General features: G+C 38.9%; 3 protein-coding genes, 1 non-coding gene and 1 pseudogene across 4 annotated transcripts; 3 read left to right on the top strand and 2 right to left on the bottom strand.

The window, feature by feature from the left end:
* Positions 1-34,893: 34,893 nt before the first annotated feature.
* LOC123457462 lies at positions 34,894-35,038 on the top strand. The gene has a single exon (XR_006635021.1). It is a non-coding gene; the product is annotated as a small nucleolar RNA SNORA48 (small nucleolar RNA).
* Positions 35,039-56,693: 21,655 nt separating this feature from the next.
* On the bottom strand, positions 56,694-71,347 carry LOC123457459 (annotated as a pseudogene).
* Positions 71,348-76,236: 4,889 nt separating this feature from the next.
* On the top strand, positions 76,237-77,593 carry LOC101612364 (eukaryotic translation initiation factor 2 subunit 3). Its single transcript, XM_012948891.2, is given in 7 exon segments — positions 76,237-76,573; positions 76,576-76,893; positions 76,896-77,022; positions 77,024-77,059; positions 77,061-77,176; positions 77,179-77,220; positions 77,223-77,593. Coding segments are annotated over 7 exon segments (1,347 nt in total).
* Positions 77,594-87,838: 10,245 nt separating this feature from the next.
* LOC123457458 (potassium voltage-gated channel subfamily G member 3-like) lies at positions 87,839-102,898 on the top strand. Its single transcript, XM_045141359.1, has 3 exons — positions 87,839-87,899; positions 89,681-89,783; positions 102,256-102,898. The coding sequence occupies exons 1-3, from the start codon at positions 87,839-87,841 to the stop codon at positions 102,896-102,898; spliced, it is 807 nt and encodes a 268-aa protein (XP_044997294.1).
* Positions 102,899-113,513: 10,615 nt separating this feature from the next.
* Positions 113,514-131,955, bottom strand: LOC123457457 (vomeronasal type-2 receptor 116-like). The gene is made up of 7 exons (XM_045141358.1): positions 131,792-131,955; positions 125,790-125,927; positions 120,726-121,014; positions 119,530-120,333; positions 118,247-118,478; positions 117,778-117,900; positions 113,514-114,433 (listed from the first exon to the last, which is right to left on the bottom strand). Exons 1-7 carry the CDS (start codon positions 131,953-131,955, stop codon positions 113,514-113,516), a joined length of 2,670 nt encoding a protein of 889 aa, XP_044997293.1.
* Positions 131,956-144,179: the final 12,224 nt, after the last annotated feature.

Below are 144,179 nucleotides of genomic sequence, written 5' to 3'. Positions count from 1 at the left end.
TATATCTATATATCTATATATCTATATATCTATATATCTATATATCTATATATCTATATATCTATATATCTATATATCTATATATCTATATATCTATATATCTATATATCTATATATCTATATATCTAATGTCTTGGATCTCTTCCACCTAAACTGTTTCCAGGTTTCATTGGCACTATTTTCTTTTCTTTTTATTCTTTTATGGTCTTTCAAGACAGGGTCATACTCTTGCCCAGGTTGGTTTAAAATTACAGTAATCCTCATACATCTGTCTCCCAAGTGCTAGGATTCAAGATATGCACCACAATATTCAACTATGGTTCTATTTCATAGTAGATAATGACCACATGGAATGGAAGTCACATTATGGAGTGTTCTCAAATGTTTCATTTGCTTTAAAGTACTTGAAATTCATTACATTTTAGTTTTGATTTGCAAAATACCCAAAATTTATGTGGTTACATATAATTAATAACTATATTAAAATATTAAATATATTGATTTTATAGCTTCTGAGGTTAGACAAGGTTAGGTGTGTTCAGGGTGGTATGGCAATAGATTGTGTCCTATAACTTGGTTAAACCCAATAGATCAGGAGTACCTTTGTAATATTCCTTGAGAGATGCTAGAATTTATGCATCTGTGATTGTCATGTATGAGGCATATATTGTTACATTGTATCTACATTTTGTTTTTTATCTCTGGTTAAATATTTTTATTTATTTAAGGAAGAGAAAGAAATGGTGGGGGGATGGGCATGCCAAGGCTTCTAACTACTGGAAACAAATTACAGACACACGTGCCATCTTGTGCATCTGGCTTACATTGGTACTGAGGAATTGAGCCTAGGTCCGTAGGCTTCATAGGCTGTCATCTTACCCATGATGCCATCTACATAGCCCTCTTTCTGCTTTTGATATCAAGTTAATACAGATTTCATAAAATAACTTGTGAGCTAGAGTGTAAAGTGCTTGCCTACTCTGCTTGAAGCCTTGGGTTTTATCCCCAGTACTACAAAAGATAAGAAGTGTTGGGGTTGTTTTCTCTCATATTTACTGGAAGAAGTTAAACAGAATTTCTCCTAATTTTTTTTTAATAAGTGATACCATGTAGACCTGGGGATTTCCTTCTTGAGACTTTGTGTACTATGAATGATATGGTAGGTTTTTGTTTTGTTTTCTGTGTTTTTGTTTATTTTATTTTTTTTAAAAGACTGTATCCTCATTTGCTATTGATATGATTGTATTGACCAGGGTCCTGAGGAAGGCACGGTGTCAGGCTCCACATGCAGCTTGTCTCTGGGTGAACAAGCAGTGTTGTTGGCAAGCTGGCCCATTATTGGGCTGGTGACCAATTGGGGACCATGTGTACAAACACATGAGCATGTAGGGGAAATTTTAATTTGCTGAGCAAAGACCAGAAAGTAGGTAGAGTGTCCAGCCCTCACTGGGCCTGAGTTTATCCTTCCAAGATTTAACTGCTGTGTCATCCTGTGGTAATTTCCATTTGAGACCCCACCCCAATTTATATCCATGTGGAGGATAACAGCCATGACCTGTGTCATATGATGTGAGACGAAGCCAGAATGAGTTTCCATTTTTAGCCTTAACCGTAAGTTATTGAACATGGGGATAGTTGCTTGGACAGAAATGAGATGTGGTGACTGCAGGTCTGTGAGGGTAATGCAAGCTGTCTTGGGAGAAATGGGGCATACTGGGAACAGCTTCCCATCAAACTGAGCTTGGAACCAAGGACTGAGGAGAGTCTAGGAGGGGAAATGTGGAGGGCAGTCCCAGACTAGCATTATAAGAACTGTGGTAGGTGCAAGCCCATTCCAGAATGAAAGATCAGTGTGTCGAGGGTACAAATAGTGTTGGCAGTCATGAGGAAAAGTTAGAGGTAATAGGCCTTATCTTCTCAGAGATTGGTCAGCTAGTGAGGGCCTTGTGGGACAGTTAAAATTAAAAATTAAAAATTAAAAATTAAAGTATATCCTTCTAGAAGTTCTCAGTCCAAATTGAAGGTGCTAGCAAGTCTGGTCTTCCCAAAGTTTCCAGGGAAGAGTCTTTTCTGCCTCTTCCAGGATTCCCTAGCTCCTGACTACCCTGGAATCTGGGATTATAGATTTGTCATTGCAGTTTCTGTTCCCTCTTCCCTGTCTGTATTAGTCTGTGGTTCTTTATTTTTAGAAGAAGTTTCTTTGTGCATTCCAGGATGGTTTCAAACTTGAATTCCCCTTCTACAGTGTTGCAAGTGGGATTACAAGTGTGTATAATCAGGGCTGTAGAGACTGCTTAGTGGTTAAGGTGCTTGTTCAACTCTCCAGGTCTCAAGTAAATCAGACACACAGTGACTCAGGGGTGCAGTGCTGCACATGTGCACTAGGGGGTGTGTGCTTCTGGAGTTTGATTGCAGGGGCTGAGGGCCCTGGCGTGTCAATTGTGTCTCTTCCTCCCTTCCTCTCCCCACTTGAATAAAAATATAAAATAAAATAAATATATATAATCAGAGCCATATCCTCCTGTATTTTATTGTTGTTTTTTGGAGGTATGGTACTGCTCTATCACAGCCTGACCTTGAATTCACTATGTAGTCTGAAGGTGGCTTTGATCTCATGTAGATCCTCCTATGTCTGCCTCCCAAGTGATAGAATTAAAGGTAGATGCCACCATACCTAGCTTCCATTATCTTTATGACATAATTTTCCTCATCATTATATTGCCAGTCATATGGGATTTGGACCCATGGTGATTCTTCCTTTTAATTCAGCCATCTTTCTGAAAGAACTATCTGTAGTGAGTCAGTTTCAGATGCTGGGTTTCAATATATGAAATTGTAAGGCAGAGACACAGTTTGACCCACAACAGAAGTGCTGGCTGTGAGCAGAGAGGTGTGGCGGAGAGAGAGGGAGGGATATCTCTGTCCTTCACATTCTCTCTCACCATCTCCACTGGTGTACAGGCAGGTGACAGCCAGACATGACTCCTGTTTTCTGAGAGGCACAGTGATCTACTTGTCTTCACTTAGTGTCCTGTGATGACCTGGGTATCATCTTTTTACTGAGAGAAATATCCTTTCTGAGCTCCCCCTTGAGATCTGAGAAGTCTTCATGTTCCATAGAGCTGTGAATTCAGAGTCCTCTTGAGAAATTAGTCTTGGTCAGTTGGTTATCTCACTGACACAAGCCCTCTTTTACTACCCTAGATGTCCTCTCTCTTCTACATGGCCTTGATATCCCAAGTGTACACCTTTCCTCAATATTCTGAAAGATCCAGGACTCTGAGTACCCCACATTTTCAGTTTCCACAAATACCCTTCTTCTTGTAAAAATTGTCCAAAGGCAAGTGATGGGATATGATTGAGACAATGACATTGTGGTACATATGTTCCTGGAGCTCTGCCAGTACCATTAAGTGGGCTTCAGGGTGGTGTAGCATTGCGCATGAAACACTATTTGGAGGGTTCTGATTTGGCAAATCTTGTGTTGTCAATGGTTTTTGTTTTTGAGACATTCTTGGAAAAATCAGTAGGTCAGCCCACTGGACACAGAGCAACTTCTGGTTTGACAAGAGGTGCCGCATTCCTTTTTAAAATTTTTTTAAACATTGGTATTTAATAAATTCACATTTAAAAGATCACAAGAAGGGCTGAGAATACTACTTTTGATCCTGAAACATGAAATTTAATATGTAGGAGAAAGGCATAAATACATTTGCTTATATATTACCACTATTTGATTTCTATTTTAGGCTACACACCAGTACTAGAAACCCCATATTGAATATTTTTATCTGAATTGGAATGCTGCTTCTTGATGTTTGACTGTTAGCAATTGGGTGGCTGTTTTCTTAAAATTATTTTTATTGACAACTTCCATAATTATTGGCAATAACACATAATGATTCCCTTGCCCCCTCACATTCCCCACTCTCCATCATTTCCCATTCCCCTTCAATTTGCCTCTTATTTATTTATTTATTTATTATTTTTTATTAATTAGTTTAGTACTTAGTGAATGCAGTCAAGTTGTTACCTGTCTTAGGCTATTCCATGTCCTAACCCTCCCCCTTGCCCCTCCTTGTTGAGGTATATGGGTCATGCATTGTGGAGTTAGCCCACAGTTATGGGTAGGAGAAATGTCTCTGTGTATCATGACCCAACGTGTGGCTCTCACACTCTTTCCACACCCTCTTCCGCAAAATTTCCCTGAGCCATGTTGGGCTCATTTTTGGTCTGCATCAGTGATGAGGTGTTGGGAGCCTCTGTGTCTCTGGATATCTGATCTGGTAGGAGTTCATTGTTCTCTGTGTCAATCTCCATCACCCTTGTGCTGGTACCCAGTTCACCAAGAAAACACCACCCTTGCTTATTTTACCAATTATTCTTAGTTTCAGCTGGGGTCATTTTGACATATGATGGAGTGGCTCTCTTCTTAGGATTAGCATCTATCTGGAAAAGAGAAGCAGATTCTCCAACAGAGAGCAAATTTAGCACCAGACAAATGGGATAACCCTTATTTTTTATAGAGAATTTAATAGGTGTAAGCCCTCTTGGAGCCCATGATTTGTGGTAGCTTGATGATGGAGAGTGGGCTAATGTTTCGATATGGTTCTGACTTGTTTCCCAGCTCCAGCTATAGGTCACATTCCATTGAGGGGATCAGTTTGCCAAATTAGGAAGAGTTGGTTTCCCACCATGGCTGTGAGCCACTATTGCACTTGTGTGAGTATCACAACAGGTTATTTGCAGCTAGGTAGGTTAGACCATGAGTTGCTGGGACAGATGTTGGTCATTTTTCCCCAGTCGCCCATGTAGTCATGTCTGGCACTAGATGTGCTGACTGTCTGGGGACTGACTGTCTTCTAGCTTCCAGCCATGTCATTCAATTTTAGTGTCAACCACATATGGTGTCTTTGGCAGCAGGTTCTTACCACTAAACTTTGGTTGGGAGTCAAGTACTCTGACAGAAATCTGTCTTTCTTTTAGGAAACCTTGTAGGTCTCTCTGATCAAAAGCTCATTGTGGATGATAGCCACATGCTGGTACTTGGAGTTACAGGTCAGTGCCCACTAACAGAAGGAACAGAAAGATAAGTAATATAACAGAGTTAGAGAAAAGAGAGAAAGAAGCTGTAAAAGATTAAGGTCAGTCTTCATCATACACTCTCCAGTGTCTTGTGTCTCAGGTGTGACATCTAGGGACCTAGTGAAGGGTCAACCACTTGGTCTCCCTTTTAGGATGTAGGATTTTATGGTACCATTGACATTTGGGTCTAGATTTTTGTATCCCACCCCTCTTTGCCCTCCCCACCCACCCTATTGTCTAGTCCTCCAGATGCTTGCTGGGTATTTCAGCATCTTGGGTACATTCAGGTTAGGTACTGTAGATGAGTGAGACTATGTGTCAATTAACTTTCTGTAACTGGGTAAGTTCACTGAGAATGATCTGTTCCAGGTTCAGCCATTTTTCCTCAAATTTCATTGTGTCATGTTTTCTTACTGCTGTGTAGAATTTCATTGTTCAGATATCCCATATCTTCGTTATCCATTCTTGTACTGATGGGCATCTGGGTTGATTCCAGCTCTTAGCTATTACGAATTGAGCCACTATAAACATTGTTGAGCAAATCTCTCTGGGCTTTGGTTTAAATGTTTTAGGGTAAATGCCCAATAAGGGAATAACTGGGTCTGTTGGTAACTCTATAGCCAACTTTTTCAGGAGTCTCCATATTACTTTCCAAAGTGGTTATAACATCTTACATTCCCAACAACAGTGGACGAAGGTTCCTGATTCTCCACATCCTTGCCAGCATTTATTTTAATTTGATTTTTTTTTTGATGTTAGCTATCCTAACTGGGGCAGGGTTGAATCTTATGGTTGTTTTAATTTGCATTTCTGTAATGATTAGGGATGATGAACATTTTGTTAAGTGTGTGCTTGCCATTTGTATTTCTTTCTCTGTGAAATGCCTGTCCAGATCTTTTCCCCAATTTGTGAGTGGGTTGTTTGACTTTTTGTTGTTTAGGTTTTTGAGGTCTTTGTAGGTTTTAGAGATTAGGCCTCTGCAGTTGGATAATCAGCAAATATTTTCTCCCATTCCATGGAAAATCTATTGGCATTGCTTATTGTGTGCTTGTCTGTAAAGAAACTCTTCAGCTTCATGTGATCCCATTTGTTGAGTGACTGAGATCGTGAGCTACTGGGGTTTTTGTTCAGGAAGTCTTTTTCCATTCCCATATCATGGTAAGTTCTCCCTACATTTTCTTCCAGTAGTAGCCTGGTTTCTGGCCTTATATTGAGGTCTTTGATCCATTTGGACTTGAGTGTTGTTCATGATGAGATGTGTGGATCAAGTTTCAGTTTCTTGCATGTGGTTATCCAGTTTGTCCAGCATCATTTGTTGAAGATGCTCTTTTTTTCCAGCCTATATTGTTAGGGCCTTTGTCAGTTATCAATTAGCTGTAGTTGTTTGACCCAAAGTCTGGGTCCTCAATTCTATTCTGTTGTTCTATACTCCTGTTTTTATGACAGTACTATGCTGTTTTTGTTACTATGGCTTTGTAATATAGCTTTAGATCAGGTATGGTGATGCCTCCAGAGGTATTTCTTTTGTTGAGGATATGCTATGATATCTGAGGCCTTCTGCCTTTCTGTATGAAATTTTAGATGATTTTTTTCTATCTCTGTGAAGAACAATGTTGGGATTTTAATTGGAATTGCATTAAATCTGTATTCTTCCTTTGGTAGTATTGCCATATTCACAATGTTAATTCTGCCTATCCAAGAGCATGTCAGGACTTTATATTTTCTCAAGTCCTCCTCAATTTCTTTTTTGAGTGTTTTTATGTTTTCATCGTATAGATGTTTCACTTCCTTGGTAACATTATTCCAAAGTATTTTTTGTTGCTATTGAAAATGGGATCATGGGCTGGAGAGATGGCTTAGCAGTTAAGCGCTTGCCTGTGAAGCCTAAGGATCCTGGTTCGAGGCTTGGTTTCCCAGGTCCCACGTTAGCCAGATGCACAAGGGGGCGCACACGTCTGGAGTTCCTTTGCAGAGGCTGGAAGCCCTGGCAGGCCCATTCTCTCTCTTTCCCTCTATCTGTCTTTCTCTCTGTGTCTGTCGCTCTCAAATAAATAAATAAATAAATAAAATTTAAAAAAAAAGAAAATGGGATCATGTTCTTTATTTCTTTCTCTGTATCTATTTCATTTGCATATAGAAAGGCTACTGATTTTTGTGCATTGATTTTGTATCCTGCTACTTTGCTATAGGAGTTAATCACCTTGAGGTGTTTTGGGATGGAGTCTCTCGGGTCTCTAACATATACCGTCATGTCATCCATCAGCCAATAGAGCTAACTTAACTTCCTCCTTTCCAAATTGTAACCCTTTTATTTTCTTCTCCTGTCTTATTGCTTGGGCTAGGACGTCCAGTATTATATTGAAAAGCAGTGGTGAGAGAGGACAACCCTGTCTTGTTCCTAACCTCAATGGGAATTCCTCCAGTCTCTCTCCATTAAGTATTATTCGGGCCTTTGAGCTTTGTATATTGACTTTATTATGTTAAGATATGAACCAACCATGCCACTTCTCTCCAATGTTTTGATCATGAAGTGATGTTGTATCTTGTCAAAGGCCTTTTCTGCATCTATTGAAATGATCACGTGGTTTTTGTGTGTAATCTTGTTTATGTGGTATATTACATTGACAGATTTCTGTATGTTGAACCACCCCTGTGTTCCTGGGATGAATTCCAGTTGATCAAGGTGGGTAATGCTTTTGATATGTCGTTGGATTTGGGTTGTGAGGATTTTGTTCAGAATCTTTGCACCTAAATCCATCAGAGAAATAGGCCAGTAGATTTCTTTTCCTGTGGCCTCTCTGCCTGGTTTTGGAATTTTGGTGATACTGGCTTCAAAGAAGGAGTTGGGGAGCTTTTCCTGTTCTCCGGTTGTGTCGCACAGTTTGAGGAAGATTGGTTTGAGTTCTCCCATGAATATTTGATAGAATTCAGCTGAGAAGCCATCTGGTCCTGGAATCGTCTTTTTGGGAAGTGTAGCAGACTGCTTCAGGTTTGCTGAGATAAACTTCCAGACCAGGAACAATTATGGAGGAATGGATATTTATTGAAGCTTACAGGTCCAGGGAACGTTCCATAAATGACAGAAGAAGCTGGCCTGCCTTCACAGGTCCAAGCAGAGAGAGAGAAGAACAAGCCAAAAAGCCAAAAGCCACATAGCAAAGCACACTTCAGGAACTCCAGCTATGAACACTTTGCATATCTTTAGATTGAAATCTGAAACCTACCACCACACCTCAAGATACACCCAGTGACACCACCTCCAAGTGGTGCAGATGCAAACTACAAAGTAATAAAACACTTAATTTATTTGGTACCATCTATTCAAACTTCCACACTCTGCCCCAGGCCCCCTTTAGATTTATAACCATCACACATTGTACATTATACTCATTTGATTTTTCATGTTATTTCTTTTGCGCTGTGGTCTGCCCATCACAGTGTATGGGCAGGGAGAGTAGGACTGTGGTCTCAATGGGTGGGGGATTTGGTGCCCCTTGGGGGAGCTGGCTTGGGCTAGCCTGGCAGGCAAGCAGATGGGCTGAGTGGTCTTTTGCTAACATGTAGGTGGGTGGATCAGCCTAAGCTGAAGCACAGTGGCAAGCTGAAGCATCCTGAGGCAGATGCCAAGCAGTCTGAGCTCTCACTTGGCACAATGCCAAAGCACCCTGAGCTCCTATGTGCCAGAGGTGCCAAAGTTGCCTGAGCTCTCATGTGTTGATATGCCAAAGCTGCTTGCATTTGCACTCAGAGGGACGCTGAAACACCAAGCACAGAAGCAGCCTAAACTCACACGTGGCAGAACACTGGGACCCAGAAGCTGTCTGAGCTCACCCACAACAGGACACTGGAAGTCATCCTGCGTGACAGATAGGGAGGGGCTTGCACCTGAGCTGGTGCAGGTGGACAGGCAGAATGAGGCTGAGCTCACATGGGCAGGTGGAATAGGCCTGGGTTTGTGTGTGAATGGGTGGTGGCCAGTGCAGTAAGTGGGCAAAATGGCAGAGCAGGCTAAGCTTGCACAAGCAGGGATCAGTGGAGCACATGTCACGGGCAAAGGGACTGAAGGAGCCTGAGCTCTACTGTGTCAGTTGGTGGAGCCTCCCCAAGGTCACACATGGCCAGGGGTATCAGGGCCATCACCCCTGTGCAGTGAGGCAATAATGGCCTGGGTCCCCTTTCCTACCATAAGTTCAGGGGTATCTTGAAACTTGGACTGTGGGTACGGCAGCTTCTTGGGGGTTAGGGGACTGGTGGGCTACCCACAAGTGAGGGAATCAGGGATTCCCTTTTTCCCCCTCTGTTCCCTCCCACTGTGAATCTATTAGAGATTTCTCTCCTCTAAAAGACCCAGTGATCCCTTAATGCCTTGCCTTTCTTTCCCAGGGATGTGTGGCCCAGTTAGGTGGTTGCTATCTTGGCCAGAAATCTCTAGGCCTAGAGACTTTATAGGAACCCAGCGTCATCCCTCCACTAGATAAGTCAAAACTTATCTAGTGAATCAAGGGAGAGACTCACCATTGTGGATCAGCCTTGTATGATTTCTCTCTAGGCTGTTTCACTTCCACAGTAGTTCTTTCTCTTGACTAAGGCAAGATGAACCTTGAGACTAGGGAAGATGCTGGCACACAGAAGCATCATCAAACTCACAATGTCAATTCATTCAAAGATAATTTGAAATTTGGACAATATGCATGGATAGAATTGTCAATTTTTTTATTTCTTTAGAGAGAATGACAATGAGAGGGAGGACAGATAAAAAAAAATTGTTGCACCATTGCCTCAACCACTGTAATCAAACTTCAGATGCTTGCACTACCCAGTGGGTATGTGCAACCCTGTGTTGCCTCACATTGTGCATGGCTTATGCGGGATCTGAAAAGTTGAACATGGGTCCTTTGGCTTCACAAGCAAACCATCTTTCCAATCCTATAAATGTCAATTATTATGAAAACAAAACTTTGTAACAAGCCGGGCATGGTGGTGCATGCCTTTAATCCCAGCACTTGGGAGGCAGAGGTAGGATGATCACTGTGAGTTCAAGGCCACCCTGAGAATGCAGAGTGAATTCCAGGTCAGCCTGAGCTAGAGTGAGACCCTACCTTGAAAAACCAAAAAAAAAAAAAAAAAACCAAAAAAAACATAAAAACAACTTTGTAACAACTATCTGAAAAGAAATAAGGGATGCATAATTCATGATGAATTCTTTAGCATTTTGTTAATCCAAGTAAACTCAGAAAAGTAAACTGAAATCTTGAGTGGGACCCAGCCATTGAGATGTTTTATCTCCATATGAACTTTGGCTAGAAATGTCTAAACATATGATTTCTGTGCTATCTACCAGTAGTACAACAGTCAAAGCTATTTATCACAAAAATATCCCAGGTAAGAGGTGGACAATCTCCTTGGTAACTGAACTTCAACTTCAATTAAAGGGAAGCCTCTTATAGTTCTCTTGGCTCATACACCTGTAATGACATACTGTTTATCATCTTCCTTTCAAAAATAAACAAGAGGGTTGGAGAGATGGCTTAGTGGTTAACCATTTGCCTATGAAACCTAAGGACCCTGGTTCGAGGCTCGATTCCCCAGGACCCACGTTAGCCAGATGCACAAGGGGGTACATGCGTCTGGAGTTCGTTTGCAGTGGCTGGAGGCCCTGGAGTGCCCTCTCTCTCTGCCTGTCTATCACTCTCAAATAAATAAATAAAAATAAACAGAAAAAAAGTAAAAAAGAATAAACAAGAGTGCATAGATTAAAAATACAAACAACATGTTTCCCCCTAGAATGCTATTTAGCTTCTGACAAACAAATGTTTTCAACCACTCAGTGTGATGAGGTCCTTAACCCACAATGTCTCCCAATGACCACATTCTAAAGCACAAAGAAGATTGTGTTTTCATCCAACCTGGTGTAATACTGCTGTGATTTTTTTTAGGCTAAATTCTATAGAAAATGCACACATACATGTACACACACACACACACACACACACACACACACACACACGCACACACAAACACACACACAAACTAGTATGCAGATGTGACAATGAAAGTGAGACTTGCTGACCTAAATCATTCTCTGACCATGTCATTATCTCCAACAATTGAGTATGGGGGCTTATGAATAGGCATATTAATATGTCTTTTACACTGACCACGAGAAGTGAAGCCCTGAGAAAGCAACAGTGGTCACTAGCAATTCCAAAAAGGGATGAGCACTGGGACACAAACTGCCACGTGGATAAGGAACCTCAGCAGTGTCTGTGGATGGACATGGGTCCATGGCCTCTTTCTTGATTGTTGATTGTGGCCTATAGGCATTAGGAAGGCTGCCATGACCACCAGCTAATGTGTCTGTTGAGTGAATTTCAGTGTATATGTGTGTAGTTTCTCTGCCTACCAGTGAGCTGGCTAGTACTCATAACATGGTCATCTCAGTACTGACAGAGGCTACACTGAGCCTTCCAAATCCCAGAGGAGCTACCTAGATACCCCTGCTCTATCCTGTGTTATAGTCTCCTGAACCACTCCAGCATGAACCCCTTTCCTGCAGCCTCATGCACACTGCAACTGGGAAGTCCCCCATTCAACTGTTATTTGATAATGCCTTTCTCTGCTTAAAAATTGTGCATTCCTCCAAACTGCCTGTTACAAAGAAGGAGGATATATGTTTTTCTCCTCCCAGGAAAAACCCACGGACACAGGAGGTTTTGGTAGGAACACCAGCAGTCCTTTCAATGGTGATCTTGAAGCTCCATGCCAGTCAGCATGTTCTTGTCATCTGCTTCTTTCTCCTGAACAGGTAGGAAGGCACATCTTGATAGCACATGATAAAGAAAATGGCAACTGTAATTCATTCAATCATTTGAAAAAGAAAATCACCTATTAGAGATACATCCATGAAGATCACAGAAGAAAACAATTTCTTCTTGCTTTAAAAATTGTTTTGGTGTGTCCAAATATGTGAGGGAATGTTTAATTAAGAAGCATCATAGCAACATATTTTGCCATAGGCCAATGCAAGGGGGACATGTGGGTGCCAAAGGGGTCACATTGGTTCCCAGGGTAGTGAAAAGTGGATGATGCCTGAAGGGGCTGGACAACCAATATCTCTAGTGGACTAGGTTCTGAACTGGAATCAGAACCTAAAAACCTCCATGAAACATTTTGGCTACTGGGGGTACCAAAGTACTTTATTCTAAAATTCAACTGGTACAACAGCTACTTCTAAAAGAGGAGATGCACTATGACTGTGCAGCTGAGTCTGCAATGGTGAGCAGAGCCTACTGTCAGAGATTTCATGAGTTTCTCTTCCTGTCTGGGCCAAGAGGCATGTGAGCAGAAGAAAATACATTTGAGTGTACCTTGACCCACAGGTAGAGCCTTGGGTGGGTCATAACGCAGGAAGTCCACATCTATTAGAGCCTTGATCTTGGACTTACTAGCTTCTAGAACAATGAGAGATAAATGCCTGTCAATCATAAGTCATCCTTGCATGTATTCTGTTAAAGAAACTCCAAGATAGTAGGACAATAGGCATCATGATTACCCAGGTGGCCTTTCCTAAACTCAAAGGGTAGGTGACATTAAATCATCAGATAGAAAAGCTGCCTCATGAGTTAGATTCACAGACTGACAGGATCTCATTAGAAGGACTGTAAGAAGAAACCAAGACATTCACACAATAATAATTAGATAAATGGATGCCTCTTCGGGTCTGTCTCCACTTTCTACAAATCTTTTCAAAAACTTGTAAGTGAGGATCATGAAGACAATAAATATGCCCAAACTCTAGCCTCTTAAAATGTGCTTCCATTATCCCAGTATCTCCTGGGAGCTTGTTGGATGTGCTGAACTGTAATAAGTTCCTCAGAGTTTTGGACTCAGAATCTGTACTTTATACAACTCTCAGGTGGTGCCTAATGCCACACAGGTGTGAACAGCTTTTGTCTGGGCAACACTTCATACTCAGGGAGAGAGAGAAGACCTGTGCCTGAGCTTTGGCATTATAATAGACAGAAGACCAGGGAATGCAATTCTTTCATTTATAGGAATTGAACTGTACATGTAGAGTCTCAACATTCCCTATACTTTAAAGATACTATAAGTTACTATGGAAACATACCATTCAGGGGTTTAGAAAAATCCAAATGATCCCAACCTATAATAAATGTTGTAATTTGCTGGACTAAACTGTGTTTCTTTCTCCTGACCAACACTTAAACTCCCTCATTATAAAATTTCATCTGAGAGGTAAGAAGAATATAGAGTAGATAAAGGAACTAATTGGCTTATGATGAAGATGTAACAATTACTCTACAATGACCTGTTTAATGAGTCTGTATTAAACAAATGCATCACTACACACCATTGCTCCAGAGGAGATGGTCTATTTGGCTCCAATCTCTCCTCCCAACTTTATGCTCAATTTATTTTATGCTTTCACTGGACCTCTATGCCAGATTCTGCAGTGCTAATTATTGCCTGGATTATGCTTCACTTGAAAACACACAAAATACGCACATGCTACCAGAAATGCCATGGAAGAGGCTTTCGTGGTGGGCCTGTGTTATAATTTTATTGAAAATATATAAGCAGCAACACAGCTAACAAAGAATTAGAATGTTTTCACCATCAAAAGACAGGGCAGTGCTTGCGAGATGGCTCAGTGGATGAAGGCCTTGCCACACAAGTACATCCTAGTTAAAATCTTCAGAAACTACATAAAATCTAGACATTCAGCATAAAATATGTAATCCCAGATTGCTTATGGCCAAGATGGAAGAGACAGGAAGATTACCTAAAAACTTGCCCAGCCAACATGGGGAACATGGTGGTGACAGAGACAGCCTCAAATAGGAAGGTGAGATCTGATACCTACAGTTGATCTCAGATCTCCACATGTGAGCTGTGGCTCATGGGTCCACATGAATGAACAAACACCAAGAATACCAATGGCACCTGGAAACTGGAGAGCACTTTTAAACAATAAATGGATAGTGGATGAAATGAAAAAATGAAATTTCAAAATTTCTAGAATTGAATGACAATGAGAACACATCATACCAAAATTTATGGGACACAATGAAGGTGGTCTTCAGGGGACAATTCAAAGACCTCAATGCCTTCATAGAAAGGACAGAGTGAACCCAAATCAATAACCTAACCATCCACCAAAAGACACTGGAAAAGCAAGAAAAATCGAACCCACAAAGAGCTCCAGAAGGAAAGAAATAATTAAAATCAGAGCAGAAATTAATGAATTGGAAACCAAGGAAACAATTAAGACAATTGACAAAACAAAGAGCTGTTTTTTTGAAAAAATAAACAAGATTGACAAACCCCTGGCCAATTTGATCAAGCAAAAAAAGGAGAAGCTTCAAATTAACAAAAATCAAAATAATTACAACAAACATAAGTAAAATTGGGAGAATCAACAGGACTTATTTCAAAAACCTCTACTCCACAAAACTAGATAATGTGGAGGAGATGGATAAATTCCTGGACGCATACAATCTATCAAAGCTAAACTCAGAGCAGCTTAATCACCTCAATGAATCCATCACACTCACTGAGATTGAAAAAGTAATAAAAAGCCTCCCCCAAAAGAAGAGTCCAGGACCCGATGGCTTCTCAGCTGAATTCTATCAAACCTTCATGGAAGAACCAAACTAATTATCCTGAAACTGTGCCACACAATTGGAGAACAGGGAAAGCTACCAATGCCTAATTCCTAAACCAGGCAGCGATGCCACAAGAAAAGAAAACTACTGACCTATTTTCCTCAGGAACTTAAATGCAAAGATCCTGAACAAAATACTCGCAAACCAAATCCAACAACATATCAAAAGAATTATCCAACTTGACCAAGTGGGATTCATCCCAGGAATACAGGGCTGGTTCTACATACAGAAATCTGTCAATGCAATACACCACATGAACAAGGTTAAACACAAAAACCACATGATCATCTCGATAGATGCTGCAAAGGCCTTTGACAAGGTACAATATCACTTCATGATCAAAACTTTGGAGTCAACTGGAATGGGTGTTTCATATCTTAACATAATAAAGGCAATATGCAAAGCTCTGAAGGCCCAAATAATACATCCCAAATAATACTTAATGGAGAGAGCCTGGAGGAATTCCCATTAAGGTCAGGAACAAGACAGGGTTGTCCACTCTCACGTCTGCTCTTTAATATAGTACTGGACATCCTAGCTCAAACAATAAGACAGGAGAAGGAAATAAAAGGGATACAATTTGGAAAGAAAGAAGTTAAGTTAGCTCTATTTGCTGATAACATGATTGTATATGTAACAGACCCGAGAGACTCCATTCCAAAACTCCTGATGGTAATTAACTCCTGTAGCAATGCAGCAGGATACAAAATCAATGTACAAAAATCAGTAGCCTTCCTATATGCAAATGACAAAGATACAGAGAAAGAAATAAGGGACATAGTCCCATTTTCAATAGCAACAAAAATAAAATAAAATAAAATAAAATACCTTGGAATAACATTTACCAAGGAATTGAAAGATCTATACAACGAAAACATAAAAACACTCAAAAAAGAAATTGAGGAGGACTTGAAAAATTGAAAAGACCTCCCATGCTCCTATATAGGCAGAATTAACATTGTGAAGATGGCAATCCTACCAAAGGCAATATATAGATTTAATGCAATTCCAATTAAAATCCTGAGTGTTCTTCACAGAGATAGAAAAAAAATGATCTCAATTTTCATATGGAAAGGCAGAAAGCCTCACATATACAAACATATCCTCAACAAAAGAAATACCTCTGGAGGCATCACCATACTGATCTAAAGCTACATTACAAAGCCATAGTAATAAAAAACAGCATGGGGGATGGAGAGATGGTTTAGTGGTTAAGCGCTTGCCTATGAAGCCTAAGGACCCCAGTTCGAGGCTCGATTCCCCAGGACCCACGTTAGCCAGATGCACAAGGGGGTGCATGCATCTGGAGTTTGTTTGTAGGGGCTGGAGGCCCTGGCACGTCCATTCTCTCTCTCTATCTCTGCCTCTTTCTCTCTGTCTGTCGCTCTAAAATAAATATAATAACAAATTAAAAAAAAAAACAGCATGATACTGGAATAAAAACAGGAGTATAGAACAATGGAATAGACTTGAGGACCCTGACTTCAGGTCCAGCAACTATAGCTACTTGATATTTGACAAAGGCCCTAACAATACAGACTGGAAAAAAGACAGCATCTTCAACAAATGGTGCTGGACAAACTGGATAACCATATCCAGGAAATTGAAACTTGTCCCACACATTTTACCATGCACTTCACCCAAGTCCAAAGGGATCAAAGATGTCAATATAAGAATAGAAACTTGACTTCTACTGGAAGAAAATTTAGGAACTACTTTCCATGATATAGGAGTGGAAAAAGTAGCTCATGATCTTAAACAGTCACTCAACCAATGGGATCACATGAAATTGAAAAGTTTCTTTACAGACAAGCATACAATAAGCAAAGCCAATAAATTACCCACAGAATGGGAGAAAATATTTGTAGATTATCCAACTGACAGAGGCCTAATCTCTAGAATCTACAAAGAACTCAAAAATCTAAACAGTAAAAAGTCAAACACTACACTCACAAAATGGGGCAAAGAACTGGACAGGCAGTACATAGAGGAAGAAATACAAATGTGAAGCACACACTTGATTAAATGTTCATCATCCCTAATCATCAGGGAAATGCAAAATAAACAACTTGAGATTCTACCTTACCCTAGTTAGGATAGCTAACATCAAAAACTCAAAGGGAAATAAATGCTGGCAAGGATGGGGAGAAGTAGCAACACTCATCCACTGTTGGTGGGAATGTAAGATGGTACAACCTCTTTGGAAAGCAAATGGAGACTCCTGAAAAAGCTGACTATAGAGATACCAACAGACCCAGTTATTCCCTTACTGTGCATCTACCCTAAAACCTTCAAACCACAGGCCAGAGAGATTTGCTCAACCATGTTTGTAGTGGCTCAATTTGTAATAGCTAAGAGCTAGAATCAACCCAGATGTCCATCACTAGAAGAATGGATAAGTAAGATGTGGTACATCTACACAATGGAATTCTATACAGCAGTAAGAAAAAATGACACAATGAAATTTGAGGAAAAATGGTTGAACCTGGAACAGATCATTCTCAGTAAACTTACCCAGTCACAGAAAAAATAATGGCCACATAGTCTCACTCATCTACAGCACCTAACTTGAATCTACCCAAGATGCCTTACATACCCAGCAAGCATCTGTGGACTAGACAATAGGATAGGTGGGGCGGGAGGAAGGGCAACGGAGGGGTGGCAAACACAAATCTAGACCCAAATGGCAATGGTACCATAAAATTCTACTTCCTAAAAGGCAGACCAAATGGCTGAACCTTCATCAGGCCCTTAGAGGGGTTACCTGAACCACAAGACACTGGAGAGAGTATGATGATGACTAATCTTAATATTCTACAGCTTCCCTCCCTCCCTCTCCCTCTCCATCTCTCTCTCTTCTCTCTAACTCTTGTATATTAGTTATCTTTTTCCTCCTTTTCTTAGTGGGCACTGACCTGTAACTCCCAGTACCAGCCTGTGGCTATCATCCATGATGAGCTTTTGATCAGAGAGACCTACAAGGTTTCCTAAAAGAAAGACAGATTTCTGTCTGAGTGCTTGATGACCCACCAAAGGTTAGTAGTAAGACCCTACTGCTGAAGACACCTTATGTGGCTGACATGTAAAATGGAATGGCATGGCTGGAAGCTGGAAAAGTGTCAGTCCCCAGACAGGCAGCACATCTAGTGCCAGAAGGTGCTACATGGGTGACTGGGGGAAAATGACCAATATTTGTCCAAGCAACTCATGGTCTAACCTACTTAGCAGCAAATAACCTGTTGTGAGGACCACACAAGTGCAATAGTGGCACACAGTCATTGTGGGGAACCAATTGCTCTTGATTTGGCTAACTGATCCCCTCAGTGGTACAGGACCCATAGCTGGAGCTGGGAAACAAGTCAGAACCATATTCAATCATAAGCCCACTCTCCATTATCAAGCTACCATCAATCGTGGGCTACAAAAGGGCCTACACCTATTAAATTCTCTATAATAAAAGTAAAGGTTATCTCATTTTCCCTGGTGCTAACTTACTCTCTGTTCAAGAATCTCCTTCTCTTTTTCAGATAGGTGTAGATTCTAAGGAGAGAGCCACCCCATCATACCTCAAAAGGGCCCCAGCTAAAACTAAAAACATTGGCAAAACAAGCAAGGGTGCTGTTTTCCTGATGAACCAGATACCAGCACAAGGGGGAAGGAGATCAACACAGAGAAAAATCAACTCTTACCAAATCAGAGAGCCGTAGACCCAGAGGTCACTAATACCTCATCACTGAAGCAGACCAAAAATGAACCCAACACAGCTCAGGGAAATTTTGCAGAAGAGGGGGCGGACAGAATGTCAGAGCCACATGTTGGGTCATGAAATGCAGAGACATTTATCCTACACATAACTGTTGGCTCACTCCACAATGCATGACCCATATACCTCAAAAAGGAGGGGCCAAGGGGAAGGGGTAGGTCATGGGTGAGTCTAATAATGGTACCAAACTGACTCTATTTGCTGAATACAAAACTAATTAATAAAAAATTTAAAAAAAGAAAAGAAATGGAAAATGTACAATGTCATGTAACCCAAATATAAAAGGTATTCCAGGAGTGAGAAAGTATTTATTTATACTGAATAATGAGTGGAAGATGAATTAGAAATGTAATCTTTCTCCTACAAAGGTTACATGGAGTCATTTCAGAAACAATGAAAATGAAACTTTCACATACCATCTACAAATTCTTATGAGAGGCAGATATCTTTCTTTTCATAATATTTTACAAACGAAATAATCCTGCAAGAGTTTTCTGTCTTCTAAAGACACCTTTTTTAACTTATCTCCTTATTTGACAAATATTTACTGGGTTTCTTGATGATGTTTGGTGTGAACTCAATGCTGGTCTTGTTAAACTTTAAAGCATATTGTTAGATACATAATTTATGCTGGTTTTGCCCATTTGTATTTTGTGGCAAAATTTCAACATGATTGACAATGTTTGTCCTAGGTCAGGTCCTCTTGAAGCTTATTGCTTGGCAGTGTCTCTGAATAAACAGATACAGGGGATAAATATGTCAGTCTTCTTAGCAGTACAGATATAAAGGAACACTGGTCTTGTGTAATAGAATCCTATGTTCTCCAGTTGTCACTTTTGAACAGACTTTTCACAATAAGCAATTATTATCTGCGGTAGATACTAACTTTATGAATGTGTGTAAATTGGGAAGTTGAGACATCAGAGAGACACTGAATATTTACCTTCGATTTTCTGAGCACTTTGGTCAGATGGCTTTTTGGAATATTGGATAGTAATTGCTGCCACCAGGGACTTGTTTCACAGTCTTGCTAACCATCATCCCATTGCCTCTTGGTCATTGTCCTCATTTCCATCTGGCTGCCAGAATCAAACCCTGAGTCAGCTGGGAAAAAGTTCTTGAAATGTTTCAGATTAATTGTGGGTTTGCAGTGGTTTCACTTTCAAAGGTTATATGCTAGCTTAGTAAGTAGGACTGGACGTGTTTTCTGCACGTATGTGTATATACAAACACATAGTTATGCACCTACAGATTTTAGTACTTATGGGTTGGAATGTTATTGAAACACTTGATTCTCCATTATGGCGTTTGTCTCTCCAGCTGAAGAATGGAATGGACAGATGGTGAAAGGTGAACAAAGATTAATTTTCAAAGGAGTAGAACAACTGGAATAAAAGTTGGATGCTTGGTGGCAGTGGTTTTGTCAATGAAGAGGACAAAGGTTGGTGTTATAGCTTTGACTCTTTGTCACAGCGGCTATATAGATGAAACCCTTGACAGGCTTTGGGATTCCAGTCACGAGAAGGTGCCCTCATGAGTGGTAGCTCTGCGATCTTAGCAGGCCTCAGGGTACCAGTCAGGAAGGGTTGCCATAAAGTGTTACAGCTCTAAATCATGTCAGGTTTCAAAATAACAGCCAAGAAGTATCCTTGCAAAGGAGGAACCAGGATCAGCTGGTCTTCTTCCAATTCAGGAATTACTCTGGTTCCTAACAGTGCAAGTCCAGGGGGAAGAACATGTCCAGGGCTCTCAGAGCATGTGTGACTGCCCTAGCATCCCTACAGGAATGGCTTAGGGGACAGCGTCAAGTCTTCCCTTTACACTGTCCAGCAAATGGAAAAATGCAGTTTATGTAGACAAAGATTGATCATGATTTGTCATGCAAATTAGGTGAAAAAGCACAGAAACCAATCAGAATAGTTTGTAAGCCCCCTCAAGAGTCAAAATTTTACCCCTAAAGCACCCCTACTCCTATTTCCATGGAAACTGCCAAGAAAGCTGCACCAGCTTTCAAAAAGAAAGCAGTTACTTTCTCCTTACTTGGCAAAATACCTGGCCAGAAACAAGTTATGGAAGGAAAAGAGTGCAAGGCTGCAGAGGCTATTGTCTACCATGGAGGGGAAAGCATGGCAGGAGCAGGAGGCCACGGCTGCATTATCAAGGCAGCAAGGAGGAAGTAAGAGAGCTGCAGCACATGAGGACAGCTGTAACCTCAACCTCAAGGCTCAGCCCCAGTGACACACCTCCTCCAGCAAGGCTCCACCTCCCAAAGATTCCACAACCTTCCCAACAAGAAGCACCATCTGGGGACTCCGACACATGAGCTTTTGCTGAACACCTTATATTCACATCATCGCTTAGCTTTCAGAAGGACACATGCGGACAGCCTTGCAGTTTGTGCCTGAGGTTTCTCTGTGGAGCTGCTGGCTCCAATCACAGTCCAAGATCCCTTTCTTCCCCCCATTAGCTCTCCTTTTGTATTGTACATTTATACATATTTTTTTTTTGCTTAGATTAGAGTAGGATGCTTGCCAAACATAAGTAGCGCTTTCTTGTGATTCAGTTTCAGTTTACAAGTATCTCCACATTTAGAGACTCATAGATTTTCTGCCGAGATTTTGAGAAACTTACAGAATGATTGCCTCTAGTACTGCCATCCTTCCTCAACTTCAAAGATGACCTATCTTTAGAATGCCAGTTATTTATTTGAATATAAGAATTAAATGCGAGAAGTTGAAGCTGGAAAGATGGTGGCACTTACCTGCAAATCTTTATAGCCTGGGTTCTGTTCCCCAGTACCAACATAAAACCAGATGCACAGTGTTGTGTATGCATCTGAAGTTTGTGTGCAATGGCAAAGACACTAGTGTGCCCATTTTCTCTCTCATCTCATCTCTCTCAAATATATGTACTTGAAAATAGATAATAAAATATTTTAATGTAAGAAGTATTAATGGGCTGCTCAGAAATGTCATGGTTTGAGGTTATGTCCTTGGCAGCTGTGCATGTGACACTCAGGGCAGAGGTAAAGGCTGTTCTCATCTCACCTCACCCAGAAATAGAAGTTGAAGAGGGGAGTGTGCACACTGGCGGCAGCAGAGGTATGGGATTCTATGTCTTGACCATGGTGGTGTTTATCCAAGTTTAGCATTCACTGAAGTAGGTGAGTTTGTTTCACGTAAGTTAGGCCTTAATAAAGCTATTTTTTGCCTTATTTTTTATTTTTAAATGTAGGCTGACCTGGAGTTCACTATCTACTCTCAGGGTGGCCTTGAACTCATGGCAGTCCTCAAACCTTTGCCTCCTGAGTGCTGGGATTAAAAGCATGTGCCACCATGCCTGGATAATAAAGTTAATTTTTATAATTTAATTTTCAGTGTTTAGCAGTTTCTTTAAAACCTTATGATTTTACTTGTTGCATTACATTTAAATAAATATCCTCCTTTTAAGGAATGAAAAACTAATATTTGGCCCCATCTGTCAATGCCTTTCTATCCTATCTTTGTTTAGAAGACCAAAATTATGCAAAATTTCAAAATATGTAAAATTAGCACATGTAATTATTCACTATCTAAGATTACCAGATATACAAAAACATACAATGGGAAGTAGATAGAATGAAGAAAAATAATTATTACTTTATCTCAACCATGGCTTTTATGATGTGCTCTGTCTTAAACTTTAGATTTTTTATTGTTTTATTTTATTTATTATTATTATTTATTACCAAATGTTACTATTTGGAGGGCTCAAGTGAAATCACAGACGGACAAGTACTTTGGAAACACAATAAGTCTATGTATCTGCCCACTACCCAGTCATCTCATAACTAACTACTTATAAATAAGAGTTCAAGTTTGCCCATTGACTCTTATGGGACAAAAATTTGTGTGTGTGTGTGTGTGTGTTTTCGATCAGAAATACCCCCATAATATAAAACCATACTGACAGAAATAACTTCATTTCCTATTTCTGAGCTGCAAGATTTTTATCAGATAAATCAAGGCATATGAGGTTGTAAACTGTTACCTCTGTGTTTTTGAGTCCAAACACAACATGTTTATAAGAAGATATGTTGGAATTTATATCTTTCTACTGATTTTTCTCAAGTTCAAATATAAATATATTGCATCACAAAGGAAGACATTACTAAATACTTGGTATTAGCCTGTCTGCTTATCCTGGCATACCAAATCTCGTGGTTCAGGAAATCAAGTCCTTGTAAAATTCAGCCTCACTTCTTTAATCCTTGCAAGATTTCCTATTACAGATAAATATATATATATATATATATATATATATACATATATATATATATACATATACATATATACATATATACATATATATATATATATGTATATATATATATATATAACTCATCACAAAAGACAGTATAAGATGAAGGCAAGCCAGTCATCATCTTCTGTATGTCTTAAGAATTAGTGGTTCAAACATTTATCTTAAGAATCTTTTGAACATGCTTCCTAATTTGAATCCCCATCCCAAAATGTTAGGGGTAGATGTAACTATGTAATTCCAAGGATAGGACTGGCACTAACATCAGCACTCCCAACATTGTCTCAGTACGTGTTACTTTCATGAATCTCAGTTACACAGAACATAACGTACAAAGGCACTGCTGGGAAGCTATAGGAAGGGAGGCTGAGGATTTGTTTTTATCTCATTTATGCAGAGAGACAGTTTAGCTAGGGCTGTGGGAGAATCTAAAGAGACTATATCGTGTCACCTTCTCTGAGATAGAGAAGTAACTGATTGTGCTATATGTAGGTTAAATATTTATTTCTGAAGAATATGTATTCTTATTTTATTATCAACTCTTAATAACCCAGTGCTTCTAGTTTATAATGTATGAGATGCTGGTGTTACTATGTGCACTTGTAAACACTTGTGTATAAATAATTTTTTCATTTATTACTCTTTATTTCTGACTCACTGGTTTTTAACATATTTTTAAATAGAGCTATGTGGGTTCCTGGATTCTTGCTCCAGGGACGGGCTGTGGTTCCCCCCCACAAAGGCATCCAGGCAACCTGATGTGGGTGAGCGTGTGACAAGAGAAACATCCTGGGAGACAGTTGAACAGCTCTCTCCATTTATGGTCAGTGAAATCGGTTTATAAGCATCTGAGGGTGGGGGGAAGTATCCTAAAGTGATTGTATGTACCAAGTTCATTTTTGATGCCTAATTAGCATGTGGGGACATTCATTCTAGCACATAGGCAATGACAGGGGTCAGGTGATCTAGGGCCTCAGGAGGATGGGCCGTGTGAAGGCTAATTAGGAGTTTCCTAGGCAACTGGCCAAAGATCACAGTGCTATGGGCACAGCCCAAGTTCAGGTGTGCTGCTTAGAGATGGAGTGGCCTCCTGTAGCCTGGGAGTCCATAGCCATGACTGGAAGTCCAGGCTTCTCTCCTGAAGGCTCCAGCCTATACCTGGCAGTGACCAACAACTACCCCTTTGTTTTAATAGTGGTGAAGTTTCATCCCAAATGAGTTCTTTATAATTTACCATCGGTCCAGATAGAGTTAGGTGATGTCTGAGAACCTGATTAGTAGCAACCTTAGGAATATTAGTTATTTGTTATCTGAGAAATTTGATGAAACAGGGGGCTACAAGCAATAGGACTTATATAGTAAGGAAGGGGCCAAGGAGAAGCCAAGTAACTAAATGGTTTGAGAACCAGGTGGTGGGGTCCTCAGGCTTATAGCACTCAATCAGCTTAACAACATTTGATTCATTAACAAAGAAAACAATATTCTTGTCCCAAGACCATCCATGCCCCCGCCCCCAAGTTCAGCATTAATAAAGTCTAAGTCTAGACAGTTTTGAAGTATCACACCAGTGAGAAAGTTCAGTTGTCTCTGGTGAGATTTGCGGTTGTTGGTCACCAGAGTCACCCAGAGACAGCATCATGACGAGGCCCATGAGCAGAGGGAGGAAGATCTTGTTCAGTTGCTGCAGGAAGTTAGCACAGGTGGAGTTTGTAGGGTTTATGTAGAGATACACCTGTGAAACAAGACTTGGGAACAATAAGTGGGAGAGGAAATATTTATGTATGGGGTGGTTACTCCTTTTGCACCAAAGTAGAGCTGGCACAACTAGTCCTGATTATGGAAACATTGAGCAGGCATTCAGTTCTGGTCAGCTGAGAGCTGGATAGGCAGAGAAACATAACTTGACCTGCATCAGAGAGGCTGAGGCCTGTCATTTGCAGAGCCAGGGACTCAAAGCATACATGGAGAAACAGTTATTTGGAAATGCGCAAGAAATAAGAAAAATTTTCTTGTCATTTTTACCTTCAGGGGTCCAGTCACCCTACTTCTATCCCCCTTTATTTCTCTCTCTCATGACAAGACATTCTAACTGCTTTTAGGGGACTGGGATGCAGACACTAGATCACTTACTATTTTCTGCTGAATGGGACATGAATTGGGGACTTGTTGCAGTTACAGAGTCTCTCCCAGACAGGGGAACTATTCTCTTGGACCCCGGAATGTAGGAAGATAGTCTTGGAAGAGAATATTGGGGAGAAATAATAAAAGTAAGGAGTTAATGAGAAGTGATCACACAGCAAACGTGTCCTTTTTGAGGTCAAGGGAATCCAGATATACAGGCTTATATTGTTTCAGGACCATCTGAGGATGAGCTGGCTGAGATTTTTTCCAGAACTGTTCAGTAAATGGCACAGTAGTATTCGACATGGCTTCTAAGACAGATGAGATATTAGCAGAGTTATCAGAAACATATACACAACATTTTAATCTTGATAATAGAGAGCTATTAGGTGCCATTAAAAAGCTGTACAAATATATTTTTGGTCTCAGAACTTATTTATATATTCTAGATTTGAAAATAACCCTTTTGACATCTATAGTTTTTTTTTTATTATAGAATTAGAACTATGGGGAAAAGATATCTTAATGTTTGTTTCCCCTCTTGGAAAGCTCTTGTTGTATTACTTAATAGGCCATTCATATATTTAAGGTACTTTTTATCTTTGGTTATACATTTCTCTCTGAGCCTTTAAAACCATGCAGATAACAAAAATTTAGTTTAAGATTAATTTTGGAGGTCACTAATGTCTCTCCATAGAGATTTTAGGGACCCAGGAGTAGCTCTATAGCTTACTGCTTTTTTTTTTTTTCTTTTCTATCTTTTAGGATGAGTCAGGGCCATGCTGGCCAGGTAGTTTTCCCTTCTTTGGGAAGTCAGGAGGGCTGATTTCTCCTCAATTGTGACTCTTGTTTCAGACTGTACACCAATTTTGTTTGGGTCTCTGTATCCTCCCTGCTCAGGAAGACAGGTGACTTAGCAGGGGGCCAGTGTAGAAGTGTCCCATCATCTCTAGTGGCCTCATGACCTGGGAGCACAGGCCAAAATATTGCCCCCTTTTGCTCCAATGATTCCAATTGGCTTTGGCTTCTACATAGGTAATTAACACACTTAGAAAGGAAGTCACACCAACATGGATGTATGTACATATAAAGCATATTTGATTACTGAAATAGGTTTAGTTAAAGAATGGCATAAGGGCTTCTAAAAATCATTTTGTCCAATCTTTTAAATTTTGTTGTACTGTGCAGCATAAACCATATGTCTGAAGTATATAAAGTGGGCACCTCTCACATTTTAAATAACTAACATTTATAAATATAGGCAGAACCTGTTTCCAGTCTTGAAAATGATACCAATAGGTTTACAAACAAACTAATTCATGTAACCTATAAATTGTCAGAAAATGACAAATAAGACGATATAAAGTCTTAACACCTGTGTTTGAAAACATCTTTGATTAGCTCATATACCTGTGTGGTTACCAATTGCCCAGAGAACATTGGAAACAGAACAACAGAGGTTGAATATTATTTTTCTCAAATGAAGACCATTGTTTGAGCATGAGGCTGTATCTTAAAGTAAGGAATATGTCTTAAATTAATTTTGTTATAAGCACTGGACTTAATTGAGACAGTTATTTAACAAACAAAAGAGCATAATCTAGTCTTTTCTGAGCCAAAACCGCTAGCTAAATTCTAATATAACCCTTGATAAATATTTTTTGAAAGATTTGACAACGATTGATTTTGGCTTAATCTTAATAGCTATTGATTTTATGTACCAAAGAAATTTTTATTAACATAAAACAATTTTATGTTTTATCCATAAATTAAATTTGTTAAAGCTTATGCAAGCTCTCCCAACATATTTTAGCATGAAAATTAGTTTTTGTTCGTTAAGAATTTGTAAACTCTTGAAAAATCTCTAACTTTAGGCATGATCTTTATGTTTAGCTTGAAAATTCTTTCCTACACATGCACATCTTTATGTATATACTTTAACATCCTGACCTAAGTACCACTCAAAAAGCATTTTAATGAGCATTCTATGTCCCAACATTGAAGAATTCCTTCTCAGTTCCTCCATTCAACTCATCTCACTCCATTATTAACCATCTTTCTTAAAAGGCTATTAAGAAAAACTACACCAAATTAATTAATCCTATTACTGACTAACAAGCAAGTAGTCCAAAGACAATTGTCATCAATATGTCATCAATGCCTCTAACACACTTGGAAATGATTTTGTTAGGAGTAACTAAGGCAAATTTTGTTGTTATCTTGAGGCAGGGCTGGCCTAGAAGTCAGGTCAGGTCAGTTGCCTCCTCCTTTTAAGAAACAGGACAGTACAATCTCTCTCTCTCTCTTTTTCTAATACCTGACAAATTACAAGCTACTACTTCAGAGAGAATTTTGTTGTTTTCAATAATCCTTTATAGAAGTTGAAGTTGATCTATAACATAAATTCAGTAATATATTTATGATTGCATCTAACAAAGTATCACATTCTTTACATAAAACTTCAGTTCATCCTAGGCTTTAGTTAAACGGGACCTGTTTTTTTTTTTTTTTTTTTTCTTGCCACTTTTTGGTGCTCTGTGGCAGCTGGGTGCAGCTTGCATGTACCTTAGATCAGCCCTGACCAGCTTCATCCCTGCCTTGCTCCTGGGCATTCACCCAGGGTCTGGTCTAGTACATGTGGAGGTAATGGCCAAGACTGGCCAAGAGGACTTCCAAAGTCTGAGTCCAGCTACTTGAAGGGGGGGGGGGGGCTGAGAGCATTTGGAAAAAAGGGGGCATCCACGACTGCCTGCAGGCTGCTGAAGAATGGGGCCCACTGGGAGAAAAGGGGCCTCCAGGACCACCAGGAGGCTGCTGAAGAAGGAGGGACACACTGGGGGGCTGCGGGGGGAGGAGGCAGAGGCATGGCACCTGCTCAGGCTGAGGTGCCATTGGCTGCTTGCCACCTGACTCTGACTCACGCTGCTTTGGAGTGCTTGCAAAGCTGGCTTATAGTTTTACTGCTTAAAGGGAGGAGAAATTTTCTTCCTGAACTTTTCATTTCCTAGCCAGATAAGCTATGCGGGTCCACATGTCTGGGCCATGTGGTTGCCCAGAAATCTAGGGGATGACCTGGAGAACTATTTCCCAAAAGGAGCCAGCCACCCTCTGGGAGAGCTTATTCCCTTAACTTTCAGAAGAGCTGTTTTTCCAAGAATATGAGACTTCTTTTGGAAGGAGGCAATGTTATTCATGACAGAGAAAGATTAGAAATGTCAAGACCAGAGGGTAATGTTCCCAAGGGCTGATTAGCACAGGGGGGATTCCCCGAAGATCTAGGCATGAGCCTGACCACAAGTTTAAGAGGCCAGCAACCTGCCCTACAGGCTTTTAAGAGGTCAATGTGTTACTGGATTTGTGCGTGCGTGCATGTGTGTGTGTGTGTGTGTGTGTGTGTGTGTGTGTGTGTGTTGGAGAGAAATAGAGGGTTTTTGCCAACACCCAATGGGCTGTCAGCGTCCATGCAGAGGACCACTGGCCTTTAGTCAATACCGAAGAATGGCTTTGGCCAAAGGATGTCAGTTGCCAGTTCATCTTATCTGGTCCCACGTGGTGATGCAAACTGAAAATAAAAGAGGACAAAGAGAAACTTGCCAGCCCTCAAAAAATGTGGAGGCATGACCGTATGGGCCAGTCTCCAGTCCCTCTGGGAGAGCTTTCACCTACCGTGTCCATCTCATAAGGTCCCTCTTCAGGTGCCACCTGAGGGTTCCTGGATTCTTGCCTCAGGAGCCGGCTGCAGTTCCCCCGGAAGGTATCCAGGCAACCCTGGGTGGGTGAGCTCATGATAAGAGAAACAACCCTGGGAGATAGTTGAACATCTCTCTCTGTATTGTCAGTGAATTGTGTTTATAAGCATCTGAGGGTACGGGGAAGGACGTACCAAGTTCATTTCTGATGCCTAATTAGCATATAGGGACATTCATTCTAGCACATAGGCAATGGTGGGGGGAGGGGTCAAGTGATCTGGGGTCTCAGGAGGATGGGCTGTGTGAAGGCTGATAAGGAGTTTCCTATGCAACTGGCCAAATGACACAGGGCTATGGGCAGAGCATAAATTCAGGTGCTGAGCTTAGAGAGGGAGTTTCCTCCTGTAGCCCCAGGGTACATAGCCAAACCTGGAATCTCAAGCCCCTCTCCTGAAGGCTACAGCCTGTGCCTGGATGTGCCCAACAGAGCTAGGATAGGGATATAGCTCATTGGTAGAGAGATTGCATAGAAGGTGCTAGGCCCTGGGTTTTGCCCTCAGTAGCACAAAAATAAATAAGACGCACACACAAGATGGTTGTACTAGGTAAAAAACACAAACATTTTCCTGACTGTGTCTTGGTGCTTTAGGGTATGTACAATGCCTTAAACTTTAAAGTATTTATATTTTAACTGGCCAGTATTCAAGATACATATTTTCCTAATTTATTTTTATCTTTTTATTTTTTTAATTGGATGGAGACAGACAGAGAGAAAGAGAGAGACAAAGAGAAAGAAAGAGAGAACACACTAGGGCCTCCTGGCCATTGCAAATGAACTCCAAATGCATTTGCTACCTTGTGTGCATCTGGCTTACATAGTTACAGAGGAATCTAGCCTCAAACCAGGGTTCTTAGGTTTCACAGGCAAGCTCTTAACCACTAAGCCATCTCTCCAACCCTATTTTCCTGAGTTAAATAAACATAGCCTTAATATATGTATTATTTTTTTGTAAAATCATAAAGATGTCTTTGTGTTTGAACCTAAATGTCAATATGGATTTATGAGATATTATTTTATATGAATACCTGTAGTTTATCATGTACGTAGTATGTTTATTATACCTACATTTATTATATCTACACTACATATTTACAGAGATTTATATAAAGGCTTTAGAAAACAGGCATGGGCAGACATGGGTATTAGTTATATAGAAAGGGTATTGAGGATGAGAGATATTAAAGATAGGAGAACCAAGTAACTATGCATAGGATCAGAGCAAAAAGCATTAGTTTAGATTTTAGAAGGCCAGCCAGCAACACATGAGTAGTGATTTATGAGCTCATCATAAAAGAATAGCAAAATTACATTAAAACTAATGTGAATGACCACTACAATGAGGAAGCTGGTTATGATGAAAGCTTTTATTTATTTTTCTGGGTTTGAATGATGGCTAGTGGGTTGATTAATGACTTAGTTTCTATCATTTAGCAAGGGAAAAAAATCTCCTGGGAGACAAGGGTAAATTGAGCATTGAATTACATATCTTTTTTGTTTATTATTTATTTATTTGAGATAGACAGACAGAGAAAAAGAAGAAGGGAGGGATGGGGGGAGAGAGAGAGTGAGAAAGAGAATGGGCATGTCAGGGCCTCCAGCCACTGCAAATGAACTCCAGATGCATGCACCCCCTTGTGCATCTGGCTAATGTGGGTCCTGGGGAATTGAGCCTTGAACCAGGGTCCTTAGGCTTCACAGGCAAGTGCTTAACCACTAAGCCATCTCTCCAGCCCTTGAGTTACATATCTTCCTCTTGTGTGCTAAGAAAAGAGAGCTGGGTATCTTTGATATGAGCCACAGTGACAAATGTGGTGTTCCCTGAGATGTCTGCATTAGCTCTCCTGACAGGCAAGTTGTGTGTGGTTATGGAGTGTTTGTAGAGGGCTGGCAGGCAGCATTCACTGTGAGTTCCTTAGAAACATATAGCTCTTCATCTACAGAATTTTATTTAGAATCAATATGAGTTCTGGAATTAAAAGGGACAGCAACAGCAGTGGCAGCATCTTCGGTTTGGACCCTCTGATCTGGTGTTTGTTGGCTTATACTTTTCTCTTCAACTTGTTCAATAAGGAAACTTCCAAGAGCTATAGCTCTGTTGGAGTTATTATTTCTTATCATTGTTAAAACTGAACTCAACTATCCAGGTTTCCAGGGTTGAACTGGCATAAAGTAGTAGGCCATAGAGTGGGATGGCATGACAGTCAGATTCAGTGGAAGAGTGTGAAAAGACCATCCTATAATCCAGATCAGGATAATGCTGGGAGAGCAACAGCATATGTGGCACATCACCTCTAAATTTGAGAGCTGTATGACATTTTGCTGAATGAATACACATTAAGATGAAGAGTAAATCCAATACTGGGTGAGTGTGTTACTTGTTGGAAATGGATGGAGTTGTGGAAAAATTCATTGTTTCATATCAATGACTGGGAAATAATGACTAGATCACAGTTCAAGGACTAGATGCCATTTCTGCCACCAACTGGCCATGTGACCTGGGCCAAGTTAATTATCACCTTTGTTTTCTCATCCTTACAATGAGAAAAGTAGTGACATCCCTATCTATTAAGGTAAATGATGTAACTCCTGTGAAGTCCTTACCACAGGGTGCCTTCAGTGCAACTTGCTGTTGCTGCTCCTTTCACTCTTTCCAGAATAGCTCCATGAAAAACAGCTTCTATGATGGTCGCCACTAGAAACGCACTGCAAATAAGTACCAGAACAATGATTTCTGTGCACTAGGCCAAGTACATTCTCTTAAAAAAATGGTTTGAGGCCACGTGTGGTGGTGCGTGCCTTAATTTCCAGCACTTGTGAGGCAGAAGTAGGAGGATCCCCATGAGTTCCTGACCTAGTGAGTTCCATGTCAGCTTGGGCTAGAGTGAAACCACACCTCAAAAATCAATCAATCAAACAAACAAAAAAGGTTAAAGGGCTGGGGTGATGGCTCAATGGCTAAAGGTGCTTGCTTACAAAGCCTGCCAACCTAGGTTCAGTTCCCCAGTACCCACATTAAGCCAGATGTACAAAGTGGCACATGCATCTGGAATTTGTTTGCAGCTGCAAGAGACCCTGGTCTGCCACATTCATTTTCATTCTCTGTCTCTGCTCATAGCTTCATGTAGATAGATAGATGATGATAGATGATAGATAGACAGATAGGAAGATAGAAAGATAGACAGACAGACAGATAGATAGATAGTTATGAGTGAGGGAAGGAGGGAGGAAGGAATGAAGGAAGAGTGGGAGGGAGGAAGGAAGAAAGTAAAAGAATGTTTTTTATTTTTTTTTTAAATCACTCTGGGTAGATTAGCCAGCAGACACCCATCAGGAAGTGGCAAAACTTTGTCTCTAGTCACTGGATGCTGGCAGCTATGACAGGACAGCAGTGCTTCCTACTCCATCTGCAGCTGCCCATGTGTCAGTGTGGACCCTCTGTCCTGCGCTCCTGCACTTGGGTGAGGCCTGTTATGCATTCTCAAAGAAGTGTGCAGCCTGCCCTTCGCTGCTTCCTCTCCCAGTCCCCTGTTGCAGTGATCCACATGTGCTGCACACCACAGACCTGTGAGACAGGTTAAACTCAGACAGGTTGCAGGCTTCAGTGTCTTCAGTACTAGAATGAAATTAGCACTAAGTGCATTACTGTGGTAGCTATCCTTTGTGTGTGCTTTTAGTAGTCCCAACATTGTTTTGAGCACAGCCATATCACCCAGGTCCTCAGGGTTGCTCATCTTGTAGTCCTTCTCGGCTGGTGTGTCACCATGTCAGAGAGTTCTTCCCTGTTTACCCCACCTGAGCTAGCTCCCCTGCTCCATTCTGGCCCTCTGCCCCACTGTTTACCATAATATCATACTACTGCTTATTTAATTACTAATTAAAATATAAGTTCCATGAGAGAGGAAACTGAATTCCCTTTCTATTCACGGTATGTGGAACAGTGGCTGACACATTGAGTGTGCTCAAATATGTGACTGGAGTAAGAGTGAGAGGGAAGTTCTCATCCTTCCTCTGATGGTTAGGTCATTTTTAACATCATACATAGCACAGACAAGAAGGCTGAGCCCAGCACAGCCTGAATCATTTGCCAAGGTCACAACAGCTTATAAGTAGTAGACACAGTTTAGCCTAGACCTCTTAAAAGTAAAACTTAGAGACATTTAATTTTTAAGTTAGGAAAGCTTATAATTCAATGTCTTTTAATTATCAATTATTCGACAAATGTGTATGGACTGTTTTACATAGCATAGAACCCTCCAGTAAGCTTTGGAGTAGCATAGACTACGTCCCCTCTAATGGGGTAGATGAAGCTGCCACTCAAACAGAAACTACTATCATGGCCAGGCAGAGTAGGCTAGGGACAGGTGAGTCATGAAAGAAGAAACAAGGGAAGGCATCAAGAAAGCATGGCATTGTGTGTGGTCTTCAATGTCAGGGAGGATTCAGGAGAGGTGAGAGCTTTTCACTAACTAAAATATTATGGAATAATCACACTGAAATTGTCCTTTTAATTACTATGATGTGGTAAGCAGCTTAATTTGAAGTGCTGGACCCCATCCATGGGGTTGCTGTGAGAGACACTTCGGTCAAGGGCCTCAACTTCCTTCTTGACTCCATACTTGTAACAAGATTCCAGAAGACTACTGGACAGACCCTGTTCCAGCTAAGAAGAGTTTTTCGTATGTGTTCCGGAGCTCTCCAGATGCATGGACTATATGAACATGCCTAAAATATTAGGATTGTGAGACAGGGTGAAATAGATTTATTAATAAAGCTCTTACTGGTCAAGTGTGAGGTTCAGATTTGCATCCCAGGGCATATTTATATTTTGAGACAGGGTCTCAGTAATTTACTCAAACTATCCTTGAGCACATCCTGTAGGCCAGGCTGGCTTTGAACTTATGGTTCTTATGCCTCAGACTCCAAATAGCTAGGATTACAGGTCTGTGCTGTGACACCCTACTTCAAGTAACTTTATTGTCTTTATTATGTACCCTGAAGCTGACATTTAATTATAAGGTGCTTTGTATGCATTAATGTGAGTATATAAAATATAATGAGTCTAAAATCATGTGTCTCTTTATCTTAAAATTGGAATAGAAATTTTAAATGTCTTATATAACTTAAGATACTGAATTTAAAATAATGTAGTATATTTATAATATATTGTTGGCATGCTTCCTAAGATGATAAGGTCATGCCTGACACTTGCACTTGTGGACATTCTATTAGAAAGCTGAAAATGTAAATCTATGCATCTTCCAATTTCTAATTTAAATATCACTGTCACAAAGAATGGTTTCAGCATTAAAAGATGATCGCTCTGTTGGTTCATTTTCATATGGTAAGTCAGAAAACTAGCTTTCTCCAATCTTCCCTGTCACCTTGTTAGCTCTGAAGTGAATTTTTAAGAAGACAAAGATAATATTCTGTTTTCTCTAATTTTTCTCCTTCTATCCTTTATAATTTCTACAGTGCTTTTCTAATAAGCATTTGACTGGCTTCTATGATAATACATGTAATTGTATTAGGCACTGGTTATACTTTCAAATTTAAACCTACAAACACTACATGCTTTAGAGGTGAGTCCTGTTTGTGAGTTTACCTCTGGCATTTAATACTAAAGATGTACTCTGCAAATCCAAATGAGAGACTATGTTTACAAAACAGCCAAGAAATCCAGCAGCAGATACAAAGGAGACATCACCCTAAAGTCAGAAATAAACTCTGCTGGTTAAAAATTCATGATAGTGAAGTAATACTAGCAAAACTAATGAGGACCTATGCCCCAAAATGATGATTTCATATTTACACTGAAGTCAGTATACATTTTAATTTTTCTCTGCTATAGTAACATTCATAAATGTGAAATTTTAAATACTATCTATTGATAGATGTTACTATTAATACATTAGCTGGACAAAGAATCACACATTTCAAATGCTTGGTACTTGCATAATTAAAATCTAGAGGAGTTTCACTCTAACACTGATAGATCTGTGGCTGCTTTGTGGCACTCTGGCTATGCCTGCAATTAATATAGAAAAATGTGTTCCTCTAGTAATGGTGATATTGCATGTGGCAGCTGTGAAGGTCACATCCTGAGAGGGGTGTTCTCCCCTGTTAAAAAGAAAAAAAGACTTGCACAAGACTACACAATTATAATTTGTGAGTACCAAAACTTGAGATAAGACCCCCTGACCATGGGCAAAGAAACACCTCATTAGTGGTGGTTTTTTTAAATTAAGTCAGGGGCAAGACAAATGGAAGGCCTTTGTTCATCCCAGCTTGATGCCCACCTTGGTGGCCAAAGCTGTTTCATGTACAGGGCACAGTCCCAAGAAACAGAAGGGGAGAGGGGAAAAAACTTGAGATTAAAACTTATGAAAATAGTAATTTTTATTGAAATGTCAACTATATTTATCTCAATAAATAGCACTACTTGGCTGGGCATGGTGGCATACACCTTTAACTCCAGCACGCGAGAGACAGATGTAGGAGGATCACCATGAGTTTGAGGCCACCCTGAGACTACATAGTGAATTCCAGGTCAGTCTGGGCTAGAGTGAGACCCTACCTCAAAAACCCCAAAAGGAAAATAAAATAATAAATAGCACTACTTGACTATTTCAGGTTAGAACTTGAAGGATGCAAAAGTTACCTCGATGCAAACAATTCCAGCATCTTCTCAACTTATTTTAGACCACTGCTTATTGAATGTAAATTCAGCCATTATCCCAAGATATTTATGTACCTCAGTTGAGTAGACAGTGATCATTAGGAGCCTCAGCTATGTAGACTAGGGTCTTTAGGCATCTTAGCTGAGTTTGTAATTGTATCTACATGTCTTGCTGTGTAGACAATGGTTCTTAGGAGCCTTAGCTGAGTAGACAGTGGCTCCTATTCAGCCATGTGTTGCTCTCAGCTTAGCTCAAGAATTTAAACAGTAAGCATGTGAACTATGTTCTAATTCATTTACTGACTTCCATATGGATAATGAAACACAGAAATAAGAAATGCATGTTCTTCCTTATTAAAACACTGTGAAAAGATTTTTTCGAAACTCGTTCTTCAATAAGGAATTGGTAAGAAAACTTGTCATGAAACTATAAAATATGTTACTATCCAACTCTCAAATAGAAAAAGAAAATTGTCACACTGTAGTAGAGTTATAGTGGATAAAAATCAAGGTTTAAAATGGGTGTGGGTTACCTAACTTTATGCAGTAAGCAAGAAGAGATATGGGTGCTGGTGCTTTCAGAAAGGAACAGTAGAAAGATATGTCTAATCTAATGGAAATGGTTACCCAAGGATTAGAGGGGAAACTAGCACTCTGAGATAAGAAAGACAATGTGTATTTCTGAGTGATAATGTTTTAAGTTTTGACCTTGAATTACTATCACAATTTTATTTTATTTTATTTATTTATTTATTTTTATTTATTTATTTTTTTTTTTTTTTGGTTTTTCAAGGTAGGGTCTCACTCTGGCTCAGGCTGACCTGGAATTCGCCATGGAGTCTCAGGGTGGCTTCGAACTTTTGGTGATCCTCCTACCTCTGCCTCCCGAGTGCTGGGATTAAAGGCGTGCGCCACCACGCCCGGCTATTTTATTTATTTATGTTTTTAAAGAGCAGTGGTTTATTCAGTTTGAAGGTCTGAAATATGGGAAGTTCAAGATCGGATGGCTGCATCTCAGAAGGGCCCTCTGGCTAGGCCATGATGTAATGAAGGGCAGCACAGGGTGAGGCAGAAAATCTTGGCTCAGTTCTCTAGTCTGCTGGTGTGTGTGTGTGTGTGTGTGTGTGTGTGTGTGTGTGTGTGTGTGTGCACATGTGTACATATGCATGTGGAGGCCAAAGGTTGATGTTGGGTATATTCCTCAATCACTCTTCGTCTTAGTTTTGGAAACAGGTTCTCTCACTGAGCCCAGTTCAGCTACACTAACTACCCATCAAGCCCTTGGGCTCCTCCATCCCAGTGTCCCCAGTGCTGGGATTTGAGAGATGTGCTGTGATACTCAGCATTTTCTTGTGGTCCAGGGACCTCTCACTAGCTTCACCACCTCCCTATAACACCACCCAGGTATGAAACACACAACCTGTGGAGTATGCAGCAGCAAGCTTGGCTGAGCCCTAGGACTCCCTGCCACCTGGCTCCAAACTCCATCCTAAACCTACATACTCCTCATCAGTCTACATGTAATCGAGGAGGCATAGGTTAGGCACTATTCTATGATTCAGGATGATAGCAGTGCACAAAATGGATAATAATCCCTATCTTCATGGAGTTGACCTAGTGAAAGAGAAAGACAAAGAACACCTACTTAGTGTATCACATGCAGGAGGTAAGAAAAAGCTAGAGAGACAGAGAAAAAGGGAAGGAGGATGGAGAGAGAAAGGACAGAGCAAAGAAAGGAGATGGAAAGAGATATAAACAGAGGAAGAGAGGAAGATGTTAGAACATGGGGTATGAGTGCATTATGAAAAATGGTTTTCAGGAAAATATTTCACTGATGTGACACTCTAGTCATAGGCTAAATACTGACCCACTAATATACTTTGGATGTCCCCACCAAAACTCATGCTGAAAAATAATGCCACTGTGAGGTATCAAGAGGTAGAGACTTAACCCAACAGTGGTATTTGAAGGTGGAGCTTCTTGGAAGTAGTTAAGGTTAAATGAGGCCATAATCCATTGGGATGGTTGGCTTTACAAGAAGAGGAGGAGGCTGGGGAGCTAGATCAGTAGGTAAAGTGCTTGCTATGTTAGCATGAGGACCCAAGTTCAGACCCACACACTAACATAAACGCTGAGCATCACAATTTTAAAATAGTTTAATTATAGAGCAAGACCTAAAAAACAAAAAAATTAACTGAAGAAAATGAGTAAGTATCAAGCTGAGACTGTGGTCCTATAAGAATCATGGGCACATGATAATTGTGGTCACATACAATCAAGGTTACATATAGAGTCATTTTTTAGCCTTAGAACACAGTGCTCTGATAATTCATTGCAGAATAAATTATAACATCAAAAAGACCATGATGAAATTTGAGCTACATTAATACACCTTGTTGTTAGTAGCAATGTTACCTTATTATTCTGAAGTGAATATATATTTATGATAAAACAGCAAAGTACTTTTCATTAACTTGTTGAGGCTTAAGTTAGAGAAAATATATGCAAATATAAAATACAAATGTTAAGAACCATAAGTTCTAATTAGGTTGATCGTAATCAACAGTTATTCACATTAATTTTTCTTTTCAAAAGTATCATTTTCTTTTCTACATTCTAGAAACACTCAGAAGAATTTGCAAATGAGCAGCAGAGAACACTTACAGTGTTTGTATTATTGACTTCATCTATCATTCAAATGAATCCAGGCTATGCCTAATTTCACATCAGGGACAGGAACTGGACATGATGACCCTAGGACATCTATGTTTCACTGCTGGACCATTTGCTATCCAAAGCTGAAAATTTTCACCATAAAAATAGGAAAGCCCTTACTGTGGGTTAAAATACATTAAATATATAAATACTCTATACTCATATTATCCATTTTTGTTCACCCCTGAAGCAAAATTGTTAAATACAGAGAAATCAGACCACTTTATAACTAATATCAGCTATATTTAAGTTACCAAGTAGTTGACTAGAACGAGTTATTTATTGTAGAAGACCAGAGCTAATAAATTCAAGAATAATAATCATATTTTTAAAATTACCATTTTAATACCTCTAGTGAAATAATTGATTCAAGAAACAAGCATAATTTTAATAGAACCATTAAGTGAAAGGTTATGAAGACTTTCATAGTGAGTCAGACTGGCCCATGTTCTTGGACCAACTGATCTTAACATCACTGACAATGATAGAACCATACTCTACTATAATGTAAGAGGAATTATATGGCAACATCAGTAGTATGAATGTTGTCTGTGGTGGTGTTGATGGTGATGTGTTGGTGTTAGACAGGGTCTTAGGCTTGCCCAGGCTGACCTGAACTCACTCTGTAGCCCAGGCCGGCCTCGAACTCACAGTAATCCTCTTACATGAGCATCCCTAGTGCTGATGTTAAAGGTATGCATAAGCACACCCATCTCAGTAATATGTTTTTTTATTAAAGGAAATTTTGTCTAAGCAGAATCAGTTCTCTATACCTGTCTACACAAATGATTAGTGAGAAGCAGCCATGTTGAATGATACCATGAGTCAAAATTGAGCCAGATCCTAAAGGTGAAAAAAAAAAAAAAGCTTCAAGAATAAATAATTTCCTTTCTTCACTAAATAAATGGCCACGAGGGGAAGAATAGTGGACTGTCAGTGACAAAGACTTAACATCCCTACCAACCAAATGTTATATGTGCTCCTTGTTTGTATCATGTTAAGACAATCCTGCTGTAGAAATGCATCTACCTCTTTAGACAGTAAAAATCAAACATGGACCATGGAAATGACATTAAGAAATTGCTGATGATATTTCAGGCCTGAAAAATATTACAGTTACATTATTGTTGATTTTCATTCTCTATTTGAGATGACTACCAAAATATTTCAGGGTAACAACATGCTTTCTAACTGCTAAATAGTACACTATTTTGGATTTACTTTAACATACACTACCGTGTTTCCACCCAAAAATGTGAAGGTGGGAATTGATAGACTAAGAATAACACTCATAATTATGGAAAATTGAGGCATCATGCAGAGGGTTTATTGTGCTTCTTTTGAATACTTTTGGATATTTCTATATTTTTTGTATATTTGTATATCTTTGATAATAGCATGTTAAGATAAAAGTAGAGGAATAAAAATCCCTCTCACAAGATTAGCTTAGATTAGACAAGTTCATAATGGCAGTGCCTCCATACTATGTTATATATTTTAGGTGAGAATCTTAGTTCCTAGGCATAATGTCTTATTGAAACCCAAGGGGAAAATTCTTATTATAGTTTAACTATAATGTATTTATTTTCATCCAGTTACATCTTGTAAGTTGTCAAGTTTTGTCATAGAGAGAAAGAACATAACATAGGGTCTAGTGTTTATAACAAGCTTACACCAAGGTACACCGACATTATACCCTCTTTTTAGTCCAAGTCACCTTGGTAGAACAGTCAAAAGAGTAAAAGGAAGTTGAACCAATTGAAAACAATTCATTTATTCAGCAGACATTCAGATAAAGTAAAGAACTCAAGAAGGTAAATTGTCATCCAGCCATTGTAAAGAAACTTTGGATTCTGACTGCAAATATGCATTGTTCACAGATTCTGCTTAGATGTAAAGCACTTCTTCTAATAGGTAGACGAACCAGGGGGAGAGGATGCCAGGCATGTTATAGCGGGAATGAATCAGTGAGAATCAGTTCAAGTTTAACCTGTATGAAAACACTACAAAAATGGATCTGACACCATTTTGATTTTAAAGCTTACCAAGACAACTAAGATGTCACCATGGATAACTATCTGTGATGTACATTTCATGAATATAGATATGTTCTTTTCAGACATATTCATCTACTTTTTTGTTGATAATCCTTGATAAAAGGAAACCTGGAATGGTGGTACACACCTTTATAATTAGCACTTGGGATGATAAGGTAGGAGGATTGCTGTGAGTTTGAGGCCAGTCTACAGCTACAGAATGAGTTCAGGTCAGCCTGGGCAAGAGTGAGACCCTACCATGAAAAAAGAGTTAAACAGGACTTTAACAAAACTGTTGCCCAAATGGGGACACATCTCTAGTCCTTGCCCATATGTGTGTCACTTGCCTGATTCCAGTAAGGGAGCCTAGAATGAGATTTATTTCTGTGGAATTCTTTATGGTCCTTTTACTCATTAGTGATCCCACTTTTAGGAATTTATATTCCATTAGTAGGAATGCCATTCTAGATTATAGAAGTAGTCTTTAATAACATTCACATAAAGAAGACTTGTGTGCTCAACACTTGCTATAAAGTATTCCACTTTTGCAAATATACTAATAGCTGTGTAATATCCTGATGATGAATACCATAATTCATTTCTTTTTTCTCTATTATATATTTAAGTAATGTTTTGAGATATCCTATGCATATTTGCAAATATCTATGCTCATTATCTTAAAATTTTTAAGATAAAGTTCCTTGTTACATTTTACATGTTTCAAAAGGTATCCTCTGACTTCGGAGATAGCTCAGCAGTTAAAGGTGCTTGCTTTCAAAGCCTGCTGGCCACAGTTCAATTCTCCAGTATCCATGTAAATCCAGATGCACAAAGGAGCAAATATCTTGTTCATTTGCAGCAGCAAACAGAACTGCACATGCCCATATTCATATTAATTCTCTCTCTTTCTGTCTTTCAATTAAATAAAAATAAATGTCATATTTTTATGTATTTATTTGATAGACAGAGAAAAGCAGATAGAGAGAAAATGGGTCTGCCAGGGGCACTAGCCACTGTAAATAAACTCCAGACACTTGTGCCACTTTGTGCTTCTGGCTTATGTGGGTGCTAGGGAATTGAATCTGGTCCAGAGGCTTCATAGGCAAGTGCCTTAACCACTAAGCCATCTCTCCAGCCCAATAATATATTTTAAAGAAATCATCCTCTGAAAATATTGTACCAACCCAGATTCCACACAAGAGTACAAAGAAATGCATGCCTTTTATGTAATAGTTGCACGAAAGTCCTGTTGGGCTTTTTCATTTAATGAATTGGTATGTCACAATAATCACTTTGTTTTTATGAACACTTCTGTGCTACTAGTGAGATGAAACTCTGACCTACCATATACTTTTAAAAGTAATTCAATCTGAAGGCATGAGTTAAGTATTTTGTGCATGCCTTGGCCCAGGGCTAAGTAGATTTGGACAATCTGTAGTCCCTATTTCATCAGGTTGAGCTTCCTCCAGCTGTATCACCACCCCTCAAGCTCAGCACTGATATGAATGCTCATTCATCTGAGCTTTCCCATTTTGTGCAGTACCCTGCTTTGTATAATATAAAGCCAACCACCTTTCCCAATAAATAACTGAGTAAAAATATTACCTTCCTGGTATTTGTTTTCTGAAAGTAATCTGACTTCTCCATTCTTGTTAGGTGCTCTTATAATCCACTAGTGTCTTCTTTCTGTCTATATGATTATTCCCTGTAGTCAATGTACTGGATTTTCAGCTAAACCAGATCTTGTTTGGTACTAAACTTATTTTTTTTAATTAATTAATTTATTTATTTATTTGAGAGCAACAGACACAGAGAGAAAGACAGATAGAGGGAGAGAGAGAGAATGGGCGCGCCAGGGCTTCCAGCCTCTGCAAACGAATTCCAGACGCGTGCGCCCCCTTGTGCACCTGGCTAACATGGGACCTGGGGAACCGAGCCTCGAACCGGGGTCCTTAGGCTTCACAGGCAAGCGCTTAACCGCTAAGCCATCTCTCCGGCCCTTAAACTTATTTTTAATTAAGTATTTTTCTTTCGATGTGCATTATAAGTTGGGCAGTGACATCAATAGGGAACATGCTAAAAGTCTCAGGAGATTATGTTTACATTGGTGAACATACAGGGAAGTTTTAACATCCAACAGTAACTCCACTTCAGAAGTGGTCAGGAGAACAGTGATGGACCAACAAGAACAGACGCATACTTGACTAAAATATAGGTGAAGGGGCAATTTATTAGCTTTCTAGTTTCTGAAATGTCTATGTCTGTAATGCAACACAAGGTCAGAATGCCCAAGATGATAAATCTTTATAAGGAGATGACTTAGCAAAGAGAAGTAACTTAAACTGATGACATTTTTGATCAGATAATGGAAGATATGATGGGCTATCCTAGCCACAGAGCAAGACTAAATAACCCATGGCCCAACTTTCAATGTCTTCTGGACAGTTCTGTACACTTTTTATAAAGTTGGTATCTCTTTAGGCCATGATAGGCACCTCTTCAGTGTACAGTCTTTTTCATCCAGAGACCTGTTACTGGGGGGAAATGGCATTGCCAATGACATCCTAGACACTATGTCCCTTGCAAGACATATTGATTTAGGTAGACTAACTCTGACATCCTACTTCTCCTTCTAAGTAGTTAGAAAATGTGATAGCCCTTGATACATCATCAACCTTATGAGCCAAGATGTAGTTTGTTTTCAGAACAGTCCCCAAGAAAGTCTTACTGTCAGCTATTCAGCCCCATGATTTTTGTGTCTGGCAGATGATCACCCTGTGTTGAAAAGGAGAATAAACAAACCCTATGCAACATGAGCTTTTTGCCTTTCTATAAAAGTAAAATTTTCATCCAACCATGAGGTGGCACTGTCATTCAGAGCCAGAAGTTCTTCGTACTCATGCTTCTTTTCATTTTATACTCAAGGCAAACTTTCTTTGATTTCTTCACTTAAAGAAGCAACTAATGATTCTCCAGCACAAAATTTTAAACTACCCATTATTCGACAATGACTTCCATGTAATAATCCTAATTTTGAGACCTTCAACTTACATGTTTACTACACTTCTATGTACTACATAGGTCAGTGTGTCTAGTGCCAGAAGGTGCTACATGGGTGACTGGGGGAAATAACCAATATCTGTCCAAGCAACTCACGGTCTAACCTACTTAGCAACAAATAACCTGTTGTGATGCCCACACAAGTGCAATAGTGGCACACAGCCATGGTGGGGAACCAACTGCTCTTGATTTGGCTAACTGATCCCCTCAGTGGTATGAGACCCATAGCTGGAGCTGGGAAACAAGTCAGAACCATATCCAAACATAAGCCCACTCTCCAATATCAAGCTACCACTAATCATGGGCTACAAGAGGACCTACACATATTAAACTCTCTATAAAAAAAGTAAGGGTTATCTCATTTGTCCTGGTGCTAACTTACTCTCCGTTGGAGAATCTGCTTCTCTTTTTCAGATAGATGCAGATCCTAAGGAGAGAGCCACCCCATCATACCTCAAAAGGGCCTGGGCTGAAACTAAGGAAAATTGGTGAAACAAGAAAGGATGCTGTTTTCCTGATGAACCGGATACTAGCACAAGGGGGAAGGAGACCAACACAGAGAAAAATCAACTCCTACCAAATCAGAGAGCCAGGGCCTCAGAGGCCCCCAACACCTCAGCACTGAAGCAGACCAAAAATGAACCCAACATGGCTCAGGAAAACTTTGTGGAAGAGGGGGCGGAAAGAATGTCAGAGTCACATGTTGGGTCATGATATGCAGAGACATTTACCGTACCAATAACTGTGGACTAACTCCACAATGCACGACCCATATACCTCAACAAGGAGGGGCCAATGGGGAAGGGGTAGGTCATGGATGAGCCTAATAATGGTACCAAACTGCGTGTATTTGCTGAATAGAAAACTAATTTAAAAATAAAAGAGATTAACTGCTGTATATAGCAGAATGTTCTTTGCTATTAGATCAGAAAATAGTCACTACTGACTCAAATAGCACCACTGTGCATCTTTTCAAGTCCAATCAACACAGAATGCTGAGATATGCACAATGGCATTTTCCCATGGGCTTTGTGAGGCAACATGGACCAACAAAAATTGATTTTGGGGGTCTCAACTCATTGAATTGCATACTCTCCACCTTTCCTCCATATATAACATTGAGCATGTCTTACATGCCTGCAATTCATAACTATATCATAAATATATCATAAGGGTCATGAACACAAATGTTTGAAACCTGGGGGCTGGGGAAGGAAGGATATTTACTTCAAAATAGAAAACTACCAAGTAAAATGTAATATATGGTGATTTAAGTAGCTATACGTTGACACTGTAATTAATATGAACATCACCAATGGTTAGATGTAGTATTCATAAACCTGCCCACATTTGGAAATCATTTGTAGAATATATTGCTCTCATTTTGCAAGAATTCCTAAACATGCATGATAACCATTGAAATCTAGCCTTCAGGGCCATTTGTTACAAGAATAAATCCCTTCTCTACACGAAGACCAGTTTCTTTTGCACGAAAATGAATAAATTCATGTTTTGAATTCAATAAAATACAGGGTGAAAAAAAGAGAGAAAGTGATCATGCCATTAAGAATCAGCTGATCAGGGTAAGGGGGCAGCATAGCAGCCACACCAAAGCAGCCTAGGGAGAGAAATAAATAGAAACACAGCAAAATACACTCTTCTACTGAAAAGTGAGAGTATGAGTTATTATCAACCACCACAGAGAAGCAGGAGAGACCAAGATTTTCCACAAAGGGGGAAAATCGCCAGAATGCTGACAAGGCACCAGCCCAGCCAGCAGCACAGAGCTGCAGGAGCAGAAACAGGGTCGATTTTTCACTCACATCAGTCTCCTCACAAAGCGAAGAAACGAAGAAACCTGAAAGTGACCATCAGAGACCAGCTGAGGAGCTGCTAAAGGAGGACACAGATGAAACCGGCTGGGCGGCTCTGGTGTGACTCAAATCTGACACCCTGAAAAGTCTCCCATCCTCCAGCAATCAGGGCCATGAGCGTCTGGGGAACTCATTCACGCCCAGCCACTCAGCACTGAGAGGGGTCATAGCGGGCACTCAGCATTTGTGAGATTGGAAGCCATCCCAAAACGTAGTAGGGCCTACTTATACAAAGCCAGATACACAGGCTTGCAGTGGAAGTTCTTATTTTTCTTTTCATGTCGGAAAAGGTTATATATCACATTTGAATGGTACATTCTTGGCAGTCTTTATCCTTCTCCAAAGGCTATATTTTGGTGTTGCCTATTGTTGCCTCTGATGTTTCCTGGTTTTTCAGGGTCTTTGTCTTTTTCTTCTCTCGCTATTGGGGGCAGAGACTGACTGGACCCAGGCTGACTTGGAACCCATTTCAGTCTAGAAATCTCAGTGTCCTAGTTGATGGGATTAAGGGTGTGGAGCAACACACACCCTTACCGACTTTGGCTCTACTAGATCAACTGTTTAGTTTGATACCCACACTTGTATAAGGACTCTGGTGGTTTCCACTGAATGTCTATATTGCTCAGTTGAATTTTCAAATTTTCCAGTAAGTTGCTTCACCGAATATACTACAATACTTGAATATCAGACAAACCCAAAACCTAGGGTCACTTCTGCTCTTTACCTTGGAGTATAAGAGCTACTCTTGACACCTTAAACTCATACCCTAAAGATTTATACAGTCAAATTTACATGGCAACAAGCACTTCAGATAATTAGAAAACCCAAGCATCAAATTAACTCAAGATGCAAGAACCTATACATTATAATACAAGAAACACAAAATTTCAATAAAATATAATCCCATCAAACATTATAAGTTCACCAGAAATAACCTGCAGTGAGACTTATTTAGATGAAATGTCTGACAAGGATTTTTTTTTAAAAAATGATTTTATCTATGCTCAAAGGAATCAAAGAAGAAAACCAACATCTGAAGATATCCCAAGAAAACATAAGAAATTGAGTTAATGGATTAAGCAGGTAAATTCAAAATATGGTAAGGAAATATAAATAATAAAAATAACAAGAAGAAATACTAGAAAGGAGAAACAGAGTAAGTCAAATTGAAAAATCTGTAGAAAGTCTCACCAGTAGAATGGATCAAGGAGAGGACAGCATATCTAAACCAGAAGACTACATGGCAGACCTAAAACATGCAAAAGAGAGAAGGACAAACTAATAAGAAGGCATGCATGGGAATTTCAAGACATTCAGGGTAATATTAAGAGATGAAAGATTAGAATTCAGGGAATAGTAGAAGGAGAAGAAATTCACTCCAAGGGCATAACAGGTATTTTCAACAAAATCATAGAAGAAAGCCTTCCCCTATTAGTAGAAGTGGTGCTAATATAGATATAGGAATCCTATAGAACATGAAACAGACAAGATCAGGAAAGAACTTCTCACTGTCATATAATTAAACTACAAAACACAAAAAATTATGTGTGTTTGTGTGTGTGTGTGTACATACATATATATGTATGTACATATATATGGAGAGAGAGAGAGAGAAAGCAGTTAGAGAGAAAAACCAAGTCACATACAAAGGCAAGTCCATCAGGGTAACAGTAGATTATTCAAAACAGTCTTCAAATGTCAGAAGGGCTTGAACTGATATATTCCAAGTTCTCAAAGAAAACAACTGTCAACAAAGGTTACTTTATCTTGCAAACCTATCCTTTCAAACAGAATTAGGACATTCCACAACAAAAGCAGGCTAAAGGAATATGTGAAGACAAAGTCACCTCTAAAGAAAATACATGACAGGATCCTCCATAATAAAGAGAAAACATACACACACACACACACACATATAAGAAGCCTGGGAAAAGCAAACCATACTCCAATACTAGTTAATACAAGAGAGAAAAAGTAAAACTGGAAGAACTACAAAACAATAAAAATGGCAAAAATAAGTACATACCTTTCAATAATAACTCCTAATATCAATGATTTCAATGTCCCAACCAAAAGACACAGGTTTGCAGACTTAGTTAGAAGGCAGAATCCTTCCATTAGTTGCCTCCATGACACTCACCTTTCAACAAATGATGGACAGTATCTTAGGTTGAAAAGATGGAAAATGGTATTTCAAGTAAACAGGCCTAGGAAACAAGCATGGGTCATTACCCTAATATCTGACAGGATAGAATTCAACCAACATTAGTTAGGAAAGATAATAAAGGTCACTTTATATTGATTAAAGGAACACTCTAACAGGAGGGCATTACAATTGTAAACATATATGCACCTAACATGGGGGCTCCCAATTTCATCAAACAAACACTATTAGAACTAAGGTGACAGATAACACCAAACACAGTTGTAGTGGGTGACTTCAACACCCCGTTCTCATCAATAGACAGGCCATCCCAGCAAAAAAAATATACAGAGATGCATCTGGATGAAATGAGAACAAATGGACCTAACAGATATATACAGGACATTTCACTCAAATGCTGCAGAATACACATTCTTTCAGCAACACGTGGAACAGTCTCTAAAATATACCATATATTAGGACACAAAGAAATCTTAACAAATATAGCAAAAATGAAATAATTCCTTTCACTCTAACTGATGAAAATGGGATCAAACTAATAATAAACTAATAAATAATGCTATAAATTTAAGGTGCCTTCTATGTATTATGGAAACACTTTTGAATACTTTATCTCATGTTTATAAAAAATTAAGGCTATAGTGCTGGAGAGATGGCTTAGTGGTTAAGACACTTGTCTGCAAAGCCAAAGGACCCAAGTTCGATTACCCAGGACACACATAAGCCAGATGCACAAGGGGTGCACGTGTCTGGAGTTTGCTTGCAGTGGCTGGAGGCCCAGGCATGTCCATTCTATCTCTCTCTCTCTCTCTCTCTTTCTTTCCCTGCCTCTTTCTCTCTCTCTTAAATAAATAAAGAACAATTAAAATTTTATTTAAAAAATTAAGGCTGGAGATATGGCTTAATGGTTTAGGTGCTTGCCTGCAAAGCCTAAGGACCCAGGTTTGATTCTTCAGGCCCCATGTAAGCCAGATACACATGGTGACATATGCTTCTAGAGGTTTTTTTTTTTTTTTTTTTTTTTGCAGTGGCTAGATGCCCTGATTGCCAATTCTCTCTTTCTCTACCCCTCCCCCACTTCTTCCCTCCATCTCTCTAAAAATTTTAGACATTGTGGTGGTTTGATTCAGGCGTCTGCCATAAACTTAGGTATTCCAAATGCTAGTCTCCTTAGCTAATGGCAATTGGAAACTAAAGCCTCCTGGAGGCAGTGTGCTGTTGGAGACTGGCTTGTGGGAATTGAAGCCAGTTTCCCCTTCCAGTGCTTGGCACACTCTCCTGTTCCTGTTGCTCACCTGATGTTGATGAGGGAGTGATGTCCACCCTCTGATCATGTTATCTTTTCCCCCTTCCATTCTGGAGCTTCCTCTCTAGTCTGTAAGCCATAATAAACCATTTTCCCCCACAGGTTGCTTTTTTTTTAAATTTTTTTTAAATTTATTTATTTGAGAGCGACAGACACAGAGAGAAAGTCAGATAGAGGGAGAGAGAGAGAATGGGCGCGCCAGGGCTTCCAGCCTCTGCAAACGAACTCCAGACGCGTGCGCCCCCTTGTGCATCTGGCTAACGTGGGACCTGGGGAACCGAGCCTCGAACCGGGGTCCTTAGGCTTCACAGGCAAGTGCTTAACTGCTAAGCCATCTCTCCAGCCCGGTTGCTTTTGATTATGTGAATTCTGCCGGCAATGCAAGCCTGACTGCAACAGACATCATAGAAAATACCCTAAATAATTACAGAATGAATATGGTAGATGTAAATGAATAAGTGTTCACTTAAAAAGTTTTCTTCTAGGCTGGAGAAATGGCTTAGCAGTTAAGGCACTGCCTGTGAGGCCTAAGAACTTAGGTTCAATTCCCCAGAGCCCACGTAAGACAGATGTACATCATGGTGCATGCATCTGGTGTTTGCATTCGCTGGAATCTCTGGAGCACCTTTTCTCTCTTTCTCTCCCTCCCTCTCTCTACTATCATCTATCTCTTTCTCTCATATATATTTTTTAAAGTTCTCTTCTACCAAGTATGGTTTTCACCCCTATATCCCCAATACTTGATAAACCAAGGCAGAAAGTATCAAGAAAGAGTCCAAGGCCAGCCTGAGCTACATAGCAAGTTCTAAGCCAGCCTTGCCTACATATTGAGACTGTATGAAAAAAAAAGTTTGGAAAATTAAATTAAGTAGATTTTTATTTTATTTTATTTTATTTGCTTAGGGATGAATTTATGATAGGTGCTCTTTTGAAACACGTCAGCGGATCCGAGCCAGTGTTGATAGCATCAGATGACATGCTCTCTGAGTCAGTCACTGTGCACTGCTGGGACAACTTACCTGACAGCTTAAAAGGACTTCGGTTGGCCATGGGTTCAGTGAGTCGTGGTTACCTGGTGCCATTACTTGAAAGCCTTTGGCAAGGCAAAAGAACAGGGGACTGGCATGGCAGAGGAGAGCTGCTTACTTCAAGGCATCTAGAAAGAAAGAGGCAGAAACAGGAAGGGGCTAAGGACAAGACCACATGCAGGCCTCCCGTAACCCACTTCTTCTCATCGGCCCCCCAACCCCTAATAGCCCATTCAGCTATGAGCTCATGGATTAATTAATCCATCACTTAAGTTTCAATCCTCATGATCCAATCACCCTCTAATACCACCTCCCTCTGGTCTCTAAGCCTCACACATGGGACTTGGGGAAAAGCACTTCATATTTAAATCATGACACTTGGGTAGATCTGACCAGTTGACCAGTACCCATGAATGGGGGAATAATTTCTCAGAAACTAGCGAAAATTCCCATATTACTCTTACTAAACCAATCACCGTTCCTCACAGAGAAAGCCACCCACATGCTAGAGAATGCCTTTTTCTGGTAACTGAATGACAGTGAGCTCTGCGATCCATACTGAGCATGCTGGGCTGAGGTGGTTTTGTTTTGATTTTTTTTATTATTATTATTACTTTTTACTGTGAATAGTTCTACTCTCCGTGCTGAGCTGTCATCCCTCCTCACACTAATTGAGTCTGTATGCTGACTGTAGCTCAGAGCAGTCATGGAAGGTCCTCAGAATAGGGTTGCCAATATATGCAGGGCTTTTATCGCCATCTTTTTTATAGTTCTGGAGCTACCATAATTCTAATCTCTGTTTAAAATGAAAAATATGAAGCCGGGCGTGGTGGCGCATGCCTTTAATCCCAGCACTCGGGAGGCAGAGGTAGGACGATTGCCATGAGTTCAAGGCCACCCTGAGATGACAGAGTTAATTCCAGGTCAGCCTGGACCAGAGTGAGACCCTACCTCGAAAAACCAAAAAAAAAAAAAAAAAAAAGAAAAGAAAAATATGAAGAACTCAATGTAAATATTGTAGAATACAGTCTGATAATGAAATACTTATTTTCATGTACACGTTTTCTCTTTCTAAACAAGCTGTTGCCCTTGACTGAATATGGAAGTGGCCAATATAAAGTCAGGTCTGTGAGGTTTTCAATAGAGGTGCATACATTTATTTAGCTAGTGATTTCATGAAGGGATTGCAGTTTCTGAAATATTTTGCCTTTTACTCTTTACATAACTTATAAACTATGGAAGTACTATCACCCTCTTAAGAAGTATATATTAGGGCTGGAGAGATGGCTTAGCTGTTAAGCGCTTGCCTGTGAAGCCTAAGGACCCCGGTTCGAGGCTCGGTTCCCCAGGTCCCACGTTAGCCAGATGCACAAGGGGGCGCACGCGTCTGGAGTTCGTTTGCAGAGGCTGGAAGCCCTGGCGCGCCCATTCTCTCTCTCTCCCTCTATCTGTCTTTCTCTCTGTGTCTGTTGCTCTCAAATAAATAAATTAAAAAAAAAAGAAGAAGTATATATTAATGGTCTGGGGAAAATAAATATAGGTTGTCATTTTGGCCATGAATGAGTCTCCAGAGATTCCTCAATATGTCTAAAGTTCCTTATCCATACAGCAATGAAAATATTATGATCCATTTTACTTGTACTTATCACTAAGCTTCCCTCGGACAGGTAACCCAGATCCAAAAGCTCGAGTTGCAGATTTGTGTTTTAAAACTACATGTTCCATGGAGAATAGAAAAATGAGTCTGTTTGTTTTTTTTTTTTTTTTTAAGTGAACTAATAAACCTATTCCCTGAAGCTCAGCGATGACTTTTCTCTTTTCTCCTTTATTTGGGTATGTCATTACCTTTTTTTTTTTTTTTTTTTTTTTTTTTACATGTGTTTCTTTAAAAGCCACAGAAGCACATTGCCCTGCCTAGCTTTGTGACATCACGAGTGTAGCAACCAATGGGGACACAGATTGGCACCAGGCTCCATCTCTGCAGCCAGGAGAGCCTCCTGGAGAGAAGAGGCTGGTGGCCAGCCCACCGCGCTAATTTCCAATGATCCTGACCTGCCACCGCGGTCCATCCTCGATGTTCTGGATGCTGAGCAGCGGCTTTGAGGACGACACTTTCTTCTCGTGAGTGCCTGCCCAGAGGATGTTGGGGCAGAATGCAGGAGTTAGGGGGGAAGAGGAGGGGAAGAGGTTTGGGGGTGCACGGGGTGAGGAGGTGAGGCATTGAGGGGTTGAGGTGAGGAGGATTTAGAAGCACCGGGTAAAGAGAGGAGGACTTGATAACGTTAGGTGAGGAGAGAAGGACTTGGGCACCTGGGCTCCCTTGCCGGTGCAGCCTGCTGCAGCCTGGTCTCTGTACCCCTAGTCCTTGTGGCAGCCACAGGCTTTGCAGATGGTGGTCTGCCTGCTGTTCTGGTGGACCCAGAAAGAAACAGGTTCTGGAGTACCCTTCCACAACCACTTTCTTCGAAGGTAGCAGGAGTTTTCTAGGTGAACATCAGTGTGATGGCATTCCTCCCTATGGTGTTCTAGGGTGGCCATCAGTGTGACAGCAGCTGTTCCCATGGATTTCTAGGGTGACCATCAGTGTGACAGCAGCGGTCTCCATGGATTTTTTATGGTGGGCATCAGTGTGACAGCAGCGGTCCCCATGGATTTCTAGGTTGACCATCAGTGTGAAAGAGGCATCCCCATGGATTTCTAGGGAGGCCATCCATGTGACGGAAATCATCCCCATGGATTTCTAGGGAGGCCATCCATGTGAAGGAAATCATCCCCATGGATTTCTAGGGAGACCATTGGTGTCACAGCTGCCACCCCCATGGATTTCTATGGTGGCCTTGGTGTGACAGCAGCTCTCCCCGTGGTTTTCTAGGGAGGCCATTGGTGTGACAGCAGCTGTCCCCATGGTTTTCTAGGGTGGTCATTGGTGTGACAGCAGCCGTCTCCATAGATTTCTAGGGAGGCCATCGGTGCAGTGAGGTGAAGACCCACTGAGCTGCATAGTTGCTTGTTGCAGTGGCAAATTGTTTATCCCTTTGCTATTGTCAGCAGGACTGGTCTTTTTCAAACAATGCTGGTTCTATCCAACCACACGGGGATTGGAGACAGAGACACAGGTGGCACATTTGAAGCCTCAGGTGACAAGTGTCATCACCCTGTAAATGGTTCCCATGAAATAAGGACTTTGAAGAAACCAGTTTCACCATTATCTAGTTTTCTGGAGTGTCTGTTTGCTCTGTAGCCCTGGCTAGCCTAGACTTGCTCCAGCCTTAGCCTCCTGACTGCTGGGGTAACAGGTGTGAGCCACTGCACCTGCTTTCTGGTTTTTAAAAAATTCTCCCTGTAGCATTATATAAAGAAACTGCATATTTTACTGAATCTGTAAGATGGGTGTTTGGGGTTTCTTTTTCATTCAAGTACTTTTGCCACTTTGAACTTTGACTTGGTGTCCAACTTTATTTTGTTCACTTAAGTTCTCTATGTTGCATGGAGATCATTTTTTTAAAGGATTAAAATGTACATTTTACTATCCAAATTTCTTTGATATTTTGTTTATAATGAGTGATGTAACATATAATTTCATGTGTTGGCACTGATACTAAAAGAAAAACAACAAAAATGATAATGGATACAAAAATAAGATAATGAACATATCCCCTAATGGTTATTCATTATATTTAACTGGCGTGTGGGCTTGAGAAAATTTTATCAACAAAATTCTTTAGAATTTTGAGAATATTTGCACTTGGTATTATCTGAGCATAGTAAAATGTTTAAAAGCCTCAGCGTATGAGCTATGTATATTCACAGCTGTCACAGTGTTTCTTGTGTGTGGGTGATATCAGTACAATGGGTAAGCGATAGGATTATGATGTAATATTTTTGAGTTGTATCCTTGCTTGGTTATGGCAAGAGGAGCAATGTCTTACTTGAACATGCAATTTAATCTGTAATTGGTATCTTCTGGTCTTTAAACTATCAAGCAGAAGTGTAATTTAAGCCATTGGTCAGTGCTTTCTGAGCAAAGGTAAGAACTCAAAATTTCAGTACAGAAATAGCAACAGACCGGGGGCAGGAGGCACACACCCAGAAGCACTTTTCCCCATGTGTAGGACGGAAGAGAGCACAGGTTAGGTCTTTTCTACACTCATTTTTGTAGCTTTCAGATACAAGCAGACATTATAATAAGAACATAAAATAAAATTATAACTGCATTTATAAAAACTGGTTCGTGCTTGTAATTTCTTTATTCTACAATTCATTGTACATAGAGCAAATCCACTTGGGGATAAGTGAGGAAGAAAATGTGAATAGCGGTGAGCTAGAATCCATGGTCTGTCTTGTAGTTGGTTTGTAATATTTGTTGATTGCTGAAAGTAATTGTTATGTTCATTAAACACATGTCAACAAATGTTGATGTTCATTAAACACATGTCAACAAATGTTGATGTTAGCCTTGTCTAAGTAGAATATTACTATTTTCTAAAAAAATGTTTCATAATCAAGGACAGTCAGTAGAAGTATATAGCACTTATTTTTCTTGGATATAAAATTAGAATCATTGTTTTAAGACTAGAAAAAATTTATTGTTACATTGTTAAATGCCGAAAAGATTTTAATAAAAGTAGAATTAAAATCTAAACTATGGAATTAAATTTTAAGTTTCAATGTTTACCTCCTCATACAGTGTATCTTAAAAGTGATATTTTAAATTTTGCATATCTTGGACATAAATGTTTTTGCATATATGTTATGCCTCACAGCTGAATATCAGTGAACACCATATTCAAATATTTTTTTTAATCATCTTGGACGAAAATACAAACATTTCACGCTGGTACTTCCTCCCATTCAATTTTCTCTTAAGAATATTAATTTTCAGCCGGGCATGGTGGTCCACACCTTTAATCCCAGCACTTGGGGGCAGAGGTAGGAGGATCACCAAGAGTTCGAGGCCACCCTGAGACTACATAGTTAATTCCAGGTCAGCATGGACCACAGTGAGACCCTACCTCGAAAAACTGAAAAAAATAGAATATTAATTTTCTCTCAAAGTTGTATTGGATTAATAATGAGATTATAGATTGTCGATAAAAAGGCTTTTTTTAAAAATGTAAAGAAAGAATAAATGAAAAAGGTTTTTTATGGTTAAGGAGAAATTGTCAGGTAATTTAATGAGGTAAAATGATTTGGGCATCTATTTAATACCCTAAAGTAGTGTCTATTTTGAACAAATTTAGGTATAGCCTGTATAATTCAGAATGTTATACTTGGCACAGAAACATGAATGGTGGTAAGTCTTCTGAGCCACAGAAATGAAATTGTAACCAGGGAAATCTATAAAGAATAGCTGTGTCATATACCTTACCAGCTATTAGTAACTACATGCTCAAAACCAGACTAAATCTATTAGCCTTTTTTTTCCCCCAGAATTTAGGTACTTTATTTATTTATTTATTTTTTGATGCAATTGTGAACGGGAGTGATTCTCTGATTTCATCTTCTGTGTGTTTGTTGTTAGTATATATGAAGGCTACTGATTTCTGTGTATTTATTTTGTATCCTGATACATTGCTGTAGGTTTTGATCAGCTCTAACAGTTTGCTAGTAGAGTCTTTAGGGTCCTTTATGTGTAGAATCATGTCATCTGCAAATAATGATAATTTGATCTCTTCCTTTCCAATTTGTATCCCTTTTATGTGTGTCTCTTGCCTTATTACTATGGCTAAGACTTCCAAAACTATATTAAATAAATGTGGGGACAGTGGACACCCTTGTCTTGTTCCTGATTTTAGTGGAAAAGCTTCCAGTTTTTCCCCATTTAGTAATATGTTGGCTATAGGCTTGTCATAAATAGCCTTTATTATACTGAGATATGTTCCTTCTATTCCCAGTCTCTGTAGGACTTTTATCATGAAGGGATGTTGGATTTTGTCAAATGCTTTCTTTGCATCTAATGAGATGATCATGTGATTTTTGTCCTTCAACCCATTTATGTAATGTATTACATTTATAGATTTGCATATGTTGAACCATCCCTGCATCTCTGGGATAAAGCCTACTTGGTCAGGGTGAATGATCTTTTTGATATATTCTTGTATTCTGTTTGCCAATATTTTGTTGAGAATTTTTGCATCTATGTTCATGAGGGAGATTGGTCTGTAATTTTCTTTTTTTGTTCTATCTTTGCCTGGTTTTGGTATCAGGGTGATGCTGGCCTCATAGAAGGAGTTTGGTAGAATTCCTTCTTTTTCTATTTCCTGGAAAAGCTTAAGAAGCAATGGTGTTAGCTCTTCCTTAAAAGTCTGGTAAAATTCAGCAGTGAATCCATCTGGGCCTGGGCTTTTTTTAGTTGGGAGATTATTGATAACTGTTCGGATCTCCATGTTTGTTATAGGTCTATTTCAGTGATTAATCTCATTTTGATTTAATTTAGGTAGGTCATATAGATCAAGGAAATCATCAGTTTCATTCAGATTTTCATATTTTGTGGAGTATATGCTTTTATAGTATGTCCCTATGATTTTTTGAATTTCTCTGGAATCTGTTGTGATGTTACCTTGTTCATCTCTGATTTTATTAATTTGTGTCTCTTCTCTCTTTCTTTTGGTCAGATTTGCTAAGGGTTTATCAATCTTGTTTATCCTTTTAAAGAACCAACTCTTTGTTTCATTAATTCTTTGGATTGTTCTTTTTGTTTCTATTTCATTAATTTCTGCTCTAATCTTTATTATTTCTTCCTTTTCCAGAATGTAGGACTTTTAATTTGTCCTAAAGTCACTGAGGCCAGAAGTTATGATAAAATATTCTTTTCCAACCCCAATGTACACACAAAAAAATCCCTATTTTAGGGAAAATAATCATTTTGTCCATGGTATTAAAAAAATTCAAAACTTACAGATAAGAGTCAGCACTATCACTTATTTCTTTGAAAACTTTTTTATGAATATCCAATCAAAACAAACAGGGAATCTCTCTTGAAATGTTATCTATGTGGATTCCAAGTAGACCACAGGACTGTATTCTATCTTGGAATGTTCTCAGAAGGCTCTGTCGTTGAACAGGTTACAAAATATTAACCCCGGAGTCCTTTCTTTCCAATGGAAGAGGGAAAGATGGCACAGAAAGAACTATTCAGATTTTGTTTTCTTTCCTTGTGGCTTAAAGTCTCCTCCACATTGTTTGCCTCCTTTGAAGCCTCCTCTGCCTCCAAAGTCTCCTCTGCCTCCACCATGGCTCTCAAAGCCACCTTATCCCTTAGGCTTGGCCCAGTCCAAGGGAACTTTGTTTACATCAATTCACCATCTTCCATGGCCTCCTTGGCAGCTTTGGCATCTTCCTCACTGTTGAAGTCTGCAAAACCAAACCGTTTGGAGGGCACAGTTTCCTGATCCATGACTATTGTTGCATGAGCAGAGCCCTCAAATGATTATTTAAGGTTTCTTCAGTGGTCTTCTCAGACAGACTTTTCACAAACTGTGTCTTGGAAGGCTGACTTCTTGCATTAGGTGATCCTCTAGGTCCTTGTAACTCCAGCCTGATTGCTCTACCTTCAACTTTCAGTTTATTACAGGAGTTTAAAGCTTCTTCAGCATCTTAAATGAAGCAATTTCTCTAAGTGCATCCTTTTATATTTGCCATTAGAGTTCTGGGGCACTTTGATAAATGTTGCCTTCTCAAATACTTCCTGAGGAGTTTCTACTGTTGCACTGTAGGAGAGGTTACTTAAAACTAATGTTTTTGATTCACCACTCCAGGTGCTATTTTCTCAGCTCTCTCTTGCCTTTGACCTTTCTCTACAGTGTAGTGAAGGGAAGCGGATCACCCATTGCTGCGGACTGACTCTCGGGGAGATCAGGACCGAGGGAGAACAAGGGCGAAGGCTCAGGGAGAACTTGGGATTCGGCGAGGAAATGACAGACAGACACACTCAAGTTGAATATGCTGCTGCAATTTACTGAAGGTTTCATGAAGATTTTATACAGATTGAACAGAGAAACTTAGCAAGCCAACAAGTGATCTCAGAAATCATTAATCTAAACAATCTTGAGTATTGTTCTATTGTAAGCATACATGTAATGTTGATCAGGCAGGAACTGTACCCATTTTTTAAGAAGGGCGCCTTGTATCATTGACCACAACATTATACAAACAGAAACTAGGTGTAAGGTGAATAACAGGTTACTTATTTCTTATACCCCAAGGACTGTATAAACACCAAGGCTTACGTTTCCTTGTTAAGCGTTCCCATAAATGGAAGAGAATGCCATAGCCTCCTTTTTACTTCATAATTCACCCATCTATTACTGAATTCATCATATCCTCCCTCATAGGGGAGTGGAACTAAGTAGATTCCAGCTCTAGGAGTCCACCATCTGCCCTTGATCAAGTACTGAACATATCCCCCAGGAAGTTTCCTGGTGGGAATGCCTAAGTTTTGTAACTCCTTTTCTGCAGAACTGTCATGTTTCTTATGAACACTACCGATCAATATTTCTACTTTCATATTCTCAGGCTCAGTATCGTTCTCAAACATCATAAGCTGTTTTTACTTTACACCATCTAAAAACTGTTCTAGAGTTAATTTTTTATTCCTAGTAGAGTTATACATTCTCTCCATTGCCCTAATCATAGGAGGGGCACATTCAATACTTAGATTGTTTCTTGTACTCTGATTGCGTGCATGATTACTAATAAGTGTTGAATTAGCTGTTCTTAGACAAACAGCTAGAAGAAAGCAGGAAAGAAACAGCATTGGCGCCAGCAATTAGGTCGTCGTGACTTCATGGGCAGCAGGAACCTTTACAGTAACTGACTGCCAAGGGGTCACCGGGGGCATCCCTCCGAGGAGTGCTGGCCCTCTGTCCTCAGCTCTCTTCCAGTGCAGAAGCATCTCTGCTTGCTACACAGGCAAGGTCGCCGTGGACGTAGCAGTTCCCCCTTTTTTGTTTTTAAAATGAAGCTCAAAGACTTCCTGTTTCACGGCAGCCACAGTGCTGAAAAGGCATTTAAGAAGAATAGGAAACAGAAAGACCACTAAAAGTATTAATAAAAGCAGCACGCCAATCAAAACAAAGTATTCAATCCAATCTAGAGGATTAAGAGAGCGAACTCGCTGTTCTAAATCCCTAGCTAAGGTTTCTAAACCTCCCATTTGTAGATGAGACTGACTAATGGCAGAAATATCTTTTTGTAATGTATCTATATCATGAGTAACATCATTATCCTTCCATACTCCTTGCAAATGAGCCTTTACCTTATCCTATGTTTCTGATGAGTTATATGGAAGAGGTGTAACACAAATTGACTGAAAACTAGCATGACACCTAGTAGATAATGTAGTTTTTAAATTAGCTAGGTCTTGTCCTAGAGCCAGAACTACTTCCTCGAGAATATTTATTTTTGTTTTCAATTTAGTATCTATGGCAGCCTGTTCCATCAGGGCAGAAGTAATGTTTTTATTTAAAGCATTAACATAATGAGCTGTATGAATTTTTTCTACTAATGTTGTAGTAGCAATAGTGAAAGTGGTGAGTATTGAAATTAAAGCTGTAATACCAAGAATCAAAGCAGTGACAAATCTCTTTGGCCACAACAACGTATTAAAAGTTTTTAGCACTTGAAGAGCAGAATTATCATACCATGGGTCAGCACCTAATTTTATTGGCAACATTACATAAAGAGGTCGTTTAACAATGAGCACTACCTCAATTTTTTTTTTTGTGTCACCTGAGGAAATACAATTGGTAAGCTTACAAGAATAACAATGAACATGATAAGATTTTTCTACTTTACTAATATTGACAAGGTTTTGTTGAGCAATTAATAAGGCATTAGGATAAGCAGCACAAGCTTTAAGCCCAAAAGGTATAGGTTTTGTAGTGTTAGGCTGTCTTTCAAGAAGCATATTTGCAGCGGCAACCAACCTGAATAAATCTGAATGAGTTCTAGATATATTTCCTTCTGTGGCTACCCAGGTTGGTTTCACATAGCCTCGAGAAAACCATCTTTTTATTTTTTCCCTAGCATATCTCCTAATTTAAACCCATTAAATTTATCCTTATTATTTTTAATATAGTTCTTATATTTGCCTTCCCCTGAGGAAGCAGAATAATCCCATATTTTAACATCAGAGCTTTTTGGATTATAATATGTAGCAGCATTTGGGAAGCCGCAAGTTAACCAAGCAGGATATTTTGTGAGAGAAGAGTCCCAATATTGATCCCTGTCTCTATATTTTAATATACAGGATGGTAAAGGCAATTCTGTAACTTGTTGATGTGTCTCATTATAATTAGGAAAACCTAAAGTCTGTATTTGTAGAACCCACATCCATCTCTTACCATGATCTGTTCTATCTGGAGCGTCCATTAGGAACGTCCGATAGCTGGTGCGCAAACAGCCTACTGGTATCCCTCCCCCTTGGAGCACAAGGCAGATTGGTAAAGAATCTGCTTTGCCCTCAAAGTTAATAAAAGAGGAGGTACTCAGTCTGACTTCCGAGTCCTGAGCTCCGCCTATGAGCATAGAATCATTGGTTAAGATTTTAATAGGCTCCTGATCCAACCAACCCACAGGCTGTAACAAAGGGGGGTTGGGAACATATGCCCAATAGGGAATTCCCTGAACTTCAGCCGGCGCGGAGAGCAGAGACAAAAATGCCACAAAATACATGCAAGCAGTCAGGGGTTTTCTCTGGCTGATTATTAATTCTTTTGCTTCTCGAGTGAGAGTTCTTATCTTTGTCCATGTCAAATCATGTCCCCGTGTCGTTTTCAGTTTCAGTTTTTCCATCTGTCAGAGCAGTTGTTTGTTGTTCCTCTTTAGCTGTCTCCTGCGCCTGCGTAAAGTGTGGCCGGACGAGCCTGTCAGGGATCCAGATGGGAGAATCTGCATCCTGTGGGAAAACACAAGCATACCCTCGTCCCGAGGTTATTAAGACATCCGGTCCTTTCCAGGAACCGGTCAGCAAGTCTTTCCAAAGCACTTTTGGTAATGGAGCCGAAGGCTCTTGAGACCAATGCAACATTGCCGGAGTTTTCTTTTGCTCATTTGTATTTAGATGATTTATAACAAACAGACTGTGGGAAAGAATATGATGAGGAGAAAAATATTTATTAGCAGCTTGCAGCCTTTCGATTTGTAATTTTAAAATTTGGTGAGCTCTCTCAATTATAGCTTGTCCTTGAGGGTTATAAGGAATTCCTGTAGTATGAACAATTTTCCACTGCAAGCAAAAATCATTAAAAGCTTTTAATGTGTATGCCGGACCATTGTCTGTTTTTATTTGTGAAGGAATTCCCATTACCTGAAAACATTGAGTTAAATGTTGTATTACATCCTTTACTGCTTCTCCTGTCCTTGCAGTAGCAAAAATAAAATGAGAGAAAGTATCTATAGTCACATGTACATAGCCCATTTTTCCGAAGGATTGTAAGTGTGTGACATCCATTTGCCATAAAACATTGGGCTTTAATCCCCTGGGATTAACTCCAAATTTTGGCGGGTGGTGGACAGGGGGACAATGTCCACATTGTTTAACTATTTGCCTAGCTTGTTCCCTAGTGATATTAAACATTCTCTTTAAAGTTAAGGCATTCTGATGATGAATTCTATGACTTTCTTGTGCTTCTACCACTGTACAGATAGCTGACCTAGTCAGCATATCTGCCATAGCATTCCCATAAGCTAGAGGTCCTGGCAAATTTGAATGGCCCCTAATGTGGCCAATATAGAACTTTTCTTTTCTTAAACGAATTAAGTTCTGTAAATCTTTTAACAAAGGTAAAATTGTAGAGTTCCCTGCTAAAAGGGCAGTCTCTACTGCTGGAAACAAATTTACTACGTACTTTGAATCTGAGTACAAATTAAAAGGTTGAGAGAAATTTTTAAATGTTAAAATTACTGCTCTAATTTCTGCCTGTTGAGCAGATGTTTGGCCTGTTTCCTCTATCAAAGGCTCACTTTCAGGTACATAAACCACAGCTCTTCCTGTAGAAGACCCATCTGTAAAAACAACCAAAGCCTGTTCAAGTGGCTCTAAAGAGCAAAAGCGAGGGAAGATAAATTCTACAGATTTTGTAAATTCTATAATAGGATGTTTTGGATAATGATACATAATTTGTCCTGTATAACCCTGTAGAGCCAAAATCCAATCTTCATTATTCTGTATTAACTGTTCTACCTGACTCTTATTATATGGGGTAATGAGAATTTGTGGCTCTTTTCCAAATAACTCTCTGGATCTTTGCCTGCCTTTAACAATTAACAAAGAACACACAAATGGGTAGTCTGCAAGCATTTTTGTTTGTGCATGTGGTAAATGCAACCATTCTAATACCCCATGCTGCCACAAGCAAGCAGTGGGTGTATAAGGAGTAGCAAAAATGAGCAAATGCCAAACTAAATTATAAGATATTTGCTTCACCTTGGCAGCAGTAAGAGCGTCTTCCACTAATTCCAATGCTTTTAATGCTTCTGGAGTTAGAGACCTTGATGACTTTGGATCAGGATCCCCATGTAAAGTGTTAAAAAGAGGGCTTAAAGCTCCGGTGGTTATTTTCAAATGTGGACGAATCCAATTAATGTCTCCCAATAATTTTTGAAAATCATTTAAAGTTTTTAACTTATCCCTTCTGATGGTAACTTTCTGTGTTTGAATATAATCATTATGAATCCATTGTCCTAAATAACTTAATGGCTTATCCCTTTGTATTTTTTCAGGTGCTATAATTAAACCATGAGCAGTTAACTGTGCTATGGTATCTTTAAGTAAGTTTTCTAATGTCTCCCTATTAGGGTGTGCTAACAAAATATCATCCATATAATGTATTATATAAGCTGTAGAATATTTTTTCCTAACTAATTTTAATGCCTGATCCACAAATTTTTGGCATAAGGTGGGGCTATTCTTCATACCTTGAGGCAATGTTTTCCATTGATATCTCTTATAGGGCCTCTGAAAATTAGGTGATGGCACACTAAATGCAAAACATGGGCTGTCTGTAGGATTTAGCTGTATAGTAAAGAAGCAATCTTGTAAATCTATGATAATTATTTGCCAGCCCTCTGGAACTGCTACCGGAGAAGGGAGGCCTGGCTGTAATGCCCCCATATCTTCCATAACGGCATTAACAGCTCTCAGGTCTTGTAATAGTCTCCATTTGCCAGATTTCTTTTTTATAACAAAAACTGGAGTATTCCATGGGCTATTAGATTCTATAATATGCCCTCTTTCTAATTGTTCTTGAATTAATTGCTCTAGAGCCTGTAACTTTTCCTGAGTAAGGGGCCACTGACTAACCCACACAGGCTCAGTCGTTAACCATTTAATCTTATCTGTAAATAAATTTTCTGCAGTGGCCCCTATATAAAATGCTGTTTGCTCAAATGTTCAGCTGTAACCAGTCTTAGATCCATGTTTTCTAACATGTCTCTTCCCCAAAGAGAAAAAGGCAGGGAGGGTAAAACATAAGGTTGTATATAACCCGATTTTCCTTCATCCTCCCACATTAACAGGGCTGTACTCTGCATGACTCCAGAGGCTGAGCCCAGGCCCAACAATGACGATCCTGTTTTATGCACAGGCCAACTTGAAGGCCAGTCAGAGGCTGAAATGCATGTCCTATCAGCCCCGGTATCTAAAAGTCCTTTAAATTTTCTTCCATTTATTTTAATAACCTTAAAGGGCCTTTCATTTAGTTCCTGTACCCAGGCCACCACATCTGTGGAGCCAAACTGACCCATATCCCTTTCCTTCTTCAGGACAGGGTTAGGTAAGTTAACATAAGGTAGCAGCAATAACTGTGCTATTCTTTGTCCTTTATGTATTTGAATTGTCTCTGATAATGGTCTGACCATGATCTTTATATCATTCTGAGAATCAGCATCTATAACACCTGGTAGGACTTCAAAGTTCTTTTGATAATTAGAACTCCTTCCAATAATCAGTCCAACTGTTTGAGGCAATAATTGTCCTGAAACAGCTGTAGGGACTAATGTTATTCCATCCCATTTAGAGAGAATCATGTCTTTACTACTTGCAAGGTCTAGCCCTGTACTCCCTGGAGTAGCTCTAGGAATTTGATGAATAGTAAACTCTGAAGCAAGAGGATCTAATTTTAATTCCTTCTGCTCTTGAGGGGGAGCTCCCTTTTGTTCTGGGCTAGGAGCTTGCCCTCCTCCTAGTTTTTTGACTCATTTTCCTCTTTTTCTTCCCCATTCAGGGAGGTCCCATCCTTATGGAACTTAGACTTACATTCATTTTTCCAATGCTTTCCTTTCTTGCACCTGGGACATAATCCAGGAGCAGGTCCCTTGTTATTAGGGCCTGAACTTTGTTGTCTGCAGTCCTTCTGCAGATGTCCTGTCCTGTTACATTTAAAACATACAGGACCAGGTCCTTGTGGGGAGGCTTTTCCTCCCCCATAAGTCTTTTTTACATAGGCGCTGAATCTCTGTCCCTTCATGGCTGCAGCGTAGGCCATTCCCTGTACCACCGCTGGTGAGGCATCCAAACAGGCTTTAATGTAATCCTGTATTTGTCCTGTCTTTCTTATGGGTCTGATTAAATCCTGGCATAGCGCATTAGCATTTTCCCAAGCCAATTGTTTAAGGAGAAGATTAGTTAAGAAAAGCATAAATTCTTCTAAAACTTTTGTGGACACATTAAACCCATTTTTTGCCAACATGTGCTGTACCATGACCCCCAACATCTTTTCATTTCTACTCATTGAATGCCCCATGATTTCCTTATGATTACTCACTCTTAACCGGTGATCCTTTACCGGCGGGATGGCCGTTCCCTGGTGAGAGCCGATCCTAAATTCTGAGGAAAGAAAGAATGAAAGCTTACCTGTCCTTCAGGTCCCTGTTCGGGGCGCCACCTGCCGCGGACTGACTCTCGGGGAGATCAGGACCGAGGGAGAACAAGGGCGAAGGCTCAGGGAGAACTCGGGATTCGGCGAGGAAATGACAGACAGACACACTCAAGTTGAATATGCTGCTGCAATTTACTGAAGGTTTCATGAAGATTTTATACAGATTGAACAGAGAAACTTAGCAAGCCAACAAGTGATCTCAGAAATCATTAATCTAAACAATCTTGAGTATTGTTCTATTGTAAGCATACATGTAATGTTGATCAGGCAGGAACTGTACCCATTTTTTAAGAAGGGCGCCTTGTATCATTGACCACAACATTATACAAACAGAAACTAGGTGTAAGGTGAATAACAGGTTACTTATTTCTTATACCCCAAGGACTGTATAAACACCAAGGCTTACGTTTCCTTGTTAAGCGTTCCCATAAATGGAAGAGAATGCCATAGCCTCCTTTTTACTTCATAATTCACCCATCTATTACTGAATTCATCATATCCTCCCTCATAGGGGAGTGGAACTAAGTAGATTCCAGCTCTAGGAGTCCACCATCTGCCCTTGATCAAGTACTGAACATATCCCCCAGGAAGTTTCCTGGTGGGAATGCCTAAGTTTTGTAACTCCTTTTCTGCAGAACTGTCATGTTTCTTATGAACACTACCGATCAATATTTCTACTTTCATATTCTCAGGCTCAGTATCGTTCTCAAACATCATAAGCTGTTTTTACTTTACACCATCTAAAAACTGTTCTAGAGTTAATTTTTTATTCCTAGTAGAGTTATACATTCTCTCCATTGCCCTAATCATAGGAGGGGCACATTCAATACTTAGATTGTTTCTTGTACTCTGATTGCGTGCATGATTACTAATAAGTGTTGAATTAGCTGTTCTTAGACAAACAGCTAGAAGAAAGCAGGAAAGAAACAGCATTGGCGCCAGCAATTAGGTCGTCGTGACTTCATGGGCAGCAGGAACCTTTACAGTAACTGACTGCCAAGGGGTCACCGGGGGCATCCCTCCGAGGAGTGCTGGCCCTCTGTCCTCAGCTCTCTTCCAGTGCAGAAGCATCTCTGCTTGCTACACAGGCGAGGTCGCCGTGGACGTAGCAACCCATCAATATCTGTCCCCTGTATTTCTTCCAAGATTTTCTCTGCATTTGCTTCTGTTTAAATTCAATATAAGCAATCCCTTTACTCTTCCATCCTGACTAATATGATTTGAAGGCATCATCAAACATCTCTTTTAGTTAATCCTGAGTGATGTTGAAAGAAAGGTTTTTGGACAAAAGTGTTTTTACAGCTTGAACTTTCTTACTGTCTCTTCTTTTTGGTATCTATAGTTTAATTTCATTGCCAATGACCTTTAAACCTGTAAATTCCAAGGCTTTTTCTATGTCTTCAGCAGATTAAAGATCTACATAACCAAAGTTCCTATTTGTACCAGCTCTGCCAGCCACAACAGCAAGATCATTTTTAGCAAAATGTTTACTGATGACAACTTTTAATTCAGCAACAGATTTGTGAAGATTCAGTTTCAATAAAGAGGCCGAGGGCTGGAGAGATGGCTTAGCAGTTAAGCGCTTGCCTGTGAAGCCTAAGGACCCCGGTTTGAGGCTCGGTTCCCCAGGTCCCATATTAGCCAGATGCACAAGGGGGCGTTTGCGTCTGGAGTTCGTTTGCAGAGGCTGGAAGCCCTGGCGCGCCCATTCTCTCTCTCTCCCTCTATCTGTCTTTCTCTCTATGTCTGTCGCTCTCAAATAAATAAATAAAAAATGAACAAAAAAAAGATTAAAAAAATAAATAAATAAAGAGGTCAAAATATGTGGTTGGTTTGGATCCTTCTACTTTCTGATTACCTTCCACTTTCTGTTTCTTGGCTTCAGGAGCTGGTTTGTGTTTGTGCATTTTCTTCTTTCTTTTTCGAGATGCTTCTTTAACAGGCTTTTCCTCCTCATCTTTTGCCTTCTAATCTTCTTCTTCCTCTTCCTTGTCATCTTCATTATCTTCATGCTCCTCCTCACCCACATTTTTGTTTGCTTTCACAGGAATAACTTTTTGCAGGAGCTTTCTTTCCTTTAGCTGGTGTAATCTCCATAGCTTCTTTTCAGGATCATCTTCCTCTTCTTCCTCCTCATCTTCTTCATCCTTTGAGGCAGGGGCAGCAGCTGCTGCTTTCACCCCTGCTGGCTCAGATTTATTCCCTTAATCATGTTCCTCCTCCTCCTCTTCTTCCTCACTATCTTCTTCATCATGATCCTCATCATCACTGTCTTCCTTCTTGGCGTGCTTGCCATTCTTTGCTCCCTCAGCTGGTGTGACAGGGGCTGCTACCAATGCTTTCACTTGTGAGGCTCCCTTCTTGTCAGGCGATGGGGCTGCTTTGGCTGGTGTAACTGCCTTCTTTGCTGGTGTAGCAGCTGCCTTTGTGCCTGGGGTGACAGCTGCTTTCCTGGAAGGTGTGGAAACTGCAACCTTTTTTGCTTGGGGAGCCACCACCTTCTTTGTTGGAAATGTGGCCTTTTTGGCTTTTTTTTTTTCTCTGAGGAATGACAACATGTTCTCCACTGCTGTCATCTTCTGGCATTTCTTCAACCTCACTATCTTCTACTTCCTCTGAGGGAGGATGGATTTTCTTGGGACCAACTTGATTTTTATGGTCTTTGATGGCTTCACCATGAGGACTAATTATGACGACTCAGTGTGCGGCAAATGAGAAGCGATCAGCCCAGAGGGATGCAGGTAGCTTCGATGGCCGCCATGGACACTGAAGACACAGGGGAGTATGTGACTGATGGCCAGCTAGAGCTAGCATCTGAGGTGGAGCTGTCAGCCTTATTGTTATTTTATTTAATTGTATATATTTTCAGGGACAAGGTCTTGCTATGTAGTTGGCATGCCTGGGATTGTGTTTCTACAGTTTCAGACTCCTAAGTGATTAGATTATAGATGTTCACAATCATGACCAGATTTACTTTCAGAGTCTATCACAAGAAGACATTGTTGCCTCCTCACGAAAAAATAAAAATAATTGTGTGTGTTTGTGTGTGTGTGTGTGTGTGTGTGTGTGTGTGTGTGTACCAACACTTAGCTTGTTAAGTCTTTGGGAAATTATTTTAATGCAAAGACTTTGTTTTCTTTATTTTTATTTTATGTACTTATTTGAGAAAGAGAGATAAAGAGACAGAGAGAGGAAAAGAGAGAGAATGGGCACACCAGGGCATCTAGCCATTGTAAATGAACTCCAGAGGCATGTGCCACCTTGTGCATCGGGTTTACATGGGTCCTGGGAAATTCAAACTTGGGTCTTTTGGCTTTACAGGCAAGCACTTTAATTGCTAAGCCATGTCTCCAGCCCCTAAAGCATTATTTTTGTTTTGTTTTGTTTTTGTTTTTTTGAGGTAGGGTAACACTGTAGCCTAGGCTTACCTGGAATTCACTATGTAGTTTCAATGTGGCCTCAAACTGCAATCCTCCTACTTCTACCTCCTGAGTGCTGGGATCAAAGACATGTGCCACCACACCTGGCTGCTTTTTTTTTAATTGTAAAAGATTGTAACTTTAATTCTCTCCTTTCAGAGTATATGTTCCTGTTTTTAAGACTGTTAATATATAAATATGTAAACATATGTATGTATGTATGTGTGTGTGTATATATATATATATATATATGTATATATATATATATATATAATTATATATGTATATATATATAATTAGGGGCTCAAGAGAGGTCTCAGCAGTTAAGGTGCTTGCTAATAAAGCCTGATGACCTGGGCTCATTTCCCCAGTACCCATATAAAGCCAGAAGCACACATTGGCCTATGTGTCTGGAATTCTTTTGCAATGGCAAGAGAACCTGGCATGCCCATACCCTTCCCGTCCATACCCATCTCTCTCTGCTTGCAAATAAATAAAGTATTTAAATATACACATATTGCATCATCTGGTGGAATATAATGAATATATTTGCTCTACTTAAACAAAAACCTCACTAACCTTTTACTCACCTTCATCTGATGAAACTGTAGCCCAACTATAATGGAATAAGAAGAATCTGCTAATATCTTATGTTTATGTGAAAATGGCTGTTTAATTCTCACTTTTTTTCAGAGTAGAGTGTTCCTAGAAGTTTTTTTTTTTTTTTTTTCAAAACAGAGTCTTACTCTAGCCTAGCCTGACCTGAAACTTGCTCTGTAGCTCAGGCTGGTCTTGAACACACGTTGATTTTCCTACCTCAGTCCTCCTGAGTGCTAGGACTAAAGGTGTGCACCACCATGCCAGGCAAATATTTTTTTTTCTTCATTGTGATTGAATCTCCTCCACATGTCTGAGAGAAAAGTTGACTGATGTTATTAAGTAACTTATATTAATAAGAAGCAGGGTGTTCCCACTAAGCTCTGAATATTCCAGGAGTAAGGTGCTGTATGTGAACTTCTTTATGAATTGCTAATTTTCAAACAGCAGGTGGTATGAAGTCACTTAGCCCCTTTACTGCAATGCTAAAACAGCTATTTTGGAATAATCTGAGAAGTAGGAAGAAAATATTCTTCAGGAACCTTGAGTATAGAACTATTTGAAATTCTTCCTTCAAATCAAAAGGGGAAAGAGACTGAGAAAGAGAGAGACACTTGATTCCTTGAATACCTTGAATCTTCAACCTTGATTTGGAAGATCCCTTCTCTCCTCTGCCATGCTGAACATGTCCTGTCTATGGCATGCTGGTAAGCCATTTCATTTGTAAATTGACAGAATTTCACACAGTGCTATAATTTGCTAGACTAGTTATTCTCAAACTTTGACAAGTAGGAAGGTCAGTGTTTTGAACTTAAATTATATTCCATTCCTACTAATAAGACAAAATGAAAACCTTGCATAACAACCTGGCAAGTGAGGAGTGCAGCACACAGCACTCTATCCCAGCAAGAAGTTAAAAACTGAGCAAAACATCATGTTTTTTTATGATCTGTCAAAGCAGTGAGATAACAAGAAAACAGCAGTCCATTAGCTAAGACCAGCAGGCTATTAAAGCACCGCTGGCCTAAGCAAAGGCCACCAGCAGAAGCCTCCTTAAAAATGAACCCATGCCAGGACAGAAAACCGCAGCATATCTGACACATTATTGAAGGATGAGTGTGAAGTAGTGTGAGCTGACAACTCCAGAGAGGCCCAGCCACACTGCGCATATGCAAGGCCAGGGTGCATTGTAAGTCTTCATACAGGAGCTCTAAGAGGGCCTCACCATGACCATTGGAGAAACTTTCCTCTTGCTTGTGGTGACAGGTGAGAGGGTGGATGTACTGTCCAAGATTCTATTCTCAAAGTCCTATGGCTACAAAGCCTGACCTCCCCAGAGGAAGCATGATGCCCCACTCAGCACTGCGGCCATCCTGTCCCACTGGGGACGTTCACCATCTTGGGCACCCCGAACACTGTCACTCAGCTTTAAGCTACAAAACACTGTCACTCCCCAAAAACCTTCCCAAGACAGTCTAAATGCTTTCTTTTTTGCCAGAACTCATTTTCCCTAGTCTATCTTGTACAAACACCACTAACATGTACAAGACCTGTTAAGAGACAGAAAACAGAAGAAACTGAATAAGCATCAGAAAAAAAAAAATCAGACATGGTATGAATGCTGAAATTATAAGATTACGAATTGCAAAACAGTATTGAAAAGTTTTAATGGAAAATGCAGACAACATGCAAGTTCATGCATGGAAATTTTAAGGAAAATACTAAAGAACAAAAAACAATTGATCAAATACTGAATGCCCTTGCTTGGAGTGTTAACAGGCTGCACACAGCCAACAAAGAATCTCTCAGCTTGAGGGTAATACACAAAATTCCAATCTGAAAATCAAAGAGAAAGACTGAAGAAAGCGTATTACCTGAAGGCTCTGTGCAACTATATAATGTGTGAATTACAGGTAATAGGAATCCCATAAGTAGAGGAAAAAGAGAAAGTAAAAGAAAGAAAAAGAACATTTGAGGTAATGATGACTTAACAAATCCCCTCAATTAATGTCACTAAACTATAGTTCCAGGGATATGAATAATGGCAAACTGAAAGTACTGAAACAATTAAAAAATATATTCTTAAACCAAAACCTGGACACATCATATTTGAACTTCAAAAAATTACAGATAGAAAGAAATCTCAAAAGAATACAAGAGATGGGGCAATGGGTGCCTTTCCTACAGAAGAACACAGGTGACTGTATTATGAATTTTCTTCAGAAGTCATGCAACCAAGAAAAGAATGGAATGATATTTCAAGTGTTGGGATACAAAAATTAACACAGAATTTTATACCCTAAAATTATTCAAGTCAGGTATGGTGGTGCATGCCTTTAATGCCAGCATTTTGGAAGTAGAGTTAGGAGACAGTCATGAGTTCAAGGCCACCCTGAGACTATATCATGAATTTCAGGTTAGCTCAGCCTAAAGCAAGACCCTACATCAAGAAAAAAAAAATATTCAAAAGCAAATGTGAAATAAAGCTTTCCTTGGACAAATTATATTTTTTTCTTGTAGATGGACCCTGCCAGAATTGTTGTCAAAGGGAGGAAAATAAATATAGGTGAGAAACTCTGACCTATTTTAACAAATGAGTTACTCAGACAATAAATGAAGGGTACAATAAAATGATTTTCATATTCGCAACTGATATGACAGGTAACAGTTTGTTCAAGATAATGTATTTGCTAATGTAATATTGTACATATGTGAAACATAAATGACAGCAGTGACGCAAAGCATGGGAGGGATTAGGGATATTTTGTTACTATAGAGTAAAGAAGTGTTAGTGGAAAGTAGATTTGGAATAATCTTAACTGTACAGTGTGAACTCCACATAAACCCCCGAAGTAAAAATCCAACAAGACTTAATGATGGGGCCGACATGGTGGCGCAATGCCTTTCATCCCAGTGCTCAAACGGCTGAGCTAGGAGGATTACTGTGAGCTGCAGGCCAGCCCGAGACTGAATGCAGAGTAAATTCCAAGTCACCCTGGGCTAGAGTGATACCCTACCACAAGAAGAAAAGAGTAAATAGGAAAGTCACCTTAAGAGTCTTTTATAGGGCTTGATAGATGGTCTAGCAATTAAAGTTGTTTTCTTGCAAAACCCAGTGGTCTGGATTTGATTCCCTAGTACCCACATAAAGCCATACGTACAAGAGGTTTGTAATGGCAGGAGGACCCTAGTGTGCCCATACTCACTCACTTTCTGTCTTTCTGTTTCTGTCTCTCAATTAAATTAAAAAAATATTTTTAAAACTTTATTTTATGATTATATATATATATATATATCCTGTTATACATATTGTATGATACATATTAAATACATGTTACTTGTTTTTCCCTAATGTGTTTGGGTTAGTGGAAAAGAATGAAATATATAATAATGAGGGTAAACCTTATATATTGATGTCTTCATTTAATTATATTTTGTACGTGCATTTAGTACAACTACAATGGCTCTCCTGTTAATATCCAACATTCAACTAAATAGACTCAGTTACTGGTTTGGTTGAAAACCATTTGCTTTCTGAACCCCTGTCGAATTTTTTCATTCTATTAAAATAAATGCTTTGTTAGCCTTCACATACAGTGAGCATTCTCGTTGCATGGTTTTGCATAAAATTTATTCATGAGTAGGAATTAGGGGAAAGTAGTCAATGATATCCTCAAGATTATATTGTATCTAATTATATATTGTTATCTTTTATGCAAACTAAAAAAGATTGACATATAAGATAAAAGAGTTATGACAAGAGACCAAATGGAGAAATTGGAATACTGATTAATATTGTAGTGTTTTAGAATATAGACTATTCATCAAGCATCTCCTTGGAAAGATACCTGTCACATAGACCAGCAGTGGTCACAAGGCAGAGGCAGTCTACCTTACAGAAACTACTGTGCTAGGCAGATATGCGGAAAAATCTACTATTTAAATCATATGTAACTCTATATCCCCCTTCTCAGGTTCCTTTAACAGACTTGATTTTGGCATAAGCATAAGTAAGTGCATGATCAAAACAGGCTGGAGACAGTCTTACATGTAGCTGGTAGATTTATTTGGAGAATACTTTTTTAATTTTTGTTTTAATACTTCAGAATGTCATCATATATAACTGTAAACAACCCTGTTTATTGAGTTCAAGACTAGATTATTACTGCAGTAACTACAAACTTCTAGTTCTTTGTTAGATAAAAAGAAAAACTAGTTGCTGAGGTTGTTATATGTGAGCTACAATGAATAAATCTAACTAGTCATTTCCAACAACATAAAAGTCTTTACATTGTGTTAGAATGAACTTAGTCATTGGATACATCCTTTATAACAAATTTATACGTTTAAATTTTAGAAATTTAAGATTATGTTCAAGTTTGAGACAATGAGACCTCACAGTTACATAATGTTTAAAGAGTATAGTTTTGCCTTAACATATGTGAAAAACCAATATCTAATTAATAACAGTTGGGGACTTAATTTATTGGAACACAAACCTTAGCATCCTACTGTGGATGTTGAACTTACTAAGGGATGAGGTTTGATTGGTTTTTTTTTAAGATGTTTTATTATGAACTAAAAAGTTTGCTGATTTAGAATTGTAGAACTTTTATCATCTGAATTTCCATATTTAAATTTGTACTATAGGGCTTTGCAAAATAATAATAAAAAGTTTTAAAAGTCAGTAATGTTAGCCAAGTATGGTGGTGCATGCCTTTAATCCCTGCACTTGGGGAGGCAGAGGTAGGAGGTTCATTGTGAGTTCAAGGCCAGCCTGAGACTAAATAGTGAATTCCAGATCAGCCTGGCCTAGAGGAAGATCCTCCCTCGAAAAATAAATAAATAAAAATTCAATGATATCCAATTCCTACTATTAAGCTCTTATATAAAATACAAACACAATGTACATTGTAAAGTGTACTTAAAGTTTGCAATGCCCACTTACAGTTGATACACCAATAAAATCTTCAGAGGTATTGACGATTACATAGTTAAAAATTTAACTCCTTCCTCATAGTTCTGTACATGTACTTAACGCATCCTTAAACTAATTAAGATGGGGCTGGGAGTATCAATCAGCGGAAAAATACATGCATGGATCCTATGTTTGGTTCCTAGCAGTGAGAAAAAAAAAACAGATTTTTTTAAAAATCGCTTTCTCTGAATATAAATGTTGTGACTATTGTGAACCAATGGATTAGATACATAAATGGATAGGTAGACAGACAGATATTATGTGGAATCTGCCTACAGTGTTATAGACTGATAAATCCTGTGATACCTCCTCCAGCCAGGCCACTCAGGAAAATTGGGTTCTATTACTAAATCTGAGTCCAAAGGCCTGAGAACAAGGGAATCCAGTGGCATAAATTTCAGTGTGAGGCTGGAGACTGTTGTAGCACTGCCATCAGGCTAAGCAGGGGAGCGTCTCCCTCAGCCACTCGTGATAGGGAGAGTAAGCCTGCTTCCTGAGACAACGGGATCCTGTGCAGTCTTATCTACAGACTACCCAATGCATCATCATCATCATCATCATCATCATAATCATACTCATAAAGCATAATCCCAGCATCCTGTCCATCCCGTGGCACAGTCCAGCTAAGACATCAACCCATTACAGACTCCCAAAAATATATCCTGCCATATCAAACCATAAATAGTTGAATTTTTATACAAATAGAAATAAAACTTTAAGTCTTGTGAACTCTTCATGCCTTGTTCCTTTTTCTTTTGCATAGTGTGTGGAGAGAGAGAGAGAGAAGCATGATATATTCATATGTGTGCTGATGCAGCACCCCATGGGCATACCTTCAGAGGCCACCTGAAAACATCAGTATCCCTCTCCATTGTTCATCCACCTGCTTTTATTCTTGAAATAGAGTGGCTTCCTAATTTCATACCTTATTAGCTTTCTTCAGGGAAGCCTAGATCTCTGCTCCCCACAGGACCAGGGATACAAAAGTGTGTGGCCATGCCCATCTGTCAATGTGGGTGCTGAAGGAATCAAACTGGGGCACTGTCAGGCCCCTTTGGGCACTCATTCTTCACAGGAACCACTCTCACACACTGACCAATCTCTTCAGCCCTCTACTGTAGTCTTCTGAAAGTTGCATAATAGGGTTCTGTTTAAATTCTTTTAAATACATGCTTTTTTCTTTGATAATTCCATGTAAGAAACTTCTCAGTCCACATAATTGAGGAATTTCATAAAATAAAAGATAAGCTCCCTAGAGGAAGAGGGAGTAGAATAATTGTAAGAGCCACAGAGTGGGTAGAAATGCCCTGAGGCAGGTTCCCCCCACTACCCCATAGGGACTGACTAAGGTCTTTCATGACCCCACAGTGACCATCAAAACCCTAGTGAGGAGGGCCCCCAGGGTAACAGGAACATGGGGTGAGGGGAAAAGAGTATATAACCTATTTTATAAAATAAAATTCCTACTATATACCTGATATACTCTTTCATCAAGAACTTTCCAGTTTAATTGCAAAAATAGAATGTCTTGTTGATGTTAATGTATTTTATATAGTTTGTTAAAAGATGATGATGACACATGTATGAACCTTTTAATTATATCTGCTTTGAATTAAATTCAGAAGTTGTAAATTGGATTATTTAGGAAAAAATAAATTTTTCATCACTACTTTCCCTTCTTACATTTTTTTATTAATTAGTTTTGTATTCAGCAAATACAGTCAGTTTGGTACCATTATTAGGCTCATCTGTGACCTACCCCCTCCCCATTGGCCCCTCCCTGTTGAGGTTTATGTGTTGTGCATTGTGGAGTTAGTGCACAGTTATGGGTAAGATAAGAACTTTCCAGTTTAATTGAAAAAATAGAATGTCTTGTGGACATTAATTTATTTTACATAGTTTTTAAAAGATGCTGATGACACATGTATGAACCTTTTAATTATATCTACTTTGAATTAAATTCAGAAGTGGTGAAATAGGATTATTTAGGAAAAAATAAGTTTTTCATCACTACTCTCCCTTCTTTTTTTTTAAAGGAAGATAGATTATTGCTCCCAGCACCTCCTTTGCTGCACTAAATTTCAGAAGCAGAAGAACATGCAGAAAAGACCAAAGAAGGCACAGGGAAAAGTTGATCATGGAAAAGCCTAGGAGAGAAGAACCTTTGGGAGAATTCAATGCTTCTGATTCTTTAACCTCTGATTTCTAGCCTTCAAAACTATGACATAATAAATGTCAATTGTGTATAAAGAATTAAAAAAGAGAAAATAAAACTGAGGAATGTTATAAGGCACTAATAAAGCTGACTTACTAGAATGAAGACAAAAGAGCCCTTGGAGCCATGCATGCTGGCACATGCCTTTCATCACAGCACTTAGGATGTGGAGGTAGGACTGCTGTGAGTTCTAGGCCAACCTGAGACTACAAAGTGAATAGAATGAATTCCACATCACTTGAGACTCAAAAAAAAAAAAAAAAAAAGCTCAATGCAAAGGTTGTTGAGAATATATATTTTGCCTTCAAATCAGATGACCCTCTTTTGAATCCTCAGTGTCCAAATAATGCCTGATACAGAAAATGGCACCATCTTATGGAGTTTATTTGGAGGACAAGGAGACCTATGCTACTCACTCTGGTCATAACGGCTAACTTCCAAAGATCAAATGACATCAAATGATGCCAAGGGTGTGAGGAAAGAGGAGCCCTTATTCATTACTGGTGGGAGTGAAAACTTGTATACACATGATGGAAATAACTTTGGAGGTCTCTCTATACCTAAATATAAATCTGGCCTGGCGACATGGCCGAGGGCAAGGCCAGAGGGAGCCTCGGGCAGCCGCACCTGTTCCGACAAGACCTGTGCACGCTGGACGTGAGCCAGCTGACCCCGCCGTCCAGCGAAGTGACCAGCCGGCAGGCCACCATCAACGTGGGCACCATCGGGCACGCGGCCCACGGCAAGTCCACGGCGGTGAAGGCCGTTTCGGGCGTGCACATGGTGCGCTTCACGACCGAGCTGGAGAGGAGCATCGCCACCAAGCTGGGCCACGCCAACGCCCAGATCTGCCAGCTGCGCACCTGCCTGCCCGCGCCTGGGCCGCCGCTCCCCGCCGAGTCCCCCGCCGACATCCCTGGCACGGAGGCAACTTCCAGCCGGTGCGGCACGTGTCCTTCGTGGGCTGCCCCGGCCACGACATCCTCATGGCCACCACGCTGAACAAGGCGGCCCTGATCGAGGCCGCCCTCCGCCTCATCGCGGGCAACGAGTCGGGCCCGCAGCCGCAGACCTCGGAGCACCTGGCGGCCTTCGAGATCGTGAAGCTCAAGCACATCCTGATCCTGCAGAACAAGATCGACCCGGTGAGAGAGAGCCAGGCCCGCGTGCGGTAGGAGCAGATCCTGGCCTTCGTGCGAGGCACGGCGGCAGAGGGGGCCCCGGTCTTCCCCATCTCGGCCCAGTGAAGTACAGCACGGAAGGGGTCTGCTAGTACACGGTCAAGAAGATCCCCGTGCCCCCGGGGACTTCACATCAGAGCTGGCGCGTCGTCATCCGCTGGTTCGACGTCAACCAGCCCTGCCGCGAAGTGCAGCATCCTGCGCGGGGTGCTGAAGATGGGCCAGGAGATCGGTGAGGCCCGGCATTGTCTCCAAAGACAGCCGAGGGAAGCTGCGCTGCCGGCCCATCTTCTCCAAAACCGTGTGGCTGTTCGCCGAGCACAAGCACCTGCAGAACGCCGCCCCGCAGGCCTGATCGGCGTGGGAACGAAGATCGACCCCACCCTGTGCCCGCCGACCGCATGGTGGGACAGGTGCCGGGCGCCGTGGGAGCTCTGCCCGAGATAGTCACCGAGCTGGAAATCTCCTTCCTGCTGAGGCGGCTGCAGGGCGTGCGCACCGAAGGAGACACGAAAGCGGCCGAGGTCCAGAAGCTGTCCAAGAACGAAGTGCTCATGGTCAACATCGACTCCCTGTCCACGGGAGGGAGGGTCAGTGCCATCAATGCTGACCTGGGCAAAATCGTTCTGACCAGCCCCGTGTGCACAGAGGTCGGAGAGAAAATTGCCCGCAGCCGGAGAGTTGAGAAGCACTTCCGTTTAATTGGCTGGGGTCAGATAAGAAGAGGGGTGAGAGTCAAACCAACTGTAGAAGAAGACTGAAGAGTACTGGTTGAAAAATAAATTTGGAGGAGTTGGGAGTTTAACAGACTAGAGGTAAACCTTTGGACCTAGAGCCAGTTGACACGGCTGAGTTGGGTTCCTGAAGGAATAGCATCTGATGAAGTCACTCGTTCTCACAGTTCCTGCCCATGCCCTGCAAGCTGAATGAGAGATGGGTCAGTAAAGGCGGGCTCTGCAGCTGGAAGTCTTTTATTTTGGGAGTTGTCTTGCCATTTTTGCGGGCATCAGTATCACTGTCTGCAGCAGCATCCATGGCGTTTTGCTGCTTGTGACGAAATGGAAAAATGAATGTCTTGGGATTCATGGACCCTAAGGTTGCTGCCCTGTTGACCTGCAGATGGTCTGTGTTGCAAAGCCTCATTCATCTTTACTTGCCTGGTTGCACCTGTAGACAATTTGTGTCATCTTGAGATCCTTTGGGGTTTTATGCTATACCAACAGAAAGTTACAGTCACTTTTGACCCATTTGTTTAACAAGGAAATTTAGATTTTCTAGTGTATGTATGCTCCATGATTTTATCAACAATTTGGGAAGACTTAATGAGGAGAGAGGCACTTAAGGGTCTCCATTATGACTATATGAGAATGAAGAGTGCTACTTCTGTTTTGGAGCTCCCTCGAGAAACTTTATGACTTAAAAAATATGTTTCATTTGGTTTATAAGAATGTAAGTTTTGGTTCCCTATCAGGTGTATCTTTTCTGCTAATATTCAAAGTTACTTGGAGAATTGTTACTCTGCCAGTCATGGTTGGAATACAGACAGTGAAAGAAAAAATAGCTGAAATTACTTGGGACTAAAGAAAAAATAAAATAAATAGGTTTAAAAACACACATAAAAAATAAATCTAAATCTGTAGTCAGATCCAGATATTCCAATCCTGGGAAAGTATCCTAAGGACTCCTAACATTAGAGACACTTTCACAGTCGAGTTTTAGCTTTTCTTTTCATCATTATCAGGGCACAGAATCACCCCATACTTAAATCAACTAATTAATGGATAATGAAGATATGATACATATACATACTGAAAAAATGAACTAATGAAAGAGAGCCTGGGAAATGACTTAAAGGTTACAAAGCCTGTTGGACTGCGATTGATTCTACAATACCTAGATCAAGCCAGATGTGCATGTGTCTGGAGTTTGTTTTCTGTAGCAAGAGGATCTGATCTACACATATCTATCTATCTATCTATCTATCTATCTATCTATCTATCTATCTATCTATCTGTATATCTATCATCTATTATCATTTATCTATGTCCAAATAAGTAATTTTTTTCAAAAAAGAAATTTACATGAAAATGTATGAACTTTGGGAAAAAATCATAGTAAGGCAGGTTTCACAGCACAAGCTCAGACATACAAATGCATGTTCTCTCTCATATGCAGATCCTAAAATGGAATAGTTTGATGTGTTTGTACGTGGCAGCAAGCATCAGTAATATTGGTAGGGAAGCTAGACTGAGGTTTGGAGTGAGGGAAACCAAGGTGGTATGAGAGGAGGGGATAGCTGATAGTCAAGTGGAAGTTCAGATTACAGCGGTGGAAAGGTACTGGGGAGAAAATGGGCACAGTGAAAGTTGGAGAAGAGATATGAACCCAATTATGTCATGAATCAGTATGATAGAATCCTTCATCTCACCTACCTAATTAAAAGGTGAAACTGGGGGCTAGAGAGATGGCTTAGTGGTTAAGGTGCTTGCCTGCAAAACCAAAGGATACAGGTTCAATTCCCCAGAACCCACATAAGCCAGATGCACAAGGTGCTGCAAGTGCCTGGGGTGCAAGTGTCTGGAGTTTGTATCCAGTGGCTGTATGCACAGGTGCACCCCTTATATCTCTCTCCTTTTCTTTCCCTCTTTCTCACTCTTTCTCTCCCAAATAAATAAATTAAATTTATTTTGTAAAAAAAAAAAAAAAAAAAAAAAACTTTTTCAATAAGAGAAGAGGGACTACTTTGGGCAGAAGGACTATTTATGAGTGGAGAAAACTTCAACCTAAAACCATAGACTGTTGCTGGTAAATCTGAATGCTGCAACTGGAATACCATGCTCTCACACCGAGCTTTCAGTTAGGAAGGCCCATGATACACCTAAAATAATGGTATTTTCTCCAGATCAAAATGTTAAGATCTGACTGCTAAAGACAACATCATCTGTGCTTATAGAGCATCAAAAACTATAGTACTAGAAGAAATAGCTCAAGCAATAAGATAGGAGAAAGAAATAAAGGGGATAAAAGAAGTAAATTAGTGCTCTTTACAGACGACATGATTCTGTACACAGAGACCTGAGAGCCTACATCTCAAACCTCTTATAGGTGATTAACTCCTTCAGCAAAGTAGCAGAATATGAAATCAATGCACAGAAATCAGTAGCCTTTCAACATGCAAAATACAAAGATACAGAGAAAGAAATATATGGCATTGTCCCGTTTTCAATAGCAACAAAAAATAAATAAAATAACTGGGAATAAAATTAACCAAGAATGTGAAAGACTTATACAATGAACACATAAAACCACTCAAATCAGAAATTGAGGAGGACTTGATAAAATGGAATGACCTCCCATGTTCCTGGATAGGTAGAACTAATATCATGAAAATGGCAGTCTTACCAAAGGCAATATACAGATTCAATGCAATACCAATCAAAATCCCAACATTGTTCTTCAAGGATATAATAAAAATGATCTCAAAATTCATATGGAAAGGCAGAAGACCTCAGATATCCAAGCATGTCCTCAGCAAAGGACACACTTCTGGAGGCATCACCATGCCTGATCTAAAATTATATTACAAAGCCATAGTAGTAAAAGCAGTATGGAACTGGCATAAAACAGGAGTATAATGTAAACCCAGATGCACAAAGTGGTGAGTGCATGCATCTGGAGTTCATTTGCAGTAGCAAGAGGCCCTGGTGTGCCCATGTGTTTCTCTCTATCTCTGTAGAATTAAGTAAATAAAATATATTCAAAAAAAAAACAAAACCAGGAGTAGAGACCAATGGAACAGAATCAAGAACCAGATGTTGGGTCAAGTAACTACAGATACTTGCAGCCAGGCATGGTGGCACATGCCTTTAATCCCAGCACTCGTGAGGCAGAGGTAGGAGGATCGCCAAGAGTTCAAGGCCACCCTGAGACTACAGAATGAATTCCAGGTCAGCCTGAGATAGAGTGAGACCATACCTTGAAAAACAAAAACAAACAAGCTACAGATACTTGATATTTAACAAAGGCCCTATCAATGTAGACTGGAACAGCATTTTCAAAAAATAGTGGTGGACAAACTGGATAACCATATGCAGGAAATAGAAACTTGACCCACACATCTGACCATGCACAAAAATCAAGTCCAAAAGGATCAAAGACCTCAATATAAGTTTGGAAACTAGGCAACCACTACTGGAAGAAAGAAAAAAAAATAGGAGGGATGGTATAGGATATAGGAATGGGAAAAGACTTCCTGAACAAAACCCAAGTAGCTCAGGAACTTAATCAATCACTCATGAAGCTGAAAAGTTTCTTCACAAACATACAAAAAGCAGAGCAAATAGATTACCCACAGAAGTGGAAAAATATTTGCTGGGTATCCAACTCACAGAGGACTAATTTCTAGATTTTACAAAGAACTAAAAAATGTAAACTACAAAAAGTCAAACAACCCACTCAAAATGGGGCAAAGAACTGGGCAATTTTCAGAGGAAGAAATAAAAATTGCAAACACACACTTAAGAAAATGTTCATCATCCCTAATGATCAGGAAAATGCAACTTAAAAAAATAACTATGAGATTCCACCTTATCTCAGTAAGGATAGCAAACATTAAAAAATCAAATGAAAATAAATGCTGGTGAGGGTGTGGAGAAATAGGAACTGTCATTTACTGTTCGTGGGAATGTAATATGGTACAACCACTTTGGAAAGCAATATGGACACTCCTAAAAACTTGACTATAGAGTTACCAACAGACATAGTTATTCCCTAACTGGGCATTTATCCTAAAAGCTCCATATCTCTGTTCAGACAGATATGCTCAATCATGTTTATAGCTGCTCAATTTATAATAGCTAAGAGACCGAATCAAACCAGATGTCAATCATTAGATTAATGGATAACTATGATGTGGTATATCTACATGATGGAATTCTACACCACAGTAAGGAAAAATGCCACAATGAAATGTGAAGAAAAGTGGTTGAACCTGGAACAGATCATGCTCAGTGAACTCACCCAATCACAGAAAGATAATGATCTCATAGTCTCACTCATCTATGGCTCCCAACCTGAATCTACCCAAGATGCTGACATACCTAATAAGCATCTTGAGGACTGGACAAAAGCTAGGGTGGGGTGGGAGGGGAGTAAGTCTGAGGGTGGGGGACTCAAATGACAATGGTACCATAAAATTCTGCATCCTAAAAGACAGACTAAATGGTTGAACCTTTATCATGCCCTTAGAGGAAACACCTAAATCACAAGGCCCTGAAGAGGGTATAATGAAAACTGACCTTAATATTATCCTCTCTCTCTTTCTCTCTCTCCCTCTTCTCTCTATATCTTCCATATTACCTATCCTTTTCTTCTTTGGCACCAACCTGTAGCTCCCAGTACCAGCATGTGGTTAACATCCACAATGGGATGTTTATCAGACAGACCTACAAGTTTTCCCAAAAGAAGACAGATTTCTGTCAAAGTACTTGATGACCTACCAAAAGTTAGTGGTAATACCCTACTGCTGAAGACGCCATATGCTCATGGAGTGACCTGGCTGGAACCTAAAAGTGAGTCAGTCCAGAGACAGTAAGCTTGTTTAGCTCCAGGAGGTGCCACATGAGCGACTGGGGAAAATGACCAACATATGTCCAAGCAATTTATGGTCTAACCTACTCGGGAACAACCTAACGTGATGCTCACACAAGTGCAATAGTGCACAAAGCCATGGTGGAAAACCAACTGCTCTTGATTTGGTTAACTGATCTGATCAGTGGAACAGAACTCCTATCTGGAGCTGGGAATCATATCCAAAAATGAGCCTGCTCACCATCTTCAAGTTCATATCAATTGTGGGCTAAAAGAAGGCCTACACCTATGAAACTCTCTCTAAAAAGATGGCATCCCATTTATCTCGTGCTAACTTTACTCTCTATTGGAGAATTTGCTTATCTTTTTAAGATAGATGCATATCCTTTGGAGAAAACTAGCCCATCACCAAAGGGCTCCAGCTGAAACTAAGAGTCACTAGGGAAATACACATGAGTGCTGCTTTCTTGGTGAACCTGATCCCAGCACAAAGGTGAAGGAGATAGACACAGAGTACACTCAACTCATAACCAACCAGATATCAGAGATAGAGGCTCCCAAGACCTCACAACTAAAGCAGACCTAAAATCAACCCAACATGGTTTGGGGAACTTTGTGGCAGAGGGGCAGAAAGAATGTTAGACCAAGATGTTGGGTCATAATTCACAGAGACATTGCCTGTTACTCATAACTGTTGGCTAACTCCATAATGCATGACTCATATTCCCCAACGAGGAGGGTCGCTGCAGAAGGAGGAGGCCAGGGAGGAGGCTCACAATGGTGTCAACATGACTGTATAAAATCTGTGTACATAACTAATGAAAATATATAAAATCCAATGCAAGTCCATACTTATAAGTGGTTAAGTATCTTTCATATATTTATATCTCTTTATAGAAACATAAAGTCACTTTCTGGTGAACCAATAAAAGAAAATCATGTTAGAACTGAAAATGAAGTCGTTTTACACATTTCAAGTTTTCATAAGTGCTGGAATGTGTTATACAAGTGGCTGGGTGGGGTTGGGAGAGTAATCAATAGTGCAAATGAGCAGTGGAACCTGAAAACTACAGAGTCAGGCAGCCAAGCAACTTGTACACATGTAAGAGTGGCACACAGGCTGTGCAGGTAAACAGCTACTCTGTTTTGGACGTGAGATCTGGTCAGTAGGAAGGAATCTATGCAGTTTTTGATTTGCATTTTCCTAGTAGCAAAAGATTTTGAATATATTTTCAGGCATTTTGGATTTTTTTTTTTTCTGATTTTCATGGTGGTCTCCTCATTTCATTTGACCATTTTGACCCAATTGTGTGTTGGACGTCAGAGGCACTCTCGTGTCTGCTCAAGTTTAGGTTATTGGGTTCTTCCTCATGAAGGCTCTTGAGGTTGGTTGTTCAACTTTTCTTTGTGGAGTAATACATCACCTATTATTTCTAGATATGGATCTGTGTTCATATAGTCATAGAGCTGGATTTGTAAATTACTTATTTATTTACTTAAGAGAGTGAGAGAAGGAAAGAGGGAGACACAGAGAGAAAGAGGTAAAGAGAGAGAATGGGACTGCCAGGGCTTTCAGCCACTGCAAATGAACTCCAGACACATATGCCACCTTGTGCATCTGGCTTACCTGGGTCCTAGGGAATTGAACCGAGGTCCTTTGGCTTTGCAGGCAAATGTCTTATCCTTTAAATCACCTCTCCAGCTCAGAGCTGGTTTTTATCATAGAAGGGTTTCCTTTCATCATCTTTTGTAAGTAATATTTTCACTGGGTATAATTGCACTGGAAGCAATTTTTTTAAGACTTTGAAGTATTCCATTCCAAGCCCTTCTGGCTTTCAGGGTTTATACTGAAAAGTCCAAGGTAATTCTCATGAGATTTTACATCTATGTAAAGAGTTGTTGTTCTTGTGCTGACTTTAGCACTCTCTGTTTTTATTGTATAGTGTTTCAGCTATGATGAGTGTTGGAGAGTTTCTTCTTTGGTCCACACTGTTTGGTGTTCTGTGATCTCCTTTTATCTAGCTGGTCCTATCTTTAGAGAGGGTGAGAAAGTTGTCCTCAAAATTTTTGTTGAATATTTTTACCATGCCTTTGGTCTGAAATCCTTCCTATTCTGGTATACCCATTATCCAGATGTTTGGTTGTTTTAGGGTATCCTACCTTTTCCTCATATTCTGTTCACATGATATTTTGACCTTGTCAAAGACTTTGGACTTCTGATCAATTTCATGTCTCTTGTCTTCAAGCCTGGAATTTCTGTCCTGTACAGGGTTGACTCTGTTACTGAAGTTTTCGACAGAGGCTTTTGAAGTTTCTATTGGAGTTTTGTTATCTGTTATGTTTTTCAGCATTATACAACCCTGCATGCCCTCTCTCTCTCTCTCTCTCTCTCTCTCTCTCTCTCTCTCTCTCTCTCTCTCTCTCTTTAAGGTCTAATTTCAGATAGAGATTTGGCTACTTGTTGACTCATCTTCAGTTCATATATGTCCCTTTTGAGGTCTCTCTGAGTTTTGTCCATTAAGTTTTTGTTCAAGGTGAAAGCAATTATTTGTTTGAATTATAGCTTCTTGCAGTGGGCTAGTATGATATCCACAAATGTACAGGCTGTGGAGGTTACCAGTGTGTCAGAAACTCTGGGCTGGTGGCTTATACAGGGCTGTGGTTGGAGATCAGAATCTCTTCTATCTCAGCAGTGCCTTATCCCACTGCGCCCCAGCTGAGCAGAATTTTGAGCATACCCTGATACAGGGTTGTTGACAGATTTTCCTGTGCTTCTTGTCTGAGTTGCTAGTAGGCAGATACTGGTGGCAGAAAATGGGAAGGTTGTGGGGAGATGTATGGGTCTTGGGTATCCAGGAACTAGGCCTGGGAGATATGCAAAGGGTTGGTTGATGAGGTGGCTTATGTATGTGGATGTGCGGTGATATGTCTTAGAGTGATCAGAGGAACAGTTAGAAGCATTTAAGGGTCTACAGAGGGTAGATTATAAATAGCTGTTTTATGATAAGAAATGGTCTATTCCTAATCTCTTCAGTGTTTTGATCATGAAGGCAAGGTTTACTTTGCAAAAGTCCTGTTTTGCATTAGTTAATATAATCATGTCATTGTTGTGCATAAGTTTATGTAGGTGGTAAATTATATTTGTTGAATTGTGTATGCTGAGGCAGTCCAGAGATGTAATCTACTTCACTAATCACTGTCATAATATCTATACCACTTTTTGATCCACTTCTTTTTTAAAAAAATTTATTAGTTTTCTTTTCAGCAAATACAGGCAGTTTGGTACCATTATTAGGCTCATCCGTGACTACCCCCTCCCCAATGGCCCCTCCTTGTTGAGGCATATGGGTCATACATTGTGGAGTTAGCCCACAGTTATGGGTAAGATAAATGTCTCTGCATATCATGACCTAACATGTGGCTCTGACATTCTTTCTGCCCCCTCTTCCACAAAATTTCCCTGAGCCATGTTGGGTTCATTTTCGGTCTGCTTCAGTGATGAGGTATTGGGGGCCTCTGAGGCTCTGGCTCTCTGATTTGGTAGGAGTTGATTTTTCTCTGTGTTGGTCTCCTTCTCCCTTGTGCTGGTATCCAGTTCATTAGGAAAACAGCACCCTTGCTTGTTTCGCCAATTTTCCTTAGTTTCAGCCGGGGACCTTTTGAGGTATGATGGGCTGGCTCTCTCCTTAGGATCTACATCTATCTGAAAAAGAGAAGCAGATTATCCAACGGAGAGTAAGTTAACACCAGGACAAATGTGATAACCCTTACTTTTTCTATAGAGAATTTAATAGGTGTAGGCCTTCTTGTAGCCCATGATTGATGGTAGCTTAATATTGGAGAGTGGGCTAATGTTTGGATATGGTTTCCCAACTCCAGCTATGGGTCTCATACCAATGAGGGGATCAGTTAGCCAAATCAAGAGCAGTTGGTTCCCCACCATGGCTGTGTGCCACTATTGCACTTGTGTGGGCATCACAACAGGATATTTGCTGCTAAGTAGGTCCATCATTAGAAGAATGGATAACTAAGATGTGGTATATCTACACAATGGAATTCTATACAGCAGTAAGAAAAAAATGACACAATGAAATTTGAGGAAAAATGGTTGAACCTGGAACAGATCATTCTCAGTGAACTTACTCAATCACAGAAAAAAAATCACCACATAGTCTCACTCATCTATTGAGTATTTTTTCATCTAAGTTAAGGATATCAATCTATAACTTTTTTCCCCTGAGGTATAGTTTCTCTCTAGTCCAGACTGACCTGGAATTCACTATGTAATGTCAGAATGGCCTTGAACTCGTGGTGATCTCCCTACCTCTGCCTCTCAAGTGCTGAAATTAAAGGTGTGTACCACCACACCTAGCTTTATAACTTGTTATTTTTTGGGGGGGTCTCTGTCAGATTTAGGAATTACTGTAATGTTGGCTCCATAGATGTATTTTGGTTTCCACTTTTTCATTTGTGTGAGATTATTTGAGAAGTGGTTTTCATTCTTGAAATGCTTAGATGAACTCAGAAATGATTTTTTTTAACTTTTTTATTTATTTGAGAGCAACAGACACAGAGAGAAAGACAGATAGAGGGAGAGAGAGAGAATGGGCGCGCCAGGGCTTCCAGGCTCTGCAAATAAACTCCAGATGCGTGTGCCCCCTTGTGCATCTGGCTAACGTGGGACCTGGGGAACCGAGCCTCGAACCGGGATCCTTAGGCTTCACAGGCAAGCGCTTAACCGCTAAGCCATCTCTCCAGCACTCAGAAATGATTTTGTCTGGAATTTTTTGTTGTAATTTTTGGAAGATTTTAAATTACTTTTCCATTTCATTCGAAGTAATATGTTTGACTAGGAAGCCTACCATTTCTATATTTACTTCTGGAAGGTGATATAAACCAAGAAATTCACTTCTTGTTCCCAGTTGTCCAATTTTGTAGAATATAGTTATTGAAATATGCAAATGATTCATTCAATTTTTGGGCACCACGTGTGATGCCTCTACTTTCAGTTTTAAACTTGCTAATTTGAGTATTCTTTTATTTTTTTGATCAATTTGATCAGTGTCTTATCAAGCTTTTTCAATTTCTCAAAGAACCAGCTTTTTGTTTATCAACTTTAAAATGCTTACTTTTATTTTCAACTCATTTATTTCTGCTTTAACCTTGATATTTTTTTCCCATCTTGCATATGGGCTTTTCTTGTCTTTTCAGCACCTTTAAATGGATATTTAAGTTATTTATATGAACTTTCTCCAGTTTTGTAATATAGCTATATAATGGTATAAACAGGAAGAAAAGTTTTACCTGATTGAAAACCTGATTTAAAATACTTTCACAATTACAGAGAAATTAAACATTATACCTAATAAACAATGTTCAGGAATATAAAAAGTGTGAATATCTATGGAATTGCATGAATGCAGATTGACTCCTCGAGCATGTCACGTGTCAGCTGCACTGTGCCCCCACTCCTGCGGGGTAAGAGAAGCGTCGCAGGTTGGGCAGACTCACTTTTATTGAATACTGAAAGTTTCTAGCATGAGCTGTCAGTACCAGTTCTTAGTTCTGTATATTTAAAGTTCTTCCATAGCAGTACCTGGGTAGCTTCTTTTTGTGTAAGGTATGTTTATTATTTAATATCCCTCTTGTACCTCACTAGCATCTTTTCTCCTAGATATGGGAAATTTTCTTTTACAACTTTTTTCAATAAATTCAGTACTTTTAGTCAAAGGTTCTTTTCTTTTTTTTAAATTTTTTTTTAAATTTTATTTATTTATTTATTTAAGAGAAACAGACATAGAGAGAAAGACAGGTAGAGGGAGAGAGAGAGAATGGGCGCGCCAGGGCTTCCAGCCTCTGCAAACGAACTCCAGACGCGTGCGCCCCCTTGTGCATCTGGCTAACGTGGGACCGGGGGAACCGAGCCTTGAACCGGGGTCCTTAGGCTTCACAGGCAAGCGCTTAACCGCTACGCCATCTCTCCAGCCCGAAAGGTTCTTTTCTTTCTATGTCCATAATTTGCAAATTTGGTCCTACTCTAATATTGCAAACATCACTTATATCCTTTACACATTTTGACTTTATTACTTTTGACTGAAGCATTAATTCTGTTTCCTTGTCTTTATCTTTCCTCCATAGGATGCAGTGTATTGGAAAGGATTTCCACAGAGCTTTTTATTTGACTTACTTTATTTCTTTTTTCCAGAATCATTTCAGCTTGTTTTTTTTTATTTGTATGTTTTTTCATTTATAGACTTCCACTATAATAGTCTGTTTTGAATTTTTTAATTCAGTTTTTTGTTTCTTTTGAAAGGCTAACTGTAAATTTTCAAGTATTTAATCATATGCCAAAACACACATTGAAGAAGAAAAGCTTTTTCACTAAATTATGCTGTGACAATTGGGTAACCACTGAAAGAAGTAAACAACTAACCATTAGCTCTCTCCAAAACACAAATCACTAAAAATAGAGTCTAAATCTGTGTAAGTAGCATTGAACTCAGTTCCAACTTAATTTCTTTACATAATAGAATGGAAAATGTTCAAAACTAAAGATATATAAACAAGCATTTGGTAACCTACTACTTCTTAGGCCTGTTTAAAATATGAATTTTATAAAGTATTTATATTAAGTGTCATGACTTGAGTGGATAAAGATGCTTCTAGATGCCAAATGATATTAATTTAAAAAGAAATCTTGACTGAAGAGATGGCTCACTGTTTTAATTCCTTGCCTGGAAGCCCAAATGACACTGGTTTGTTTCTCCTGTAAACATGTAAAGCCAGATACACAAGTTGGCACATGTATCTGGAGTTTGAAGTGGCAAGAAGGCTTGGTTCACCCATACTTTCTCTCCCTCTTTACAGTCTCTCTCTGTTGAAAAATTCATAAGTAAAAAATCCTTAGAAACACTCTATGCCAGGGATGAGACATATCCCAATAAGTTGTTGATCAGTGATGTGGCATAGACCCCCTAAACAATGTATGCTATGGATGTTGCCATTGGTTACATACCTAAACTAAATAGTGAATCTCCCTTTTTATTTCTTAACAATAACCATCCAGTGCTTTACAAATATGTAAAATCTATGCATCTACATAACATCCCATCCAAATGTGGCACAATGTCCATTCTTTCAGCAGCATATGGAACATTCTCTAATTCTCTAATCATCTAAAGAAAACAGTGAGTTTGTTTGTTTCAGCACATTCATTCTATGCTCACTTCTTCTTGCCAGTGTTTCTATGCTGTGATGAGAAAGCAGCGCATCCTTAGTGGATCGTAAGGAAGAATGTGCTGTGTCACATAGTGTAGAGGAAGAGAAGCAGTTTGTGTGCCAGTACGCCATACAAGAGCACAGGTAAATGTCATTTGCTACTGACAGCAGATCATCCCAATTAAATGTATAAACTCCCAATAGGATCATGTCCTTGAGAAAAAATATTCAGCCTATAACAATTACTGAACAGTTATTTATTCACCAAACACTATTTTAAGAAAAAAAAATAGTCTGAATTCTGTAACCCTTTATGTAGACTGATTAACAATGATGTAAAATATATTTCCTGGAGGGTACTTTTACTTATATATATAATATTCTCTGCATTCTGAATTCCATTAAATGCAGAGTTGGAAATTGTGGATCTGTTTTTGCATAGCTCATAAACTAAAATCGGTTTATATGTTTTCTACTAATTGTGACTTTTTATATCATATATTTATGCAAATGAGTGTGAATTGTTTATTTATTTTTATGTGAAAAACAAATTCATGACATTATATAGCTTGAAAAATTTATAATATTGGGCTGGAGAGATGGCTTAGTGGTTAAGCGCTTGCCTGTGAAGCCTAAGGACCCCGGTTCGAGGCTTGATTCCCCAGGACCCACGTTAGCCAGATGCACAAGGGGGTGCATGCGTCTGGAGTTCGTTTGCAGTGGCTGGAGGCCCTGGCGCGCCCATTCTCTCTCTCTCTTTCTGTCTGTCGCTCTCAAATAAACAAATAAAAATTTAAAAAATTTAAAAAAATTATAATATTAACAGTTAAAGACCCATATTTTGCAGTACTGAATATCAAAATTTGTCTAAATATTGTGTGTTTCAGGTTACTCAATATTTTCATGCTTTTATGGTATTTTGGAAGGCTTATTATTCTATTTTAGTTATTCACAAAATAAATAACATCGAACTCCAACCTCCAAAGACTATTGTAGGATTCTAAATATTTATATGTGAAAAATTATGAAATTCAAATAATTCATAACATGTTAATGCTATTTAAGTCCATATTATGCCCACTAGAGATTTGTTCAAACAGTGTCACATCCATCCATTATGTATCACCTAGGTCTGTTTTCACACTCTACTAGTAGACTGTCACAGCAGCCACAGAGACCACGTGACCACAAAGCTGCAATGAGCTACTATCTAGCCTGTTACAAATAAATATGCTATACTTAATTTACACTAAAATATGCAAGTTGCAGCCTGCAATAAAGTAAGTCATTTTCTTATTTACCTAATTAAATAAGAACCACAGTCCAAATATTCAAATAATCAAAAATGAATATTCACTCTCTAGAATTATGTTCTTTACCTGTTGGCCTAGAATTATCATATCCATATTTTTGGAGGAGGGTCAAGCAGTTTAATTGCTTTGAGTGAGCAGAGACTAAATTGTGGAAAAGGAAACACTTCGGAACAGTGATTAATGTAGTTAAGGCCTCTAAAATGTGCACTCAGTCACTGACAAGGTAAGGAGAACTGTGTGTGGTTTAGCTAATTTTAGAAGTATAAATATAATATGGCATACCTATTGTGCAGAAATGTGGTACATTGTTTACTTTTACATATAATCTACAAATGTTTTCTTCTTATTTCATCCTATTTTGGTGGACGTTGTCTCTAATCTTACTCAGAAAGGAGAAGCATCCTACCACAAATATACAGTTGTTAAAGAAGCAATGGATAAATGTTAGAATCTTTTGTGTCATTTTTGCAAGTGTGAGATAGAACTCTGGGTGTCACACAAACTATAAACAAAAATAAAACTGCTGATGAGCTATTCCTTTGGCCACTGTGATTTAACTTCTCCACATATTACAATTCTACTGTCCAGACAGGTGTTCAGGCTTGATATAAGTTCATGTTTCATGGGCAAAAATGCTGATACAGTCATTCAGGAAAGACAAAGAATACTCAGCAAAAACGGCTGGTATGGTAATCATCTTAGTTTTACCAGGAAACTCACTTTAATACCAAGATTTATCTCTTCTTCTCAGATGATTCCTCTTTCTGGCTGTCTTGCATATGGACAATGAACAACACTTTCACTGTCACAGAAGTTTTGCTGACATTCTTGTATACATTCTCTACAATGGCACATCAAATGACTGCTTATTTAAACCATAAATATTCTGTTTCAAGTTTCCATGCTTCTATGTATGGATAAATCTCTTCCCTCGCATTTGACTTCTGTTTTGTGTTATCTTGGGTACTAAGCTAAGAGTTTCAGATCAAAATATCCAAATGGAAATTTAAAATTTTTGGCATGGCACCTTGGATGTTGTCTCACAACAAATATCATTGAAATGGGGCATGGCATGTTTAAGGACAGAAAATCAATGAAGAATTACTAGGGGCCAGTTTTTAGTCACCCTTCTTCAGGACTACAACCTTAAGATGCCAGTCCCAAATAGTTGAAACGTTGAGAAAAAAAGTGACATCTGTATAGCAACTGATACTCAGCAGAAGTTACACTACTTACAATGATGTACAAAATTTTTAGTAATTACTATTTTATAAAATGTTTAAATAAAAACCACAAAAAGTTTACTTCATCAGAGATTTCATAAATTCCCAAGTGTTTTGATGTACAAACCACTAAGTTACGAATGTTTGAAGTAGTATTATTGCAATGAAAAATGGTTCTCAACTGTGTCAGATTCGCAATGGCACCCCTTTCTTGTTACAAAATAGACAAAGACCGTCCATGCTCCACATAGTCTTACTTCTATTTACCATTCTTAAGGTTACCCAGTAAATTCCACACACTTTGATAACCTTAATGTATATTCAAATCAGTTTAATGTAAGGACTCTGCTTCTTCCAATGGAAACTATTCTTCTATCTCCTAATTATATCCTCACTGTATCTCTGAATCTTCTTTGAATACTCAAATACAACCCTTTTAGACATTCTCAAAGACATTTGCTCTATCCAGCAAATTATAGCAGGTAACTTTGAAATAATCTGGAGAAGAAATCAGATATGTTATAAATTATCAAGACTGACAAAAGCAAAATACACAGTGCATTGGCAGTGTTTTTGTCTAATTGTCTTTATTTACTATTTTGAGAAAGATGTGAGAAAATGATTATTCTTGCTACTGCAAACAATCTCCAGAGGCATATGCCACTTTCTGAAATTAGCTTTCTGTAGGTGCTGTGGTAGGCAGGGAGGAAGTTGACCCCACACCGCAGAATACCCACATGCTGAAGGTCAGAAATTTGGACTCATTAAATGCATCAGACAGGTTTCTGGTCAGGAAAGCCACAGTGAAGCTCCTGATAGCCAGGGATCTCAGGAATTCCAGAACACAGTAGAAGGCATTGTCTGAACCTTTGTTGCACACAATGATGATGTGGCCATGTTCTGAGTGTGTATCATTGTCAACAAAGGGAGAATATGTTCCCATTCCAATTCCACAAAGAGCAGGTTGGATCAAGGCACATATGGGAATGATTAAGTTAGGTGCTCCTGATACCAGCAGCCCTTTTATCTTTTTTCCTGGAGCAGTGACCCTGAAGGCCAGAGCCACAGTAATTGTTTTGGTCAAAACAGTGGACATAGCCACAGTGAACAGAACTGCAAATATGATCTACTGAAGAATTCAGTTGGTGCTGTTGGGAGGTCCAGTGAGGAATAATGGACAGAGAAAACAGAACTTGAGGGATATGAGCAGGATGTAGCTGCTTGTTTGATTATTGGCCTTCACAATCAGTGTGTCTTAGTACTCCACAAATCTCCAAGAACAAGAGCAGTGAGTATAGAGAAGAACAGGGATATACAAGCCGGAGCCATCCTCAAGGAGAGAGCGAGTGCTCCTGAACCTCTAACCACTGAAAACAAACACCAGATAGATGCACCACTTTGTCCTTCTGCCTTTCTCAACTGTGTCAGATTCTCAATGGCACCCCTTTCGTATCACAAAATAGACAAAGACCTTCCATTCTCCACATAGTCTTACCTCTAGTAAGGTTATGGGGAATTGAACTGAGGTGGTTAGGTTTTGCATGCATGTGCCGTAACAGCTGAGCCATCTCCTCAGCCTAAAAAAAAAAGTATTTTATTCACTTAACTGGCCTTATATATCTCCTGATCCTTTGCTTTTCTTAAAAGAAAAAAAAAATTTTGTTGTAGTGAACAATAACATTGCTTACATGAAGTATTTCTTATTATTTCTACTATAGGAGAAATGGCTTATCAATTAAGATTCTCACCTGCAAAGCCTAGGGACCCATGCTGGAATCACCATGTCCCTCATAAGTCAGATGCACAAGGTGATGCATGAGTCAGTCACACATGTACATAAGGTGACACAGGTGTCCGGAATTCAACTGCAGTGGCCAGAGACCTTTTGTACCCCAATTCTCTCTCTCTCTCTTTTGTTAGAAAAGCTAGTTTGTTTGTCTTACCTCAAAAAAATAATAACTCAGAGTTCTGTAAACAGTGCAGTGCAAGATCAGAGAGGTACATGATTCTGTCTATTTTAAGACCTTTTAGACAACATTCATAAATTTAGACAATAAAATATGATTGTTCCCTCATACTGCAGTACTCTGTCTTATGAAGTCTATCTGTCTGTATCAGTTGATGTCCTATGGCTTTGTACCCAGATGTCGGTAGGTACATATAATTGTTCCAAACATATTTTTAAGACATAAATGAAATTGGAGACCCCTAGATATAACTAACTCTAATACTACTATTTCTTAAATCCATCTCCTTGTAACAGGTATTCAAGTACTAATTTTGAGAGAATATACCATTTATCTGTTTCTCCTAATTCTACCTCAATAATCTTTGGTCTATGTTTTTACACAAATTGATCAAGAAAGGAGTATGAACAAGATAATTTGCCAACGTCAAAAACAATGAACATGATACCCAATAAGGAACTGGGGAGAAACTCTTCCCACCTATAAGTTTTATTTTCTATCATGGTATTTTACCATTTTGATTGTAATTACATTGAATCATAAAATGGGAAGGGATTAAAAAGAAATATATGGTATCTCCCATTGAGTTTTTTCATAAAGGAGTATGTTTCTCCATTTATATCTCTAATCTTACTTCTCTTAATCATGTCTTATAAATTTATTTGCAAACATGTTTATTAATCCTGTATGCATGTCATTGTTATTGTGGATTGGAAGACCATGTATTCCACTTTATTTGATACATATAAAATGGCCAACATGTACAAATGAAAAATTAATACTTCACTGTCAATATTGAACTGATCTATCACCACTAAATTTTGTATTTAACTAATTAATTATAATTGTATATTGAAATATTATTTAAATGAACACTGCTTTTATATATTTCTAATTGTTGCAGTCCGATTCACATTGCTGGTAGAAATCACCCAACCAAGAGCAGCTTCTGGGAAAAAGAGGTTTATTTGGCTTACAGGCGCAAGGGGAAGCTCCACGATGGCAGGGGAAAACGATGGCATGAGCAGAGGGTGGACATCACCCCCTGGCCAACAGAAGATGGACCACAGCAACAGGAGGGTGTGCCAAACACTGGCATGGGGAAACTGGCTATAAAGACCATAAGCCCGGCCCCAACAATACACTCCCTCCAGGAGGCATTAATTCCCAAATCTCCATCAGCTGGGAACCTAGAATTCAGAACACCTAAGTTTATGGGGGACACCTGAATCAAACCACCACACTAATCATATTATTTTAATTTATTTTTATGACATTATCCAGTTGCACCAAAATTTAATGTCAATCTCATTCCTCTTTTATTTTAACATCAAGTATAAATAACCCTTCTTATCCCCTTTGACTTCTGGTGCACTGAAAAATTGCTGGGTATGAGAGTATCCTTCAGGCTCTAATAAATGAAACTATTTAGGTATTAATACTTATATCATGTTTAAAATCCCTTTGATCATATTTATTGCAACCTTCAGCTTCTACTGCAACATACCACCCCATTGTCTTGCCTTCTCACCTGTAAAATAGACGGCAACATGCACCTATTCTTCCGTTCTGTGCTCAATCTAGTAGGCTTGACATCACAGAGATACATATTTGTTTTTATTCTTTTTATTGTTTTGTTTCGTTTTTTGTGGTAGGGTTTTATTCTAGCCCAGGCTAACCTAGAATTCACTATGGAGTCTCACAGTGGCCTCAAACTCACAGCAATCCTCCTACCTCTGCTTCGCAAGTGCTGGGATTAAAGGTGTGTGCCACCATGCCTGGCTTTTATTCTTATTTTCAACCTCTGAACGTTTTACATTATCCCCTTAAATGCTTCAAAGTACATCTGAAACCGTGCTCATGATATTTTAATTGGAATATTTATGTTTCTTGATAAAGGTTTTAAATATCTGTAATATGCTATTGCCTAAAGTCTTAAAATTAACTTCTTTCTGAATTATTTCATAGATACTCAGTAAACATTATGCTTATATTGAAAGTTTTTGCAAAGTTACATATCTCTAAATCCATAAAAGGGGTGGAGAGATGGCTCACTGTTTAGGATACTTCCCTGCAAAGATTAAGGACCCAGGTTTCACTCTCCAGGTCTCACATAAAGCAGGAGCACATAGCACGTGTGTATGGAGTTCATTTGCAGTGGGTACAGGCTTTGCACTCACATTCTCACTTTCTCTCTCCCTCCCTCTCCAATAAATAAATAAATAAAATCTTTAAATCCAAAAACTGACATCTCTCACCATTTAATACCCATCAGCAACATATTGGGTACTGGGAAGATAATGATGTAGAAGGTCCTACTTATAAACTTTATTTTATGTAGATTCAAAGAAGATTATATGTATGTGTGGCATTCCTTGATAGCAATAATATATTCACTAACTACTGGATCTCACAGAGTATTTTTTAATAGTATGTAAAATGGATCTAGGTACTAAAATGTGGTTCATGGAGGAAAGTGAGTGTTATTTTTATGGTCACAAGTATTTATCATTTCAATCAAGTGATTACATTAAGCAAGGAAGAGATATTATGTGTTTCTTCAGGTCACCTCAAAGGCCCTACAAGTTCCCAATACGTATAGAGAAAACAGTCAAACTGGAGAAAGACTCTAAACCATCAACTTACATGTTTTGTTAGAAATCTAATTTTCTGGGAAGAGGAAACAATCAAAACAGCAGGCTGCCTTTCTCTCCTTTGGAACTTCCTGAATCCAGGCCTACAAGTCTCACTGCATATGGAGGATGGAATCTGAGGAAAACCAGAAGTGTAGTTGTAAAAGTTACTAATGTTATATACTTCATTCATAACCATATGATAAGACAATCACAATTATTAAACATTTTGTCCACATCAACAATTAAATTGAAGTGTCACATTCCATTTAGTACACTGCATGTTGTCATACCTATGAAGATTTTAATGAAATAATCTGAAGTCTCCAAAAATTTCTCAAAAGATAGAAAGAAAATATAGGACACTGGAAAGAAAATCTTGGACAATATGTTGCATTTAATTAAATAGTGAGAGTCCCACATGGTCCCACATGATTTTATCTATTTATATCTAAAGTAAAGCATTGCAGTGAGGTACAACGTAACTTCCTACTCCCTGCTCCCTGTGGTCCATTCTATTGCCTCATCAGACAAATAAAATTGTTGAACAAGGGAAACATATGAAGAAAGCTATCCTATTTTCATCTTTATTCCAAGACATTGTGGAAAATTTGAATGTGGAAAATATCATAGTCTGCATCACATTTTGTTTTCTAATTAATACTCACTAGGTTTCAAATTAATTAAATTGATAAAATGCATGTTTTTCAGACTGTGGAAAAACTAAAACAAATGCATCATTTTCCAATTGAGTACATATACAAACAGACATGATATGTGAGTAATACCTTTGTTTCTTGAAACCCTTCCCTGAGAATGAAAATTTATTGCCTGAACCCAATAATATGAAATAAATAAATTTCCACAGATAAATATTACTGTATTTTATGTTTCTTTTTGGAGAAACTGATAAAATTGATCACAAAATATTAGGTAAGGCTATTGAGACAAGACATAAAACCAATTATGTTTATAGAAATCAATAGACCATTAATTAAAGAATTAAGGTCTTCAATAATACCAGTGATACAGAATTACTTTAACAACTCATGTGACCTCTCAATAAAACTAATCAGGATACTTTGGCATTGGGAAAGAAAGCTCACATCTAGGTTACAAGCACTTAATGTTAAAAAAATAACTGGGATCACTTATCAAATACTTAAAAACAATTGGGCGTGGTATCAGGATCTTGTGTCACTCAAAACTGATGTCATTAATTTCAGTATCTTTTTCATGTGTACACACAGAGATGGGTGGTCATGGTTGTCTGCTTGACTAGAGTTAGAATCACCATGGACACAAATCTATGGAGATGCCACTACAGGAATTTTTAGGTTAGGTAACTGAACATGGAAAGCTCACACTGAAAGCAGGTGGCACTACTTCCTGTAACAAGGGTTTCTAACCAGGGAAAGCTAGATGACCACATATATTCATCACCCTTGCTTACAGAGAGTTGATGACATGAACACAGTTTGTTTCTCACCCCTGCTTTCATGGTGTCACCATCATGATGGACTACAGTCTTAAACTGTGAAGTAGAATGAAGCCATTCTCAACTAAGTTATTTTGGTCAAGTATTTTCCCTGAAAAAAGTCACTAATAAACTCAGTCAAGATTTGCTTCCTAGGGAATGAAACAATGCAAAAACATCCAAAATTAAAAGTACTCCCGCTACAGGGTTTAAACATGTATGGAACCACTTAGAAGGTAACAGTGATGACACTACATACATTTGAGCAGTCAAGTCTGCATAGACTGATTATTGGGTGAACATCTACCTGTTCATAATAGATTTCACATTAGACATATGCCCAAACATACACAGCAATATATAGATTAAAATTCTCATCATTCGTGGCTATGTCAAATCCTTGACATGCATGCTACTCTAAAGAGGTGTTGGATGAACACTTGCTCTGTGTTCCACATTTAGATTTCATGTCCAAACAATTAAAGTGCATCCATTCTGATCTCATAACAGAAAAATCTATTGGATATTGGGAAGTATTCATTGTCTGAATAATTTTTTTTAAAGTGGAATCTCATGATGGTGATTAGAAAATGTGGGAGCACCATAGAATGAGTAAATTATGAAATCTCTTCCTGATTTTGTGATGACATCCCACTGTGAGGTGGTGATCCAGATCCTATGGATGCCTAAATATATTCATCTTTGAAAGCTCATTTCCAGTTTAGAATTCATTTCACCATAACATTTGTCAATGATGTCACAATTGGTTTATAATATTTCTCAGCCCTTGTATTATATAACTTTATGTTTAATGGAATCACATTCACAAAGGCTAGACAGAATTCATTTCCTTGCATCTTTTCTTTGAAATCTAAGATAAGTTGAATTCCTTGGTCATCCTCAGAGATGACCAGCCCCATCCAGGTCCAGTTGAAATGAAGCATTAAGGAGACTATGGCAAAAGGCAGCCTTGTTACCTTGGGAAAAATCTAATACAGATAAGGATACTAAAAATGATCAGTCAAAGAAGTTTGATAGGGCCATATTGAATCTAAAGGACAAAGAACATAGAAATCAACATGAGGAAGAGCATTGGAAGAGACCCCAATATAAGATCTGAATTGTGTTAATCACTGCTTGGGAAGAATGTTGGGAAGAATGATTGCTCACACCATTATTAATCATATTTCACTATCCATAAGGCTCTGGAAAACTACTGAACAGTTTAAGAGTTGTACGAAATCCTTTTATATGTCTCCATAGTTCCTCCTATCAATTTTTAAAATTTAAGTGCTGATACCTGACCAAATTACTGATGATTTTCTTTATGAACTGTTTCTGACAACACATGGACAAACCAAGTGTCTACTTGAAATATCCTTAAGCACATGAAAATGGTAATAAAGTAAACATTAATTCTACTCTGTATATCCCAAAGTCTCACCTGTCCATAATTAAAGATTGACAGCAATGTCCCACTTTTGCTACTTGTTGTCCATGATGGTCCTGTAAATAATAAACCACATTCAATTATTTCACAGCTATAATCAGGAGAGTGTGCTCTTTAATTACTGTGGAACTTAGATAAGAGATAATAGTCCATGAATCATCACATTTGGAAGGACTGAAGCAAAAATTAATAGACTTGCGGGGTATAAGCCTGGGATTTCTGTTGATCTTCTCAGTGACGAAAATCATTGCCTGAATATATTGATATTTTTGACTAGCACACTGAAAAGAAACACAGTAATAATTATAAATGAGTTTTCAAACAATGCAATCTTCAAAACAATTAGAGTGGACATGTAATACATATGACAAGTGATGCTTTCTTCTGAAATTCTCATCTAATCATTCACCTTTATGTTAGGATATGATCCCAAATGACATAGGGATTAACTAGGTATTTTGAAATAATTAAATAAAAGAAAATTCATAAAGATATTTATGTTGTAAATATATATATATATATGTATGTATATAGGAACATAGATAGACAGATAGATTGATAGATGATAGATAGATAGATGATTGATAGATAGATAGATAGATAGATAGATAGATAGATAGATAGATGATAGATAGATAGATAGATAGATAGATAGATAGATAGATAGATTGTGCAAGTGATCTGGATTCATCTTTAGCCAGTAAGAATTTGATGAAAAGACTACATAGGTCATATGTAAACTTGAAAGTAGTCCTATGCCAGACAGAATACCTGTTCATATCTTGAAGCTATAATTCTCAATTTTATGAAGTAAAAATAAATGAAGTAATGATTTAGTTTATGTTATTTTGGTATGTATATGTGGGTAATAGTCATTTCCATATTTGTGGAAGACCACATTGTGTGTGTGTGTGTGTGTGTGTGTGTGTGATGAAGAAGGCACCTGCTTGTGTCAGTGTGTACACCATAAACCAGTGTCAGTTGCTTTTCTATATTACTTTACATGTAATTATTTGTTTTGGTTTTTATTTTGATGTACGTTCTGACTTTTGCTCTGTGTGACCTGGAAGTCACTATGCACTATTAGGTAGCCTCTAACCCATGGTGATACACCTACCTCTGCCTTAGGAATACTAATATTAAAGGCATGTGCCTCCATGTCTGGATTACATGTAATTATTCTGATGACTTGGAGTTCAACAATTTGGCTAGACAATTAAGCAATCTCTATGGATTCAGATTTTTCAAATTCATCAGGACATAGGATGACAGATGAACTTCACAGTTTCAAAATTTTAGGTGAGGGCCACGGATTTGATCTCAGGACCTCATGAATTCCTTTACAAATTCCTACCTTATGGTACTTTGTTTCATACCATCCCTGATTAATGCTCAATATACAGTCAAACCTAACTATTATAGTAAAACTTGGCTTTAATAATGCCTTTGAAGACATGAGTAGTTGTAATATGAACTATATTTCATCAGGAATTAGAAGAGCATCCCATCATTTTTGTAGTTCCATCTCCTTCTTGTGCTAGGTAGGTCCCCTTTGCTAGGACAGAATAGCTGGCAACAATCAGGTTAAAAGAAGAAATATTGATTGAACATTATTCTTCTAGGTGCCTATCATTTGACAAATGGATATTGAAGTTGTGGTACATATACACAATAGAATTCTACTCAGCCTTAAGGAAAATAATTATATAATGAAATTGGTAGGAAAATGGTCAGCATTTGAACAGACCATATTAAATGAACTCACCTGGAGGCAAAAGGTAAACCAAGGGCTCTCAGGTGTGCAGACTATGCTTCCTGCAGAATAAAGGCAAGAAGAAGGCTCTTGAGTCCATTGTGTCCAAAAAGAAATGAAGAGCAATATGAAAGCTCAAAATGAAAAGTATGAGGACCTTGAAAACTATGTCTAATGACAGGTACATATTCAATAGTTATAGGTAAAATTAAAAAAAAAAAAACTTTTTCAATCTGTTTTTTTTTGGGGGGTGGAGGGAGTGTCTCACTCTAGACCAGGCTGACCTGGAATTCACTATGTAGCTTCAGGGTGGCCTTGAACTCATGACAGTCCTCATACCTCTGTCTCTTGAGTCCTGGGATTAAAGGAATGTGCCACCGCACACTGTTCAACAAAATTTTTGGAATATTGAATTAGAGTGGTAGTTAATATAGTATCTGATGAGGTCTGGGTTTCAGGATTATTTGTCCAGCTATATGTCTGAGCAATGAACTCAACTACCACCTCCCAAAAAGGCACAGGCTGGGTTAGAAAACTGAAACCATTAATTTTATATCTACAAGAAACCCACTGTACCATTAAAGACAGACACCAACATAGGGTGAAAGGATAGAGAAAGATATTCCAAACAAATGGAAATAGAAAACGAGCTGGTCTTGCTCTAGCAATATTTAACAAAGTAATTGTAAGTAAGCAATCAAGATAGATAAAAAGACAACGTGCTCCTCCAGACATAAAATGGCCTGGATATCCATGACCTCACAGCACCTGAGACTACATACACAAGACCATCATAATAGAAGGATAATTGAAGCCATCTGCATAGGCTGGTTCACGGCAGAGTGCATCGTGAGGTTCATTGTCTCCAAAGACAAGTTTGTCAAGAGACCCATGAACATCATCGACTTACTGGCGATCACGCCCTATTACATCTCGGTGTTGATGACGGACTTCACAGGCGAGAACTCTCAGCTGCTGCGGGCTGGCATCACCCTGAGGGTTCTCCGAATGATGAAGGTCTTCTGGGTGATTAAACTTGCCCAGCACTTCATTGGTCTTCAGACTCTGAGTTTGACTCTCAAGCGATGTTACCCAGAGATGGTGATGTTGCTTGTCTTTATCTGTGTTGCCATGGCAATCTTCAGTGCACTTTCCCAGCTTCTTGAGCATAGGTTGGACCTGGAAACATCCAACCAGGACTTCGCCAGCATCCCCGCTACCTGCTGGTGGGTGATCATCTCTATGACTACGGTTGGCTATGGAGATATGTATCCCATCACGGTGCCTGGAAGAATCCTTGGAGGAGTCTGTGTTGTCAGTGGCATTGTGCTCTTGGCATTGCCTATCACTTTCATCTACCATAGTTTTGTGCAGTGTTACCACAAGCTCAAGTTTAGATCGGCTAGATATAGCAGGAGCCTTTCGGCTGAGTTCCTGAATTAATCCGTTGCAAATCAATTCGGATAGAGTGAGTTGATGCTACATCATATTCCTGTGTTTCTCGCTGATGAGCGCCACAGTGGCATTGTCATGGTATTGGTAAAATACAAACCGTCCTTCCCAGTTGAAGGGACAAAGTAGTTTACTTATTTCTGGAGTAAAAAGGATTGGGCCTACATTCAAAGGAGTTTCACCTAGAGTGAACTGCAGGTCTTGATTTTATTTGGACTTATCTCTTCCTTGCCTGGCACAATGACATGGTTTTATTGTTCTCAAAAAAGTACATTATTTGAACACTTTAATATAGAAAGGTACTATTTTCCAAATGTTTTGGGTTTTTTTTTTTCCCATCTTAGCAAATTCGGAAGAAGCTTGGAATGTACAGTGTTATTTTTTGAGACTAACATTTTCATTTCTAAATGTTTTATAATTTCTCATATCAATGTCAGGTGTATCCTGGAAACGTAAGTCACATGCGGGAACTGTTTAACAAATACTTTAAAAATTTTGGCCCAAATTTAAACTGTATAATGAAGCTAGATACAAGTGAGAATATTATCCGAAAAACTTTTGCATACCTATCTATTCTCTGCTTCATTTTTACACCTGTTTACACCTTATCTTATAACTTCATGGAACCTTGCATATGTTTTCCCTTTTGGAATATTTTTTTCTGTCTTTACTGAAATGGCTTCAAAAAGAGGATTTAGGAGTGAGGACAGTTTGGATTGTGCAGCATTTTGTTGGATACTTTCAGAATTGTTGTTATTAGGTGAAAATAATCCTGACATTCAGATGTCCAAGAATATCTCCAACCTAAGTGTAATAGCAGTAGTTGGATATTATATGATCGATATTACCACACACACTGTCTTCTGCCGCACCATGAGTTTAATAAGGCAAAAGACGAAAGGCTGTTTATTTAGCCTTTGGATACAGAAGTCATACTCATGTGTTATTGCCTGGTTATCATGAAAAGAGAAATGTTATTGCATTTATAGTTTTGTGTAACCGCGTCAGTTTCAAGCAATGAATATGTATGATTTTCGCCATTGTGAATCAAAGGCACACTTAAGTTCTTCTGGTAAGAATATTGAGTGATAGGCCATATTAATTTGTCTAGGTTGTTAGTTACTAGAAAGTACACAAATGGTGGATATCTAGTGCTCAGTTTTAGCAATATGAATTAGGACTTCGCTTTTTCAACCAGTTGCAATAAAAAAAAAATGTCATGTATAGCGCTGGAGAGATGGCTTAGTGGTTAAGGCGCTTGCCCGCGAAGCCTAAGGACCCATGTTTGGCTCTCCAGGTCCCATGTAGGCCAGACACACGAAGTGACATAAACACATGTGCACAAGATGGAGCATGCATCTGGAGGTCGATCTCAGTGGCTGGGGCCCTGGCGCACCAATTCTTGCTCTCTCTCTCTCTCATAAAAATAAAAATGAATAAAAAATGAATAAAAAGAGATAGATAAAAAATGCCCTAATGAATTAATAAAGGAGACAATTCAACAAGAAGACATTACAAGACTCACCATACATTCATGCACCAACTTTAACAAGAAATATCGAATTACCATGGGATATATTTTATAATCATGGAAAATGTTAATAAAAATTTTTAATTAAAAAAAAGAAATATCTACAAGATATGAAGTAAAAATAAATCCCAAAATATACTAGTGGCTAATTTTAATACATTACTGTAATCAGTAAAGAGATGATCTAAATAAAAACTAAAGGGGGCTGGAGAGATGGCTTAGCAGTTAAGTGCTTGCCTGTGAAGCCTAAGGACCCCAGTTCGAGGCTCGGTTCCCCAGGTCCCACGTTAACCAGATGCACAAGGGGGAGCATGCATCTGGAGTTCTTTTGCAGAGGCTGGAAGCCCTGGCGCGCCCATTCTCTCTCTCTCCCTCTATCTGTCTTTCTCTCTGTGTCTGTTACTCTCAAATAAATAAACAAAAATTTTAAAAAAAGTGACAGCAAACTGTCACCTAAATAACTTGAAAAAAAATAAAATAAAATAAAAACTAAAGGATCATTAATCAAAACAAGACCAAATATCAAAGTTACTGAACAGACATTTATAGATCATTCCACCAAATCTCAAGAGAATACACATTCTTGCAGCAGCTCATGAAACTTTCTGTAAAATAGAACATGTATTAGAACACAAAGCAATTCTCCACAAATTCAAGGCAAATGACATAACTTTTTATTATTTGTGAACACAATGTCATAAATTAGGAATTATGAACAAGATAAACCACAAGACATGCACCACTTTTAAGAGATTGAACAACATACTAATGCACAATGAATGGGTCATTGAAGAAATTAAAAAAAAGGATATGAAAGACATTCTATAATGAAATGATATTGAAAGCCAAACCTAACAAATCATATGGGACACAATGAAGGAAGTCTTAAAAGGGAGGTTTATAAAAATAAATGACTACATTAAAAGGATAGATAAATCTCAAAAAAAAAAAAAACTCAGTGATGCATCTGAAGTCTTAGCAAAATCATGAACAAACAAAATGCCTAATACCAGATAAAAAGAAATGATCAAGATCAGAAAATAAATCTACAAATTGGGAAAGAAAAAATTCATTATTTAAAGTTTATCTTTCAGCATCCATTATGAGAAACACTTTTTAAAATTAAATATTATTATTATAATTATTAACAACATATTTGGTATGGATACCTCATTTGCCGGTATCCTCTTTCGCCTCATCCCTTCCCCCATTGCACTGAGGAACCTCCTCAATGGGGTTGCAGGTATTCCCTATAGGATTCTGGTTATGTGCCATTGGAAAAGCAATAGTTATTTTTGAGGGGAGGGAATGCCTTTGGGCATGATTTCTCAACCTGCGGCATTTACAATCTTTCTGCCCCTTCTTCCACAAAATTCCCTCAGCCACGGTGGGTGACTTCTGAGTCTACTTCAGTGAAGAGCAGTTTCGAGCCTCTGGATGTCCACTGTGATAGGCATTCAGTGTATGAGAGATTCTTTTGCTGGTTACAGTAGTTTGGGTTGGAAGCCACAGATTTTTATACTTTGAGGTGTTCCAGTCCAGGCCCAAAATGTGATGTTGTTCAGAGAGTACTACAAGGTTCCCCAAAGAAAACAGTTTTCTAGCAAGCACTTGGACACCCACCTGAGGCAGATGTAGGACCCCATTGCTGAAGACACCATATGCTGCCAACACAATGCATGGAAAGGCCTGACTGGAATGCAGAAGATAGCCAGCCCCCAGGCAGTGAGATCAGCTGCTGCTGGAAAGCACCACCTGAGCGACTGGGGAAAGTGGCCAATAATGGTCTGAGCAACCAGAGGTGTAAGCTACCCAGAGGCAAACACCCTGACTGGATCTACAGGGCAGGACAATAGTGGTGCGCAGCCTTGGAGGATAACCAATTGGATAAGAGATCTGCCCAGTGTAAAGAAACTCATATCTGGAATTGGGAACTAGGTCAGAATCATATGGAGGCAAAGATCATGCTCTCCAATATCAAGGTATCTCTAGTCTTTTGGTAAAAGAGATACTACCTTTATCAAATTCCCCCTAAAGTGATAACACTTCTCCCATTTAAACTTTGCAGACATCACTCTGCATTAGAGAATCTATTTATTTTCAGAAGGTAGCAAGACCTGAGGATACGAACTACCCTCACATTTCAGCTAAGCCACAGCTGTAACCGCAGTGGAATTGGGTAGATGAGCAAGAATGCTGCTTCCATGAGAAATCTGACAATCAAGTCCAGGGTTAAGGAGCTAGAGCCTGAGGATATTCAACACTCACCAATGCAGAGATCCAGAAGCTCCTAAAAGCTCATCACTGAAATAGATTTTAAACAATCCCACTACAGCTCTGGGAATATTGTGGAAGAGGAAGTGCAAACATTGTAAGAGACAAGGAGTGCGACATCATGCCTAGAGACATTGATTCCACCTAAAACAGGCGTTGCTCCAACAAAGCATAACTCACAATCCTATGGAAATTACCTGCAACCCCTCTGCAGAGGATTCCCAGTGCACTAGGGTCTGTGATGAGGGAAAAGATGGTATCAACACATGATGTATCCATAGGGAACATGTTGTTAATAATAAATGGATAAATTAATAAAGAGTACTGGATATAAACACACACAATTAACAAAAATCAACAGAATAGGAGATACATCTCTAATTCAAAGCAACTTATGCACATAGTCTTTAACAAAGAGGATAAAAATATGCATTGAAGAAAAGATAGCATCTTCAACAAATTGTGGTGGAGAAATAGAATAACCACCTATACACCAGTAGAATTAAACCCACTTATCTCACCATGCACAAAAGTCAACTCTAAATAATTAAAACCCTCAGTATTAAATCTAATACTCCCCTTGGACTGACTTTTAATTTTTTTTTGGGGGGGGGGTTTCGAGGTAGGGTCTCACTCTGGTCCAGGCTGACCTGGAATTAACTCTATCATCTCAGGGTGGCCTTGAACTCATGGCAATCCTCCTACCTCTGCCTCCCGAGTGCTGGGATTAAAGGCATGCGCCACCATGCCCGGCCTGACTTTTAAATTTTTAATGCAATATTTATTGAACCTAAATCTTGGAAATTCCGTTTCTTAATTCCAGGGAGGGACCACACAGTATTACATTTAAAAAAAATGACTATATCAAAGGACAGCCACTGGTGCCCTGAAGAGTTGTAGATCACTGTTAACTATACACTGTTCTTTAAAGTATGATATTCTTCAATGCCATCACCAAAAAAACATTTATAGATAGTAGATAGTATCTCAGATATAAGGGGCAAAATGAATGAAATCCAGACATGAGCTGTTTTATGTTTAGCTGTGGATCTTTTCACATTGTGAATGGCTAGACCCTTACAAAGCCATCCACCTCATCCCCATACCTTGGGAACTCAGCTGCTGCTTCTTTGCTTTTCCTCCCTGATAGTAAAAATAAAATTTTCTTGTATCTCAATCAAGGCCCAAGTGAAACACAGAAAAACTAAGGAGATGGACCAGAGTTCTCCTTCTAAGGTGAGCCTGGAAATCAGTTCCAGAATGATGGAAACACATATCAAAGCTGAAGTTCATAGGATCTTAAGGGCTCATCACTGAAATACGTTTATAACATAATGACCAAGTCTCAGGGAGCTTTAGGGAAGAGGAGGCAAAAATAATGTAAAAGTCACAGGTTGAGTTATTATGCCCAGAGGCATTGTCTCTCACCAACATGACTGTTGAACACACAATGCATAACCAACAACCACATTGAGAAACCCCATGGGGGGGCAGAGGAATTGGAGTAGGGAGGGGGAAAAGAATGTATCAACACATGACTATCTTTTCACAGTGTGTTCTTAATAAAATATAAGGGCTTAGTCCTCTGAAGCAACTATAATAAAAACCAGGTAGAAAATTTCATTACATTAATGTAGGGAATGATTTCATGAATAAGACCCATGTGCCACAGTAAATGATACTGACACTCAACTATATGAACTCATAAAAATAAAACAGAGAAGCAAATTTTCAACAGAGTCAATAATCATCCTACAAAATGGGAGAAAAATTTCACCAATTATACTAAACCACAAATATAATGCCTAGAATTTATAAAGAATTAAAAAAAAAAACACAACAAAAATGTCAAACAACCCAGTAAAGAATACGGTGGAAAATTACCAAAGAATGAAATAAAAGTGGTCATTTTATACTAGAAGAGATGTTAAGTATTTTTAGTCATCAGAGAAATACTAATCACAATAACTCTGAGATTTCATCTCACCCTGACAGGATGGTATTCATCAAAAAAATTAAATGACATAAAGTGCTGGTGAGGCTGTGGGGAAAGAGAATCCATAGCCCACTGCTGGTAGTTGTGAAAACTAATAAAACAATTATAGAAATAAGTACTAATATTGAAAAATATGAAAATAGAAAAACCACTGGATCCAGATATATCACCCCTGGGTATATTCCTAAAGACTTCACTCTTCACAACAGAGATACTTGCTCAGCTAGCTATGTTTGTGGCTGCTCTATTCACAATAGCTAGGAAAAGGAATCACCCCACCTACACTTCAAGTGATGAATGCTAATGAAGATTTGGTACATATGCACAGTAGAATTCTATCCAGAAATAAGAAAAAATGGAATAGTGAAGTTTGTGAAACAATGGATGAAGTAAAAAAAACAAAACAAAACAAAACAAAACAAAAAACATTCAAAGCAAGGTCTCACAGGCACACAGAGGCAATTGCCACATGTCCGCTCTCATCGGCACCCCCTAACTGGGCTCAATTGGAGATGAATGTGAAGGGAGGTAAGCTACAGGAACGTGAGCACAACACTGGAGTGAGACCAGAAGAGGAGAACTCAGGAGACAGGAGTGTTTGCCTGATAGCATATGGGAAGAACAGCATGACAGCGGCAGCGGCTGGAAAGGGTAAGGTTTAGGGAAAGTGGAAAGGTGATTATACAAAAGTTAGTAAAAAATGAACCAGTTCCATGTAAGCCCTCCATCTGGCTAGCATTCTATAAGAAAGGATAGAAAGGACCAGTCTGGACAGTAGGTAGCAATACTTAAACTTAAGCCCATGGATTCTGAGCTGATAAATCCGAGACCAGTATAGGGTTAGCACCTACAGTGACCATGTAGGCAGCTGCAATACACTTCATTACCCACCTGAGATAGAAAGTAAGATCTTACTGCTAAAGGCACCGTAGATGTGGTCATAGCACACCAGGAAATCATGGTGGAATAAGGCAGGCAGCTGGCTCCCAGGTCTAGCACTCACAGTACTGGAAAGCTCTGTGGGATGCACTGGAGTAAGGCCAGCAACAGCGTGAATAAGCAGGGAACACTGAAGATTACAAAACCAACCAGCATGTCAAGAAGACCTGGGAATACCCACTGATGCCTACTATGAAGTAAACATCACCCTAATACCGAAACAAGACAGATGCAGCAAGGAAAGTGTGAGCTCAAAGAATAAAAGAAGAGAAAGAAAAGGGATTCGAATTGGAAAGGAAGAAGTCAAGTTAGCCACATTTGCAGATGGTATGATCTTATATATAAGTGACCAGAAAGTCTTCATCTCAAAACTTTTCAAGGTGATAAATTCCTTCAGCAAAATGGCAGGATACAAAATTAATACACAATAATGAGTAGAAAAGACAAGATCTTCAACAAATGGTGTTGGACAAACTGGAATATGTAGAAAAATGAAATTTGACCAACTCATTTCATCATACACAAAGGTCCAGATGGATTGAAGACCTCATTATAAGACCTGAAACTCTTCAATACTGGAATAAAAATTAGGAGGCACTCTTCATGAAATAGGATTGTTAAAAGACTTACTTAACAAAACCCCACTAGCCTAGGAAATTAACCAATCACTCCACCAACAGAATCACATGAAGGCATAAAGCTTTTGCACAGATAAACATACCATAAGCAGAGCCAATAACTCATCTGCTGAATGGAAGACAATCTTTGCCAGCTATACCACTGAAAGAATCCTAACAGCTACAATCTACAAAGAACTAAAAACAACTAACCAAGGGAAAAAAAAAAAAATCACACAACCCACTCCAACAGTGGGGCAGAGAACTGAATAGGGACTTCTCAGGCATAATTACAAATGGCTAACACACATTTGAGAAAATGTTCAACATCTCTAACTATCAGGAAATGCACATTAAAATAAACATGAGATTCCACCTTACCTCAGTAAGGAAAGCAAACATTAAAAAAAAAAAAAATAAGATGAGCCAGGCATGGTGGCACACGCCTTTAACCCCAGCACTTGGGAGGCAGAGGTAGGAGGATCGCCGTGAGTTCAAGGCCACCCTGAGACTACATAGTGAATTCCAGGTAAGCCTGGACTACAGTGAAACCCTACCTTGAAAAAACAAGCAAACAAACAAGATCAAATGAAAACAAAGGTTGGTGAGGATGTGGAGAAATATTAACACTCATTCAATGTTGGTTTGAATGTCAACTGGTACAATCACTGTGGAAATCAGTATGCAGACTACTGAAAAGGATAACTATAGCGTTACCAACAGATCCTGTTATTCTCTTACTGGACATTAACCCTACAAGCTCCAAACCTTAGTTCAGAGATATTTGCTCAATCTTGTTTATAGCTGCCCAAGTCATAAGGGCTAGAAACTGGAATAAACCTGTTGCCCATCCTAGATGAATGGATAACTAAGATGTGGTACCTCTACACAATGGAATTATACTCAGCAATAAAAAAAAGAAATGACACAATGAAATTTGTCAAAAAATGGTTGAACTTGGAACTAATCATTCTAAGTGAACTCACATAGTCACAGAAAGACAACTGCCACTTGGTCTCACTCATTGGCTGTTCTTAACCTGTTTCAGCCTGAGTTGTTGACAAGACAAATAAAAAACAAAAACAACAACAAAAAAAGGATGCTCAAATCAACAAGCTTAAAAGTGAAAGTGGACATGTCACAACTGATACCTTACCCTTTCCAGTTTGGAGATTCGTGGGCATATTTTAAAAACAGTATTCTACAAAATTGGACTACCTGAAAGGTTTGGTTCAACTCAGTAGTGACCTTGTCTGGATTTTTTTTTTTTTTGAAGATTCCTAATGACTTTTCTATTTCCTTGGAAGTAACATATTTGTTTAGGAAGCTTGCCTTTTCTGAATTTACTTCTGGACTGTGACATGAATCAAAGAATTGTTTTTGTTTTCTTCCAGGTAGTTTTTTGGTTAATCTAGCCAGTGGAATGTGAATCTTGTTCAATTTCTCTTTGTCTCATCAACATTTTAATTTTTACTTTTATTTGAAACTCAATGATTGATGCTTTGGTCTTGATAATTTATTTCCATCTCATTCTTGGACTGTTCTTGTCTTTTTAGCACCTTTAAATGGATATTTAAGTTATTTATTTGAAATCTGAGTTTATAAGTGTTTAATGGTATAAATGGGAAGTAATGTTTTACCTTATTGAAAACCAGTGATTTAAATTACTTTCACAATTACAAAGAATTAAACATTGTACTTAATAAAGTTGTAGAAATACACAATGTGTTAATTTATATGGCATTTCCCAAATTCAGACTGACTCCCCTAGCATGTTATGGGTCAATTGAATTATGTGCTTGATCCAGTTGGATAAGAGAAGTTTCAAAGACCTTACAGGCTCACTTTTCTATGATACTGAGTGTTTCTAGGATGAGTTCTCAATAACTTTTCTTAGTTCTGTAGATTAACAATTCCCACTATAACATAGCCTGGGCAGTTTCTTTTGGGGTCATGTATAATTGCTGTTTGCTATGCCCTTTGTACGTAGATACTATCCTTTGTCCCTGAAATTGGAAAATTTCTTCTACATTTTTTTTAATATGTCCAAACCTTTAGTCAAGGGTTCTTTTCTTTCTAAGCCTATAATTTGTAGTCTTGGTCCTTCCATAGTATTGCAAATATCCCTTATTTCCTTCATACATTTTGACCTTATTCATTTTGACTGAACCATTAATTGTTTCCTTATCTTCATCTGCTGATATTCTGTCTTTCATAGGATACAATCTATGTGAGAGGATTTCCACAGTTTTTAATTTGACTTATGCTTCATCTTTTCAGTAACATTTCAGTTTGATTTTTCACTGGCATTTTTTCTATTTACAAACTTTCATTATAATATCTTGTTATGATTTTTAATTAAGTTGGTTTTTTTTTCTTTCGAAAGGCTAAATTTAAATTTTCAAGTATTTAAATATATCAAAACACCATATGAGGAAGAAATGCTTTTTCACAAAACAATGGTACAACAACTGAGTAACCACTCAAAGCCTAATGGCACAAAATTTATTTTACTGTACCAGTATAAAACCAGGTACACAAATGCACACGTTTATCTGGACTTTGGTTGAAGTGGCAAGAGAGCTGGGTGCACCCATTTTCTCACTCTGTCGTTGTGTATGGCTCTCTCCTCACAGTCTGTCACTGTTTACCTCTAGTTATCATTATCCAAGTTATCCAGTAGATTTCACAAACTTTGATAACCTTAATGTATACTGAAAAACATTTTTAGGTAAGGCCTCTGCTTCTTCCAAAGGGAACTATTCTTCTACCTTGTAATCATACCCTCTATGTATTTCTGAATATTCTTTGAACACTCAAATACAATGATTTTCAACATTCTCAGACATTCACATTATCCAGCAAACTATAGCAGGTTTCTTTGAAACAATCTGAAGAAGGTATCAGATACATTTCAATTTATCAAGGCTGATAGAAGCAAAATACACAGTGCATTAGCAGTGCTTTGTTCTAAGTGTCTTTATTGATGAATTTGAGAGAGATGTGAGAAAATGATTATTCTTGCTACTGACAACAACCTCCAGAGGCATGTGCCACTTTGTGAAATTGGCTTTCAGTAGGTACTAGAAAATGGAACCTGGCCTGAAGGCTGTGTAGGAAGCTGATGGTAGAGACCAAATAAGACTTGTACACATGAACTAATATCTTACCCTTTTAAATATTTAGGGCTTACAATAGTACAAGGGTTTCTACAGGATATAATTTAAATTAATACATATGAGTTAAAATTTAAAAATCAGTTGGCTGGACTATATGTTTTTCCTTTATCCTCTTTAGAGTATTTTTACTGGGTCTTATCAAAATGATGTAACACTTGGGGAAGAAGATGCAACCTAGCAACCCTGCACTGGAGGTCAAGATAGAGAAGACCTCCACTATCACTATGGCCTGGCCCTTGGAGCTATGGTACACAGGGAGGAAGGTGAGCCACACACTGCAGAACACCAGCATGCTGAAGGTCAGGAATTTGGCTTCATTAAATGTATCAGGCAGGTTTCTGGCCAGGAAAGCCACAGTAAAGCTCCCTACAGCCAGAGATCCCAGGTAGCCCAGGACACAGTAGAAGGCAGCATCTGAGCCTTTGTTGCAAACAATGATGATGTGGCCATGTTCTGAGTGTGCATCAGTGTCAACAAAGGGAGGGGATGTTCCCAGCCAGATTCCACAAAGAACAAGTTGTATCATGGTACAAATTGGAATGATGAAGTTAGGTGCTCCTGATAATAACAGGCCTCTCAGCTTTTTTCCTGGAGCAGTGACCCTGAAGGCCAGAACCACAGTAATAGTTTTCGTCAAAACAGTGGACACAGCCACAGTGAACAGAAGTGCAAATGTGATCTGCTGTAGGATGCACTTGACTGTGTTGGGATGTCCAATGAAGAGTAATGGACAGAGGAAACAGAACTTGAGGGAGATGAGCAGGATGTAACTGTTTGTTCGATTATTGGCCTTCACAATCGGTGTGTCTTGGTGCTTCACAAAAACTCCAAGTACAAGAGCAGTGAGTGCAGAGAAGAACAGGGCTATACAAGCCAGAGCCATCCCCAAGACATCTTCATAAGCCAAAAACATCATGGTTTTTTGGAGACAGTGATTTTTCTCTATGCTGGCATACTGATTGATTGGGCACTTCACACATTGATCCATATCTGACAGACAATGCAAAGTATTATCAAATTAATAGCAGCATTTCCTTCCTAGTCACAGCACACTACAATCAAATGCCTCAGAGGTGAACCATACTTGTATTCCTTGTACCTATTGACAATTATGTTAGTTCTCTGTATAGCCATGATGGCATTTAATAAAGACCATCATATTATGGTGAGATACACGATGCTTTTAAAAAAATATTTTCATTTATTTATTCATAAGCACAGGGACACAGCAAGACACAGAAAGAAAGTGTGCATATAAACCTCTAGCCAGTGAAAACTAACACCAGATCATGTACCATTTTGTCCATCTGGCTTTCTGTGTGTTATGGGGAATTTAACTGAGGTGGTTAGGTTTTGCAAGCATGTGCCCTTAGCAGCTGAGCCATCTCCTCAGCCTAACAAAGCTGTATTTTATTCACTTCACTTATCTTATATATTCTCCTGATCCTTTGTTTTTCTTAAAAGAATAAAATAATTTTGTTGTAGTGCACTATAATTATGTTATAACATTGCTTATATGAGGAATTTCTTATTCTTTCTACTACTGGAGAGATGGCTTATCAATTAAGATGCTTGCCCGAAAAGCCTAAGGACCCATTCTTGATTCACCACATCCTTCATAAGTCAGATGCACTTGGTGACGCATGAGTAAGTCGCACATGTGCACAAGGTGGCACATGTGTCTGGAATTTGACTGTAGTGGCTAGAGACATTTGCACCCCAATTCTCTCTCTTTCTCAATCTCACTCATTCTCTCACACTCATGCTCTCTTTCATTTAAAAAGTTAGTGTGTTTGGCTAGCTTCAAAAAAAAAATCAGTGCAGAGATCTATAAACAGTGCAAAGCAAGATCAGAAAGGCACACGATTCTATGTCTATTTTAGTAGCATTGTGAGACAACATCCATAAATTTAGACAATAAAATGTGATTGTTCCCTCCCACCACAATTCTATGTCTTATGAAATTTGTCTGTTTGTATCAGGTGATGCCCTATGACTTTGTACCCAGATGTCAGTATGTACATATAATTGTTTCAAAACATTTTTTTTAAATATGAATGAAATTGGAGTCCTCTAGATATAATTAACTCTAATATCACTAATGCTTAAATTAATCTCCTTGGAAGCCAGGAATGGTGGCACATGCCTTTAGTCCCAGCATTTGGGAGGCAGACATAGGAGGATTGCTGTGAGTTAGAGGCCACCCTGAGAATACAGAGTGAATTTCAGGGCAGCCTGAGCTACCTCGGAAAACAAACAAACAAATAAAAAATCAACTCTTTGGAATAGGTATTTATGTTCTAATTTTGAGAGGACATACCATTTACGTATTTTTCCAAACTCTACCTCAATAATCCTTGGTCTATGTTTTAGCACAATTTGGTCAAGAAGTTTGGTCAAGAAAGTATTATTAACAAGATAATTTGCCAAATTTGAAAAGAATGAACATGATAAACAATAGGGAACTGGGGAAAATTCTTCCCACCTGTAAGTTGTATTTTCTATCATGGTGTTTTACTATTTTGATTGAAATTACCTTGAATCATAAAATGGTATTTAAAAGAAACATGTGATTCCTCCTATTGAGTATTTCCATAAAGGAATATTTTTCCATTTATAATTCTTATCATATTTCTCTTAATCATGTATTGTAAATTTATGTGCATACATTTATATGAATCATGTATTATAAGACCATGCATTCCACTTTATTTGGTACACATAACATGACTAACATGTACAAATAAAAAACCACTTCGCTATATTTTACTTATCCAACAACACTGGTTTGTATTTAACTAATTAATTTGGATTGTATATAGAAGCATTACTTGAATGAACATTTTTTTTATATTTCTATTATTTTAATACATTTTATGACATTATCCAGTCACACTAAAAATTAATGTCAATCTCATTCCTTTCTTTACATCATGTATAAATACCCCTCCATATCCACTTGGATTTCTGGTGCACTAAAAAAGTGCACTGGATATTAGAGTATGCTCTAGGCTCTATTAGATAAAAAACATTGAGAAATTAATATTTATATCATTTTTAAATCCCTTTGATCATATTTATTGCAGCCTTTAGGTTCTACGCTAACATGTCATCCCCATTTCTTGCATTCTCACCTGCAAAATCGAGGGAAATATAAAATAGCACCTATTCTTCCATTCTGTACTCAACCTAGTAAGCTTGACATCTCAGAGGTATATATTTCTTATTTGTATTTTTTTAAAAATTTTATTTATTTATTTATTTGAGAGTGACAGACACAGAGAGAAAGACAGATAGAGAGAGAGAGAGAGAATGGGCACGCCAGGGCTTCCAGCCACTGCAAACGAACTCCAGACGTGTGCGCTCCCTCGTGCATCTGGCTAACATGGGACCTGGGGAACCGAGCCTCGAACCGGGGTCCTTAGGCTTCGCAGGCAAGCGCTTAACTGCTAAGCCATCTCTCCAGCCCTTTATTTGTATTTTTAACCTCAGAACATTTCCTATTATCCTTTTACATGCTTCAATATACGTCTGAAACAATGCTCACAATATTTTAATTGTAATATTCATGTTTCCTGATAAAGGATTTAAATTTTTGTGATGTGCTATTGTCTACAGTGTTAAAATCAACTGCTTTCTGATTTATTTTATAACCACTCAGGAGACATCACGCTTATATTGAAAATGTTCAGAAAATTACATATCTCTAAAGCCAAAAATTGGGAGGAGAGATGGCTAGCTGTTTAACATACTTGCCTGCAAAGACTAGACCCAGGCTTTACTCTCCAGGCCCCATGTAAACCAGAAGTACATGCTGGAACATGCTTCTGGAGTTTGTTTACAGTTGGTAGAGACTCTGGCACTCACATTCTCACTTTCTCTCTCTCTCCCTCTCAAATCAATCAATCAAAAAAATAAATCTCTAAAGCAAAAAAAAGTGACATCTCTGAGCATTTATTATCCATCAGCAACCTCCTGCATCCTGGAAAGATAAAGATGTGGAATTTTTATTAACTTCATTTTATGTAAATTCAAAGAATATTATATATGTGTGTGACATTCCCTGATAGCAATAATATTCATTGATCTCCATGGGTATGTTTTATTGTAGGAGAACTAGTACGAACAATGGATCTAGGTTAAAAAAAATGTGGTTCATGGAGTGAAGTGAGTGTTATTTTTATGGTCACAAGTATTTATCATTTCAACCAAGTGATTACATTAAGCAAGGAAGAGATATTATCTGTTTCTTCAGGTTCCCTCAAGGCCCTTAGAAGTTACCACTATGGGTAAAGAGTCAAACTGGAGAAAGAATCTCTAAACCATCAACTTACCTGTTTTGTTAGAAATCTCATTTCCTGGGCAGGGTGAACAATCAAAACAGCAGGCTGCCTTTCCCTCCTGTTGGAACTTCCTGAAACCAGGCCTGCAAATCTCACTGCATACGAGGAGGGAATCTGAGGAAAACCAGAGGTGTAGTTGTAAAAGTTAGCAATGTTACATACTCCATTTATAACTATATGTTAAAACAATCACCCTTATTAAACTTTTATCCACACCTACAATAATATTGAAGTGTTATACTCCATTTAGTAAACTGTATGTTGTCATGTTTGTGAAGATTTTGATGAAATAATTTGTTGTTTCCAAATATTTTTTTTCAAAAGTTAGAAATAAAGTCAAGCACCCTGGAAAGAGTATCATGAACAACATGTTGCACTTGACCAAATCATGATGGGCACACATGGCCCCATATGATGTTATTTATTTATGTCTAGAGTAAAGCATTATAGTTAGGTAAACATACCTGCCTACTCCCTGTGGCCCATTCTATTGCTTCATCAGACAAATTCAATTGTTGACCAAGGGAACCATATGAAGAAAACTGTCCTATTTTCACCTTTATTCCAAGACCTTGTGGAAAATTTGAAATGTGGAAAATATCATAGTCTGCATCACATTTTGTTTTCTCATTAATAGTCACTAGGTCTCCAACAGGGTTAATAAATTGTATGTTCTTCATAGTGTGGTAAAACTAAAAGAAATGTATCATTATCCAATTACGTACATAGAAAAATGGACATAATATGTGATATGAGTAATATCTTTGCTTTTTACAGCCTTTTCCTGAGAATGAAACTTTATTTCATGTACCCAATAGTGTGAAATAAATGAAATTCCACAGATACATTAAATATTACTATTAATAGATTTTTATAAGATTCTTTTGGGAGAAACTGCAAAAATTGAACAATGAATATTAGTAAGGCTATGGAGATAAGCCTTGTGCTCCATTATATTTATAGAAATCAAAAGAACATTAACTAAAGCATTAAGGTCTTCAATCAAAAAACTGTTGATACAGAATTATATGGACAACACATGCCACCTCTTGGTCACATTGATCAGGATACTTTGGCATGGGAAAAGTAAGCTCACATCTAGATTTCAAGCACTTCATGATAAATAAAAAAAAACAAACTAGGATCATGTATCAAATACTGAAGACAATTGGGCAGGGTATCAGGGTCATGTGTCACATAAAATATGAATAAAACTGATGTCATTAATTTTAGTATGTTTTTCATGTATACACATAGTGATGGGTTTTCATGGTTGTCTGCTTGATTGGAATTAGATCGACCATAGACACAAATCTGTGGACATGTCTCTACAGAAATTTTTGGTTTGGTAACTAAACATGGAATGCTCACACTGAATGCAGGTGGCCCTATTTTAAGGGACAAGTGTTTCTAATCAGGGAAAGCTACATGACCACATATACTCATCACCCTTGATTACAGAGTGCAGATGCCATGGGCACAGTCTGTTTCATGCCCCTGCTTCCATGGTGTCAGCATCATGATGGAATATAGCATTGAACTGTGAAGTAGAATGAAACTGTTCTCAAATACGTTATTTTGGTCAAATATTTGCCCCTAAAAAGGAACTAATAAATTCAGTCTAGATTTACTTCCTAGTAAATGAAAAAAATGCAGAAACACACAAAATCAAGAGAATTCCAAGCAACAGGGTTTAAACATGTATGGAACCACTTAGAAGGTAACAATGATGACACTACATACCTTTGAGCAGTCAAATATGCATAGACTTATTATTGGGTGAATATCTACCTGTTCATAATATATTTCATGGTAGGCATATGCCCAAGCATACACAGCATTGTATAGATTATAATTCTCCTCATTCATGGCTATGTCAAATCCTTGACTTGCATACCATTTTATTGAAGTATTGAGTGAACATTTACTCTGTGTTCTACAGTTAGATTCAATGTCCAAACAATTAAAGTACATCCATTCTGATCTCATAACAGAAAGGTCTATTGGATATTGGGAAGTGTTCATTGTCTGAATAAATTTTTTAAAATTGGGAATCTCATGAGGGTAGGTAGAAAATGTGAAAGCACCATAGAATGAATCAATCATGAAGTCTCTTCCTGTTTTTGTTATGACATCCCACTGTGAGGTGGTGACCCAGATCCTATGGATGCCTAAATATGCCCATCTTTTAAAGCTCACTTCCAGTGTAGAATTCATTTCACCATAAATGATCACAACATTTGCCAATGATGTCACAATTTGTTGATAATATTCCCTAGCCCTTGTATTATATAGCTTCATGTTTAATGGGATTACATTCACAAAGGCTAAGCAGGGTTTATTTGCTTGCAAATTTTCTCTGAAGTCTGAGAGAAATTTAGTACCTTGGTCATCATCAGAGATGACCAGACCTATCCAAGTCCAGTTGAAATGAAGCATTAAGGAGACTATGGCAAATGGCAGCCTTGTTTCCCTGGGAGCAATCTGATACAGATAGGGATACTGAAAACCATTGCTCAGAATAGTTTGAAATGGGCCATAGTGAATCTAAAGGACAAGGAACAGAGAAATGAATGTGAGGAAGAGCATTGGAAGAAACCTCAATCTAAGATCTGAACTGTGTTAATCACCACTTGGGAATAATATTGGGAAGGATGATTGCTCATGCCATTATTAGTCATATTTCACTATCCATAAGACTCTAGGAAAGTACTGAACAATTTAAGCGTTATAGGAAATCCCTTTTTATGTCTCCATAGTTCCTCATATCAATATTTAAAAAGTAAGTGCTGATACCACACAAAATCATGGATTATTACCTCTATGAATGGTATCTGACAATACATGGATAAAGTAAATATCTACTCAAAACATCCTTAAGCATATAAGAATGGAATAATGGAGATAGGAATTCTACTCCATATATCATAAAATCTCACCTGTCCTAAGTTAAAGATTGAGAGCAATGCCCCAATTTTGCTACTTGTTGCCCATGATGGTCCTGTAAATATTAAACCACAATCAATTATTTCACAACCATAATTAGGAACAGTGTGCTCTTTAGTTTCTGTGGAACTTAGATCAGAGATAATAGTCAATGAATCATCACACTTTGTAGGATTGAAATAAAAATTAATAGACTTGTTGGGTATGAGTTTGGGATTTCTGTTGATCTCCTCAGTGACAAAAATCATTGTCAGAATATATTGATACTTTTTGACTGGCACACTGAAAAGAAACACAGTAATCATTATGGATGAGGTTTCAAACAGGATAATCATCACAACAATTACAGTGGACATGTAGTACATGTGATAAGTGATGTTTTCTCCTGAAATTCTCATGTAATCATTCTCCTTTATGTGAGGATATGATCCTGCATGACATAGGGATTAACTAGGTATTTTGAAATTATTAAAAGAAAGACAATTCATAAAGGGATTCATGTTGTAAATATATCGAGAGAGTTGTATTCATCTTTAGCTAGTGTGAAATTGGTCAAAAGAATATATAAGTCATACATGAACTTGAAAGTAGATCTATACCAGAAAGAAAGTCTATTCATATCTTGATGCTGGAATTCTCAGTTTTAAGAAATGAAAGATAAATGCAGTAGTGATAGATTTTATGGTATTTTGGGGTGTATATATGAGTAATAGTCATGTTTGTGGAAGACCACATTGTAAGTATTTGTGTGTGTGCGTGTAAGAGGGCACATGCTTGTTTCAGTGTGTACACCATAAACCAGTGTCAGTGTTTTTCTATATTACTTTACATGCAGTTATTTGGTTTTGGTTTTTATTTTGAGATAGGCTCTGACTCTTTCCCTGTCAGACCTGGAATTCACTGTGTAGTCTTAGGGTAGCCTAGAACTCATGGTGATACTCCTACCTCTGCCTCCTGAATGCTGAAATTAAAGACATGTGCCACCATGCCTGGATTACATGCAATTATTCTGATGACTTGGAACTCACCAATTTGGCTAGACAAACAAGCAATTTCTAGGGCTTCTTATTTTTCAAGCTCATCAGGACATGGGATGATAGGTGCACTTCACCATGTCGAAATTTAAGGTGAGGGTCATATATTTGAACACAGGGCTGCATGCTTATACAGAAATTCATTTACCAATTCCTAAACTATGTTACTATGTTACATACCATCCTGCACTTATGGCATTTCAGATGTTGAAAATTTCATGTTCCCTTAAAATTTTGGCTCTCCCTACAAAAGAAACTTTTGATTTCCCATATAATTCTCTCATTATTAAGTCTTCCTTATTTATATTTAATGGTATGTAATGTATTTAATGATTTCTATATCATTAAAGTTCTTCTGAAGATGTATTTTGACTTCACGTTTAAAAGAGTTCTTCATAATCATTTTTTCTGTGTTCTTTTTATGAACATTTAATATTTAATTCGCTCAAGTGACTATGGCAATGTACACTACAGAAAACATAGCATTCTCAACAAATGTTGCTAGACATGTTGAATAACTACATATAGAAAAATGAAGCTACACCCATTCCTCTTCCCATGCAAAAAAAAAAAAATCAACTTCATATGGATGAAATACCTCAAAATAAGACCCAAAAATCTAAAGCTGCAGGATGAAACAAAAAGGGGAACTCTACAAAATAGGACTACGGACAAACTTCCTGAATAATACAACAGTAATCCAGGAAATTAAGTAAATTCCTCAACCCGTGCTATTGAACTAAAATAAAATGCTTGCCTACAAACAATATACCCTAAACAGAGCCCACAAACTACCTACAAATAGGAAGAACATCTTTGTCACTTATACCACTGACAGAGGCCTAACATCCAGAATCTACAAGGAACTCAAAAATCTGAATAACAACAACAACAAAAAAAAACAACAACAATGTACTTAAACAGTGTGGCAGAGAACTCAACAGGAAATTGTCCAAGGAAGCTTCCTGTATCTGCAGTGGCATTTCTTTCCCAGGGTAGAGGGTAAGACACTGACAATACTCTCTATGAAGAAAGCAGAAATCCAGAATGCTGAGACTTCCACACTAAGACAGACATAAAACACAGTGAACAGGTCTCTGAGAATTTTGAAGAAGAGTGTATAGAAAGAATGTAAAAGCCACAGGGTGGGAGAAAATATCCAGGAGCATTGCATTCCCCAACAATGACAGACTTTTCTACTGAGAACTCATTACCAATAACTACATGGTGAATGCTAGTAATCCCACTGGGATGCCCCTCAGTGAAATGGGGGCAGGGGGGAGAGGAATGATGGTAACAACAGCTGATGTGTCCATATAAAGTGTCAACTTAATAAAATGAAAGTATATATATATATATAAAATCTGTTTGTAACATGTCAATCCTGCTATTAAATTGTAGCAACTACCACTTGTAACAATAGCCAATTGAGGATTTCAGAAGGGATGTAAGTGTCACAACTTTGAATGACATTTCCCATCCTATCAGGAGTACAAATATTCTACAGTCCTTTTTTGTGTGTTTTACCAATGTAGTATATGGAATATGGACAAAATACCTGACAGGTTATGTTTCAAATTCTTGCTATTAATATGTCCAAGTAAAACTCAGTAATATAGGAAAATAATGTATAGATGGCACCCTTCTTGTCCCTGTTCCTTATTGCAAAAGGAAGCAAATATCATGGAATCTCATATACCTATTATCTGAGAGATTAGCATCTATGAAAAAAGTCTGTTCAATGTTAGACAAATAAAGAAAATTGTTCCCTTTTCACAGACCTTAGGATTTATGTGCCCATGGGTGAAATATAAGCAGCTACTTGAAGGGATACTTTGTCTCAGCCACTTAATATTGAACAAATAACAGCAGTGTTTATTGTCAGGAAAGGGGGATCTAATATGAAGCAAGGTAGAAAGCACTGTCTTCTCCAAATTCTAGTTATCTACAGAAGTACAAATACTGAAGAAAAACATGGCTGAAATTCCAGTTCTGAATAACACAGTCAGTCAAATAAAAAACTCTGTGGTAAATCTCACCAGTAGAATGGATGAAGGAGAGAACAGAATATCTAAACTAGCAGATCAGGTGGCAGACCTGATACAGTCCAACAAAGAGAAAGACAAGCTAATAGGAAGGCATGATTGGGAATTTCAAGATATCTGAACACTATGAAAAGATAAAACATAAGAATTCAGCTTATTGTAGTATGAGAAGAATTTCAATCCAGAGGCTTAGTAGGCATTTTTTAAGAAAATCACAGAAGAAAATTTCACCCAAATTGGGAAAGAAATGCCATTGCACATAAAGAAAACTTGTAGAATACCAAACAGAAAAACCTGCAAAGAACCTGTCCTTGCCATGTTAGAATTAAACTACTCAGCATGCAAACCAAAGAAAATATATTTAAAGCAGTTAGAGAAAAATTATCACCTACAAAGCAAGCTCATCAGAATAACAGTGGTTTATTCAACACAAACTTTAAAAGCCAGAAAGGGCTTAGAATGATATATTCCATGTTCTGAAAGATAACAACTGTCAACCAATATTACTTTATCCTGCAAATTTATCTATCCAAATTGATGGAGAAATAAGGACATTCCACAACATAATCAGGCTAAAGGAATTTATGACAATTAGACCAGCTGCATTCTTAATGCAAAATAGAAAGCAAAACACACATGCAGGAGGAAATAGGGGAAAAAAACACACTCAAATAGCAGTTAAAACAAATGAGCAAAGGGGGAAAAAAGGAAACACTACAAAGAAAGAAAAATGGCAAGAATACATATATTTCAATAGTAACTGTTAACATGGATAGCCTCAATGTCCCAACGGAGACACATAATAGGAAAAAAATAAACCACACTCAAATAACAGTTTAAACAAATTAGTAAAGGGAAAAAAAAAGAAACACTACAAAAAAAAGAAGAATGGCAAAAATAAATACATATATTTCAATAGTAACTGGGAACATGAATGGCCTCAGTGTCCCAACCAAGACACGTACTTGCAGACTGAATTAAAAGACAGGGTCCTGCCATTTCTTGCCTCCAGGAAACTCATCTCTCAATAGAAGATAGATACTGTCTTATTTATTGTTTTTTATTAAAAACTTCCATGATTATAAAAAAATACCCCATGGTAATACCCTCCCTCTCCCCACTTATCCCTTTGAAACTCCATTCTCCATCATACTCCTCCCCATCTCAATCAGTCTCTCTTTTCATTTGATGATAGACACTGTCTTAAGGGGAAAGGGCTGGCAGTATTTCAAGCAAATGGGCCTAGGAAGCAAGCAGGGGTTGCTATCCTAATATCTGACAGAAGAGACTTCAAACCAATATCAGTGAGGAAAGATAAAGAAGGCCACATTGTACTGATTAAAGTAACACTCCAACAGGAGGACATTACAATCCTAAACATATATGCACATTGCATGGGTTCTCTCAATCTTATCAAACAAACACTATTAGACTTAAGATCACAGATAACCACAAACACAATTGTAGTGGGTGATTTCAATACTCTACTCTCATCAATTGACATGTCATCCCCACAAAAAACTAAACAGAGGGACATGTGGATTAAATGATGCCATGGAACAAGTGGACCTAACAGATATTTACAGAACATTCCATCCAAATGCTACAGAATATACATTTTTGTCACTATTGCATGAAACATTCTCAAAAATAGAACACATATTAGGACACAAAGTAAATCTTAACTACTACAGGAAAACTGAAACAATTCCTTGTACTCTACTTGACCACAATGGGATTAAACTGCAAATCAGCAACAAGAAAATCTACATTGAAGTTTAAACAAATCAGGTATATTTGACTGTGGGAAATTTCTTCTCAGTAAAATATAAAATAAATTCTGATTCATTCATAAGTGGTATGCTTGGGAGGAAGTGTTCAAGGGATCCAAAAAACTGTTAGTGTACCCATATATAGACTTCTTATACATTATTCATGACTTTCAAATAGAAAGTTAAGCAACAAAACTGACAGTTACCTGTAAAGCTTGTTCATTGCATCATAGTCTATCATATGCTTCTTTGATGTCTGAGTTGAAAATAAACAATCCTTCCACATATCTCCATCACTTTCTGTATTTTGCTTTATTCTCCAAAAGCAGCCTGTTTCTGTCAAACTGCAGAAGAGGACAGAAAACATTGGAAAAAATAAGACAAAAATGAAACTGATCAGCTTTGCCATGTCTCAAAGCTCTTGGTCTGAGCTCAGATGGATTCTGGAAGGTCAGATAGGTACACCTATCACATATGCTTTCTTGTGTATGTATCCATCCTTACTACTATTGCTGACTAGATGAGATATTTATATCCCTAACTTCTTTCTTTCTAGTCTGTACCACCCTCCCTTGAGGAGTACAGAACACAGCCCTGGGGCTCTGCATCTGAGGTCTGCATCAAGGTCATTAAAACAAGTTGAATGCTGCTGCAATAATCTCCTGAGCATGGATGTTTTCAGACTAATTTCAACAAGCCTTTTGGATAAACAGCACCTGAAATCATGCAAGTGGATTTCCTTTGAGTTTCAAGTCAAGATATGAGGTGAAAAGTTCAGAAAGGATTCCTGCTCATCATTGCTCATGAATACATGGGCAGTATTGTTTCTTCCATCGTTTAAGCAATGTAGAAAATCCTCACATGCCTCACTTTCACCAGCATCACAGCATTTACTGTGAGGTCCATGCACTACTCATAGCAATTTCATGCCTGTAATATTCCACAACTCCGTGTTTCCCATTGTCTGAGTAACAATGAAGAAAATAATCATGGAAAGTCCAAGATTCCCAGTCAGTCACCCACTAACAATGCAGACACTAAGCTTCATACTTTTGTTCTAATACATGACCTTTATCCTTGTTCCCCAGTTCCCACAGACTAATAAGCTGTGATGACACAGTTTCTCATCTTTAACATTGTTTTTCTCCATTGTTTATTTTTACCTAATTACAGGATTCCACACAGAATTTAACTTTATATTTTAGGTTTATACAATCAACTTCTACCACCTGAGTTAGGGTTTATTTTTTGTTGTTGCTTTCACATTATGGGTTGCCAATTGGTCGGTAAATAAATGAGTGTGATGGCTTATTGGTTAAGGCACTTGCCTGCAAAGTCAAAGTACCTTGGTTTGACTCTTCAGGACCCATGTAAGCCAGATGCACAAGATGGCACATGCATCTGGAGTTCATTTACAATGACTGTAGGCCCTGACAAGCCCATTCTTTCCCCCCCCCCACTCTCTCTCTCCCTCTCTCTCTGTCAAATAAATAAAATAAAATAAAATAATACATGAGTGTGGGATGAGGAGCCAGCTTTTTATTAGTATAAACTTATAGAAAGTTGTACAAATTTAGATAATTCCTTTTTTTTGTGAGTTGAGATAGATCTTGGGGCTTGAATTAAGGCTCAACTGTCCTGATTTATTTCATTATTTCAAATCAAATTAATATTTATTGTTAGCTGGGCTTGGTAGCACACATGTTTCACTCCAGCACTTGGGACTCAATGGTAAGAGGATTGTCATGAGTTTGAGGTTTGAGGCCATTCTGAGACTACATAGTGAATTCCAGTTCTTCTGGGACTAGAGTAAGACTCTAACTTGAAAAAAATAATTGCTCACTACTTATAAATCTGCAAAGAATGATCCTGGAGAATTAAGAGAAGCAGATGCAGAAAAAAATAGGGAGAATCAGCCATGGAAGGGCAAGAAACTCATCCTTGAGGACAGAAAATAAAATTTCTGTGCATAGTGTTGAGCATGTTGTCATTAGTATTTGCTGTCATTATTTCCTTCTTTTGTATTGTTTTCAATATAAAACATTTTGTTAACAACATATTTTGTAGGTGTGCATAATGTATTTGTTCCCTCTTATCCCTCATCCTTGACCCCATTCCGCAGGGGTTCTCTTCCCTGGGGTTACAGGTATTCCCCAGGGGGTTGTGGGATATGCACTGTGGGAGCAGCAGTTAGTTATATTTATGGGCAGGAGTGCCTCTCATGATGTCTTAACATGTGGATCTTACAATCTCTCAGCCCCATCTTCCACAAAGTTTCTTGAGCCATTTTAGGTAGGTTTTACATCTCCTTCAGTGATAAGCTCTTAGGAGCCTCTAGATCTCTGCTTTGAAAGGTGTTGAGTATCCTCAGGGTCGGTTTCCTTCACCCTGGCACTGGTTATCAGGTCCACTATGGAAATAGCATTCTTGCTCTTCTCCTCAATTCATCTGGGTTTTCATCGGTGGCTTCGCTGAAGTGTGAGGGGTAGCTTATCTAATCGGGTCTCTCTACCTTCCAAAAAAGAACAGATTCTACAGTGGAAAATTAGTCAGTATAGTTTAAATGTGATAAGCATTATCAATTTAAGGGGAAATTTATGTATGCAACCTCTCTTTTAGCCAAAACTTATGAGATCTTGACACTGGAAAGTATAATCTTTGTCTTCATAGGCTTATGATCTGGTTCTTAATGCCAGATATGGGTTCCTTTACATTGAGAAGATCTCTTAGCCAACAAGAAAACAGCTGGTTATTATCCTATTGGGCATCTATCCTAAATGTCCCACATCTCACTACAGAGAGATCTGCTAAACCAGGTTTATAGATGGACAATGCATAATAGCTAAGAACCGTCATCAACCCAGGCGCTCATCCCTGGATGAATAGATAACGAATGTATGGTACATTTTCACAATGGGATTCTACTGAGTGATACAAAAAAAATACTGTGAAATTTGTAGAAATTGGAAATACATGGAACAGATAATATTCAGTAAACACACACAATCACAGGGAAAAACAAAACAAAACACTTTGCATGGTCTCACCCATTATTTGCTCCTAATCTGGACCAGCTTGAGTTGATGGCATAGCTGATAGGCCATTTAAGGCTCAGACATTAGAGTTGGAAGGTATTTAGGGAGACAAAGGACAGAATGGGTTAGGTTTGGGGAAAAACAAACACAAAACTAAATCCAAAAATAACCTAATACCATAGAAACCTTTATACTAGAGGTAAACTAAAGATATAACCTTCAGCAGGAGTAGGGGTGAGTACCTGAAAAGAAGAGCCCTGGCGAGAAGGAAAGAATTGTTACTTTAATTTTTGTTGTTGTTGTTGCCATGGGCCTGTAACTCCCAGACCAGAAATTGCTAGGTAACTACAATGAGCTGTTGATGTGTCAGAACTTTAAGGTTCCCCAACCCCCCAAAAACATGTTTCTGTCAAAGCACTTGGAAATTTAGCTCAGGCAACAGGTAGGATCCTGCTCTTATTTTTAGTTAACATGGAACAGGAAGTATTTCTACATGAAATTATTAATGTGTGTGACATTGCAATTTGAGCATAATGTTCTTTCATCACCTACATTTATCCCTTACGTATTACCCTATACCTTCTTTATCCAAAATATTCCCCTTGTGGTTCATGTAATATATATTTATTAATATTGTGCATATGAGAGTGACCATATTTGTCATATTGTTTTATTGCCCATTTTTACATTAGTTTCCATCTCTCAGCTCCTTTTAAACTAACTCCTTTCCCAAAAATGGTTATTCTGTTATTATTAGTACATACACAAAATTTAAAATATAAACATAAGATAAAATATATTTTGTTTTGAATCTGGTTTATTTTCCTTAACGTAGGAAACCCCTGATTCACACACTTTGTGAATGTCTCACTAATATTGTTTCTTAAGTCTAAATGTAATCCTACTGTATGTGTTTATATGTATGTATATACATAGGTAGATATATGTGGTGGTTTGAATCAGGTGCCCCCACAAACTTAAGTGTTCTGAATGCTAGGTTCCCAGCTGATGGATATTTGGGAATTAATGCCTCCTAGAGGGAGTGTGTTGTTGGGGGAAGGCTTATGGGTGTTACAGCCAATTTCCCCATGCCAGTATTTGGTACACGCTCCTGTTGCTGTGGCCCATCTTATGTTGGCCAAGGAGTGATGTCCACCCTCTGCTCATGCCATTGTTTCCCCCTGCCGTCATGGAGCTTCCCCTCAAGCCTGTAAGCCAAAATAAATCTCTTTTACCCAGAAGCTGCTCTTGGTTGGGTGATTTCTACCAGAAATGTGACCCGGACTGCCACACTAAAGTGGTACCAGGAGTGGGGTTGCTGCTAGACAACTGACTGTGTAACTTTGGCATTTTGGAGCTGATTTTCAAGAGGAAGGTGGGAGGATTTGAAACCTTGGCCTAAGAGATGCCTTGCAGTGCTGTAAGTACAGCTTGATGGACTATTCTGGTCTGAGCTGCAAGACCTGAATCAGTAAGAACTATGGGCTGTGAGGTTTTGCTTATGAGGGTGAGAAAGAGCTTTGCTTGGACTGGGCTAGTAGTTTGTGTGAGAAGCTTGCTCTTATGCCCATGTCCTGAGAAGTTGTGCAGGGTTGCTTTGCATAGAAATGAACTGGTGTGAGCAGAGGGATATGGCACAGAAAGAAAAATCTTTGGGTAAACTGTTGCCTGTTCAGCTGCAACTGAAAAATTACAACCTTTGAGACTGGGCTAGCTGATGTGCACTGGGGCAACAGGAAGAATGTAGACTCTTTTGAAGAGGCAAGAGTGCTCAAGGAGTGTCCTGTTCTTCAAAGTCTGCTTTACTCCCCCCTGGATTAACAAATTGGTATCCTACCTAGTATTGTGTAGTATAAGAAATGCAGGAAAGAGGGTCATTGAGTTTGCAACATGGTCTTGTATTTTGCACATGGCCACGGGCAGTGTGAAGCAGGTTTGTTGGTTGCCTGCATGGAGACCCCATGGGACCATGAGGATGAACCGTGGCTTGCAGTGGAGACCCAGTGGAGATGTCTGACACCACAAGATTGCTGCCAAGGAGAGCTGCTGGCCCCAGTGAAGTTTTCCAGGACTGTGAGTAGCCTAGCTGGAGGGGCAGAATTGAAATGCCTGAGACTTGTTGCTAGTTAGAATTATCAGTCTTGGAGATTTGTCACTGGTTAGAATTGTTGGACTTGAAGCTACAGAGTTTGATGTTTTCCCTGGTTGTTTTAAATCTTGTATTTGTTGAATGTTTCTTTGCTATGCCCAATGCCATCTTTTGCAGTGTGAATATTTATTCTGTGCCATTCTGGTTTTTTGAGGTTATTTTTTGGTATTATGGCTAAGTTAAAAGACCTTGAACTATGGGTATATATGAACATCATTGGAACTGATAAAAACTATGGGACTTTTAAAGTTAGATGAATGCATTGCATTTTACATCATGTATGGTTACCAGTTTATGGGGGTCAGGGTGGAATGTGGTAGTTTGGTTCAGGTCTCCCCCATAAACTTAGGTATTCTGAATGCTAGGTTCCCAGCTGATGAATATTTGGGAATTAATGACTCCTGGGGGGAGTGTTTGTTGGGAGTGGGCTTATGGATGTTATAACCAGTTTCCCCATGCCAGTGTTTGGCACACCCTCCTGTTGCTGTGGTCCACCTTATGTTGGCCAGGGGGTGATGTCCACCCTCTGCCCATGCCATCGTTTCCCCTTGCCATCATGGAGCTTCCTCTCGAGCCTGTAAGCCAAAATAAATCTCTTTTTCCCAGAAGCTGCTCTTGGTTGGGTGACTTCTACCAGCAATGCAAACAAGACTGCAACAGTAGATATGTAATTTTCAGGGCTCATTCATGTGAAAATTGGTATGCAATTTGATTCTGATCAATACATTTGACCATTGATTCAATGATCTATGGGAACTTTGGTGCTTCATTTTGAAATATCATTAATATGTTCACATATTAATTATGTTCCAAATGAGTTGATGGGAAATATTTTATCCCTTCTGCAGATGTCTGGTTTCTCTGCTGTTTTCTTTCTTGTCAGATACCTTTTGACAGCATATGTTACCACTTGTCCATTCTTGCTGTTATTTCTGGAAACACTGGAGCCCTTTCAGGAATTTCCTTGTCTATAAAAAGATACTAAAGAATCATCCCTACATATACCTCAAGTTCCAAATTTTACGTCTTATACTGAAATCCTTTATCAATTTTCAATTTATGTTTTCGTATGGTGAGAAATACGGTTCTTGGTTGATTTTCTGTGTGGATATTTATCTTCTCTTCATCAATTCTTATGAAGTCACTTATCTCCAATACATTGTTTTGGTACATGTAACAGTTTTTCATTGCTGTTAACAAATACCATACCAGGAGGAATTCTGGTTAAGATGGCAGCATAGGAACCATGCCAAAGCAGCTTGGGGGGCAGCCCCACAAAAAAAGAAGCAGAAAAATACACACTTTTACTAAAAAGTGAGGTGTATAAGAAATTAAAACAGCAACAGAGAAGTAGGAGAGACCCAGAGCCCACACAGGCCGGCCAAAGCGGCTCCAGCAGCAGCGGTTTTGGCAGCGGCAGCAGCAGTGCCAGCACTGGTGGCTCCAGAAGCGGTGGTGCCAGGTCCGCAGGGCCACAGCTTCCAGCCTCTGCGTGAGCCTCAGGAAAAGCCAGTGGCCAGCTCCAGAAAACAGAATAGCGCTTCAGCGACCCAGTCAGCCTACTTGAACCCATAGTGCACTGTTGCAGTCTGGTTCGCATTGCTGGTAGAAATCACCCAACCAAGAGCAGCTTCTGGGAAAAAGACTTATTTTGGCTTACAGGCTCGAGGGCAAGCTCCACGATGGCAGGGGAAAACAATGGCATGAGCAGAGGGTGGACATCACCCCTTGGCCAGCATAAGGTGGACCACAGCAACAGGAGGGTGTGCCAAACACTGGCATGGGGAAAATGGCTATAAAGTCCATAATCCCGCCCCCAACAATACACTCCCTCCAGGAGGAATTAATTCCCAAATATCCATCAGCTGGGAACCTAGCATTCAGAACACCTAATTTTATGGGGGACACCTGAATCAAACCACCACATGCACCAAAGAGGGACCGAAGAAGGAGCACAGCATAATGAGACCAAAATCATCCCGAAAGGTAAATGGAATTACACCAGGTCAGTACCTGCCTAATAAACCTGGTATGTACCCCTGGACCGTAAATGCTAATTGCACCTTCCATATGAGGATAAATTATATGTTAAGTCGGATGGATGGTCAGATTTGCCATTCTTATATAAGCTATATTTTGGGCTTGTTATTTGTTGCTTCTTGATTTATAGTGGCTTTGTTTCCTCTTCTGTTATTAGGGAAGGGTCTCACTTGGTCACAAGCTGACTTGGAACCCTCAACAGACCAGAAATCTTAACCTCCTTGCTGATAGAGGATCTGGTAGTCATAATACCTACTCTTGCATAAATAATCTGTGCTGTTTTTCATTGAATGTGTATATTGGTTAGTTAAATTTTAGAATCTATCTGTATTTTATTCCACTCAGCCTACTTGAATACTCCTATAGCAGGCAAACCCAACACCTAGGTTCACTATTGTAGATAGTGTCTACACTCTGAGATTATTAAGAAGCACACCTAGCACCTTAAGCTCCTACCCTGAAGATATATAACATCATATCAATTGATACATATAATACCCAAATAACTAGAAAATCCAAGCATTAACTTAACCCAAGATGCAAAAATATATACATTATAACACAAGAAACACCAAAACTGAAGACAATATAAAGCCACCAAAAAGTATTAGTGCATTAGAAATTACTCCAGTGAGAATGAGTTAGAGGAAATGCCTGAGAAAGATTTCAAAACAAATACCATACCAGAAGCAACTTATGGGTAAAAAAGAGCTTCATTCCTTTCATATCATTATGGGAAAGGCATGCAGGCATGAGTGGGAAGCTGAATCACAACAGCATGCAGGACTCAGAAGAAGAACAGTAAGTGACAAATATTCTCCATTGTGGCTCCACTGCATGAAGTTTTCATACTCTTCCCAAATTGTGGCACCTGCAAACATAAAACAGAGGTGAATTCTTGCACTCAGCTGGATTTCCCTTTTATTTATATCAGAACTATAGCTCTTAGTTTATTTCACCTACCAATTCTTAATTTATCCTTTCAAGAAAAGAGTCATTATTGACACATTATGAGTTATGCTTCATAAGTGCCACATGTGTTTAAAAATCCAACCAAGTTTCTGCACTATGTTTAATAAGACTGAAGAGGATGCACATCCATAGTTTTCTTCAAACTCCAGAAGAAATAATTTAATATTTCACAAATTACTTGTTCAATATTTTATTTATTTGAGAGAGAAAGAAACAGACAGATAGAGAAAGAGATAAACAAAGTGATTGTCATTTCAAGAAGAGATTTCTTTGCTTTTTCATTTAACAATTTTCAGGTCTCATATAAGGTAAAATGATCCATTTTGAATTGATTTCTGTACAGAGTGAAAGATAGCAGTCATACCACTATTAAAACAGGGGGCACATCTTACCTGGCTGGTCAATTGCGTAGCAATCAATACCTTCCTCTTGGTAAGACTGTTGATGATGTTCCTCCTTCAGCAGTCTGCATAACCCCTTTCAGCACTATGAAAGCTAGACATCAGTGCTACATGGGTGACTGGAAGAAAATGACCAATATCTGTTCAAGCATCTAATCTACTTAGCAGAAAATAACCTGTTGTGATGCCCACACAAGTGCATTAGTGGCACCAAGCCATGGTGGGGAACCAACTGCTCTTGATTTGGCTAACTGATCCCCTTAGTGGTATGAGACCCCTAGCTGGAGCTGGGAAACAAGTCAGAACCATATCCAAACATAGGCCTGCTCTCCATTATCAAGCTACCATCAATCGTGGGCTACAAGAGGGCCTACACCTATTAAATTCTCTATTAAAAAAAAAAGTAAGGGTTATCTCATTTGTCCTGGTGCTAACTTACTATCCGTTGGAGAAGCTGCTTCTCTTTTTCATATAGATGTAGATCCTAAGGAGAGAGCTACCCCATCATACCTCAAAAAGGCCCTGGCTGAAACTAAGAAAAATTGGCAAAATAAGCAAGGGTGGTGTTTTCCTGGTGAACCGGATACCAGCACAAGGGTGAAGGAGATCAACACAGAGAAAACTCAACTCCTACCAAATCATACAGCAGAGACCCAGAGGCCCCCAACAACTCATCACTGAAGCAGACCGAAAATGAACCCAACATGGCTCAGGGAAATTTTGGGTAAAAGGGGGCAGAAAGTATGTCAGAGCCACATGTTAGGTCATGATATGCAGATACATTTATCCTACCCATAACTGAGGGATAACTCCACAATGCATGACCCATATACCTCAACAAAGAGGGGCCTAGGAGAGGATGTAAGTCATGGAGCCTAATAATGGTACCAAACTGACTGGATTTGCTGAATACAAAACTAATTAATAAAAATAAATAAATAAATAAATAAATAAATAAATAAATAAATAAATAAGAAAGCTAGACATCAGAGATCAGGCTTTTTGCACAAATTATGTGTTGTCTTCAGCAGTAGGACATCACCATTGAGTTATGCTGGGCTACTAGGTGCCTTGGTAATAGCCTCTATTGTTTTGCAGGCATCAGAAGCCGCCTTAACCAACAACTCACTGGGGGGTGGGTATCTCGCCCATGGTACTGAATTTTTCTTTAATAATCTACATTTGGGGACAGGAGTGTTGGCACGTGCCTTTAATGCCAGCATTCAGGAGGCAGAGGTATGAGGATGGAGGTGAGCACAAGATGATTCTGAGTCTACATAGTGAATTCCAGGTCAGATTGAGCTAGAATGTGAACCTACAATGAAAATTAAAAAAAAAAAAAGAAAGAAAGTATCTATATCTGGATGTATCAATTCTCCCACACATTTCTATTCTTATCTTTTGCACTTTGTTCTGGTGATTCGTTTTGAGTTACAGTTGATTGTGTCAACTAGTAGGACAGGAATATTGGCCTATTTCCTAGCTCCATTTATTTATAAATGTTTTCCCATGCATTTACAGAAAAGAATTTATGATTATGTTGCTGAGAGACTTTTGGAAACAACAGATAGGATGTGCATTGTAATTAAATTACGTACTGTATGTCTTTTTGCTTTAATTTACAAGGAGGGGGAAAGAGAGGATATGGGAATGAAGATGAGTGTACACACCATCTCTTCCAGCCACTGCCATCAACTCCTGATACATGTGCCACTTTGTGATTCTGCATTTTGGTGGATTATTGGCAATTAACTGAACCTGGATCATTAGGCTTTGCACATAAGTGTCTTAACAAGTGAGTAATCCCTAAATCCCTACTGAGTTGCTTTTGAAAGAGGAATTAAAATGATTTATATTTATACTTAATATTGAAAGACATGTATTTTCCTGCCATTGTTTTTATTTTTGAGTTTTTATTTCTTTTTTCTTTGTTTGTTTATTAATTTTTAATTTTGTACCCAGTGAATACAGTCAAGTTGGTACAATTGTTAGCCTCTTCCCTGTCCTCCCTCCTCCCCCAGCCCCTCCTTGTTGAGGTATATGAGTCATGCATTGTGGAGTTAGCCCTCAGTTATAGGTAGGAGGAAATGTCTCTGCATATCATGCCCCAATGTGTGGCTCTCACATTCTTTCTTCCCCCTCTTTCACAAATTTCCCTGATCCAAGTTGGGTTAATTTTAGGTCCGCTTCAGTGATGAGGTGTTGGAGGCCTCTGAGGCTCAGGGTCTCTGATTTGGTAGGAGTTGATTGTTCTCTTTGTCAATCTCCTTCACCCTTGTGCTGGTAGCAGGTTCACCCAGAAAACAGCACCCTTTATTGTTTTGCCAATTATTCTTAGTTTCATCTGGGGCCCTTTTGAGGTCTGATGGGATGGTTCTCTCCTTAGGATCTGCATCTATTGGTAAAAGAGAAGCAAATCCTCCAAAGGATAGGAAAGTTAGCACCAGATAAATTAGAAAACCGTTATTTTTTAAGAGAGAATTTAATAGGTGTAGGCCCTCTTGTAGTGCACAACTGGTGGTAGCTTGATAATGGAGAGTGGGCTCATTTTTGAATATGGTTCTGACTTGTTTCCCAGATCCAGCTATGGGTTTTGTTCCACTGAGTGGACCAGTTAGCCAGATCAAGAGCAGCTGGTTTCCCACCATGGCTATGTGCCACTATTGCACTTGTGTGAACATCAAAACAGGTTGTTTGCTGCTAAGTAGGTTAGACCATGAGTTGCTTGGATAGATATTGGTCACTTTTTCCCACTCTCCAATGTATCACCTTCTCGCACTAGATACACTGACTGGGGACTGACTCTCTTCCAACTTCCAGCCATGTCATTTCATGTTATGCGTCAACCGCATATGGTGCCTTCAGCAGTAGGGTCATACCACTAACCTTTGGTGGGTCATCAAGTACTCTGAAAGAAATTTTTCATTTTTTAGGAAAACTTGTAGGTCTCTCTCATCAAAAGCTCATTGTGGATGACAGCCACCTGCTGGTATTGGGAGTTACAAATCAGTGCCCGCAAAGAGAAGGAAGAAAAGGATAAATAATGTAAAATAGTTAGAGAGAAGACTGAGAGAGACAGAGAGGGGGGGGGGGAGAACCTGTAGAAGATTAAGGTCAGTCTTCATTGTACCCTCTCCAGTTCCTTGAGACTCAGGTGTTACTTCTAAGGGCCTGATGAAGGTTCAACCTTTGGTCTGCCTTTTAGGATATAGAATTTTATGGTACCATTGCTGTTTGGGTCCAGATGTGTCTCTAACCTCCTCCTTTACCCCCCCCAACATCCCAACCCACCCTATTGTCAGGTCCTTCAGATGCTTGCTAGGTATGTTGGAATTTTGGGTAGATTCAGGTTAGGTGCTATAGTGCTATGTGGCAATTATCTTTCTGTGATTGCGTAAGTTCACTGAGAATGATCTGTTCCAGTTTCAACCATTTTTCTTCAAATTTCATTGTGTTGCTTTTTCTTACTGCTGTTCAGAATCCCATTGTATAGATATACTACATTTTAGTTATCCATTCATCTAGTGATGGACATCTTGGTTGATTCCAGCTCTTAGGTATTACAAATTGAGCCACTATAAACATGGTTGAGCAAATCTCTCTGGACTGAGGCTTGAATGTTTTAGGGTACATGCCCAGTAAGGAATAACTATGTCTCTTGGTAACTCTATAGTCATCTTTTTTAGGAGTCTCCATATTGCTTTCCAAAGTGATTGTACCATCTTACATTCCCACCAACAGTGGATTTTCTCCACGTCCTTGCCAGCATTTATTTTCATTTGATTTTTTGATGTTTGATAACCTTACTGTGGTAAGATGGAATCTCATAGTTGTTTTAATTTGCATTTCTGGGCTGGAGAGATGGCTTAGCAGTTAAGTGCTTGCCTGTGAAGCCTAAGGACCCCGGTTCAAGTCTTGATTCCTCAGGACCCACGTTTACCAGATGCACAAGGGGGTACACATGTCTGGAGTTTGTTTGCAGTGGCTGTAAGCCCTGGTGCGCCCATTCTCTCTCTCTCTCTCTCTCTCTCTCTCTCTCTCTCTCTCTCTCTCTGCCCCTTTCTCTCTCTGTTGCTCTCAAATAAATAAATAAATATGAACAAAAAAATTAAAAAATACTTAATTTGCATTTCCCTGATGATTAGCCATGATGAACATTTTTATAAGTGTATGTTTGCCATTTGTGTTTCTTCCTTTGTGAACTGCCTGTCCAGCTCTTTGCCCCATTTTGTGAGTGGGTTGTTTGACTTTTTATTGTTTAGGTTTGGGAGTTCTTTGTAGATTCTAGAGATTAGGCCTCTACCAGTTGGATATTCAGCAAATATTTTCTCCCATTCTGTGGGTAATCTATTGGCTTTGCTTATTGTATGTTGGTCTGTGAAGAAACTCTTCAGCTTCATGTTATGTCATTGGTTGAGTGATTGTTTAAGATCCTGTGCTACTGGGGTTTTGTTCAGGAAGTCTTTTTCCATTCCTATAAGTGAGTTCCTCCTGTATTTTTTTCCAATAGTAGGCAAATTTCTAGTCTTATTTTGAGGTCTTTCATACATTTCGACTTGAGTGTTGTGCATGGTGAGATGTGTGGAGCAAGTTTCAATTTCTTGCATATGATTATGCACTTTGTCCATCACCATTTGTTGAAGATGGTTTTTCTCCACCTATATTGTTAGGGTGTTTGTCAAATATCAAGTAGCTATAGTTGCTTGACCCAAAGTCTGGGTACTACATTCTTTTCCATTGGCCTATACTCCTGTTTTTATGCCAGCAGCATGCTGTTTTCATTACTATGGCTTTGTAATATAGCTTTAGATCAGGTATGGTCATGCCACCAGAGATATTTCTTTTGCTGAGGATATGCTTGGATATCTGAGGCCCTCTGCCTTTCCATATGAATTTTGTGATCATTTTTTTTCTATTTCTGTGAAGAGCAATGTTGGGATTTTAATTGGAATTGTATTAAATCTGTACATTGCCTTTGGTAGGATGGCAATTTTCAGAATGTTAATTCTGCCTATCCAGGACCAGAGGAGGTCTTTCCAATTTCTCAAGTCCTCCTTAATCTCTTTTTTGAGGAATTTTATGTTTTCATTGTACAGATCTTTCACTTCCTTGGTTAACATCATTCCAAGGTTTTTATTTATTGTTGTTGCTATTGAAAATGGGACCATGTCCCTTGTTTCTTTCTTGGTGTCTTTGTCTTTTGCACATAGAAAGGCTATTGATTTTTGTGCATTCATTTGGTATCCTGCTACTTTGCTAAAGGAGTTTGGGGATGGAGTCTCTTGGGTCTGTTATGTATACAATACTGTCATCTGAGAATAGAGCTAACTTAACTTCTTCCTTTCAAATTGTATCCCTTTTATTTATTTCTCCTGTCTTATTGCTTGAGCTAGGACTTCTAGTACCATATTGAAGAGCAGAAGTGAGAGACGACATCCCTGTCTTGTTCCTCATCTCAAAGGGAATTCCTCCAGTCTCTCTCCATTAAGTATTATTTGGGATTTAGGAGCTTTGTATATAGCCTTTATTATGTTACGATATGAACCAACTATTCCAATTCTCTCCTGTGTTTTGATCATGAAGTGATTTTGTCAAAGGCCTTCTCTGCATCTATTGAAATAATCATGTGGTTTTTGTGTTTATATGGTGTTTTTATATGGAGTGTTTATATGGTTTAGTGTTTATGTGGTGTATTTCATTGACAGATTTTCATATGTTGAAGCACCCCTGCATTCCTTGGATGAATTCCTCTTGATCAAGATAGATAATGCTTTTCATATGTTCTTGGATTCAGTTTGCAAGGATTTTGTTCTGCATCTTTGCATCAAGTTCATCAGGGAAATAGGCCAGTAGTTTTCTTTGCTTGTTGCATCTCTGCCTGTGTTTGGAATTAGGGTGATACTGGCCTCATAAAAGGAGTTGGGAGGCTTTCCCTGTTCTCCAATTCTGTGGCACAGTTTCAGAAAGATTGGTTTGAGTTGTTCCATGAAGGTTTGAGAGAATTAAGCTGAGAAGCTGTCTGGTTCTAGACTCATCTTTTGGGGGAAGTTTTTTTTTATTATTATTACTTTTTCAATATCGATGAGTGTGATAGGTTTGTTTAGGAAGTTAATCTGCTGTGAGTATAGCTTTAATAAATGGTATGTGTCCAGGAATTTATCCATCTCCTCCATATTATCCAGTTTTGTGGAGTTGAGCTTTTTGAAATAACTCCTGATGATTCTCCCAATTTCATTTATGTCTGTTGTGATCTCTCCTTTTTCATTTTGAATTTTGTTAATTTGAAGTGTCTCTTTTTTGGCTTGATCAAATTGGCCAGGGGTTTGTCAATCTGTTTATTTGTCCAAAGAACCAGCTCTTTGTTTTGTCAATTTTCTTAATTGCTTTCTTAGTTTCCAATTCATTAATTTCTGCTCTGATCTTAATTACTTCTTTCAGTATGGAGCTGTTTGGGTTGGATTCTTCTTGCTTTTCTAGTGCCATTAGGAGGATGGTTAGGCTATTGATTTGGAAACTCTCTGTCTTTGTTATGAAGGAATTTTGTGCTATGAATTTTCCCCTGAGGACTGCTGTTGCAGTCCGGTTCGCATTGCTGTTAGAAATCACCCAACCAAGAGCAGCTTCTGGGAAAAAGAGTTTTATTTTGGCTTATAGGCTTGAGGGGAAGCTCCACGATGGCAGGGGAAAGCGATGGCATGAGCAGAGGGTGTACATCACCCCCTGGCCAACAGAAGATGGACCACAGCAACAGGAGGGTGTGCCAAACACTGGCATGGGGAAACTGGCTATAAAGCCCATAAGCCTGCCCCCAACAATACACTCCCTGCAGGAGGCATTAATTCCCAAATATCCATCAGCTGGGAACCTAGCATTCAGAACTCTTAAGTTTATGGGGGACACCTGAATCAAACCACCACAACTGCCTTCATTGAGTCCCATAAATTTTGGTACTATGTGTTCTTATTTTCATCCATTTCTAGAAATTTTGCAATTTCATTTTTTATTTTGTCTACTCACCATTTATTGTATAAAAGTGTGCTCTTCAGTTTCCAGGTGCTTTTTGGGTGGGTCTTTTGTTGTTAATTTCTAGCAATATAGCATTGTGATCAGATATCATGCAGGGAAATATGTCAATTTACCTGATTATATGGAGGCAGGCTTCGGGACCCAGTTTATGATCTATTTTAGAGAATGTTCCATGGGCTGCTGAGAAGAATGTGTAGTTTGTGGATTTGGCATGGAATGTTCTGTAGATGTCCATTAGGTCTAAGTTATCCATGGTTTTGTCAAGTTCTCTTACTTCCCTGTTGAGTTTCTGTTTGGATGATCTATCTATTACTGATAATGGTGTATGGAAGTCCCCACCTATGATGGTGTTGGTGGTTATTTTTGTTTTATTGTGAAGAAGGGTTTGTTTTATGAACTGTGGTGCCCCTGTGTTTGGGGCATACTGACTTATGATTGTGATATCCTCTGATGATGGATTGTTCCCTTGATAAGTAGGAAGTGGTATTGTTTGTCTTTTTTTATTACTTTTGGTTTAAAGTCTATTTTATCTGATATTAGTGTAGTTACCCCTACTTGTTTCTTATTCCCATTTGTTTGGGATCTTTTTTTTCCACCCTTTCACCCTGAGGAGGTATCTGTCTTTAGTGGCAAGGTGGGTTTTTTGGAGACAACAGATTGATGGGGCTAATTTTCTGATCCATCCTGTTAGCTTGTGTCTCTTGATAGGTGTTTTAAGGTCATGAATATTTAGGGTAATGGTTGTGAGGTTTGATTTGATCCCTGCCATAATGTGTTAATATATGCAGTTTGATGTTTCCATGGACTGAAGTATTTTGTGACTTTCCTGAGTTTGGTTGTTGTATTCTCCTTTTTGTAGGCATTTGAGTTTGAATATTTGATTTATCTGTGTGGAGAATTTCCTTAAGTACTCTCTTAATGTTTGGTTTAGTGTTCATATATTTGTAAAGCTGAGTTTTGTCATGGAAAGTTTTCCTTTCACCATCTATTATGAGGGACACTTTTGCTGGGTAAAGTAGTTTGTATTGGAAGTCATAGGTTCTTAGACTTTTCAGTGTTCCATTACAGGCCTTTCTTGTTTTATGGGTTTCCATTGAGAAGTCTGAAGTAATTCTGATGGGGTTACCTTTAAAAGTGATGTGCTGTTTTTCCCTACCTGCTTTAAGAATTTTCTCTCTGGTGTCAAGGTTTAGAGTTTTAATGACAATATGTCTTGGAGAGTATCTCCATTGGTGCAATCAGTTTGGAGTTCTGTTATCTTCTTATTTCTCAATGGGCCTTTCTTTTGAGAGCGTGGGAAAGTTTTCTTCTATTATTTTGTTAAATAGCTTCTCCATGCCTTTGTTCTGAATTTCTTTCCTTTCTTGTATTCCCATGATCCAGATCTTAGGATGTTTAAGGTTATCCCACAATTCCCTCATGTTCTATTCACAGAAGTTCTTGGACTTATTGAAACTTTTGAACTCTCAAACTGTTTCTTCTGCCTTGTTTTCTAGTTTAGAGTTTCTATCCTCCACATGGATGATTCTAGGCATAAGAGCTTCTAAAGAATTTTGGGCTTGGTCAATTAGGTCTGCATTTTCTATTACTTTTCTATGTATAGTTTCCAACCCACAGTTAAGCTCCCTTTTCACATCATTTTCTGGTTTTCTTGATGCATCTTGGAATTCATTTTTGTATTTCTTTAAGTCTTCATTTAGCATTGCCAGCTGATTTTATAGGTCCTCTTTTTTCCCACTCTCCTTAATATCTCTTAACTGTGAATGCCTTACATTTTCTTACCTATTAGGACTAGTCTAGTAATGCCACCATCCACAAGATTATCCTTCCTTTTTTGCTTTTCTGCAAGTTCTACCAGTAGCTTGGTCAGGGTTGCATTGCTCATAGCTTCATTTTGGTGTTCTGGTCCTAAAGTCTCTTTTATGTTTTCATTAGCGACATTCATTGTAGGACTGGGTGATCTTACTGGGTTTACTTGCATTTTATTTTTGATGTTACTTCTTTTACTCTGTGGCCTGCCCATTACAGTGTGTGGGCAGGGAAAGTAGGACAGCCGCCTTGATGGGCAGGAAAGTAGTGCCTCTTGAGGGAGCTGGTCTTAGCTAGCAGGTGGGCAATCAGACAGGCAGAGTTATCCTGAACTCACATGTGTGTGGGCTGATCAACCTGACCTCATGCATTTTGGGATGTAGGAGCAGACTGAGCTCTCATGGTAGGCTGCTGAAGCAGCCTGAGCTCTCTTGCAGCAGGCCAACAAGCAGAATGTGCTCTCATGTGGCAGGATGCCAGAGGCAGGCAGATGTGTGGGCAGGCAGTGCTGCAGATGGATGATTGGGCCTGAACTGGTATGGGCAGATGTGCAGAGCAAGCCTGAGCTCATGTGTGGGCAGGTGAAATGAGCCTGAGCTCATGCATGGATGGGGGGTGGTGGCAGCTAGAGCAGCAAGTGGGCAAATGGGCAGAGCAGGCTGAGCTTGCATGGACTGGTGTGTGGGATGGCATGGTGGGCAGATGGACAGATTGAATATGAGCTTGCACAGGCCAGCAGGCGGAGCCTGTCTGAGGTCATGTGTGAGCAGAAGTAGCAGGGTGATCACCCCTGAGCAGTGAGTTCAGTGGAACTTTGCTGGCCTGGATCCCTTTTCCTGTAGTAAGTGTGGGGGTATCCTGAGGCTGAGACTATGGCTATGGTGGCTGCTTGGGGTGGTTGGCAGACTGGTGGGATACTTAAGAACGAGGGAATCAGCTGATTCCCTTTCTTCCCCTTCTGTGCCCTCCCACTAGTGATCTATTAGAGATTGCTCTACTCTAAGAGACCCAGTGAACTCTTAATGCCTTGCCTTTCTTTCCCAGAGAGGTGCAGGGCAGTTAGGCAGTTATCATCTTGACCAGAAGTCAGTTTTTGGTATTTCTATTCCTCTTCTTATTATCAGTTATTCTTTAATTTAATTGTACCCTATGGCCTCAAGGATA

Source organism: Jaculus jaculus, unplaced genomic scaffold (genome assembly GCF_020740685.1).
Source record: "Jaculus jaculus isolate mJacJac1 unplaced genomic scaffold, mJacJac1.mat.Y.cur mat_scaffold_56_1_539194_arrow_ctg1, whole genome shotgun sequence".
Lineage (NCBI taxonomy): Eukaryota > Metazoa > Chordata > Mammalia > Rodentia > Dipodidae > Jaculus > Jaculus jaculus.
Note: the sequence above shows the minus strand (reverse complement) of the source record. Positions and strands in the feature narration are given on the sequence as shown.

What these genes read in the sequence shown, in the direction of transcription:
- LOC123457458 (XM_045141359.1), top strand. Translation starts at nt 87,839, where the DNA reads ATGCAGATTGACTCCTCGAGCATGTCACGTGTCAGCTGCACTGTGCCC. An exon ending in TGTGCCCCCACTCCTGCGGG is followed by an intron (nt 87,900 to 89,680) that starts GTAAGAGAAGCG and finishes TGCTGTGATGAG; the next exon opens with AAAGCAGCGCATCCTTAGTG. An exon ending in TACGCCATACAAGAGCACAG is followed by an intron (nt 89,784 to 102,255) that starts GTAAATGTCATT and finishes CCATCATAATAG; the next exon opens with AAGGATAATTGAAGCCATCT.
- LOC123457457 (XM_045141358.1), bottom strand. Translation starts at nt 131,955, where the DNA reads ATGAAAAACTGTTACATGTACCAAAACAATGTATTGGAGATAAGTGAC. An exon ending in AAAGGATTTCAGTATAAGAC is followed by an intron (nt 125,928 to 131,791) that starts GTAAAATTTGGA and finishes CCTCTTCTGCAG; the next exon opens with TTTGACAGAAACAGGCTGCT. An exon ending in TGAGATTTCTAACAAAACAG is followed by an intron (nt 114,434 to 117,777) that starts GTAAGTTGATGG and finishes ATTGTCTGTCAG; the next exon opens with ATATGGATCAATGTGTGAAG.